Source organism: Petromyzon marinus, chromosome 21 (genome assembly GCF_048934315.1).
Source record: "Petromyzon marinus isolate PM22_M1 ecotype Great Lakes invasive population chromosome 21, UKy_Petmar_22M1.pri1.0, whole genome shotgun sequence".
Classification (NCBI taxonomy): domain Eukaryota; kingdom Metazoa; phylum Chordata; class Hyperoartia; order Petromyzontiformes; family Petromyzontidae; genus Petromyzon; species Petromyzon marinus.
Window position 1 is genome coordinate 3,675,616 of NC_133687.1, and position 144,179 is coordinate 3,819,794.

At 48.0% G+C, this 144,179-nt stretch overlaps 1 protein-coding gene and 1 long non-coding RNA gene across 2 annotated transcripts in view; both read right to left on the bottom strand.

The window, feature by feature from the left end:
* Nucleotides 1-17,688: 17,688 nt before the first annotated feature.
* LOC142925535 (annexin A4-like) lies at nucleotides 17,689-113,239 on the bottom strand. The gene is made up of 10 exons (XM_076068416.1): nucleotides 113,150-113,239; nucleotides 110,809-110,922; nucleotides 109,802-109,892; nucleotides 101,844-101,923; nucleotides 81,299-81,355; nucleotides 79,857-79,950; nucleotides 77,013-77,108; nucleotides 75,998-76,056; nucleotides 75,501-75,623; nucleotides 17,689-20,199 (listed from the first exon to the last, which is right to left on the bottom strand). Exons 1-10 carry the CDS (start codon nucleotides 113,231-113,233, stop codon nucleotides 20,104-20,106), a joined length of 894 nt encoding a protein of 297 aa, XP_075924531.1. The 5' UTR covers nucleotides 113,234-113,239; the 3' UTR covers nucleotides 17,689-20,103.
* A 24,127-nt stretch (nucleotides 113,240-137,366) lies between these two features.
* LOC142925536 (uncharacterized) overlaps nucleotides 137,367-144,179 on the bottom strand; it is an 8,760-nt gene continuing 1,947 nt past the window's right edge. The window contains exon 2 of the long non-coding RNA XR_012942489.1: nucleotides 137,367-141,663. This is a non-coding gene — a long non-coding RNA (uncharacterized LOC142925536). The remainder of the gene's footprint in view (nucleotides 141,664-144,179) is intronic.

Sequence of the window (144,179 nt, forward strand, 5' to 3'; positions counted from 1 at the left end):
TTGGGGGGGGGGGGTGGGGGGAGGGGGGGGGGGCTCGGCAAGGAGCGATTTTCAGTTCGTGGCCGCAATTGAAGCAATTGGCGGGACCCCGGGGTCCCCATCACTGCCCCGGAGTGGGGAAAGCCGCGTAGCGACACGAGTCTTGTTGCCTTACCGACAACAACAAAACTCTAGCGGTCAATCGATTGGACTCGTCGAGAGCTACTCGGGGTCACTAGGTTTCGTAAAAAGTTGAAAAATTACACAAAACACGTTGAATTCACCGCCTGGGGGGTTTGGGCGGGGGGCTCGCCTTGGCAAAGAAGCCGAGGATCGACGGCTGACCGGAGGGCGTCGTCGCCCCCCGGGGCTCGCGTTTGCCCGGTGGGGGTGGCGCCCGTCGTGTCGATCGCCGCCTGCTGCTGCTGCTGGCGCTGGCGCTTGTTGGTGCGAGTCTGGGCGGGCGGCGCGTTGCTGTCGAGATCACGTAGTGGGGGCGGACTGAACAACAACAACAAGAATAATAATTATTATTATTATTGACCTGATTTTTGCGGGACCCCGGGGTCCCGCCAAATGATTCAATTGTTCGTACGGGCGCCGCTCGATCCCGGACGTCCAACAGCGTCGCTGCGATCGCTCGATGGCCAGACTGGCGAGCAGCGATCGGCGCTGGAGCACGCCGAGTAGCGAGGGCGGAGAGTTTCGGTTCACACCGCGTACCGTGTCAACTCGTGCGGTTTACCCCGTAGTCGTGACCGGGCAAATTGAGTTTTCAGGTCCGTACGGCGTACAGCCCGTTCAATGCTGACAACAATAAATAAATTTTAAAAACATGTGGCAATTTAATAATAGGGGTTTTCCCCTTTATTTCTGGCAACAAAACTGAAACCTTTTTTTACTAGGATTCATGTCTGCATTAACCGCAATACCTGCAGTCAAAATGCAAAAAAAAAACCATACTATGATAATATATGATGCATTGTCCTTGAAACTGATTGGTCCACACCAAGGGACGGCTTTCTTTTGAGCCTCGACCCAATTGGTGCTCGACCACATGACGCCAGAAGGCGCCACACAGCTCAAAGACAACGCCACTATCAAAGTAATAACGGTGTCCGAGGCGGATGAGAGGTCTGTCGTGGCGGTACCGAAATCCAGCTTCGATGTAGCTGGTGAGGGAAAAGGCCTGCTCGCTGCAGCGTGTGGCAGATCGACAGACGGCTTGTTCGACGGGCTGCTGTGGTTAATCGGCGGGCGCCGTGCGTGTGAGCAGCGTGCACTCCATCAATGTGTATGCCGTCGATTGCGGTGCGATGGGCCTGTGACTTGAGGCATGAGCTTCTGATCTTCTGGCTTTCCATGTTGCAGGTCGTTGACTAACATTGGTTCAAGCAAAGCCTGACTCTGCTGCTGCTGCTGCTGATGAGATACTGCATGTCGAAACCGGTCCTTGCCTATAAATATCTGGGCATATTCTTGGTTCTTTCGGTAAAGTCACGTAGAAGGAAAATAATAAAATAATACAAATAAAACAATTAAATTCTCACGACGTTTCGATTGCAACACAAGCAATCATCCGGTGTGAAAACACACAACAATATATATTTTTTAAAGTGGCGTTTTTTTTATTTTTTTTTGCTTTGGTTTTCACACCTGATGATGATTGCTTGTGTTACAATCGAAACGTCGTGAGAATTGTATTGTTTTATTTGTATTATTTTATTATTTCCCTTCTAAGCGACTTTACCGAAAGAACCAAGAATATGAATCCCTGCAGTCACGAAAGCTTTAAATCGAAACATCTGGGCAGGTTCATCAGCAGTGAGTGGATCGAGTACGGTGATGGTGGTGATGGTGGTGGTGGTGATGGTGGTGGTGGTGATGGTGGTGGTGGTGATGGTGGTGGTGGTGATGATGGTGGTGGTGGTGATGGTGGTGATGGTGGTGGTGGTGATGGTGGTGGTGGTGGTGGTGATGGTGGTGATGGTGGTGGTGATGGTGGTGGTGGTGGTGATGGTGGTGGTGGTGGTGATGGTGGTGGTGATGGTGGTGGTGGTGGTGATGGTGGTGGTGGTGGTGATGGTGGTGGTGGTGGTGGTGATGATGATGGTGGTGGTGGTGGTGATGGTGATGGTGGTGATGGTGGTGGTGGTGATGATGATGGTGGTGATGGTGGTGGTGATGGTGGTGGTGGTGATGGTGGTGATGGTGGTGGTGATGGTGGTGGTGGTGGTGATGATGGTGGTGGTGGTGGTGATGATGATTACACCGAGAGACAAGAAGAGGAACAAACGGATTAGAGAACACACGCTGGGGAGAGACGTCATCACCACATTGATCTCCATCCAGCAGTGGATGGAACATGCCGGTGTCGAATACACTGAGAGAACACGTGAATCAGAGAACACACGCAGGAGAGAGACTTTATCGCCACAGTGATCTCCATCCAGCGGTGGATGTGGATCGTGCCTTCCCCAGGATCGTCAGAGGTAGCGGTGCCTTGGGGAGGGAGGGAGGTCTTCATCCAGCGGTTGATAGAGCACGTGTGTGTCTGTCCACGTCTGTGCGCATGTCTATGTAGTAGACAATTACAGCTAGCGAGTGGCACCTCTGAAGGCCGGGACGGCTCACGAGGGGGTAGGTGGCCAGCGCCACGCCCGACCGCCTTTGTCTCCCCAGTGGCAATGTTTTTACACACCGCGCCAGGTACTCATTTGAGGTCAAGTCGACCTAGGGGAGGTCAAAGACTGGTTCAGATCATCGTCACCGGTGTTGGTGTTGGCCGTGAGCGGGAATCGAACTCTAAGACGGGTTCGGAGCGCGGCGCGCTAACCGCTACACTACCGCTCCCCACACACACGTGTACACACACACACGTGTACACACACACACGTAAACACAAAATACAAAGGCCACCCGTTTATCCTTAACAGATTGTCGGGGCAAGTGCTGCTGTTAGCGAGCAGCACCTATGAAGGCCGGCACGGCACACGAGGGGGTCGGTGGCCAGCGCCACGCCCGGCCGCCTTTGTCTCCCGAGTGGCGATGTTTACACCACACACACACACGCACGTACACACACCCGCGCGCTCGCACCTGTCATCACAGGCTCCGACCTTCCCAATACTCGGGGCTCCTCGTTGGCGAGCGACGCACTTAGTGCCTTAGATCATTGCGCTGCCCTCCCACCCCGCCCCCCTGCCCTCCCCTGCCCCATCTCCTCTTATCTCCCCCCCCCATTGCCCTACCCCTCCCCCCCCACATTGCCCCCCTCCCACGCCCCCCCCCCATTCCTACCAAGAGCACGTGGCGCCCAACAACTGTCGCGTGATGAAAACGGCGAGAGAAATGAAATCTCGCACCACACAGACGCACACCACAGACAAAGCCGCCCCGTGTAGCCCACCGCCACTGTTCTGCTGGGTGGTGGTGTGTGGTGTGGGGGGTGGTAAGTAGCAGCAGCAGCAGCAGCAGCGCCTGTGAAGGTCCAGGAACTGTGAGGCGGCGGTGTGGCAGGCTAGCCACGCCCGGCCGCCTTTGTCTCCCCAGCAACGCTGTTGATGGGCTTTCAGTCTTGACAAAGTAGATTTTCTTTTATGGCTGAGCCCACCTCGGGGAGGTCCAGAATCGCACACACGTATACCGTATGTGTAAAATGTATACACGCACGTGTACCCTATGTATATACATACACGCACGTGTACTAAATCGTAGTGGGTTCACGCGAGAGACACCCTTCACTTAGGAGGCAACGCGTTTAGTCTATGACTACCACAGGGTAACTACATAACCGGGTCAGGTCAGTTAACGCACTGCCTGACCCACAATGCCGAGCGTGAAGAGCGGAGACCGAAGAGACTTAGCGCGGCGGGGTTCCGTTACAGTAGACAGCCCGGATTGGACCCCGGGACCTCCCTTTTATGCCCCTCAGCGTGGCCCGGATCCTTCTCGGCCACGCCCCCTTCTAGAACTCACCAGAAGACTCTGGGCCTTGCATCACGTGTCCCTTCTGTGCCCTTTGGCCCACATCCTTACCCTGTCCTGTCACGTGCCCTTGCCGGCCAATCGGGCTGCTACATCCTCGTACGCTCTCTCTCTCTATCTATCTGCCCGCCGCTAGAGCTATGCTCCTGAGTGACCATTAACCATGGCACAGCGCACCCTGCTGGCAGAGAGGGCTAAGTACACCCCAGTTCTCCGCTCTGAGTAACTGGCAATGTGCGCCATAGTGGCCCAAGATACGTCACAACGCGTACATAAAGATGCATATGAGACAACAGCAATAGGCCACTAAGTGGCGGTGACGTCACCACGGCGCTTGTACCAGGCTAGGTGCACGTTGAGGCCACGTGAAGTGTCGAAAGCTCGCTAACAGGAGGTCACGGGACAGGCCCAGGTGCCACGGGTCGACTGACTGAGATGACTGGCTGATGCACCGCCTGTGCCCCCTACTGTGCCAACCTGCTGTGCCTTAGCCACCCGGCGCTCCGCTCGTTGTTGTGAGCGTCGCTCCTCCGCCCTCCGTTGTTGTTGGAGGGCGACTGCCTCCAACTGCCCAGTAGCGTCCTTCACGAGCCTCCTCCACAGAGACCGATCTTGACACCGCTGGTACCAGTCATCGGCAAGTCCACTCAGCTCCACGTCCTCCTGTATCACATCACTCCATCTCTTCTCTAGCCCGTGCCCGTTTAGCCCCCTCAATCCGGCCGAACAAAAGCTGTTTCGGCATGCGGTGGCTGGGCATGCGGGCTACATGACCCAGCCATCGCAGCCTTGCCCCCCGGAGGAGCTCACCGATGGGACCTTGCCCAGATCTTTCAAGGATTTGTGAGCTCCTCACACAATCCAGCCTGGTTAAACCCAGGATGGATCGAAGGCAGGCCAGCCTAAATGTTTCTAACCAACGAAGATGTTCCATTAGGGGGGTCCACGTTTCGCAAGCGTAGAGAAGGGAGGGAATGACCGTGGCCGAGAAGACCTGAAGCTTCGTGCGGAGCGACAGACCAGGTAGCTTCCACACAGCGTTACGCAACCGATGAAAAGATATTGCCGCTCGACTGATTCGGAGTGAGACACATCCCAACACACACATCCCAACGCGCAAACACACAAAACACGCGAACACACACACATCCCACCAGACACACACGCACACACATTCTCTCACACACACACACACACGAACTCTCTCACACACACACACATAGATAGATCAAAGGCTGGGATTAGTCGGAACATTAAAGGCGGCACGCGACCGAGGGGAGGGGGATGGGGGGAGGAGGGGGAGGATGGGGCGGGCTAAGCCCAGGACAGGAATAACCGGAGTCTAACCGGGTAATTGAGGTCGCGGTCTGAGGTCTTACAGCAGCAGCAGCCATAACCCCATCAGTCAATGCCATTATCAGTCACATCGCCGGCATAATTCATAACATGAGCATGAACACCAGCGCCATCATTGCCATCACCGGCATCGTCATCAGCATTAACATTGTCATGAGTAGCATCCGCGACATCATCATCATCATCATTAACATCACCATTAACTAAATCATCAACACAACCATTGTCATCATTACATCAAGATCATCATCACCACGGGAACATCGTGATCATCGCTCAGGGGTCGGTACCATTGTGTAAGGAGTGAACTGCCACTGTTCACTGGGTGGTCTGTGCCGCGCCATAGGAACGTGGAATTACCACAACTGCCTAACCTATGTAAGAGCTTATGATAGTGAACTGATCTGTGTGATCAATAGAGCTCTATGACAGTGAATGGATCTCTGTGAGATCAATAGAACTCTATGAATGCGAATGGATCTCTGTCAGATCCATAGAGCTCAGTGAGCGTGAATGGATCTCTTTGAGATGAAGAAAGCTATATGTTAGTGAATGGATCTCTGTGAGATCAATAGAACTCTATAAATGTTAATGGTTCTCTGTGAGATCAATACATCTACATGTGAGTGAATGAATCTCTGTGAGATGAAGAGAGCTATATGTTAGTGAATGGATCTCTGTGAGATCAATAAAACTCTATAAATGTTAATGGCTCTCTGTGAGATCAATACATCTATATGTGAGTGAATGGATCTCTGTAAGATCAATGGAGTTATATGCCAGTTAATGGATATTTGCGTCATCAATAAAACTCTAGAAATGTTAATGGATCTCTGTGAGTGAATGGATATCTGTGAGATCAATAGAATTCCATGCCAGTTAATGGATATTTGCGTGATCAATAGAGCTCTATGTGAGTGAATGGATATCTGTCAGATGAATCGAGCTATGTGTGAGTGAATGGAGCTCTGTGCAATTAATAGAACTCTTGAAATGTCCGCTCGTCTGAGTCAGCACCACCGGGGTGTCTTCAGGACTGCAGATAGCGATGCTTTTCCTTTCGCAAAGCCACATGCATCCTTTGACGATGCCGTGGCGTGGCGAGCATAGGCCACCACTACAATAAGCCGACCTGCGCCCAGCCATGGGCGAACAAGTCCTCAAACGGCAGAAGAAGTTTCGATCTCAACGGCTGTGATAGGCGGACGAAGGCTACAGCAGAACGATATCTCCAATCGGTCTCCTTGCCACCGGATTCACGGCCAGGTTCTGTCAAGAGCTGTGCGGAGAAAGCCGCTGTGATGTGTAGTGCGGCAGCTTCTCCGCGTTAAAGGCAATCACGCACAGGCATCTTTCGTGGAGGGAACAACAGCGTGCAGTACGTTCCATGCAAGTCCTTTGGCGACCATCTGGTAACGTCGGGAGCAGGATCGTGAAGTCTGGAAGCTTCTAGCCACAAACTGGCAGGAAGGTCGACGGCTCCAGTGCCGAGACAACAAAAAAAGTGTGTGAACCCCTTGGGGACGTTCACACGTTTCACACATTTCAAACCGAACATTTGATTGCATCTTAATCTAAGTCTAAGTAATCGATGCAAATGACACGATCACATGAATGGCACGCAAACATGATACTCTTTCAACATTTATTCATCCTAAAATGAGTCTAAATTCAATAACCACGTGTGAAAACGTACGTGGACATTTATATGCAGTAACTGGTGAGTAGCAATGACTGCAACTAAGCGTTTCCTGTAACCGTTGGTCAGTCTCTGGCATCGGATTTGAGGATTTTTGGCCCATTCCTGCTGATAGAACTCCTTCAACTCGGTGACATTTGAGGGTTGCCGTGCATGGACAGCTCGCTTCAGGTCCTGCCACAACATTTCGATGGAGTTTAGGTCCGGACTTTGACTAGCCCATTGTAAAACGCAGAATCTATGATTGTGCAGTCATTCCTTTGTAGATCTGCTTCCATGTCCACGATCATTGTCTTGCTGCAAGACCCACCTTCGGTTCAGCCTCAGCTCACGGACGGATGGCCTGACATTCTCCTCTAGAACCTTCTAATACAATACAGAATTCATGGTTGTGTCAATGATGGCAAGCCGTCCATGGTCCTGAGGCAGTAAAGCAGCGTCAAACCATCGCATTCTCACCACCACGCTTGACGCTTGGTACGTGGTTTCTTTTGTTCGAAAGCAGCGTTTGGTTTTCGCCAAACATGACGTTTCTCATTGAGGCCAGAAAGTTCTACCTTTGAATCGTCTGTCCAGAAGTCTTGTGGATCATCTGTATGCTCTTTGGCGAAATTCAGACTGCCAGCAATGTTGTTTTTGGAGAGCAGTGGGTTTCTCCTTGCGATCTTTCCATGAACACCATTCTTACATTATGAGACCTCCTTTGCCAGTAACAAGATATAGGAATAGGTTTGTACCCTTTCATCTGGCACAAAAACTGACACCTTTATACAAGGGATCATGTTTGCAATAACCACAACACAAGCAGTCAAAATGCAAACAAAAAAGACAACTCTGATAATAATATTGGCACTGTCCTTGAATTGTATTGGTCCACACCCGAGACGGCTTTTCTTAGAGCCTAGTCTCCACTGGTGTTGGACCAGAAGACGCCAAAAGGCGTACAACTCAAAAACAGCAAACATGATCCCTTGTATAAAGGTGTCAGTTTTTGTGCCAGATAAAAGGGTAAGACAGAGGTTCTTTGTAAGCCATCTGGCTACCATGAGAGATTCGTTCATGAGGCTATCCACATACACAAGCACAGATACAAGTTCAACCGAGAAGATGGATTCTGGCTTAGCAATCATTGGAAAGATTTGATAAACCATTTCAGGTCTTAATTGATTGTTCACGCTTACAGTGGTTTTCAGACAGCATACATTCATATTTCGTCTCCCCCCTACTCTTCTCAGAACATAGATGGACTAGTCCTTCTAAATAAACTGCCAAATCGCTGTGCGTGGTGCTGACGTTTTTTTTATAAATAAATACAACGTTTAAAAATAAATAAATGAATGCAAACCGACACACCTGATGACGACCGTTTGTGTTATGGTCGAAACGTCGCTAGAATTTGTATTGTTTTATATATATTATTATTTTATTGTTTCCCTTCAACGTGACTTTACCGAAAGAGCTAAGAATATAGGGTGAAAACCTGTTACTAACACCATTCTTGTTCATTCTGTTTCTGATCGTTGAGTCATGAACACTCACATTAGCCAGGGCAAGCGTGGCCCACATCCTTGGATGTTTTATTGAGGGGTTCTTTGTGACTTCCATGATGGTTTTCTGGTTTGTTCGTGGAGGAATTGTGGTAGGGTAGAGTGACTGTGCTGTAGAACTTGCTCCATTTGTAGACTATCTGTCTGACAGTGGATTTGGTGGAGCCCCAAATCCTTATAAATGGTTTTGTAACCCTTGACGGACTGATGAGCATCAATAACCCTTTTTTCTGAGGTCCTCAGATATTTATGTTGATCATGACATGACTTGTTTCCGCACACCTGTGTGGTAAAGACCAACCTCACAAAGTTTATGATTTTATAAAAAGTGAGGCATCCCAAAATCACCCCTGAAGATCTACCTAATTATTTAAACACCTGGTTATAATTATTTCTTTAATTAAGCTAATGAAACCAGGGGTCCACTTACTTTTCCACATACCCTGAACCTTAATTACTCATTGTTTGCTTAATTAATCCATCATATTCTTTCAAAAGACATAGAATTGGTTAATATAAACCCTATTGGATATTTAAGAAAAGACGATTTTTGAGTCAAGAAGGCTTTTCATGGTAAAACTATGGAATTTCCATAATTATTCTAGATTTAAAGCTTTCGTGACTGCAAGGATCCATACTCTTTGGTTCTATTCGGTAAAGTCACGTAGGTAGAAAATAAAACAACAAAAATCACGACGTTTCGGCCACAACACAAGCGGCCTTCATCAGGTGAAGGGAGCAGACTGTTTCACTCCAGCGCTGTCCTCGAGACAGTCTGCTCCCTTCACCTGATGAAGGCCGCTTGTGTTGTGGCCGAAACGTCGTGATTTTTGTTGTTCCATAATTATCATTGGGATCCACAGACCTTTTCTCGGCAATGTACAAGAAGGTCGTCTAACACTTGCAGGAGACAGGAGTGCGTGTCGGCAGCTGCAACTGCGACTGATCAGTCCTCATCATGATCCACTCTGCTCACTCCACTTGGGGAAAGGGCTCAAAAAAGGTGCCCTGGGCATAGTCTGTCGCGTCCCTTGCCGACTGGATAACCGAGTACAGAGGCGTCGCCATTACTGCGGTGGAAACAAACGTAAAAGCCAGATAATGAAATGTGGGACGTGGAATGTCAGGACTCCTTATGGACTACCAGAAAAGTGAACGCCCAGAACGCCGCACCGCAATCATGGCCCGGGTACACAGACGACGCAACATTGATGTGGGCCGCCCTCTGTGAGACTCGGCAAGCAGTAGGGTGGCAGCTCAAGGGACAAGGAGGTGGCTATGCCCCCTCTTAGGAAGGCAGACACGAAGATCAACGGCGGCTGCACGGAGTTGGTTTTCACCATCAAGAACGAACTCACCAATCAACTTGACGAGTTACCGATCGAAATCGGCGGGCGCCCCATGAACTCTTGGTCTCAAGCTGGCGGGGAGCCAATATGGCGCTGTCATCAGCGCATGTGCCCCAACTCTTGAATCCGATTATGAAACCAATGGAGAATTTAATGCCAACCTTCACCAGGTCCTTTCTACCATTCCTGAGGGTTGATAAACTTATTCTTCTCGGTGATTTAATGTCAGAGTCAGAAGGGACTTAAGCCTCTGGAATGGAACCATTGGCAAGGAAGGAGTGGGAACAGTCACTTCCAATGGCATCCTCCTCTTGACTAAATGCAGAACATGGACTCATCATCCTGTTCTGCCAGAAAAAACAAATGCAAAACATCATGGCAAAATCCACGATCTAAGCATTGGCCCCTGATTGATTATTATATAATTAATAAAAATATAAAACCATTAAAAAAACAATATTTTATTGTTTCCCTTCTACGTGACTTTACCGAAAGAACCAAGAATATGAATCCCTGCAGTCACGAAAGCTTTAAATCAAAATTTATTATATAATTTTTCGTGCCTGGAATCGCAAAGATGTCTGCATCACCCAGGCTGCACTGGAATCTGGTGATTGCTGGACTGATCATCGACTCATCTGGTCAATCATGTCTATAAAACTGGCTCCCAGGCGATGGCTGGAGCGGAAGTGATGCCGATGGAAGATCAACGTCGAAGGACTCAAGGACTTGATCAAGCAAGACCTCTTGCGCCAATGCGTCAATGAAAAACTGTCAAACTTCCATTAACAACAGTGGGGAATATATATTCTTGGTTCTTTCGGTAAAGTCACGTAGAAGGGAAACAATAAAATAATAAAAATATAAAACAATAAGCAAAAAGAAAAACCGCCACTTTTTTCAAAATTTCTTGCCGTGGTTTTCACACCTGATGATGATTGCTTGTGTTGCAGCCCCTCCCCACCCTCCCCACCCAGCCCCTCCCCACCCTCCCCACCCAGCCCCTCCCCACCCTCCCCACCAGGCCCCGCCCTCCCCACTCAGCCTCTCCCCACCCTCCCCACCCAGCCCCTCCCCACCCTCCCCTCCCCACCCAGCCCCACGCTCCCCACCCAGCCCCTCCCTCCCCACTCAGCCTCTCCCCACCCTCCCCACCCAGCCCCTCCCCACCCTCCCCTCTCCACCCAGCCCCTCCCCACCCTCCCCACTCAGCCTCTCCCCACCCAGCCCCTCCCCACCCTCCCCTCTCCACCCAGCCCCTCCCCACCCAGCCCCTCCCCACCCTCCCCTCTCCACCCAGCCCCACCCCTCCCATTTTTGGATGCACGACGGACGGACGGACACAATAATCCCCTGTGGGCTGCTGGTGTAACCAGGAGGTTCCTACACAGTATAATCAAACTTTTCTATGGAAGACAATCATACCTCATTTCGAGGGATAGTCTATGATGGATGCCAGTAAATGGATCTCTGTGAAATCAAAAGAGCTCTATGACAGTGAATATTCCTACGTGAGATCAATTGAGCTATATGAGAATGAATGGATCTCTTGTGGGATCAATGGAGCTGTATGCCAGTGAATACATCTCTGTAGATCAACAGAGCTGTATGATAGTGAATGGATCTCTCTATGATAGTGAATAGATCTCTCTATGAGAGTGAATGTATCTCTGTAGATCAACAGAGCGGTATGATAGTGAATGGATCTCTCTATGATAGTGAATGGATCTCTCGATGAGAGTGAATGGATCTCTGTAAATCAACATAGCTCTATGAGAGTGAATGGATCTCTCTATGAGAGTGAATGGATCTCTGTAGATCAACAGAGCGGTATGATAGTGAATGGATCTCTCTATGATAGTGAATGGATCTCTCGATGAGAGTAAATGGATCTCTCTATGATAGTGAATGGATCTCTCTATGATAGTGAATGGATCTCTCTATGAGAGTGAATAGATCTCTCTATGATAGTGAATGGATCTCTGTAGATCAACAGAGCTGTATGAGAGTGAATGGATCTCTCTATGAGAGTGAATGGATCTCTGTAGATCAACAGAGCGGTATGATAGTGAATGGATCTCTCTATGATAGTGAATGGATCTCTCTATGAGAGTGAATAGATCTCTCTATGCTAGTGAATGGATCTCTGTAGATCAACAGAGCGGTATGATAGTGAATGGATCTCTCTATGATAGTGAATGGATCTCTGTAGATCAACAGAGCTGTATGAGAGTGAATGGATCTCTCTATGAGAGTGAATGGATCTCTCTATGACAGTGAATGGATCTCTCTATGAGAGTGAATGGATCTCTCTATGAGAGTGAATGGATCTCTCTATGAGAGTGAATGGATCTCGAGGCGTGCTGTGATGTGTGGGAGTGCCCTCTTGTGGTCACGTGATGCTACTACAGCTGTGCACAGCTCCCGACGTGATCATCCTCCTTGAGCCGTGGAACTCTCCACCGGCGTTGTACAGGAGCCGCTCGCTCTTGTAGAGAGAGGAGACAACTGAGAGAGGGGACGACTCAGAGAGACAGGGGACGACTCAGAGAGACAGGGGACGACTCAGAGAGAGAGGACGACTCAAGAGCGAAAGGACGACTCAGAGAGAGAGGACGACTCAGAGAGAGAGAGAGGACGACTCAGAGAGAGAGGACGACTCAGAGAGAGAGAGAGGACGACTCAGAGAGGGGACGACTCAAAAGATAGAGGACGACTCAGAGAGAGAGGACGACTCAGAGAGACAGAGGACGACTCAGAGAGAGAGGGCGACTCAGAGAGAGAGGACGACTCAGAGAGACAGGGGACGACTCAGAGAGAGAGAGAGAGGGCACGAATCAGAGAGACAGGGGACGACTCAGAGAGAGAGGACGACTCAGAGAGAGAGAGAGGACGCCTCAAAGAGAGAAAGGACGACTCAGAGAGAGAGAGGACGACTCAGAGAGAGAGGACGACTCAGAGAGAGAGAGGACGACTCAGAGAGGGGACGACTCAGAGAGAGAGGACGACTCAGAGAGAGGACGACTCAGAGAGAGAGGACGACTCAGAGAGAGAGAGGACGACTCAGAGAGGGGACGACTCAGAGAGAGGACGACTCAAGAGAGAGAGGACGACTCAGAGAGAGAGGACGACTCAGAGAGAGGGGACGACTCAGAGAGAGAGGGGGCGACTCAGAGAGAGAGGACGACTCAGAGAGAGGGGACGACTCAGAGAGAGAGGACGACTCAGAGAGAGAGGACGACTCAAGAGAGAGGACGACTCAGAGAGAGAGGACGACTCAGAGAGAGAGAGAGACAAGGACGACTCAGAGAGAGAGAGGGCACGACTCAGAGAGAGGACGGCTCAGAGAGAGAGAGGACGACTCAGAAAGAGAGGACGACTCAGAGAGAGAGGACGACTCAGAGAGAGAGGACGACTCAGAGAGAGAGAGGACGACTCAGAGAGAGAGGACTACTCAGAGAGAGGACGACTCAGAGAGAGGACGACTCAGAGAGGGGACGACTCAGAGAGAGAGAGGACGACTCAGAGAGAGAGGACGACTCAGAGAGAGAGGACGACTCAGAGAGGGGACGACTCAGAGAGATAGAGGACGACTCAGAGAGAGAGGACGACTCAGAGAGAGAGGACGACTCAGAGAGAGAGGACGACTCAGAGAGAGAGGACGACTCAGAGAGAGAGGACGACTCAGAGAGGGACGACCCAGAGAGAGGACGACTCAAGAGAGAGGACGACTCAGAGAGAGAGGACGACTCAGAGAGAGGGGACGACTCAGAGAGAGAGGGGACGACTCAGAGAGAGAGGACGACTCAGAGAGAGGGGACGACTCAGAGAGAGAGGACGACTCAGAGAGAGGGGACGACTCAGAGAGAGAGGACGACTCAGAGAGAGAGGACGACTCAAGAGAGAGGACGACTCAGAGAGAGAGGGCACGACTCAGAGAGAGGACGACTCAGAGAGAGAGAGGACGACTCAGGAAGAGAGGACGACTCAGAGAGAGAGAGGACGACTCAGAAAGAGAGAGGACGACTCAGAGAGAGAGAGGACGCCTCAAAGAGAGAGAGGACGACTCAGAGAGAGAGGACGACTCAGAGAGAGAGGACGACTCAGAGAGACAGGGGACGACTCAGAGCGAGGACGACTCAGAGAGAGGACGACTCAGAGAGACAGGGGACGACTCAGAGAGAGAGAGGACGACTCAGAGAGAGAGGACGACTCAGAGAGACAGGGGACGACAGAGAGAGAGAGGACGACTCAGAGAGAGAGGACGACTCAGAGAAAGGACGACTCAGAGAGACAGGGGACGACTCAGAGAGAGGACGACTCAGAGAGAGAAAGGACGACTTATAGAGAGAGAGGACGACTCAGAGAGAGAGAGGACGACTCAGAGAGACAGGGGATGACTCAGAGAGAGAGAGGACGACTCAGAGAGAGAAAGGATGACTTATAGAGAGAGAGGACGACTCAGAGAGAGAAAGGACGACTTATAGAGAGGACGACTCAGAGAGAGAGGACGACTCAGAGAGACAAGGGATGACTCAGAGAGAGATGACGACTCAGAGAGAGAAAGGATGACTTATAGAGAGAGAGGACGACTCAGAGAGAGGACGACTCAGAGAGAGAGGACGACTCAGAGAGACAGGGGACGATTCAGAGAGAGAGGACGACTCAGAGAGAGAGAGAGGACGCCTCAAAGAGAGAGAGGACGACTCAGAGAGAGAGGACGACTCAGAGAGACAGGGGACGATTCAGAGAGAGGGGACGACTCAAGAGAGATAGGACGACTCAAGAGAGACAGGGGACGACTCAGAGAGACAGGGGGGATGACTCAAGAGAGAGAGGACGACTCAAGAGAGAAAGGACGACTCAGAGAGACAGAGGACGACTCAGAGAGACAGGGGATGACTCAAGAGAGAGGACGACTCAGAGAGACAGAGGGGACGACTCAAAGGCGCCAGGAGGAGGAACCACAGACGAGAGGAAAGGCAGCAACAGCCACGTGGTAAGGAGGCAACGCTATCCAAACCATTTCCCGAGCTCTGCGGGCCTCTCTCTATATATATGGTGATGTGTTCAGCCAATTTCAACGTGAGTTGTTTATACGTGTGGGGTGGAAACCGGAGCACCTCGCAAAACAACGCCCTATCCCGTGGAGGAGGAACACGTGGGGTCCACATTTGCTCTGCTCTACCGCCGTCTCCTGGCAGAGGCAAGCTACCACACCTCCTCAACGCCCACCCACGGGAAGGGAGTGTCCTTGTGGCGTGGCCACCACCACCACACTGTGTTCAACCACCACCACCACCACACTGTGTTCAACCACCACCACCACCACGCTGTGTTCAACCACCACAACCACCACCACACTGTGTTCAACCACCACAACCACCACCACACTGTGTTCAACCACCACCACCACCACACTGTGTTCAACCACCACCACCACCACCACACTGTGTTCAACCACCACAACCACCACCACACTGTGTTCAACCACCACCACCACCACACTGTGTTCAACCACCACCACCACCACACTGTGTTCAACCACCACCACCACCACACTGTGTTCAACCACCACCACCACCACACTGTGTTCAACCACCACCACCACCACACTGTGTTCAACCACCACCACCACCACTGTGTTCAACAACCACCACCACCACACTGTGTTCAACCACCACCACCACCACACTGTGTTCAACAACCACAACCACCACCACACTGTGTTCAACCACCACCACCACCACCACCACCACACTGTGTTCAACCACCACCACCACCACCACCACCACACTGTGTTCAACAACCACCACCACCACACTGTGTTCAACCACCACCACCACCACACTGTGTTCAACAACCATCACCACACTGTGTTCAACCACCACAACCACCACCACACTGTGTTCAACAACCACCACCACCACCACACTGTGTTCAACAACCATCACCACACTGTGTTCAACCACCACAACCACCACCACACTGTGTTCAACAACCACCACCACACTGTGTTCAACCACCACCACCACCACACTGTGTTCAACCACCACCACCACCACCACACTGTGTTCAACAACCATCACCACACTGTGTTCAACCACCACAACCACCACCACACTGTGTTCAACAACCACCACCACACTGTGTTCAACCACCACCACCACCACACTGTGTTCAACAACCACCACCACCACCACACTGTGTTCAACCACCACCACCACACTGTGTTCAACCACCACAACCACCACCACGCTGTGTTCAACAACCACAACCATCACCACACTGTGTTCAACCACCACAACCACCACCACACTGTGTTCAACAACCACCACCACCACCACACTGTGTTCAACCACCACAACCACCACCACACTGTGTTCAACAACCACCACCACACTGTGTTCAACCACCACCACCACCACACTGTGTTCAACCACCACCACCACCACACTGTGTTCAACCACCACCACCACCACACTGTGTTCAACAACCATCACCACACTGTGTTCAACCACCACAACCACCACCACACTGTGTTCAACAACCACCACCACCACCACACTGTGTTCAACCACCACCACCACCACACTGTGTTCAACAACCACCACCACCACCACACTGTGTTCAACCACCACCACCACCACCACACTGTGTTCAACAACCATCACCACACTGTGTTCAACCACCACAACCACCACCACCACGCTGTGTTCAACAACCACCACCACACTGTGTTCAACCACCACCACCACCACACTGTGTTCAACCACCACCACCACCACCACACTGTGTTCAACCACCACCACCACACTGTGTTCAACCACCACAACCACCACCACGCTGTGTTCAACAACCACAACCATCACCACACTGTGTTCAACCACCACAACCACCACCACACTGTGTTCAACAACCACCACCACCACCACACTGTGTTCAACCACCACAACCACCACCACACTGTGTTCAACAACCACCACCACACTGTGTTCAACCACCACCACCACACTGTGTTCAACCACCACCACCACCACACTGTGTTCAACCACCACAACCACCACACTGTGTTCAACCACCACCACCACCACAGTGTTCAACCACCACCACCACACTGTGTTCAACAACCACCACCACCACCACCACGCTGTGTTCAACCACCACCACCACCACACTGTGTTCAACCACCACCACCACCACCACACTGTGTTCAACCACCACCACCACACTGTGTTCAACCACCACCACCACCACGCTGTGTTCAACCACCACCACCACCACACTGTGTTCAACCACCACCACCACCACAGTGTTCAACCACCACCACCACACTGTGTTCAACCACCACCACCACCACAGTGTTCAACCACCACCACAACCACCACACTGTGTTCAACCACCACCACCACCACGCTGTGTTCAACCACCACCACCACGCTGTGTTCAACCACCACCACCACCACCACACTGTGTTCAAGAACAACACTGTGTTCAACCACCAAATACAAAGATCCCCCGCATAGCCTTAAAAGACCGTTGGGGCAAGTGCTGTTAGCGAGCACCTAGGGGGGTGGGCAGCCAGCACCGCGTCAATTGAGGCTGGGTCGACCTAGGGGAGACCCAGGACCGGTTTGGATAATCGCTACTGGTGTTGGCCATGAGCGGTAAGCGAACTCGGATCGCCGGGTTCGTAGCGCAGCGCGCTAACTAGTGCGCCACCGCTCCGCACCCGGACACACGTAGACACACAGAGAGAAAGAGATAAGTGTCTTAACAAGCGAGGTTTATTATCATCTCATCATCAAGGCAAGCCGCGCGGTGCGTAAAGCTATGTAGTACCAGCCGCCTCCACCGGCGAGTGGGCATCCTGCAAATCAGCAGCCATCCAATTAGTCGCCATGGTTAATCGCAACATTAGCATCTCATTTTCATACCATTTGCATAGCATTTGCATAATAATGCACGTTCCAGTTAATATGTGAGTAGGGTTGAGTCTATGGGTAGAGTTAGTCTAAGGGTAGGGTTGAGTCTATGGGTAGTGTTGAGTATATGGGAAGAGTTAGTCTATGGGCAGTGTTGAGTCTATGGGTAGTGTTAGTCTAAGGGTAGTGTTGAGTCTACGGGTAGAGTTGATTCTATGGGTAGAGTTAGTCTAAGGGTAGTGTTGAGTCTATGGGTAGAGTTAGTCTAAGGGTAGTGTTGAGTCTATGGGTAGAGGTAGTTTAAGGGTAGTGTTGAGTCTATGGGTAGCGTTAGTCTAAGGGTAGTGTTGATTCTATGGGTAGAGTTAGTCTAAGGGTAGTGTTGAGTGTATGGGTAGAGTTAGTCTAAGGGTAGTGTTGAGTCTATGTGTAGAGTTGATTCTATGGGTATAATTAGTCTAAGGGTAGTGTTGAGTGTATGGGTAGAGTTAGTCTAAGGGTAGTGTTGAGTCTATGGGTAGAGTTAATTCTATGGGTATAATTCGTCTAAGGGTACTGTTGAGCCTATGGGTAGAGTTAGTCTACGGGCAGTGTTGAGTATGGGTAGAGTTAGTCTACGGGCAGTGTTGAGTCTATGGGTAGAGTTAGTCTACGGTCAGTGTTGAGTCTATGGGTAGAGTTAGTCTACGGTCAGTGTTGAGTCTATGGGCAGTGTTGAGTCCATGGGTAGAGTTAGTCCACGGGCAGTGTTGAGTCTATGGGTAGAGTTAGTCCACGGGCAGTGTTGAGTCTATGGGTAGAGTTAGTCTACGGTCAGTGTTGAGTCTATGGGTAGAGTTAATCTACAGGTAGTGAGATGACGATTCATGGGACGCGCTGATTTGCGAGTGGAGTCACAGATGAGTACCGTCCAGGCCGCAATCTATTGCTTGATACGTCACGCGCACACCACACTGCCTGGCAGACTGTCTGATAAACACGTCCGTGAAACAGGCAGGCTGCCTGTTCATCAGCTGGTCTATCAGACAGACTGGCTGCCAAACCAACGGACAGGCGGTCTGTGACACACACTGGCTGTGAGGCAGTATAACTGATCGACTGTCAGACTGACAGACGTGTTTGTGAGATAGACAAACTGCAGATACACTGAATGTGAGAGCGTGAGACAGTCTAATGAAACAAGTCGCCTGTAACACACACTGGCTGTAGGACAGGCAGTTTGACAGCAGTTCTCATCTGTCAGGCTGTCTATGAGACAAACAGGCGGTTGTGTGGGTGTGTGGCTGTGCGGGTGTGCGGTTGTCTGTTTATGCCAGTATGTGGCTCTGGGGGGTGTGCGGATGTGGCATTTGTGCGGGTGTACGGATGTGCGGTTGTCCGTTTGTGTAGATGTGCGGTTGTCTGTTTGTGGGGGTGTGCGGCTGCGGGGGGTGTGCTGCTGTGCAGCTGTGCGGTTGTGTGGATGAGCGGCTGTCCTTTTGTACGGTTGTGCAGCTGTGGAGGTTGTGCGGCTATGCGGTTGTGTGAATGTGCGGCTGGGCGGTTGTGCGGTTGTGCTGCTGTGGGGTTGTGTGGTTGTGCTGCTGTGGGGTTGTGTGGATGTGCTGCTGTGGGGTTGTGTGGATGTGCTGCAGTGCGGTTGTGCGGTTGTGCTGCTGAGGGGTTGTGTGGTTGTGCGGCTGTGGGGATGTACGGTTGTGCTGCTGAGGGGTTGTGTGGTTGTGCGGCTGTGGGGTTGTACGGTTGTGCTGCTGTGGGGTTGTGTGGTTGTGCGGCAGTGCGGTTGTGTGGTTGTGCGGCAGTGCGGTTGTGTGGATGTGCTGCTGTGCGGTTGTGTGGTTGTGCTGCTGTGGGGTCGTGCGGTTGTGCGGCAGTGCGGTTGTGTGGATGTGCGGCTGTGGGGTTGTGTGGTTGTGCTGCTGTGGGGTTGTGTGGATGTGCTGCTGTGCGGTTGTGTGGATGTGCTGCTGTGCGGTTATGTGGTTGTGCTGCTGTGGGGTTGTGTGGTTGTGCTGCTGTGGAGTTGTGCGGCAGTGCGGTTGTGTGGATGTGCTGCTTTGGGGTTGTGTGGTTGTGCTGCTGTGGGGTTGTGTGGTTGTGCGGCTGTGCGGTTGTGTGGTTGTGCTGCTTTGGGGTTGTGCGGTTGTGCAGCAGTGCGGTTGTGTGGATGTGCGGCTGTGCGGTTGTGTGGATGTGCGGCTGTACGGGCGTCCGTTCGTGCGGTTGAGCATCTCTGGGGGATGTGTGGCTGTCCCAGCCCGTCACCAGGGCAGCTGGGAGGCGAGCTGCTGGGCCCCTGCGTCGTCACCCCCGCACAGCTCCAGCAGGGCGCGCTTGTAGTCACCTGACGTGGCGTCCTGGGGGCGGGGCAGGAGGGTTAGGGGGCGGGGCAGGAGGGTTAGGGGGCGGGGCAGGAGGGTTAGGGGCGGGGCAGGAGGGTTAGGGGCGGGGCAGGAGGGTTAGGGGAGGGGCAGTGGGTGGCGAGAGGGTACGCTCCGGTCCTCGCTACAACGCGGTTCTGCCATTGTGGGGACACTTTTTCGCACAACGCGGACAGCGCGCCGTTACAATGCGGAACGTGAGACACACAGCCCAAAGTGTTGAGTCTATGGTGCAGTGTTGAGTCTATGGTGCAGTGTTGAGTCTATGGTGCAGTGTTGAGTCTATGGTGTTAGTGTTAAGTCTATGGGTGGTGTTTGAGTCTATGGTGCAGTGTTGAGTCTATGGTGTTAGTGTTGAGTCTATGGGTGGTGTTTGAGTCTATGGTGCAGTGTTGAGTCTATGGTTCAGTGTTGAGTCTATGGTGTTAGTGTTGAGTCTATGGACAGTGTTGAGTCTATGGTGCAGTGTTGAGTCTATGGTGCAGTGTTGAGTCTATGGTGCAGTGTTGAGTCTATGGTGCAGTGTTGAGTCTATGGTGCAGTGTTGAGTCTATGGTGCAGTGTTGAGTCTATGGTGCAGTGTTGAGTCTATGGTGCAGTGTTGAGTCTATGGCGTTAGTGTTGAGTCTAAGGGCAGTGTTGAGTCTATGGTGCAGTGTTGAGTCTATGGTGCAGTGTTGAGTCTATGGTGCAGTGTTGAGTCTATGGCGTTAGTGTTGAGTCTATGGTGCAGTGTTGAGTCTATGGTGCAGTGTTGAGTCTATGGTGCAGTGTTGAGTCTATGGTGCAGTGTTGAGTCTATGGCGTTAGTGTTGAGTCTATGGTGCAGTGTTAGGTCTATGGTGTTAGTGTTGAGTCTATGGGCAGTGTTGAGTCTATGGACAGTGTTGAGTCTATGGTGCAGTCTTGAGTCTATGGTGCAGTGTTGAGTCTATGGTGTTAGTGTTGAGTCTATGGACAGTGTTGAGTCTATGGTGCAGTCTTGAGTCTATGGTGCAGTGTTGAGTCTATGGTGCAGTGTTGAGTCTATGGTGCAGTGTTGAGTCTATGGTGCAGTGTTGAGTCTATGGTGCAGTGTTGAGTCTATGGCGTTAGTGTTGAGTCTAAGGGCAGTGTTGAGTCTATGGTGCAGTGTTGAGTCTATGGTGCAGTGTTGAGTCTATGGTGCAGTGTTGAGTCTATGGCGTTAGTGTTGAGTCTATGGTGCAGTGTTGAGTCTATGGTGTTAGTGTTGAGTCTATGGGCAGTGTTGAGTCTATGGACAGTGTTGAGTCTATGGTGCAGTCTTGAGTCTATGGTGCAGTGTTGAGTCTATGGTGTTAGTGTTGAGTCTACGGACAGTGTTGAGTCTATGGTGCAGTCTTGAGTCTATGGTGCAGTGTTGAGTCTATGGTGGTAGTGTTGAGTCTATGGTGCAGTGTTGAGTCTATGGTGCAGTGTTGAGTCTATGGCGTTAGTGTTGAGTCTAAGGGCAGTGTTGAGTCTATGGTGCAGTGTTGAGTCTATGGTGCAGTGTTGAGTCTATGGTGCAGTGTTGAGTCTATGGTGCAGTGTTGAGTCTATGGTGTTAGTGTTGAGTCTATGGGTGGTGTTTGAGTCTATGGTGCAGTGTTGAGTCTATGGTGTTAGTGTTGAGTCTATGGTGCAGTGTTGAGTCTATGGTGCAGTGTTGAGTCTATGGGCAGTGTTGAGTCTATGGTGCAGTGTTGAGGCTATGGTGCAGTGTTGAGTCTATGGTGCAGTGTTGAGTCTATGGTGCAGTGTTGAGTCTATGGGCAGTGTTGAGTCTATGGTGCAGTGTTGAGGCCATGGTGCAGTGTTGAGTCTATGGTGCAGTATTGAGTCTATGGTGCAGTGTTGAGTCTATGGTGCAGTGTTGAGGCTATGGTGCAGTGTTGAGTCTATGGTGCAGTGTTGAGTCTATGGTGTTAGTGTTGAGTCTATGGGTGGTGTTTGAGTCTATGGTGCAGTGTTGAGTCTATGGGCAGTGAGTATATGGGTTTTGTTGAGTCTATGGTGCAGTGTTAAATCTATGGGCAGTGTTGAGTCTATGGAGAGTGTTGAGTCTATGGTGCAGTGTTGAGTCTATGGGCAGTGTTGAGTCTATGGGCAGTGTTTAGTCTATGGTGTAGTGTTGAGTCTATGGTGCAGTGTTGAGTCTATGGTGCAGTGTTGAGTCTATGGAGCAGTGCTGAGTCTATGGTGCAGTGTTGAGTCTATGGTGCAGTGTTGAGTCTGTGGAGCAGTGCTGAGTCTATGGGCAGTGTTGAGTCTATGGTGCAGTGTTGAGTCTATGGACAGTGTTGAGTCTATGGTGGAGTGTTGAGTCTCTGGGCAGTATTGAGTCTATGGTGCAGTGTTGAGTCTATGGTGCAGTGTTGAGTCTATGGTGTTAGTGTTGAGTCTATGGGTGGTATTTGAGTCTATGGTGCAGTGTTGAGTCTATGGGCAGTGTTGAGTCTATGGTGCAGTGTTGAGTCTATGGTGCAGTGTTGAGTCTATGGCGTTAGTGTTGAGTCTAAGGGCAGTGTTGAGTCTATGGTGCAGTGTTGAGTCTATGGTGCAGTGTTGAGTCTATGGTGCAGTGTTGAGTCTATGGTGCAGTGTTGAGTCTATGGTGTTAGTGTTGAGTCTATGGGTGGTGTTTGAGTCTATGGTGCAGTGTTGAGTCTATGGGCAGTGAGTATATGGGTTTTGTTGAGTCTATGGTGCAGTGTTAAATCTATGGGCAGTGTTGAGTCTATGGAGAGTGTTGAGTCTATGGTGCAGTGTTGAGTCTATGGGCAGTGTTGAGTCTATGGGCAGTGTTTAGTCTATGGTGTAGTGTTGAGTCTATGGTGCAGTGTTGAGTCTATGGTGCAGTGTTGAGTCTATGGAGCAGTGCTGAGTCTATGGTGCAGTGTTGAGTCAATGGTGCAGTGTTGAGTCTGTGGAGCAGTGCTGAGTCTATGGGCAGTGTTGAGTCTATGGTGCAGTGTTGAGTCTATGGACAGTGTTGAGTCTATGGTGCAGTGTTGAGTCTCTGGGCAGTATTGAGTCTATGGTGCAGTGTTGAGTCTATGGTGCAGTGTTGAGTCTATGGTGTTAGTGTTGAGTCTATGGGTGGTGTTTGAGTCTATGGTGCAGTGTTGAGTCTATGGGCAGTGAGTATATGGGTTTTGTTGAGTCTATGGTGCAGTGTTAAATCTATGGGCAGTGTTGAGTCTATGGAGAGTGTTGAGTCTATGGTGCAGTGTTGAGTCTATGGGCAGTGTTGAGTCTATGGGCAGTGTTTAGTCTATGGTGTAGTGTTGAGTCTATGGTGCAGTGTTGAGTCTATGGTGCAGTGTTGAGTCTATGGAGCAGTGCTGAGTCTATGGGTCAGTATTGAGTCTATGGTGCAGTGTTGAGTCTGTGGAGCAGTGCTGAGTCTATGGGCAGTGTTGAGTCTATGGTGCAGTGTTGAGTCTATGGGCAGTGTTGAGTCTATGGTGCAGTGTTGAGTCTCTGGGCAGTATTGAGTCTATGGTACAGTGTTGAGTCTATGGTGCAGTGTTGAGTCTATGGTGCAGTGTTGAGTCTATGGTGCAGTGCTGAGTCTATGGTGCAGTGTTGAGTCTATGGTGCAGTGTTGAGTCTATGGGCAGTGTTGAGTCTATGGGTAGTGTTGAGTCTATGGTGCAGTGTTGAGTCTATGGGCAATGTTGAGTCTATGGACAGTGTTGAGTCTATAGTGCAGTGTTGAGTCTATGGTGCAGTGTTGAGTCTATGGACAGTGTTGAGTCTATGGTGCAGTGTTGAGTCTATGGGCAGTGTTGAGTCTATGGTGCAGTGTTGAGTCTATGGTGCAGTGTTGAGTCTATGGCGTTAGTGTTGAGTCTAAGGGCAGTGTTGAGTCTATGGTGCAGTGTTGAGTCTATGGTGCAGTGTTGAGTCTATGGTGCAGTGTTGAGTCTATGGTGCAGTGTTGAGTCTATGGTGTTAGTGTTGAGTATATGGGTGGTGTTTGAGTCTATGGTGCAGTGTTGAGTCTATGGGCAGTGAGTATATGGGTTTTGTTGAGTCTATGGTGCAGTGTTAAATCTATGGGCAGTGTTGAGTCTATGGAGAGTGTTGAGTCTATGGTGCAGTGTTGAGTCTATGGGCAGTGTTGAGTCTATGGGCAGTGTTTAGTCTATGGTGTAGTGTTGAGTCTATGGTGCAGTGTTGAGTCTATGGTGCAGTGTTGAGTCTATGGAGCAGTGCTGAGTCTATGGTGCAGTGTTGAGTCTATGGTGCAGTGTTGAGTCTGTGGAGCAGTGCTGAGTCTATGGGCAGTGTTGAGTCTATGGTGCAGTGTTGAGTCTATGGACAGTGTTGAGTCTATGGTGCAGTGTTGAGTCTCTGGGCAGTATTGAGTCTATGGTGCAGTGTTGAGTCTATGGTGCAGTGTTGAGTCTATGGTGTTAGTGTTGAGTCTATGGGTGGTGTTTGAGTCTATGGTGCAGTGTTGAGTCTATGGGCAGTGAGTATATGGGTTTTGTTGAGTCTATGGTGCAGTGTTAAATCTATGGGCAGTGTTGAGTCTATGGAGAGTGTTGAGTCTATGGTGCAGTGTTGAGTCTATGGGCAGTGTTGAGTCTATGGGCAGTGTTTAGTCTATGGTGTAGTGTTGAGTCTATGGTGCAGTGTTGAGTCTATGGTGCAGTGTTGAGTCTATGGAGCAGTGCTGAGTCTATGGGTCAGTATTGAGTCTATGGTGCAGTGTTGAGTCTGTGGAGCAGTGCTGAGTCTATGGGCAGTGTTGAGTCTATGGTGCAGTGTTGAGTCTATGGGCAGTGTTGAGTCTATGGTGCAGTGTTGAGTCTCTGGGCAGTATTGAGTCTATGGTACAGTGTTGAGTCTATGGTGCAGTGTTGAGTCTATGGTGCAGTGTTGAGTCTATGGTGCAGTGCTGAGTCTATGGTGCAGTGTTGAGTCTATGGTGCAGTGTTGAGTCTATGGGCAGTGTTGAGTCTATGGGTAGTGTTGAGTCTATGGTGCAGTGTTGAGTCTATGGGCAATGTTGAGTCTATGGACAGTGTTGAGTCTATAGTGCAGTGTTGAGTCTATGGTGCAGTGTTGAGTCTATGGACAGTGTTGAGTCTATGGTGCAGTGTTGAGTCTATGGGCAGTGTTGAGTCTATGGTGCAGTGTTGAGTCTATGGTGCAGTGTTGAGTCTATGGCGTTAGTGTTGAGTCTAAGGGCAGTGTTGAGTCTATGGTGCAGTGTTGAGTCTATGGTGCAGTGTTGAGTCTATGGTGCAGTGTTGAGTCTATGGTGCAGTGTTGAGTCTATGGTGTTAGTGTTGAGTATATGGGTGGTGTTTGAGTCTATGGTGCAGTGTTGAGTCTATGGGCAGTGAGTATATGGGTTTTGTTGAGTCTATGGTGCAGTGTTAAATCTATGGGCAGTGTTGAGTCTATGGAGAGTGTTGAGTCTATGGTGCAGTGTTGAGTCTATGGGCAGTGTTGAGTCTATGGGCAGTGTTTAGTCTATGGTGTAGTGTTGAGTCTATGGTGCAGTGTTGAGTCTATGGTGCAGTGTTGAGTCTATGGAGCAGTGCTGAGTCTATGGTGCAGTGTTGAGTCTATGGTGCAGTGTTGAGTCTGTGGAGCAGTGCTGAGTCTATGGGCAGTGTTGAGTCTATGGTGCAGTGTTGAGTCTATGGACAGTGTTGAGTCTATGGTGCAGTGTTGAGTCTCTGGGCAGTATTGAGTCTATGGTGCAGTGTTGAGTCTATGGTGCAGTGTTGAGTCTATGGTGTTAGTGTTGAGTCTATGGGTGGTGTTTGAGTCTATGGTGCAGTGTTGAGTCTATGGGCAGTGAGTATATGGGTTTTGTTGAGTCTATGGTGCAGTGTTAAATCTATGGGCAGTGTTGAGTCTATGGAGAGTGTTGAGTCTATGGTGCAGTGTTGAGTCTATGGGCAGTGTTGAGTCTATGGGCAGTGTTTAGTCTATGGTGTAGTGTTGAGTCTATGGTGCAGTGTTGAGTCTATGGTGCAGTGTTGAGTCTATGGAGCAGTGCTGAGTCTATGGGTCAGTATTGAGTCTATGGTGCAGTGTTGAGTCTGTGGAGCAGTGCTGAGTCTATGGGCAGTGTTGAGTCTATGGTGCAGTGTTGAGTCTATGGGCAGTGTTGAGTCTATGGTGCAGTGTTGAGTCTCTGGGCAGTATTGAGTCTATGGTACAGTGTTGAGTCTATGGTGCAGTGTTGAGTCTATGGTGCAGTGTTGAGTCTATGGTGCAGTGCTGAGTCTATGGTGCAGTGTTGAGTCTATGGTGCAGTGTTGAGTCTATGGGCAGTGTTGAGTCTATGGGTAGTGTTGAGTCTATGGTGCAGTGTTGAGTCTATGGGCAATGTTGAGTCTATGGACAGTGTTGAGTCTATAGTGCAGTGTTGAGTCTATGGTGCAGTGTTGAGTCTATGGACAGTGTTGAGTCTATGGTGCAGTGTTGAGTCTATGGGCAGTGTTGAGTCTATGGTGCAGTGTTGAGTCTATGGTGCAGTGTTGAGTCTATGGCGTTAGTGTTGAGTCTAAGGGCAGTGTTGAGTCTATGGTGCAGTGTTGAGTCTATGGTGCAGTGTTGAGTCTATGGTGCAGTGTTGAGTCTATGGTGCAGTGTTGAGTCTATGGTGTTAGTGTTGAGTATATGGGTGGTGTTTGAGTCTATGGTGCAGTGTTGAGTCTATGGGCAGTGAGTATATGGGTTTTGTTGAGTCTATGGTGCAGTGTTAAATCTATGGGCATTGTTGAGTCTATGGAGAGTGTTGAGTCTATGGTGCAGTGTTGAGTCTATGGGCAGTGTTGAGTCTATGGGCAGTGTTTAGTCTATGGTGTAGTGTTGAGTCTATGGTGCAGTGTTGAGTCTATGGTGCAGTGTTGAGTCTATGGAGCAGTGCTGAGTCTATGGTGCAGTGTTGAGTCTATGGTGCAGTGTTGAGTCTGTGGAGCAGTGCTGAGTCTATGGGCAGTGTTGAGTCTATGGTGCAGTGTTGAGTCTATGGACAGTGTTGAGTCTATGGTGCAGTGTTGAGTCTCTGGGCAGTATTGAGTCTATGGTGCAGTGTTGAGTCTATGGTGCAGTGTTGAGTCTATGGTGTTAGTGTTGAGTCTATGGGTGGTGTTTGAGTCTATGGTGCAGTGTTGAGTCTATGGGCAGTGAGTATATGGGTTTTGTTGAGTCTATGGTGCAGTGTTAAATCTATGGGCAGTGTTGAGTCTATGGAGAGTGTTGAGTCTATGGTGCAGTGTTGAGTCTATGGGCAGTGTTGAGTCTATGGGCAGTGTTTAGTCTATGGTGTAGTGTTGAGTCTATGGTGCAGTGTTGAGTCTATGGTGCAGTGTTGAGTCTATGGAGCAGTGCTGAGTCTATGGGTCAGTATTGAGTCTATGGTGCAGTGTTGAGTCTGTGGAGCAGTGCTGAGTCTATGGGCAGTGTTGAGTCTATGGTGCAGTGTTGAGTCTATGGGCAGTGTTGAGTCTATGGTGCAGTGTTGAGTCTATGGTGTTAGTGTTGAGTATATGGGTGGTGTTTGAGTCTATGGTGCAGTGTTGAGTCTATGGGCAGTGAGTATATGGGTTTTGTTGAGTCTATGGTGCAGTGTTAAATCTATGGGCAGTGTTGAGTCTATGGAGAGTGTTGAGTCTATGGTGCAGTGTTGAGTCTATGGGCAGTGTTGAGTCTATGGGCAGTGTTTAGTCTATGGTGTAGTGTTGAGTCTATGGTGCAGTGTTGAGTCTATGGTGCAGTGTTGAGTCTATGGAGCAGTGCTGAGTCTATGGTGCAGTGTTGAGTCTATGGTGCAGTGTTGAGTCTGTGGAGCAGTGCTGAGTCTATGGGCAGTGTTGAGTCTATGGTGCAGTGTTGAGTCTATGGACAGTGTTGAGTCTATGGTGCAGTGTTGAGTCTCTGGGCAGTATTGAGTCTATGGTGCAGTGTTGAGTCTATGGTGCAGTGTTGAGTCTATGGTGTTAGTGTTGAGTCTATGGGTGGTGTTTGAGTCTATGGTGCAGTGTTGAGTCTATGGGCAGTGAGTATATGGGTTTTGTTGAGTCTATGGTGCAGTGTTAAATCTATGGGCAGTGTTGAGTCTATGGAGAGTGTTGAGTCTATGGTGCAGTGTTGAGTCTATGGGCAGTGTTGAGTCTATGGGCAGTGTTTAGTCTATGGTGTAGTGTTGAGTCTATGGTGCAGTGTTGAGTCTATGGTGCAGTGTTGAGTCTATGGAGCAGTGCTGAGTCTATGGGTCAGTATTGAGTCTATGGTGCAGTGTTGAGTCTGTGGAGCAGTGCTGAGTCTATGGGCAGTGTTGAGTCTATGGTGCAGTGTTGAGTCTATGGGCAGTGTTGAGTCTATGGTGCAGTGTTGAGTCTCTGGGCAGTATTGAGTCTATGGTACAGTGTTGAGTCTATGGTGCAGTGTTGAGTCTATGGTGCAGTGTTGAGTCTATGGTGCAGTGCTGAGTCTATGGTGCAGTGTTGAGTCTATGGTGCAGTGTTGAGTCTATGGGCAGTGTTGAGTCTATGGGTAGTGTTGAGTCTATGGTGCAGTGTTGAGTCTATGGGCAATGTTGAGTCTATGGACAGTGTTGAGTCTATAGTGCAGTGTTGAGTCTATGGTGCAGTGTTGAGTCTATGGACAGTGTTGAGTCTATGGTGCAGTGTTGAGTCTATGGTGCAGTGTTGAGGCCATGGTGCAGTGTTGTGTCTATGGTGCAGTGTTGACTCTATGGTGCAGTGTTGAGTCTATCGTGCAGTGTTGAGTCTATCGTGCAGTGTTGAGTCTATGGTGCAGTGTTGAGCCTATGGTGCAGTGTTGAGTCTATGGGCAGTGTTGAGTCTATGGTGCAGTGTTGAGGCCATGGTGCAGTGTTGAGTCTCTGTGCAGTGTTGAGTCTATGGCGCAGTGTTGAGTCTATTGGCAGTGTTGAGTCTATGTGCAGTGTTTAGTCGATGGTGTAGTGTTGAGTCTATGGTGCAGTGTTGAGTCTATGGTGCAGTGTTGAGTCTATGGAGCAGTGCTGAGTCTATGGTGCAGTGTTGAGTCTATGGTGCAGTGTTGAGTCTGTGGAGCAGTGCTGAGTCTATGGGCAGTGTTGAGTCTATGGTGGAGTGTTGAGTCTATGGACAGTGTTGAGTCTCTGGGCAGTATTGAGTCTATGGTGCAGTGTTGAGTCTATGGTGCAGTGTTGAGTCTATGGTGTTAGTGTTGAGTCTATGGGTGGTGTTTGAGTCTATGGTGCAGTGTTGAGTCTATGGGCAGTGAGTATATGGGTTTTGTTGAGTCTATGGTGCAGTGTTAAATCTATGGGCAGTGTTGAGTCTATGGAGAGTGTTGAGTCTATGGTGCAGTGTTGAGTCTATGGGCAGTGTTGAGTCTATGGGCAGTGTTTAGTCTATAGTGTAGTGTTGAGTCTATGGTGCAGTGTTGAGTCTATGGTGCAGTGTTGAGTCTATGGAGCAGTGCTGAGTCTATGGGTCAGTATTGAGTCTATGGTGCAGTGTTGAGTCTGTGGAGCAGTGCTGAGTCTATGGGCAGTGTTGAGTCTATGGTGCAGTGTTGAGTCTATGGGCAGTGTTGAGTCTATGGTGCAGTGTTGAGTCTCTGGGCAGTATTGAGTCTATGGTACAGTGTTGAGTCTATGGTGCAGTGTTGAGTCTATGGTGCAGTGTTGAGTCTATGGTGCAGTGCTGAGTCTATGGTGCAGTGTTGGCTCTATGGTGCAGTGTTGAGTCTATGGGCAGTGTTGAGTCTATGGGTAGTGTTGAGTCTATGGTGCAGTGTTGAGTCTATGGGCAATGTTGAGTCTATGGACAGTGTTGAGTCTATAGTGCAGTGTTGAGTCTATGGTGCAGTGTTGAGTCTATGGACAGTGTTGAGTCTATGGTGCAGTGTTGAGTCTATGGTGCAGTGTTGAGGCCATGGTGCAGTGTTGTGTCTACGGTGCAGTGTTGACTCTATGGTGCAGTGTTGAGTCTATCGTGCAGTGTTGAGTCTATCGTGCAGTGTTGAGTCTATGGTGCAGTGTTGAGTCATTGGTGCAGTGTTGAGCCTATGGTGCAGTGTTGAGTCTATGGTGCAGTGTTGAGTCTATGGTGCATTGTTGAGTCTATGGTGCAGTGTTGAGTCTTTGGTGCAGTGTTGAGTCTATGGTGCAGTGTTGAGTCTATGGTGCAGTGTTGAGTCTATGGGCAGTGTTGAGTCTATGGTGAAGTGTTGAGTCTATGGTGCGGTGTTGAGTCTATGGTGCAGTGTTGAGTCTATGGGCAGTGTTGAGTCTATGGGCAGTGTTGAGTCTATGGGCAGTGTTGAGTCTATGGTGCAGTGTTGAGTCTATGGTGCAGTGTTGAGTCTATCGTGCAGTCTTGAGTCTATGGGCAGTGTTGAGTCTATGGTGCAGTGTTGAGTCTATGGGCAGTGAGTATATGGGTTTTGTTGAGTCTATGGGCAGTGTTGAGTCTATGGACAGTGTTGAGTCTATAGTGCAGGGTTGAGTCTATGGTGCAGTGTTGAGTCTATGGTGCAGTGTTCGAGTCTATGGTGCAGTGTTGAGTCTATGGTGCAGTGTTGAGCCTATGGTGCAGTGTTGAGTCTATGGTGCAGTGTTGAGTCTATGGTGCAGTGTTGAGTCTTTGGTGCAGTGTTGAGTCTATGGTGCAGTGTTGAGTCTATGGTGCAGTGTTGAGTCTATGGGCAGTGTTGAGTCTATGGTGCAGTGTTGAGGCCATGGTGCAGTGTTGAGTCTCGGTGCAGTGTTGAGTCTATGGTGCAGTGCTGAGTCTATGGTGCAGTGTTGAGTCTATGGTGCAGTGTTGAGTCTATGGGTAGTGTTGAGTCTACGGTGCAGTGTTGAGTCTATGGGCAGTGTTGAGTCTATGGACAGTGTTGAGTCTATGGTGCAGTGTTGAGTCTATGGTGCAGTGTTGAGTCTATGAACAGTGTTGAGTCTATGGTGCAGTGTTGAGTCTATGGTGCAGTGTTGAGGCCATGGTGCAGTGTTGTGTCTATGGTGCAGTGTTGTGTCTATGGTGCAGTGTTGACTCTATGGTGCAGTGTTGAGTCTATGGTGCAGTGTTGAGTCTATGGTGCAGTGTTCGAGTCTATGGTGCAGTGTTGAGTCTATGGGGCAGTGTTGAGTCTATGGGCAGTGTTGAGTATATAGTGCAGTGTTGAGTCTATGGTGCAGTGTTCGAGTCTATGGTGCAGTGTTGAGTCTATGGTGCAGTGTTGAGCCTATGGTGCAGTGTTGAGTCTATGGTGCAGTGTTGAGTCTATGGTGCAGTGTTGAGTCTTTGGTGCAGTGTTGAGTCTATGGTGCAGTGTTGAGTCTATGGTGCAGTGTTGAGTCTATGGGCAGTGTTGAGTCTATGGTGCAGTGTTGAGGCCATGGTGCAGTGTTGAGTCTCGGTGCAGTGTTGAGTCTATGGTGCAGTGTTGAGTCTATGGTGCAGTGTTGAGTCTCTGTGCAGTGTTGAGTCTATGGGCAGTGTTGAGTCTATGGTGCAGTGTTGAGTCTCTGTGCAGTGTTGAGTCTAAGGGCAGTGTTGAGTCTATGGTGCAGTGTTGAGTCTATGGTGCAGTGTTGAGTCTATGGTGCAGTGTTGAGTCTATGGTGCAGTGCTGAGTCTATGGTGCAGTGTTGAGTCTATGGTGCAGTGTTGAGTCTATGGGCAGTGTTGAGTCTATGGGTAGTGTTGAGTCTATGGTGCAGTGTTGAGTCTATGGGCAATGTTGAGTCTATGGACAGTGTTGAGTCTATAGTGCAGTGTTGAGTCTATGGTGCAGTGTTGAGTCTATGGACAGTGTTGAGTCTATGGTGCAGTGTTGAGTCTATGGTGCAGTGTTGAGGCCATGGTGCAGTGTTGTGTCTATGGTGCAGTGTTGACTCTATGGTGCAGTGTTGAGTCTATCGTGCAGTGTTGAGTCTATCGTGCAGTGTTGAGTCTATGGTGCAGTGTTGAGCCTATGGTGCAGTGTTGAGTCTATGGGCAGTGTTGAGTCTATGGTGCAGTGTTGAGGCCATGGTGCAGTGTTGAGTCTCTGTGCAGTGTTGAGTCTATGGCGCAGTGTTGAGTCTATTGGCAGTGTTGAGTCTATGTGCAGTGTTTAGTCGATGGTGTAGTGTTGAGTCTATGGTGCAGTGTTGAGTCTATGGTGCAGTGTTGAGTCTATGGAGCAGTGCTGAGTCTATGGTGCAGTGTTGAGTCTATGGTGCAGTGTTGAGTCTGTGGAGCAGTGCTGAGTCTATGGGCAGTGTTGAGTCTATGGTGGAGTGTTGAGTCTATGGACAGTGTTGAGTCTCTGGGCAGTATTGAGTCTATGGTGCAGTGTTGAGTCTATGGTGCAGTGTTGAGTCTATGGTGTTAGTGTTGAGTCTATGGGTGGTGTTTGAGTCTATGGTGCAGTGTTGAGTCTATGGGCAGTGAGTATATGGGTTTTGTTGAGTCTATGGTGCAGTGTTAAATCTATGGGCAGTGTTGAGTCTATGGAGAGTGTTGAGTCTATGGTGCAGTGTTGAGTCTATGGGCAGTGTTGAGTCTATGGGCAGTGTTTAGTCTATAGTGTAGTGTTGAGTCTATGGTGCAGTGTTGAGTCTATGGTGCAGTGTTGAGTCTATGGAGCAGTGCTGAGTCTATGGGTCAGTATTGAGTCTATGGTGCAGTGTTGAGTCTGTGGAGCAGTGCTGAGTCTATGGGCAGTGTTGAGTCTATGGTGCAGTGTTGAGTCTATGGGCAGTGTTGAGTCTATGGTGCAGTGTTGAGTCTCTGGGCAGTATTGAGTCTATGGTACAGTGTTGAGTCTATGGTGCAGTGTTGAGTCTATGGTGCAGTGTTGAGTCTATGGTGCAGTGCTGAGTCTATGGTGCAGTGTTGGCTCTATGGTGCAGTGTTGAGTCTATGGGCAGTGTTGAGTCTATGGGTAGTGTTGAGTCTATGGTGCAGTGTTGAGTCTATGGGCAATGTTGAGTCTATGGACAGTGTTGAGTCTATAGTGCAGTGTTGAGTCTATGGTGCAGTGTTGAGTCTATGGACAGTGTTGAGTCTATGGTGCAGTGTTGAGTCTATGGTGCAGTGTTGAGGCCATGGTGCAGTGTTGTGTCTATGGTGCAGTGTTGACTCTATGGTGCAGTGTTGAGTCTATCGTGCAGTGTTGAGTCTATCGTGCAGTGTTGAGTCTATGGTGCAGTGTTGAGTCATTGGTGCAGTGTTGAGCCTATGGTGCAGTGTTGAGTCTATGGTGCAGTGTTGAGTCTATGGTGCATTGTTGAGTCTATGGTGCAGTGTTGAGTCTTTGGTGCAGTGTTGAGTCTATGGTGCAGTGTTGAGTCTATGGTGCAGTGTTGAGTCTATGGGCAGTGTTGAGTCTATGGTGAAGTGTTGAGTCTATGGTGCGGTGTTGAGTCTATGGTGCAGTGTTGAGTCTATGGGCAGTGTTGAGTCTATGGGCAGTGTTGAGTCTATGGGCAGTGTTGAGTCTATGGTGCAGTGTTGAGTCTATGGTGCAGTGTTGAGTCTATCGTGCAGTCTTGAGTCTATGGGCAGTGTTGAGTCTATGGTGCAGTGTTGAGTCTATGGGCAGTGAGTATATGGGTTTTGTTGAGTCTATGGGCAGTGTTGAGTCTATGGACAGTGTTGAGTCTATAGTGCAGGATTGAGTCTATGGTGCAGTGTTGAGTCTATGGTGCAGTGTTCGAGTCTATGGTGCAGTGTTGAGTCTATGGTGCAGTGTTGAGCCTATGGTGCAGTGTTGAGTCTATGGTGCAGTGTTGAGTCTATGGTGCAGTGTTGAGTCTTTGGTGCAGTGTTGAGTCTATGGTGCAGTGTTGAGTCTATGGTGCAGTGTTGAGTCTATGGGCAGTGTTGAGTCTATGGTGCAGTGTTGAGGCCATGGTGCAGTGTTGAGTCTCGGTGCAGTGTTGAGTCTATGGTGCAGTGCTGAGTCTATGGTGCAGTGTTGAGTCTATGGTGCAGTGTTGAGTCTATGGGTAGTGTTGAGTCTATGGTGCAGTGTTGAGTCTATGGGCAGTGTTGAGTCTATGGACAGTGTTGAGTCTATGGTGCAGTGTTGAGTCTATGGTGCAGTGTTGAGTCTATGAACAGTGTTGAGTCTATGGTGCAGTGTTGAGTCTATGGTGCAGTGTTGAGGCCATGGTGCAGTGTTGTGTCTATGGTGCAGTGTTGTGTCTATGGTGCAGTGTTGACTCTATGGTGCAGTGTTGAGTCTATGGTGCAGTGTTGAGTCTATGGTGCAGTGTTCGAGTCTATGGTGCAGTGTTGAGTCTATGGGGCAGTGTTGAGTCTATGGGCAGTGTTGAGTATATAGTGCAGTGTTGAGTCTATGGTGCAGTGTTCGAGTCTATGGTGCAGTGTTGAGTCTATGGTGCAGTGTTGAGCCTATGGTGCAGTGTTGAGTCTATGGTGCAGTGTTGAGTCTATGGTGCAGTGTTGAGTCTTTGGTGCAGTGTTGAGTCTATGGTGCAGTGTTGAGTCTATGGTGCAGTGTTGAGTCTATGGGCAGTGTTGAGTCTATGGTGCAGTGTTGAGGCCATGGTGCAGTGTTGAGTCTCGGTGCAGTGTTGAGTCTATGGTGCAGTGTTGAGTCTATGGTGCAGTGTTGAGTCTCTGTGCAGTGTTGAGTCTATGGGCAGTGTTGAGTCTATGGTGCAGTGTTGAGTCTCTGTGCAGTGTTGAGTCTAAGGGCAGTGTTGAGTCTATGGTGCAGTGTTGAGTCTATGGTGCAGTGTTGAGTCTATGGTGCAGTGTTGAGTCTATGGCGTTAGTGTTGAGTCTATGGTGCAGTGTTGAGTCTATGGTGTTAGTGTTGAGTCTATGGGCAGTGTTGAGGCTATGGACAGTGTTGAGTCTATGGTGCAGTCTTGAGTCTATGGTGCAGTGTTGAGTCTATGGTGTTAGTGTTGAGTCTATGGACAGTGTTGAGTCTATGGTGCAGTCTTGAGTCTATGGTGCAGTGTTGAGTCTATGGTGCAGTGTTGAGTCTATGGTGCAGTGTTGAGTCTATGGTGCAGTGTTGAGTCTATGGCGTTAGTGTTGAGTCTAAGGGCAGTGTTGAGTCTATGGACAGTGTTGAGTCTATGGTGCAGTCTTGAGTCTATGGTGCAGTGTTGAGTCTATGGTGTTAGTGTTGAGTCTACAGACAGTGTTGAGTCTATGGCGCAGTCTTGAGTCTATGGTGCAGTGTTGAGTCTATGGTGTTAGTGTTGAGTCTATGGGCAGTGTTGAGTCTATGGTGCAGTGTTGAGTCTATGGTGCAGTGTTGAGTCTATGGCGTTAGTGTTGAGTCTAAGGGCAGTGTTGAGTCTATGGTGCAGTGTTGAGTCTATGGACAGTGTTGAGTCTATGGTGCAGTGTTGAGTCTATGGTGCAGTGTTGAGTCTATGGTGCAGTGTTGAGTCTATGGTGTTAGTGTTGAGTCTATGGGTGGTGTTTGACTCTATGGTGCAGTGTTGACTCTATGGTGCAGTGTTGAGTCTATGGTGCAGTGTTGAGTCTATGGTGCAGTGTTCGAGTCTATGGTGCAGTGTTGAGTCTATGGGGCAGTGTTGAGTCTATGGTGCAGTGTTGAGTCTATGGCGTTAGTGTTGAGTCTAAGGGCAGTGTTGAGTCTATGGTGCAGTGTTGAGTCTATGGTGCAGTGTTGAGTCTATGGTGCAGTGTTGAGTCTATGGTGCAGTGTTGAGTCTATGGTGTTAGTGTTGAGTCTATGGGTGGTGTTTGAGTCTATGGTGCAGTGTTGAGTCTATGGGCAGTGAGTATATGGGTTTTGTTGAGTCTATGGTGCAGTGTTAAATCTATAGGCAGTGTTGAGTCTATGGAGAGTGTTGAGTCTATGGTGCAGTGTTGAGTCTATGGGCAGTGTTGAGTCTATGGGCAGTGTTTAGTCTATGGTGTAGTGTTGAGTCTATGGGCAGTGTTGAGTCTATGGTGCAGTGTTGAGTCTATGGGCAGTGTTGAGTCTATGGTGCAGTGTTGAGTCTCTGGGCAGTATTGAGTCTATGGTACAGTGTTGAGTCTATGGTGCAGTGTTGAGTCTATGGTGTAGTGTTGAGTCTATGGTGCAGTGCTGAGTCTATGGTGCAGTGTTGAGTCTATGGTGCAGTGTTGAGTCTATGGGCAGTGTTGAGTCTATGGGTAGTGTTGAGTCTATGGTGCAGTGTTGAGTCTATGGGCAATGTTGAGTCTATGGACAGTGTTGAGTCTATAGTGCAGTGTTGAGTCTATGGTGCAGTGTTGAGTCTATGGACAGTGTTGAGTCTATGGTGCAGTGTTGAGTCTATGGTGCAGTGTTGAGGCCATGGTGCAGTGCTGTGTCTATGGTGCAGTGTTGACTCTATGGTGCAGTGTTGAGTCTATCGTGCAGTGTTGAGTCTATGGTGCAGTGTTGAGTCTATGGTGCAGTGTTGAGCCTATGGTGCAGTGTTGAGTCTATGGTGCAGTGTTGAGTCTATGGTGCATTGTTGAGTCTATCGTGCAGTCTTGAGTCTTTGGTGCAGTGTTGAGTCTATGGTGCAGTGTTGAGTATATGGGCAGTGAGTATATGGGTTTTGTTGAGTCTATGGGCAGTGTTGAGTCTATGGACAGTGTTGAGTCTATAGTGCAGGGTTGAGTCTATGGTGCAGTGTTGAGTCTATGGTGCAGTGTTCGAGTCTATCGTGCAGTGTTGAGTCTATGGTGCAGTGTTGAGCCTATGGTGCAGTGTTGAGTCTATGGTGCAGTGTTGAGTCTATGGTGCAGTGTTGAGTCTTTGGTGCAGTGTTGAGTCTATGGTGCAGTGTTGAGTCTATGGTGCAGTGTTGAGTCTATGGGCAGTGTTGAGTCTATGGTGCAGTGTTGAGGCCATGGTGCAGTGTTGAGTCTCGGTGCAGTGTTGAGTCTATGGTGCAGTGCTGAGTCTATGGTGCAGTGTTGAGTCTATGGTGCAGTGTTGAGTCTATGGGTAGTGTTGAGTCTATGGTGCAGTGTTGAGTCTATGGGCAGTGTTGAGTCTATGGACAGTGTTGAGTCTATGGTGCAGTGTTGAGTCTATGGTGCAGTGTTGAGTCTATGGACAGTGTTGAGTCTATGGTGCAGTGTTGAGTCTATGGTGCAGTGTTGAGGCCATGGTGCAGTGTTGTGTCTATGGTGCAGTGTTGTGTCTATTGTGCAGTGTTGACTCTATGGTGCAGTGTTGAGTCTATGGTGCAGTGTTGAGTCTATGGTGCAGTGTTCGAGTCTATGGTGCAGTGTTGAGTCTATGGGGCAATGTTGAGTCTATGGTGCAGTGTTGAGTCTATCGCGTTAGTGTTGAGTCTAAGGGCAGTGTTGAGTCTATGGTGCAGTGTTGAGTCTATGGTGCAGTGTTGAGTCTATGGTGCAGTGTTGAGTCTATGGTGCAGTGTTGAGTCTATGGTGCAGTGTTGAGTCTATGGTGTTAGTGTTGAGTCTATGGGTGGTGTTTGAGTCTATGGTGCAGTGTTGAGTCTATGGGCAGTGAGTATATGGGTTTTGTTGAGTCTATGGTGCAGTGTTAAATCTATGGGCAGTGTTGAGTCTATGGAGAGTGTTGAGTCTATGGTGCAGTGTTGAGTCTATGGGCAGTGTTGAGTCTATGGGCAGTGTTTAGTCTATGGTGTAGTGTTGAGTCTATGGTGCAGTGTTGAGTCTATGGTGCAGTGTTGAGTCTATGGAGCAGTGCTGAGTCTATGGTGCAGTGTTGAGTCTATGGTGCAGTGTTGAGTCTGTGGAGCAGTGCTGAGTCTATGGGCAGTGTTGAGTCTATGGTGCAGTGTTGAGTCTATGGTGCAGTGTTGAGTCTATGGTGCAGTGTTGAGTCTATGGTGTTAGTGTTGAGTCTATGGGTGGTGTTTGAGTCTATGGTGCAGTGTTGAGTCTATGGGCAGTGAGTATATGGGTTTTGTTGAGTCTATGGTGCAGTGTTAAATCTATGGGCAGTGTTGAGTCTATGGAGAGTGTTGAGTCTATGGTGCAGTGTTGAGTCTATGGGCAGTGTTGAGTCTATGGGCAGTGTTTAGTCTATGGTGTAGTGTTGAGTCTATGGTGCAGTGTTGAGTCTATGGAGCAGTGCTGAGTCTATGGTGCAGTGTTGAGTCTATGGTGCAGTGTTGAGTCTGTGGAGCAGTGCTGAGTCTATGGGCAGTGTTGAGTCTATGGTGCAGTGTTGAGTCTATGGACAGTGTTGAGTCTATGGACAGTGTTGAGTCTATGGTGCAGTGTTGAGTCTCTGGGCAGTATTGAGTCTATGGTGCAGTGTTGAGTCTATGGTGCAGTATTGAGTCTATGGTGTTAGTGTTGAGTCTATGGGTGGTGTTTGAGTCTATGGTGCAGTGTTGAGTCTATGGGCAGTGAGTATATGGGTTTTGTTGAGTCTATGGTGCAGTGTTAAATCTATGGGCAGTGTTGAGTCTATGGAGAGTGTTGAGTCTATGGTGCAGTGTTGAGTCTATGGGCAGTGTTGAGTCTATGGGCAGTGTTTAGTCTATGGTGTAGTGTTGAGTCTATGGTGCAGTGTTGAGTCTATGGTGCAGTGTTGAGTCTATGGAGCAGTGCTGAGTCTATGGTGCAGTGTTGAGTCTATGGTGCAGTGTTGAGTCTGTGGAGCAGTGCTGAGTCTATGGGCAGTGTTGAGTCTATGGTGCAGTGTTGAGTCTATGGACAGTGTTGAGTCTATGGTGCAGTGTTGAGTCTCTGGGCAGTATTGAGTCTATGGTGCAGTGTTGAGTCTATGGTGCAGTGTTGAGTCTATGGTGTTAGTGTTGAGTCTATGGGTGGTGTTTGAGTCTATGGTGCAGTGTTGAGTCTATGGGCAGTGAGTATATGGGTTTTGTTGAGTCTATGGTGCAGTGTTAAATCTATGGGCAGTGTTGAGTCTATGGAGAGTGTTGAGTCTATGGTGCAGTGTTGAGTCTATGGGCAGTGTTGAGTCTATGGGCAGTGTTTAGTCTATGGTGTAGTGTTGAGTCTATGGTGCAGTGTTGAGTCTATGGTGCAGTGTTGAGTCTATGGAGCAGTGCTGAGTCTATGGGTCAGTATTGAGTCTATGGTGCAGTGTTGAGTCTGTGGAGCAGTGCTGAGTCTATGGGCAGTGTTGAGTCTATGGTGCAGTGTTGAGTCTATGGGCAGTGTTGAGTCTATGGTGCAGTGTTGAGTCTCTGGGCAGTATTGAGTCTATGGTACAGTGTTGAGTCTATGGTGCAGTGTTGAGTCTATGGTGCAGTGTTGAGTCTATGGTGCAGTGCTGAGTCTATGGTGCAGTGTTGAGTCTATGGTGCAGTGTTGAGTCTATGGGCAGTGTTGAGTCTATGGGTAGTGTTGAGTCTATGGTGCAGTGTTGAGTCTATGGGCAATGTTGAGTCTATGGACAGTGTTGAGTCTATAGTGCAGTGTTGAGTCTATGGTGCAGTGTTGAGTCTATGGACAGTGTTGAGTCTATGGTGCAGTGTTGAGTCTATGGGCAGTGTTGAGTCTATGGTGCAGTGTTGAGTCTATGGTGCAGTGTTGAGTCTATGGCATTAGTGTTGAGTCTAAGGGCAGTGTTGAGTCTATGGTGCAGTGTTGAGTCTATGGTGCAGTGTTGAGTCTATGGTGCAGTGTTGAGTCTATGGTGTTAGTGTTGAGTCTATGGGTGGTGTTTGAGTCTATGGTGCAGTGTTGAGTCTATGGGCAGTGAGTATATGGGTTTTGTTGAGTCTATGGTGCAGTGTTAAATCTATGGGCAGTGTTGAGTCTATGGAGAGTGTTGAGTCTATGGTGCAGTGTTGAGTCTATGGGCAGTGTTGAGTCTATGGGCAGTGTTTAGTCTATGGTGTAGTGTTGAGTCTATGGTGCAGTGTTGAGTCTATGGAGCAGTGCTGAGTCTATGGTGCAGTGTTGAGTCTATGGTGCAGTGTTGAGTCTGTGGAGCAGTGCTGAGTCTATGGGCAGTGTTGAGTCTATGGTGCAGTGTTGAGTCTATGGACAGTGTTGAGTCTATGGACAGTGTTGAGTCTATGGTGCAGTGTTGAGTCTCTGGGCAGTATTGAGTCTATGGTGCAGTGTTGAGTCTATGGTGCAGTATTGAGTCTATGGTGTTAGTGTTGAGTCTATGGGTGGTGTTTGAGTCTATGGTGCAGTGTTGAGTCTATGGGCAGTGAGTATATGGGTTTTGTTGAGTCTATGGTGCAGTGTTAAATCTATGGGCAGTGTTGAGTCTATGGAGAGTGTTGAGTCTATGGTGCAGTGTTGAGTCTATGGGCAGTGTTGAGTCTATGGGCAGTGTTTAGTCTATGGTGTAGTGTTGAGTCTATGGTGCAGTGTTGAGTCTATGGTGCAGTGTTGAGTCTATGGAGCAGTGCTGAGTCTATGGTGCAGTGTTGAGTCTATGGTGCAGTGTTGAGTCTGTGGAGCAGTGCTGAGTCTATGGGCAGTGTTGAGTCTATGGTGCAGTGTTGAGTCTATGGACAGTGTTGAGTCTATGGTGCAGTGTTGAGTCTCTGGGCAGTATTGAGTCTATGGTGCAGTGTTGAGTCTATGGTGCAGTGTTGAGTCTATGGTGTTAGTGTTGAGTCTAAGGGTGGTGTTTGAGTCTATGGTGCAGTGTTGAGTCTATGGGCAGTGAGTATATGGGTTTTGTTGAGTCTATGGTGCAGTGTTAAATCTATGGGCAGTGTTGAGTCTATGGAGAGTGTTGAGTCTATGGTGCAGTGTTGAGTCTATGGGCAGTGTTGAGTCTATGGGCAGTGTTTAGTCTATGGTGTAGTGTTGAGTCTATGGTGCAGTGTTGAGTCTATGGTGCAGTGTTGAGTCTATGGAGCAGTGCTGAGTCTATGGGTCAGTATTGAGTCTATGGTGCAGTGTTGAGTCTGTGGAGCAGTGCTGAGTCTATGGGCAGTGTTGAGTCTATGGTGCAGTGTTGAGTCTATGGGCAGTGTTGAGTCTATGGTGCAGTGTTGAGTCTCTGGGCAGTATTGAGTCTATGGTACAGTGTTGAGTCTATGGTGCAGTGTTGAGTCTATGGTGCAGTGTTGAGTCTATGGTGCAGTGCTGAGTCTATGGTGCAGTGTTGAGTCTATGGTGCAGTGTTGAGTCTATGGGCAGTGTTGAGTCTATGGGTAGTGTTGAGTCTATGGTGCAGTGTTGAGTCTATGGGCAATGTTGAGTCTATGGACAGTGTTGAGTCTATAGTGCAGTGTTGAGTCTATGGTGCAGTGTTGAGTCTATGGACAGTGTTGAGTCTATGGTGCAGTGTTGAGTCTATGGGCAGTGTTGAGTCTATGGTGCAGTGTTGAGTCTATGGTGCAGTGTTGAGTCTATGGCGTTAGTGTTGAGTCTAAGGGCAGTGTTGAGTCTATGGTGCAGTGTTGAGTCTATGGTGCAGTGTTGAGTCTATGGTGCAGTGTTGAGTCTATGGTGTTAGTGTTGAGTCTATGGGTGGTGTTTGAGTCTATGGTGCAGTGTTGAGTCTATGGGCAGTGAGTATATGGGTTTTGTTGAGTCTATGGTGCAGTGTTAAATCTATGGGCAGTGTTGAGTCTATGGAGAGTGTTGAGTCTATGGTGCAGTGTTGAGTCTATGGGCAGTGTTGAGTCTATGGGCAGTGTTTAGTCTATGGTGTAGTGTTGAGTCTATGGTGCAGTGTTGAGTCTATGGAGCAGTGCTGAGTCTATGGTGCAGTGTTGAGTCTATGGTGCAGTGTTGAGTCTGTGGAGCAGTGCTGAGTCTATGGGCAGTGTTGAGTCTATGGTGCAGTGTTGAGTCTATGGACAGTGTTGAGTCTATGGACAGTGTTGAGTCTATGGTGCAGTGTTGAGTCTCTGGGCAGTATTGAGTCTATGGTGCAGTGTTGAGTCTATGGTGCAGTATTGAGTCTATGGTGTTAGTGTTGAGTCTATGGGTGGTGTTTGAGTCTATGGTGCAGTGTTGAGTCTATGGGCAGTGAGTATATGGGTTTTGTTGAGTCTATGGTGCAGTGTTAAATCTATGGGCAGTGTTGAGTCTATGGAGAGTGTTGAGTCTATGGTGCAGTGTTGAGTCTATGGGCAGTGTTGAGTCTATGGGCAGTGTTTAGTCTATGGTGTAGTGTTGAGTCTATGGTGCAGTGTTGAGTCTATGGTGCAGTGTTGAGTCTATGGAGCAGTGCTGAGTCTATGGTGCAGTGTTGAGTCTATGGTGCAGTGTTGAGTCTGTGGAGCAGTGCTGAGTCTATGGGCAGTGTTGAGTCTATGGTGCAGTGTTGAGTCTATGGACAGTGTTGAGTCTATGGTGCAGTGTTGAGTCTCTGGGCAGTATTGAGTCTATGGTGCAGTGTTGAGTCTATGGTGCAGTGTTGAGTCTATGGTGTTAGTGTTGAGTCTATGGGTGGTGTTTGAGTCTATGGTGCAGTGTTGAGTCTATGGGCAGTGAGTATATGGGTTTTGTTGAGTCTATGGTGCAGTGTTAAATCTATGGGCAGTGTTGAGTCTATGGAGAGTGTTGAGTCTATGGTGCAGTGTTGAGTCTATGGGCAGTGTTGAGTCTATGGGCAGTGTTTAGTCTATGGTGTAGTGTTGAGTCTATGGTGCAGTGTTGAGTCTATGGTGCAGTGTTGAGTCTATGGAGCAGTGCTGAGTCTATGGGTCAGTATTGAGTCTATGGTGCAGTGTTGAGTCTGTGGAGCAGTGCTGAGTCTATGGGCAGTGTTGAGTCTATGGTGCAGTGTTGAGTCTATGGGCAGTGTTGAGTCTATGGTGCAGTGTTGAGTCTCTGGGCAGTATTGAGTCTATGGTACAGTGTTGAGTCTATGGTGCAGTGTTGAGTCTATGGTGCAGTGTTGAGTCTATGGTGCAGTGCTGAGTCTATGGTGCAGTGTTGAGTCTATGGTGCAGTGTTGAGTCTATGGGCAGTGTTGAGTCTATGGGTAGTGTTGAGTCTATGGTGCAGTGTTGAGTCTATGGGCAATGTTGAGTCTATGGACAGTGTTGAGTCTATAGTGCAGTGTTGAGTCTATGGTGCAGTGTTGAGTCTATGGACAGTGTTGAGTCTATGGTGCAGTGTTGAGTCTATGGGCAGTGTTGAGTCTATGGTGCAGTGTTGAGTCTATGGTGCAGTGTTGAGTCTATGGCGTTAGTGTTGAGTCTAAGGGCAGTGTTGAGTCTATGGTGCAGTGTTGAGTCTATGGTGCAGTGTTGAGTCTATGGTGCAGTGTTGAGTCTATGGTGCAGTGTTGAGTCTATGGTGTTAGTGTTGAGTCTATGGGTGGTGTTTGAGTCTATGGTGCAGTGTTGAGTCTATGGGCAGTGAGTATATGGGTTTTGTTGAGTCTATGGTGCAGTGTTAAATCTATGGGCAGTGTTGAGTCTATGGAGAGTGTTGAGTCTATGGTGCAGTGTTGAGTCTATGGGCAGTGTTGAGTCTATGGGCAGTGTTTAGTCTATGGTGTAGTGTTGAGTCTATGGTGCAGTGTTGAGTCTATGGTGCAGTGTTGAGTCTATGGAGCAGTGCTGAGTCTATGGTGCAGTGTTGAGTCTATGGTGCAGTGTTGAGTCTGTGGAGCAGTGCTGAGTCTATGGGCAGTGTTGAGTCTATGGTGCAGTGTTGAGTCTATGGACAGTGTTGAGTCTATGGTGCAGTGTTGAGTCTCTGGGCAGTATTGAGTCTATGGTGCAGTGTTGAGTCTATGGTGCAGTGTTGAGTCTATGGTGTTAGTGTTGAGTCTATGGGTGGTGTTTGAGTCTATGGTGCAGTGTTGAGTCTATGGGCAGTGAGTATATGGGTTTTGTTGAGTCTATGGTGCAGTGTTAAATCTATGGGCAGTGTTGAGTCTATGGAGAGTGTTGAGTCTATGGTGCAGTGTTGAGTCTATGGGCAGTGTTGAGTCTATGGGCAGTGTTTAGTCTATGGTGTAGTGTTGAATCTATGGTGCAGTGTTGAGTCTATGGTGCAGTGTTGAGTCTATGGAGCAGTGCTGAGTCTATGGGTCAGTATTGAGTCTATGGTGCAGTGTTGAGTCTGTGGAGCAGTGCTGAGTCTATGGGCAGTGTTGAGTCTATGGTGCAGTGTTGAGTCTATGGGCAGTGTTGAGTCTATGGTGCAGTGTTGAGTCTCTGGGCAGTATTGAGTCTATGGTACAGTGTTGAGTCTATGGTGCAGTGTTGAGTCTATGGTGCAGTGTTGAGTCTATGGTGCAGTGCTGAGTCTATGGTGCAGTGTTGAGTCTATGGTGCAGTGTTGAGTCTATGGGCAGTGTTGAGTCTATGGGTAGTGTTGAGTCTATGGTGCAGTGTTGAGTCTATGGGCAATGTTGAGTCTATGGACAGTGTTGAGTCTATAGTGCAGTGTTGAGTCTATGGTGCAGTGTTGAGTCTATGGACAGTGTTGAGTCTATGGTGCAGTGTTGAGTCTATGGTGCAGTGTTGAGGCCATGGTGCAGTGTTGTGTCTATGGTGCAGTGTTGACTCTATGGTGCAGTGTTGAGTCTATCGTGCAGTGTTGAGTCTATCGTGCAGTGTTGAGTCTATGGTGCAGTGTTGAGCCTATGGTGCAGTGTTGAGTCTATGGGCAGTGTTGAGTCTATGGTGCAGTGTTGAGGCCATGGTGCAGTGTTGAGTCTCTGTGCAGTGTTGAGTCTATGGCGCAGTGTTGAGTCTATTGGCAGTGTTGAGTCTATGTGCAGTGTTTAGTCGATGGTGTCGTGTTGAGTCTATGGTGCAGTGTTGAGTCTATGGTGCAGTGTTGAGTCTATGGAGCAGTGCTGAGTCTATGGTGCAGTGTTGAGTCTATGGTGCAGTGTTGAGTCTGTGGAGCAGTGCTGAGTCTATGGGCAGTGTTGAGTCTATGGTGGAGTGTTGAGTCTATGGACAGTGTTGAGTCTCTGGGCAGTATTGAGTCTATGGTGCAGTGTTGAGTCTATGGTGCAGTGTTGAGTCTATGGTGTTAGTGTTGAGTCTATGGGTGGTGTTTGAGTCTATGGTGCAGTGTTGAGTCTATGGGCAGTGAGTATATGGGTTTTGTTGAGTCTATGGTGCAGTGTTAAATCTATGGGCAGTGTTGAGTCTATGGAGAGTGTTGAGTCTATGGTGCAGTGTTGAGTCTATGGGCAGTGTTGAGTCTATGGGCAGTGTTTAGTCTATAGTGTAGTGTTGAGTCTATGGTGCAGTGTTGAGTCTATGGTGCAGTGTTGAGTCTATGGAGCAGTGCTGAGTCTATGGGTCAGTATTGAGTCTATGGTGCAGTGTTGAGTCTGTGGAGCAGTGCTGAGTCTATGGGCAGTGTTGAGTCTATGGTGCAGTGTTGAGTCTATGGGCAGTGTTGAGTCTATGGTGCAGTGTTGAGTCTCTGGGCAGTATTGAGTCTATGGTACAGTGTTGAGTCTATGGTGCAGTGTTGAGTCTATGGTGCAGTGTTGAGTCTATGGTGCAGTGCTGAGTCTATGGTGCAGTGTTGGCTCTATGGTGCAGTGTTGAGTCTATGGGCAGTGTTGAGTCTATGGGTAGTGTTGAGTCTATGGTGCAGTGTTGAGTCTATGGGCAATGTTGAGTCTATGGACAGTGTTGAGTCTATAGTGCAGTGTTGAGTCTATGGTGCAGTGTTGAGTCTATGGACAGTGTTGAGTCTATGGTGCAGTGTTGAGTCTATGGTGCAGTGTTGAGGCCATGGTGCAGTGTTGTGTCTATGGTGCAGTGTTGACTCTATGGTGCAGTGTTGAGTCTATCGTGCAGTGTTGAGTCTATCGTGCAGTGTTGAGTCTATGGTGCAGTGTTGAGTCATTGGTGCAGTGTTGAGCCTATGGTGCAGTGTTGAGTCTATGGTGCAGTGTTGAGTCTATGGTGCATTGTTGAGTCTATGGTGCAGTGTTGAGTCTTTGGTGCAGTGTTGAGTCTATGGTGCAGTGTTGAGTCTATGGTGCAGTGTTGAGTCTATGGGCAGTGTTGAGTCTATGGTGAAGTGTTGAGTCTATGGTGCGGTGTTGAGTCTATGGTGCAGTGTTGAGTCTATGGGCAGTGTTGAGTCTATGGGCAGTGTTGAGTCTATGGGCAGTGTTGAGTCTATGGTGCAGTGTTGAGTCTATGGTGCAGTGTTGAGTCTATCGTGCAGTCTTGAGTCTATGGGCAGTGTTGAGTCTATGGTGCAGTGTTGAGTCTATGGGCAGTGAGTATATGGGTTTTGTTGAGTCTATGGGCAGTGTTGAGTCTATGGACAGTGTTGAGTCTATAGTGCAGGGTTGAGTCTATGGTGCAGTGTTGAGTCTATGGTGCAGTGTTCGAGTCTATGGTGCAGTGTTGAGTCTATGGTGCAGTGTTGAGCCTATGGTGCAGTGTTGAGTCTATGGTGCAGTGTTGAGTCTATGGGCAGTGTTGAGTCTATGGTGCAGTGTTGAGGCCATGGTGCAGTGTTGAGTCTCGGTGCAGTGTTGAGTCTATGGTGCAGTGCTGAGTCTATGGTGCAGTGTTGAGTCTATGGTGCAATGTTGAGTCTATGGGTAGTGTTGAGTCTATGGTGCAGTGTTGAGTCTATGGGCAGTGTTGAGTCTATGGACAGTGTTGAGTCTATGGTGCAGTGTTGAGTCTATGGTGCATTGTTGAGTCTATGAACAGTGTTGAGTCTATGGTGCAGTGTTGAGTCTATGGTGCAGTGTTGAGGCCATGGTGCAGTGTTGTGTCTATGGTGCAGTGTTGTGTCTATGGTGCAGTGTTGACTCTATGGTGCAGTGTTGAGTCTATGGTGCAGTGTTGAGTCTATGGTGCAGTGTTCGAGTCTATGGTGCAGTGTTGAGTCTATGGGGCAGTGTTGAGTCTATGGGCAGTGTTGAGTATATAGTGCAGTGTTGAGTCTATGGTGCAGTGTTCGAGTCTATGGTGCAGTGTTGAGTCTATGGTGCAGTGTTGAGCCTATGGTGCAGTGTTGAGTCTATGGTGCAGTGTTGAGTCTATGGTGCAGTGTTGAGTCTTTGGTGCAGTGTTGAGTCTATGGTGCAGTGTTGAGTCTATGGTGCAGTGTTGAGTCTATGGGCAGTGTTGAGTCTATGGTGCAGTGTTGAGGCCATGGTGCAGTGTTGAGTCTCGGTGCAGTGTTGAGTCTATGGTGCAGTGTTGAGTCTATGGTGCAGTGTTGAGTCTCTGTGCAGTGTTGAGTCTATGGGCAGTGTTGAGTCTATGGTGCAGTGTTGAGTCTATGGTGCAGTGTTGAGGCCATGGTGCAGTGCTGTGTCTATGGTGCAGTGTTGACTCTATGGTGCAGTGTTGAGTCTATCGTGCAGTGTTGAGTCTATGGTGCAGTGTTGAGTCTATGGTGCAGTGTTGAGCCTATGGTGCAGTGTTGAGTCTATGGTGCAGTGTTGAGTCTATGGTGCATTGTTGAGTCTATCGTGCAGTCTTGAGTCTTTGGTGCAGTGTTGAGTCTATGGTGCAGTGTTGAGTATATGGGCAGTGAGTATATGGGTTTTGTTGAGTCTATGGGCAGTGTTGAGTCTATGGACAGTGTTGAGTCTATAGTGCAGGGTTGAGTCTATGGTGCAGTGTTGAGTCTATGGTGCAGTGTTCGAGTCTATCGTGCAGTGTTGATTCTATGGTGCAGTGTTGAGCCTATGGTGCAGTGTTGAGTCTATGGTGCAGTGTTGAGTCTATGGTGCAGTGTTGAGTCTTTGGTGCAGTGTTGAGTCTATGGTGCAGTGTTGAGTCTATGGTGCAGTGTTGAGTCTATGGGCAGTGTTGAGTCTATGGTGCAGTGTTGAGGCCATGGTGCAGTGTTGAGTCTCGGTGCAGTGTTGAGTCTATGGTGCAGTGCTGAGTCTATGGTGCAGTGTTGAGTCTATGGTGCAGTGTTGAGTCTATGGGTAGTGTTGAGTCTATGGTGCAGTGTTGAGTCTATGGGCAGTGTTGAGTCTATGGACAGTGTTGAGTCTATGGTGCAGTGTTGAGTCTATGGTGCAGTGTTGAGTCTATGGACAGTGTTGAGTCTATGGTGCAGTGTTGAGTCTATGGTGCAGTGTTGAGGCCATGGTGCAGTGTTGTGTCTATGGTGCAGTGTTGTGTCTATTGTGCAGTGTTGACTCTATGGTGCAGTGTTGAGTCTATGGTGCAGTGTTGAGTCTATGGTGCAGTGTTCGAGTCTATGGTGCAGTGTTGAGTCTATGGGGCAATGTTGAGTCTATGGTGCAGTGTTGAGTCTATCGCGTTAGTGTTGAGTCTAAGGGCAGTGTTGAGTCTATGGTGCAGTGTTGAGTCTATGGTGCAGTGTTGAGTCTATGGTGCAGTGTTGAGTCTATGGTGCAGTGTTGAGTCTATGGTGCAGTGTTGAGTCTATGGTGTTAGTGTTGAGTCTATGGGTGGTGTTTGAGTCTATGGTGCAGTGTTGAGTCTATGGGCAGTGAGTATATGGGTTTTGTTGAGTCTATGGTGCAGTGTTAAATCTATGGGCAGTGTTGAGTCTATGGAGAGTGTTGAGTCTATGGTGCAGTGTTGAGTCAATGGGCAGTGTTGAGTCTATGGGCAGTGTTTAGTCTATGGTGTAGTGTTGAGTCTATGGTGCAGTGTTGAGTCTATGGTGCAGTGTTGAGTCTATGGAGCAGTGCTGAGTCTATGGTGCAGTGTTGAGTCTATGGTGCAGTGTTGAGTCTGTGGAGCAGTGCTGAGTCTATGGGCAGTGTTGAGTCTATGGTGCAGTGTTGAGTCTATGGTGCAGTGTTGAGTCTATGGTGCAGTGTTGAGTCTATGGTGTTAGTGTTGAGTCTATGGGTGGTGTTTGAGTCTATGGTGCAGTGTTGAGTCTATGGGCAGTGAGTATATGGGTTTTGTTGAGTCTATGGTGCAGTGTTAAATCTATGGGCAGTGTTGAGTCTATGGAGAGTGTTGAGTCTATGGTGCATTGTTGAGTCTATGGGCAGTGTTGAGTCTATGGGCAGTGTTTAGTCTATGGTGTAGTGTTGAGTCTATGGTGCAGTGTTGAGTCTATGGAGCAGTGCTGAGTCTATGGTGCAGTGTTGAGTCTATGGTGCAGTGTTGAGTCTGTGGAGCAGTGCTGAGTCTATGGGCAGTGTTGAGTCTATGGTGCAGTGTTGAGTCTATGGACAGTGTTGAGTCTAAGGACAGTGTTGAGTCTATGGTGCAGTGTTGAGTCTCTGGGCAGTATTGAGTCTATGGTGCAGTGTTGAGTCTATGGTGCAGTATTGAGTCTATGGTGTTAGTGTTGAGTCTATGGGTGGTGTTTGAGTCTATGGTGCAGTGTTGAGTCTATGGGCAGTGAGTATATGGGTTTTGTTGAGTCTATGGTGCAGTGTTAAATCTATGGGCAGTGTTGAGTCTATGGAGAGTGTTGAGTCTATGGTGCAGTGTTGAGTCTATGGGCAGTGTTGAGTCTATGGGCAGTGTTTAGTCTATGGTGTAGTGTTGAGTCTATGGTGCAGTGTTGAGTCTATGGTGCAGTGTTGAGTCTATGGAGCAGTGCTGAGTCTATGGGTCAGTATTGAGTCTATGGTGCAGTGTTGAGTCTGTGGAGCAGTGCTGAGTCTATGGGCAGTGTTGAGTCTATGGTGCAGTGTTGAGTCTATGGGCAGTGTTGAGTCTATGGTGCAGTGTTGAGTCTCTGGGCAGTATTGAGTCTATGGTACAGTGTTGAGTCTATGGTGCAGTGTTGAGTCTATGGTGCAGTGTTGAGTCTATGGTGCAGTGCTGAGTCTATGGTGCAGTGTTGAGTCTATGGTGCAGTGTTGAGTCTATGGGCAGTGTTGAGTCTATGGGTAGTGTTGAGTCTATGGTGCAGTGTTGAGTCTATGGGCAATGTTGAGTCTATGGACAGTGTTGAGTCTATAGTGCAGTGTTGAGTCTATGGTGCAGTGTTGAGTCTATGGACAGTGTTGAGTCTATGGTGCAGTGTTGAGTCTATGGGCAGTGTTGAGTCTATGGTGCAGTGTTGAGTCTATGGTGCAGTGTTGAGTCTATGGCATTAGTGTTGAGTCTAAGGGCAGTGTTGAGTCTATGGTGCAGTGTTGAGTCTATGGTGCAGTGTTGAGTCTATGGTGCAGTGTTGAGTCTATGGTGTTAGTGTTGAGTCTATGGGTGGTGTTTGAGTCTATGGTGCAGTGTTGAGTCTATGGGCAGTGAGTATATGGGTTTTGTTGAGTCTATGGTGCAGTGTTAAATCTATGGGCAGTGTTGAGTCTATGGAGAGTGTTGAGTCTATGGTGCAGTGTTGAGTCTATGGGCAGTGTTGAGTCTATGGGCAGTGTTTAGTCTATGGTGTAGTGTTGAGTCTATGGTGCAGTGTTGAGTCTATGGAGCAGTGCTGAGTCTATGGTGCAGTGTTGAGTCTATGGTGCAGTGTTGAGTCTGTGGAGCAGTGCTGAGTCTATGGGCAGTGTTGAGTCTATGGTGCAGTGTTGAGTCTATGGACAGTGTTGAGTCTATGGACAGTGTTGAGTCTATGGTGCAGTGTTGAGTCTCTGGGCAGTATTGAGTCTATGGTGCAGTGTTGAGTCTATGGTGCAGTATTGAGTCTATGGTGTTAGTGTTGAGTCTATGGGTGGTGTTTGAGTCTATGGTGCAGTGTTGAGTCTATGGGCAGTGAGTATATGGGTTTTGTTGAGTCTATGGTGCAGTGTTAAATCTATGGGCAGTGTTGAGTCTATGGAGAGTGTTGAGTCTATGGTGCAGTGTTGAGTCTATGGGCAGTGTTGAGTCTATGGGCAGTGTTTAGTCTATGGTGTAGTGTTGAGTCTATGGTGCAGTGTTGAGTCTATGGTGCAGTGTTGAGTCTATGGAGCAGTGCTGAGTCTATGGTGCAGTGTTGAGTCTATGGTGCAGTGTTGAGTCTGTGGAGCAGTGCTGAGTCTATGGGCAGTGTTGAGTCTATGGTGCAGTGTTGAGTCTATGGACAGTGTTGAGTCTATGGTGCAGTGTTGAGTCTCTGGGCAGTATTGAGTCTATGGTGCAGTGTTGAGTCTATGGTGCAGTGTTGAGTCTATGGTGTTAGTGTTGAGTCTATGGGTGGTGTTTGAGTCTATGGTGCAGTGTTGAGTCTATGGGCAGTGAGTATATGGGTTTTGTTGAGTCTATGGTGCAGTGTTAAATCTATGGGCAGTGTTGAGTCTATGGAGAGTGTTGAGTCTATGGTGCAGTGTTGAGTCTATGGGCAGTGTTGAGTCTATGGGCAGTGTTTAGTCTATGGTGTAGTGTTGAGTCTATGGTGCAGTGTTGAGTCTATGGTGCAGTGTTGAGTCTATGGAGCAGTGCTGAGTCTATGGGTCAGTATTGAGTCTATGGTGCAGTGTTGAGTCTGTGGAGCAGTGCTGAGTCTATGGGCAGTGTTGAGTCTATGGTGCAGTGTTGAGTCTATGGGCAGTGTTGAGTCTATGGTGCAGTGTTGAGTCTCTGGGCAGTATTGAGTCTATGGTACAGTGTTGAGTCTATGGTGCAGTGTTGAGTCTATGGTGCAGTGTTGAGTCTATGGTGCAGTGCTGAGTCTATGGTGCAGTGTTGAGTCTATGGTGCAGTGTTGAGTCTATGGGCAGTGTTGAGTCTATGGGTAGTGTTGAGTCTATGGTGCAGTGTTGAGTCTATGGGCAATGTTGAGTCTATGGACAGTGTTGAGTCTATAGTGCAGTGTTGAGTCTATGGTGCAGTGTTGAGTCTATGGACAGTGTTGAGTCTATGGTGCAGTGTTGAGTCTATGGGCAGTGTTGAGTCTATGGTGCAGTGTTGAGTCTATGGTGCAGTGTTGAGTCTATGGCGTTAGTGTTGAGTCTAAGGGCAGTGTTGAGTCTATGGTGCAGTGTTGAGTCTATGGTGCAGTGTTGAGTCTATGGTGCAGTGTTGAGTCTATGGTGCAGTGTTGAGTCTATGGTGTTAGTGTTGAGTCTATGGGTGGTGTTTGAGTCTATGGTGCAGTGTTGAGTCTATGGGCAGTGAGTATATGGGTTTTGTTGAGTCTATGGTGCAGTGTTAAATCTATGGGCAGTGTTGAGTCTATGGAGAGTGTTGAGTCTATGGTGCAGTGTTGAGTCTATGGGCAGTGTTGAGTCTATGGGCAGTGTTTAGTCTATGGTGTAGTGTTGAGTCTATGGTGCAGTGTTGAGTCTATGGTGCAGTGTTGAGTCTATGGAGCAGTGCTGAGTCTATGGTGCAGTGTTGAGTCTATGGTGCAGTGTTGAGTCTGTGGAGCAGTGCTGAGTCTATGGGCAGTGTTGAGTCTATGGTGCAGTGTTGAGTCTATGGACAGTGTTGAGTCTATGGTGCAGTGTTCAGTCTCTGGGCAGTATTGAGTCTATGGTGCAGTGTTGAGTCTATGGTGCAGTGTTGAGTCTATGGTGTTAGTGTTGAGTCTATGGGTGGTGTTTGAGTCTATGGTGCAGTGTTGAGTCTATGGGCAGTGAGTATATGGGTTTTGTTGAGTCTATGGTGCAGTGTTAAATCTATGGGCAGTGTTGAGTCTATGGAGAGTGTTGAGTCTATGGTGCAGTGTTGAGTCTATGGGCAGTGTTGAGTCTATGGGCAGTGTTTAGTCTATGGTGTAGTGTTGAATCTATGGTGCAGTGTTGAGTCTATGGTGCAGTGTTGAGTCTATGGAGCAGTGCTGAGTCTATGGGTCAGTATTGAGTCTATGGTGCAGTGTTGAGTCTGTGGAGCAGTGCTGAGTCTATGGGCAGTGTTGAGTCTATGGTGCAGTGTTGAGTCTATGGGCAGTGTTGAGTCTATGGTGCAGTGTTGAGTCTCTGGGCAGTATTGAGTCTATGGTACAGTGTTGAGTCTATGGACAGTGTTGAGTCTATGGTGCAGTGTTGAGTCTATGGTGCAGTGCTGAGTCTATGGTGCAGTGTTGAGTCTATGGTGCAGTGTTGAGTCTATGGGCAGTGTTGAGTCTATGGGTAGTGTTGAGTCTATGGTGCAGTGTTGAGTCTATGGGCAATGTTGAGTCTATGGACAGTGTTGAGTCTATAGTGCAGTGTTGAGTCTATGGTGCAGTGTTGAGTCTATGGACAGTGTTGAGTCTATGGTGCAGTGTTGAGTCTATGGGCAGTGTTGAGTCTATGGTGCAGTGTTGAGTCTATGGTGCAGTGTTGAGTCTATGGCATTAGTGTTGAGTCTAAGGGCAGTGTTGAGTCTATGGTGCAGTGTTGAGTCTATGGTGCAGTGTTGAGTCTATGGTGCAGTGTTGAGTCTATGGTGTTAGTGTTGAGTCTATGGGTGGTGTTTGAGTCTATGGTGCAGTGTTGAGTCTATGGGCAGTGAGTATATGGGTTTTGTTGAGTCTATGGTGCAGTGTTAAATCTATGGGCAGTGTTGAGTCTATGGAGAGTGTTGAGTCTATGGTGCAGTGTTGAGTCTATGGGCAGTGTTGAGTCTATGGGCAGTGTTTAGTCTATGGTGTAGTGTTGAGTCTATGGTGCAGTGTTGAGTCTATGGAGCAGTGCTGAGTCTATGGTGCAGTGTTGAGTCTATGGTGCAGTGTTGAGTCTGTGGAGCAGTGCTGAGTCTATGGGCAGTGTTGAGTCTATGGTGCAGTGTTGAGTCTATGGACAGTGTTGAGTCTATGGACAGTGTTGAGTCTATGGTGCAGTGTTGAGTCTCTGGGCAGTATTGAGTCTATGGTGCAGTGTTGAGTCTATGGTGCAGTATTGAGTCTATGGTGTTAGTGTTGAGTCTATGGGTGGTGTTTGAGTCTATGGTGCAGTGTTGAGTCTATGGGCAGTGAGTATATGGGTTTTGTTGAGTCTATGGTGCAGTGTTAAATCTATGGGCAGTGTTGAGTCTATGGAGAGTGTTGAGTCTATGGTGCAGTGTTGAGTCTATGGGCAGTGTTGAGTCTATGGGCAGTGTTTAGTCTATGGTGTAGTGTTGAGTCTATGGTGCAGTGTTGAGTCTATGGTGCAGTGTTGAGTCTATGGAGCAGTGCTGAGTCTATGGTGCAGTGTTGAGTCTATGGTGCAGTGTTGAGTCTGTGGAGCAGTGCTGAGTCTATGGGCAGTGTTGAGTCTATGGTGCAGTGTTGAGTCTATGGACAGTGTTGAGTCTATGGTGCAGTGTTGAGTCTCTGGGCAGTATTGAGTCTATGGTGCAGTGTTGAGTCTATGGTGCAGTGTTGAGTCTATGGTGTTAGTGTTGAGTCTATGGGTGGTGTTTGAGTCTATGGTGCAGTGTTGAGTCTATGGGCAGTGAGTATATGGGTTTTGTTGAGTCTATGGTGCAGTGTTAAATCTATGGGCAGTGTTGAGTCTATGGAGAGTGTTGAGTCTATGGTGCAGTGTTGAGTCTATGGGCAGTGTTGAGTCTATGGGCAGTGTTTAGTCTATGGTGTAGTGTTGAGTCTATGGTGCAGTGTTGAGTCTATGGTGCAGTGTTGAGTCTATGGAGCAGTGCTGAGTCTATGGGTCAGTATTGAGTCTATGGTGCAGTGTTGAGTCTGTGGAGCAGTGCTGAGTCTATGGGCAGTGTTGAGTCTATGGTGCAGTGTTGAGTCTATGGGCAGTGTTGAGTCTATGGTGCAGTGTTGAGTCTCTGGGCAGTATTGAGTCTATGGTACAGTGTTGAGTCTATGGTGCAGTGTTGAGTCTATGGTGCAGTGTTGAGTCTATGGTGCAGTGCTGAGTCTATGGTGCAGTGTTGAGTCTATGGTGCAGTGTTGAGTCTATGGGCAGTGTTGAGTCTATGGGTAGTGTTGAGTCTATGGTGCAGTGTTGAGTCTATGGGCAATGTTGAGTCTATGGACAGTGTTGAGTCTATAGTGCAGTGTTGAGTCTATGGTGCAGTGTTGAGTCTATGGACAGTGTTGAGTCTATGGTGCAGTGTTGAGTCTATGGGCAGTGTTGAGTCTATGGTGCAGTGTTGAGTCTATGGTGCAGTGTTGAGTCTATGGCGTTAGTGTTGAGTCTAAGGGCAGTGTTGAGTCTATGGTGCAGTGTTGAGTCTATGGTGCAGTGTTGAGTCTATGGTGCAGTGTTGAGTCTATGGTGCAGTGTTGAGTCTATGGTGTTAGTGTTGAGTCTATGGGTGGTGTTTGAGTCTATGGTGCAGTGTTGAGTCTATGGGCAGTGAGTATATGGGTTTTGTTGAGTCTATGGTGCAGTGTTAAATCTATGGGCAGTGTTGAGTCTATGGAGAGTGTTGAGTCTATGGTGCAGTGTTGAGTCTATGGGCAGTGTTGAGTCTATGGGCAGTGTTTAGTCTATGGTGTAGTGTTGAGTCTATGGTGCAGTGTTGAGTCTATGGTGCAGTGTTGAGTCTATGGAGCAGTGCTGAGTCTATGGTGCAGTGTTGAGTCTATGGTGCAGTGTTGAGTCTGTGGAGCAGTGCTGAGTCTATGGGCAGTGTTGAGTCTATGGTGCAGTGTTGAGTCTATGGACAGTGTTGAGTCTATGGTGCAGTGTTCAGTCTCTGGGCAGTATTGAGTCTATGGTGCAGTGTTGAGTCTATGGTGCAGTGTTGAGTCTATGGTGTTAGTGTTGAGTCTATGGGTGGTGTTTGAGTCTATGGTGCAGTGTTGAGTCTATGGGCAGTGAGTATATGGGTTTTGTTGAGTCTATGGTGCAGTGTTAAATCTATGGGCAGTGTTGAGTCTATGGAGAGTGTTGAGTCTATGGTGCAGTGTTGAGTCTATGGGCAGTGTTGAGTCTATGGGCAGTGTTTAGTCTATGGTGTAGTGTTGAATCTATGGTGCAGTGTTGAGTCTATGGTGCAGTGTTGAGTCTATGGAGCAGTGCTGAGTCTATGGGTCAGTATTGAGTCTATGGTGCAGTGTTGAGTCTGTGGAGCAGTGCTGAGTCTATGGGCAGTGTTGAGTCTATGGTGCAGTGTTGAGTCTATGGGCAGTGTTGAGTCTATGGTGCAGTGTTGAGTCTCTGGGCAGTATTGAGTCTATGGTACAGTGTTGAGTCTATGGTGCAGTGTTGAGTCTATGGTGCAGTGTTGAGTCTATGGTGCAGTGCTGAGTCTATGGTGCAGTGTTGAGTCTATGGTGCAGTGTTGAGTCTATGGGCAGTGTTGAGTCTATGGGTAGTGTTGAGTCTATGGTGCAGTGTTGAGTCTATGGGCAATGTTGAGTCTATGGACAGTGTTGAGTCTATAGTGCAGTGTTGAGTCTATGGTGCAGTGTTGAGTCTATGGACAGTGTTGAGTCTATGGTGCAGTGTTGAGTCTATGGTGCAGTGTTGAGGCCATGGTGCAGTGTTGTGTCTATGGTGCAGTGTTGACTCTATGGTGCAGTGTTGAGTCTATCGTGCAGTGTTGAGTCTATCGTGCAGTGTTGAGTCTATGGTGCAGTGTTGAGCCTATGGTGCAGTGTTGAGTCTATGGGCAGTGTTGAGTCTATGGTGCAGTGTTGAGGCCATGGTGCAGTGTTGAGTCTCTGTGCAGTGTTGAGTCTATGGCGCAGTGTTGAGTCTATTGGCAGTGTTGAGTCTATGTGCAGTGTTTAGTCGATGGTGTAGTGTTGAGTCTATGGTGCAGTGTTGAGTCTATGGTGCAGTGTTGAGTCTATGGAGCAGTGCTGAGTCTATGGTGCAGTGTTGAGTCTATGGTGCAGTGTTGAGTCTGTGGAGCAGTGCTGAGTCTATGGGCAGTGTTGAGTCTATGGTGGAGTGTTGAGTCTATGGACAGTGTTGAGTCTCTGGGCAGTATTGAGTCTATGGTGCAGTGTTGAGTCTATGGTGCAGTGTTGAGTCTATGGTGTTAGTGTTGAGTCTATGGGTGGTGTTTGAGTCTATGGTGCAGTGTTGAGTCTATGGGCAGTGAGTATATGGGTTTTGTTGAGTCTATGGTGCAGTGTTAAATCTATGGGCAGTGTTGAGTCTATGGAGAGTGTTGAGTCTATGGTGCAGTGTTGAGTCTATGGGCAGTGTTGAGTCTATGGGCAGTGTTTAGTCTATGGTGTAGTGTTGAGTCTATGGTGCAGTGTTGAGTCTATGGTGCAGTGTTGAGTCTATGGAGCAGTGCTGAGTCTATGGTGCAGTGTTGAGTCTATGGTGCAGTGTTGAGTCTGTGGAGCAGTGCTGAGTCTATGGGCAGTGTTGAGTCTATGGTGCAGTGTTGAGTCTATGGTGCAGTGTTGAGTCTATGGTGCAGTGTTGAGTCTATGGTGTTAGTGTTGAGTCTATGGGTGGTGTTTGAGTCTATGGTGCAGTGTTGAGTCTATGGGCAGTGAGTATATGGGTTTTGTTGAGTCTATGGTGCAGTGTTAAATCTATGGGCAGTGTTGAGTCTATGGAGAGTGTTGAGTCTATGGTGCATTGTTGAGTCTATGGGCAGTGTTGAGTCTATGGGCAGTGTTTAGTCTATGGTGTAGTGTTGAGTCTATGGTGCAGTGTTGAGTCTATGGAGCAGTGCTGAGTCTATGGTGCAGTGTTGAGTCTATGGTGCAGTGTTGAGTCTGTGGAGCAGTGCTGAGTCTATGGGCAGTGTTGAGTCTATGGTGCAGTGTTGAGTCTATGGACAGTGTTGAGTCTATGGACAGTGTTGAGTCTATGGTGCAGTGTTGAGTCTCTGGGCAGTATTGAGTCTATGGTGCAGTGTTGAGTCTATGGTGCAGTATTGAGTCTATGGTGTTAGTGTTGAGTCTATGGGTGGTGTTTGAGTCTATGGTGCAGTGTTGAGTCTATGGGCAGTGAGTATATGGGTTTTGTTGAGTCTATGGTGCAGTGTTAAATCTATGGGCAGTGTTGAGTCTATGGAGAGTGTTGAGTCTATGGTGCAGTGTTGAGTCTATGGGCAGTGTTGAGTCTATGGGCAGTGTTTAGTCTATGGTGTAGTGTTGAGTCTATGGTGCAGTGTTGAGTCTATGGTGCAGTGTTGAGTCTATGGAGCAGTGCTGAGTCTATGGGTCAGTATTGAGTCTATGGTGCAGTGTTGAGTCTGTGGAGCAGTGCTGAGTCTATGGGCAGTGTTGAGTCTATGGTGCAGTGTTGAGTCTATGGGCAGTGTTGAGTCTATGGTGCAGTGTTGAGTCTCTGGGCAGTATTGAGTCTATGGTACAGTGTTGAGTCTATGGTGCAGTGTTGAGTCTATGGTGCAGTGTTGAGTCTATGGTGCAGTGCTGAGTCTATGGTGCAGTGTTGAGTCTATGGTGCAGTGTTGAGTCTATGGGCAGTGTTGAGTCTATGGGTAGTGTTGAGTCTATGGTGCAGTGTTGAGTCTATGGGCAATGTTGAGTCTATGGACAGTGTTGAGTCTATAGTGCAGTGTTGAGTCTATGGTGCAGTGTTGAGTCTATGGACAGTGTTGAGTCTATGGTGCAGTGTTGAGTCTATGGGCAGTGTTGAGTCTATGGTGCAGTGTTGAGTCTATGGTGCAGTGTTGAGTCTATGGCATTAGTGTTAAGTCTAAGGGCAGTGTTGAGTCTATGGTGCAGTGTTGAGTCTATGGTGCAGTGTTGAGTCTATGGTGCAGTGTTGAGTCTATGGTGTTAGTGTTGAGTCTATGGGTGGTGTTTGAGTCTATGGTGCAGTGTTGAGTCTATGGGCAGTGAGTATATGGGTTTTGTTGAGTCTATGGTGCAGTGTTAAATCTATGGGCAGTGTTGAGTCTATGGAGAGTGTTGAGTCTATGGTGCAGTGTTGAGTCTATGGGCAGTGTTGAGTCTATGGGCAGTGTTTAGTCTATGGTGTAGTGTTGAGTCTATGGTGCAGTGTTGAGTCTATGGAGCAGTGCTGAGTCTATGGTGCAGTGTTGAGTCTATGGTGCAGTGTTGAGTCTGTGGAGCAGTGCTGAGTCTATGGGCAGTGTTGAGTCTATGGTGCAGTGTTGAGTCTATGGACAGTGTTGAGTCTATGGACAGTGTTGAGTCTATGGTGCAGTGTTGAGTCTCTGGGCAGTATTGAGTCTATGGTGCAGTGTTGAGTCTATGGTGCAGTATTGAGTCTATGGTGTTAGTGTTGAGTCTATGGGTGGTGTTTGAGTCTATGGTGCAGTGTTGAGTCTATGGGCAGTGAGTATATGGGTTTTGTTGAGTCTATGGTGCAGTGTTAAATCTATGGGCAGTGTTGAGTCTATGGAGAGTGTTGAGTCTATGGTGCAGTGTTGAGTCTATGGGCAGTGTTGAGTCTATGGGCAGTGTTTAGTCTATGGTGTAGTGTTGAGTCTATGGTGCAGTGTTGAGTCTATGGTGCAGTGTTGAGTCTATGGAGCAGTGCTGAGTCTATGGTGCAGTGTTGAGTCTATGGTGCAGTGTTGAGTCTGTGGAGCAGTGCTGAGTCTATGGGCAGTGTTGAGTCTATGGTGCAGTGTTGAGTCTATGGACAGTGTTGAGTCTATGGTGCAGTGTTGAGTCTCTGGGCAGTATTGAGTCTATGGTGCAGTGTTGAGTCTATGGTGCAGTGTTGAGTCTATGGTGTTAGTGTTGAGTCTATGGGTGGTGTTTGAGTCTATGGTGCAGTGTTGAGTCTATGGGCAGTGAGTATATGGGTTTTGTTGAGTCTATGGTGCAGTGTTAAATCTATGGGCAGTGTTGAGTCTATGGAGAGTGTTGAGTCTATGGTGCAGTGTTGAGTCTATGGGCAGTGTTGAGTCTATGGGCAGTGTTGAGTCTATGGGCAGTGTTTAGTCTATGGTGTAGTGTTGAGTCTATGGTGCAGTGTTGAGTCTATGGTGCAGTGTTGAGTCTATGGAGCAGTGCTGAGTCTATGGGTCAGTATTGAGTCTATGGTGCAGTGTTGAGTCTGTGGAGCAGTGCTGAGTCTATGGGCAGTGTTGAGTCTATGGTGCAGTGTTGAGTCTATGGGCAGTGTTGAGTCTATGGTGCAGTGTTGAGTCTCTGGGCAGTATTGAGTCTATGGTACAGTGTTGAGTCTATGGTGCAGTGTTGAGTCTATGGTGCAGTGTTGAGTCTATGGTGCAGTGCTGAGTCTATGGTGCAGTGTTGAGTCTATGGTGCAGTGTTGAGTCTATGGGCAGTGTTGAGTCTATGGGTAGTGTTGAGTCTATGGTGCAGTGTTGAGTCTATGGGCAATGTTGAGTCTATGGACAGTGTTGAGTCTATAGTGCAGTGTTGAGTCTATGGTGCAGTGTTGAGTCTATGGACAGTGTTGAGTCTATGGTGCAGTGTTGAGTCTATGGGCAGTGTTGAGTCTATGGTGCAGTGTTGAGTCTATGGTGCAGTGTTGAGTCTATGGCGTTAGTGTTGAGTCTAAGGGCAGTGTTGAGTCTATGGTGCAGTGTTGAGTCTATGGTGCAGTGTTGAGTCTATGGTGCAGTGTTGAGTCTATGGTGCAGTGTTGAGTCTATGGTGTTAGTGTTGAGTCTATGGGTGGTGTTTGAGTCTATGGTGCAGTGTTGAGTCTATGGGCAGTGAGTATATGGGTTTTGTTGAGTCTATGGTGCAGTGTTAAATCTATGGGCAGTGTTGAGTCTATGGAGAGTGTTGAGTCTATGGTGCAGTGTTGAGTCTATGGGCAGTGTTGAGTCTATGGGCAGTGTTTAGTCTATGGTGTAGTGTTGAGTCTATGGTGCAGTGTTGAGTCTATGGTGCAGTGTTGAGTCTATGGAGCAGTGCTGAGTCTATGGTGCAGTGTTGAGTCTATGGTGCAGTGTTGAGTCTGTGGAGCAGTGCTGAGTCTATGGGCAGTGTTGAGTCTATGGTGCAGTGTTGAGTCTATGGACAGTGTTGAGTCTATGGTGCAGTGTTCAGTCTCTGGGCAGTATTGAGTCTATGGTGCAGTGTTGAGTCTATGGTGCAGTGTTGAGTCTATGGTGTTAGTGTTGAGTCTATGGGTGGTGTTTGAGTCTATGGTGCAGTGTTGAGTCTATGGGCAGTGAGTATATGGGTTTTGTTGAGTCTATGGTGCAGTGTTAAATCTATGGGCAGTGTTGAGTCTATGGAGAGTGTTGAGTCTATGGTGCAGTGTTGAGTCTATGGGCAGTGTTGAGTCTATGGGCAGTGTTTAGTCTATGGTGTAGTGTTGAATCTATGGTGCAGTGTTGAGTCTATGGTGCAGTGTTGAGTCTATGGAGCAGTGCTGAGTCTATGGGTCAGTATTGAGTCTATGGTGCAGTGTTGAGTCTGTGGAGCAGTGCTGAGTCTATGGGCAGTGTTGAGTCTATGGTGCAGTGTTGAGTCTATGGGCAGTGTTGAGTCTATGGTGCAGTGTTGAGTCTCTGGGCAGTATTGAGTCTATGGTACAGTGTTGAGTCTATGGTGCAGTGTTGAGTCTATGGTGCAGTGTTGAGTCTATGGTGCAGTGCTGAGTCTATGGTGCAGTGTTGAGTCTATGGTGCAGTGTTGAGTCTATGGGCAGTGTTGAGTCTATGGGTAGTGTTGAGTCTATGGTGCAGTGTTGAGTCTATGGGCAATGTTGAGTCTATGGACAGTGTTGAGTCTATAGTGCAGTGTTGAGTCTATGGTGCAGTGTTGAGTCTATGGACAGTGTTGAGTCTATGGTGCAGTGTTGAGTCTATGGTGCAGTGTTGAGGCCATGGTGCAGTGTTGTGTCTATGGTGCAGTGTTGACTCTATGGTGCAGTGTTGAGTCTATCGTGCAGTGTTGAGTCTATCGTGCAGTGTTGAGTCTATGGTGCAGTGTTGAGCCTATGGTGCAGTGTTGAGTCTATGGGCAGTGTTGAGTCTATGGTGCAGTGTTGAGGCCATGGTGCAGTGTTGAGTCTCTGTGCAGTGTTGAGTCTATGGCGCAGTGTTGAGTCTATTGGCAGTGTTGAGTCTATGTGCAGTGTTTAGTCGATGGTGTAGTGTTGAGTCTATGGTGCAGTGTTGAGTCTATGGTGCAGTGTTGAGTCTATGGAGCAGTGCTGAGTCTATGGTGCAGTGTTGAGTCTATGGTGCAGTGTTGAGTCTGTGGAGCAGTGCTGAGTCTATGGGCAGTGTTGAGTCTATGGTGGAGTGTTGAGTCTATGGACAGTGTTGAGTCTCTGGGCCGTTATTGAGTCTATGGTGCAGTGTTGAGTCTATGGTGCAGTGTTGAGTCTATGGTGTTAGTGTTGAGTCTATGGGTGGTGTTTGAGTCTATGGTGCAGTGTTGAGTCTATGGGCAGTGAGTATATGGGTTTTGTTGAGTCTATGGTGCAGTGTTAAATCTATGGGCAGTGTTGAGTCTATGGAGAGTGTTGAGTCTATGGTGCAGTGTTGAGTCTATGGGCAGTGTTGAGTCTATGGGCAGTGTTTAGTCTATAGTGTAGTGTTGAGTCTATGGTGCAGTGTTGAGTCTATGGTGCAGTGTTGAGTCTATGGAGCAGTGCTGAGTCTATGGGTCAGTATTGAGTCTATGGTGCAGTGTTGAGTCTGTGGAGCAGTGCTGAGTCTATGGGCAGTGTTGAGTCTATGGTGCAGTGTTGAGTCTATGGGCAGTGTTGAGTCTATGGTGCAGTGTTGAGTCTCTGGGCAGTATTGAGTCTATGGTACAGTGTTGAGTCTATGGTGCAGTGTTGAGTCTATGGTGCAGTGTTGAGTCTATGGTGCAGTGCTGAGTCTATGGTGCAGTGTTGGCTCTATGGTGCAGTGTTGAGTCTATGGGCAGTGTTGAGTCTATGGGTAGTGTTGAGTCTATGGTGCAGTGTTGAGTCTATGGGCAATGTTGAGTCTATGGACAGTGTTGAGTCTATAGTGCAGTGTTGAGTCTATGGTGCAGTGTTGAGTCTATGGACAGTGTTGAGTCTATGGTGCAGTGTTGAGTCTATGGTGCAGTGTTGAGGCCATGGTGCAGTGTTGTGTCTATGGTGCAGTGTTGACTCTATGGTGCAGTGTTGAGTCTATCGTGCAGTGTTGAGTCTATCGTGCAGTGTTGGGTCTATGGTGCAGTGCTGAGTCATTGGTGCAGTGTTGAGCCTATGGTGCAGTGTTGAGTCTATGGTGCAGTGTTGAGTCTATGGTGCATTGTTGAGTCTATGGTGCAGTGTTGAGTCTTTGGTGCAGTGTTGAGTCTATGGTGCAGTGTTGAGTCTATGGTGCAGTGTTGAGTCTATGGGCAGTGTTGAGTCTATGGTGAAGTGTTGAGTCTATGGTGCGGTGTTGAGTCTATGGTGCAGTGTTGAGTCTATGGGCAGTGTTGAGTCTATGGGCAGTGTTGAGTCTATGGGCAGTGTTGAGTCTATGGTGCAGTGTTGAGTCTATGGTGCAGTGTTGAGTCTATCGTGCAGTCTTGAGTCTATGGGCAGTGTTGAGTCTATGGTGCAGTGTTGAGTCTATGGGCAGTGAGTATATGGGTTTTGTTGAGTCTATGGGCAGTGTTGAGTCTATGGACAGTGTTGAGTCTATAGTGCAGGGTTGAGTCTATGGTGCAGTGTTGAGTCTATGGTGCAGTGTTCGAGTCTATGGTGCAGTGTTGAGTCTATGGTGCAGTGTTGAGCCTATGGTGCAGTGTTGAGTCTATGGTGCAGTGTTGAGTCTATGGGCAGTGTTGAGTCTATGGTGCAGTGTTGAGGCCATGGTGCAGTGTTGAGTCTCGGTGCAGTGTTGAGTCTATGGTGCAGTGCTGAGTCTATGGTGCAGTGTTGAGTCTATGGTGCAATGTTGAGTCTATGGGTAGTGTTGAGTCTATGGTGCAGTGTTGAGTCTATGGGCAGTGTTGAGTCTATGGACAGTGTTGAGTCTATGGTGCAGTGTTGAGTCTATGGTGCAGTGTTGAGTCTATGAACAGTGTTGAGTCTATGGTGCAGTGTTGAGTCTATGGTGCAGTGTTGAGGCCATGGTGCAGTGTTGTGTCTATGGTGCAGTGTTGTGTCTATGGTGCAGTGTTGACTCTATGGTGCAGTGTTGAGTCTATGGTGCAGTGTTGAGTCTATGGTGCAGTGTTCGAGTCTATGGTGCAGTGTTGAGTCTATGGGGCAGTGTTGAGTCTATGGGCAGTGTTGAGTATATAGTGCAGTGTTGAGTCTATGGTGCAGTGTTCGAGTCTATGGTGCAGTGTTGAGTCTATGGTGCAGTGTTGAGCCTATGGTGCAGTGTTGAGTCTATGGTGCAGTGTTGAGTCTATGGTGCAGTGTTGAGTCTTTGTTGCAGTGTTGAGTCTATGGTGCAGTGTTGAGTCTATGGTGCAGTGTTGAGTCTATGGGCAGTGTTGAGTCTATGGTGCAGTGTTGAGGCCATGGTGCAGTGTTGAGTCTCGGTGCAGTGTTGAGTCTATGGTGCAGTGTTGAGTCTATGGTGCAGTGTTGAGTCTCTGTGCAGTGTTGAGTCTATGGGCAGTGTTGAGTCTATGGTGCAGTGTTGAGTCTCTGTGCAGTGTTGAGTCTAAGGGCAGTGTTGAGTCTATGGTGCAGTGTTGAGTCTATGGTGCAGTGTTGAGTCTATGGTGCAGTGTTGAGTCTATGGCGTTAGTGTTGAGTCTATGGTGCAGTGTTGAGTCTATGGTGTTAGTGTTGAGTCTATGGGCAGTGTTGAGTCTATGGACAGTGTTGAGTCTATGGTGCAGTCTTGAGTCTATGGTGCAGTGTTGAGTCTATGGTGTTAGTGTTGAGTCTATGGACAGTGTTGAGTCTATGGTGCAGTCTTGAGTCTATGGTGCAGTGTTGAGTCTATGGTGCAGTGTTGAGTCTATGGTGCAGTGTTGAGTCTATGGTGCAGTGTTGAGTCTATGGCGTTAGTGTTGAGTCTAAGGGCAGTGTTGAGTCTATGGTGCAGTGTTGAGTCTATGGTGCAGTGTTGAGTCTATGGTGCAGTGTTGAGTCTATGGCGTTAGTGTTGAGTCTATGGTGCAGTGTTGAGTCTATGGTGTTAGTGTTGAGTCTATGGGCAGTGTTTAGTCTATGGACAGTGTTGAGTCTATGGTGCAGTCTTGAGTCTATGGTGCAGTGTTGAGTCTATGGTGTTAGTGTTGAGTCTATGGGCAGTGTTGAGTCTATGGTGCAGTGTTGAGTCTATGGTGCAGTGTTGAGTCTATGGCGTTAGTGTTGAGTCTAAGGGCAGTGTTGAGTCTATGGTGCAGTGTTGAGTCTATGGACAGTGTTGAGTCTATGGTGCAGTGTTGAGTCTATGGTGCAGTGTTGAGTCTATGGTGCAGTGTTGAGTCTATGGTGTTAGTGTTGAGTTTATGGGTGGTGTTTGAGTCTATGGTGCAGTGTTGACTCTATGGTGCAGTGTTGAGTCTATGGTGCAGTGTTGAGTCTATGGTGCAGTGTTCGAGTCTATGGTGCAGTGTTGAGTCTATGGGGCAGTGTTGAGTCTATGGTGCAGTGTTGAGTCTATGGCGTTAGTGTTGAGTCTAAGGGCAGTGTTGAGTCTATGGTGCAGTGTTGAGTCTATGGTGCAGTGTTGAGTCTATGGTGCAGTGTTGAGTCTATGGTGCAGTGTTGAGTCTATGGTGTTAGTGTTGAGTCTATGGGTGGTGTTAGTGTTGAGTCTATGGGTGGTGTTTGAGTCTATGGTGCAGTGTTGAGTCTATGGGCAGTGAGTATATGGGTTTTGTTGAGTCTATGGTGCAGTGTTAAATCTATAGGCAGTGTTGAGTCTATGGAGAGTGTTGAGTCTATGGTGCAGTGTTGAGTCTATGGGCAGTGTTGAGTCTATGGGCAGTGTTTAGTCTATGGTGTAGTGTTGAGTCTATGGGCAGTGTTGAGTCTATGGTGCAGTGTTGAGTCTATGGGCAGTGTTGAGTCTATGGTGCAGTGTTGAGTCTCTGGGCAGTATTGAGTCTATGGTACAGTGTTGAGTCTATGGTGCAGTGTTGAGTCTATGGTGCAGTGTTGAGTCTATGGTGCAGTGCTGAGTCTATGGTGCAGTGTTGAGTCTATGGTGCAGTGTTGAGTCTATGGGCAGTGTTGAGTCTATGGGTAGTGTTGAGTCTATGGTGCAGTGTTGAGTCTATGGGCAATGTTGAGTCTATGGACAGTGTTGAGTCTATAGTGCAGTGTTGAGTCTATGGTGCAGTGTTGAGTCTATGGACAGTGTTGAGTCTATGGTGCAGTGTTGAGTCTATGGTGCAGTGTTGAGGCCATGGTGCAGTGCTGTGTCTATGGTGCAGTGTTGACTCTATGGTGCAGTGTTGAGTCTATCGTGCAGTGTTGAGTCTATGGTGCAGTGTTGAGTCTATGGTGCAGTGTTGAGCCTATGGTGCAGTGTTGAGTCTATGGTGCAGTGTTGAGTCTATGGTGCATTGTTGAGTCTATCGTGCAGTCTTGAGTCTTTGGTGCAGTGTTGAGTCTATGGTGCAGTGTTGAGTATATGGGCAGTGAGTATATGGGTTTTGTTGAGTCTATGGGCAGTGTTGAGTCTATGGACAGTGTTGAGTCTATAGTGCAGGGTTGAGTCTATGGTGCAGTGTTGAGTCTATGGTGCAGTGTTCGAGTCTATCGTGCAGTGTTGAGTCTATGGTGCAGTGTTGAGCCTATGGTGCAGTGTTGAGTCTATGGTGCAGTGTTGAGTCTATGGTGCAGTGTTGAGTCTTTGGTGCAGTGTTGAGTCTATGGTGCAGTGTTGAGTCTATGGTGCAGTGTTGAGTCTATGGGCAGTGTTGAGTCTATGGTGCAGTGTTGAGGCCATGGTGCAGTGTTGAGTCTCGGTGCAGTGTTGAGTCTATGGTGCAGTGCTGAGTCTATGGTGCAGTGTTGAGTCTATGGTGCAGTGTTGAGTCTATGGGTAGTGTTGAGTCTATGGTGCAGTGTTGAGTCTATGGGCAGTGTTGAGTCTATGGACAGTGTTGAGTCTATGGTGCAGTGTTGAGTCTATGGTGCAGTGTTGAGTCTATGGACAGTGTTGAGTCTATGGTGCAGTGTTGAGTCTATGGTGCAGTGTTGAGGCCATGGTGCAGTGTTGTGTCTATGGTGCAGTGTTGTGTCTATGGTGCAGTGTTGACTCTATGGTGCAGTGTTGAGTCTATGGTGCAGTGTTGAGTCTATGGTGCAGTGTTCGAGTCTATGGTGCAGTGTTGAGTCTATGGGGCAGTGTTGAGTCTATGGTGCAGTGTTGAGTCTATCGCGTTAATGTTGAGTCTAAGGGCAGTGTTGAGTCTATGGTGCAGTGTTGAGTCTATGGTGCAGTGTTGAGTCTATGGTGTAGTGTTGAGTCTATGGTGCAGTGTTGAGTCTATGGTGTTAGTGTTGAGTCTATGGGTGGTGTTTGAGTCTATGGTGCAGTGTTGAGTCTATGGGCAGTGAGTATATGGGTTTTGTTGAGTCTATGGTGCAGTGTTAAATCTATGGGCAGTGTTGAGTCTATGGAGAGTGTTGAGTCTATGGTGCAGTGTTGAGTCTATGGGCAGTGTTGAGTCTATGGGCAGTGTTTAGTCTATGGTGTAGTGTTGAGTCTATGGTGCAGTGTTGAGTCTATGGTGCAGTGTTGAGTCTATGGAGCAGTGCTGAGTCTATGGTGCAGTGTTGAGTCTATGGTGCAGTGTTGAGTCTGTGGAGCAGTGCTGAGTCTATGGGCAGTGTTGAGTCTATGGTGCAGTGTTGAGTCTATGGTGCAGTGTTGAGTCTATGGTGTTAGTGTTGAGTCTATGGGTGGTGTTTGAGTCTATGGTGCAGTGTTGAGTCTATGGGCAGTGAGTATATGGGTTTTGTTGAGTCTATGGTGCAGTGTTAAATCTATGGGCAGTGTTGAGTCTATGGAGAGTGTTGAGTCTATGGTGCAGTGTTGAGTCTATGGGCAGTGTTGAGTCTATGGGCAGTGTTTAGTCTATGGTGTAGTGTTGAGTCTATGGTGCAGTGTTGAGTCTATGGTGCAGTGTTGAGTCTATGGAGCAGTGCTGAGTCTATGGTGCAGTGTTGAGTCTATGGTGCAGTGTTGAGTCTGTGGAGCAGTGCTGAGTCTATGGGCAGTGTTGAGTCTATGGTGCAGTGTTGAGTCTATGGACAGTGTTGAGTCTATGGACAGTGTTGAGTCTATGGTGCAGTGTTGAGTCTCTGGGCAGTATTGAGTCTATGGTGCAGTGTTGAGTCTATGGTGCAGTATTGAGTCTATGGTGTTAGTGTTGAGTCTATGGGTGGTGTTTGAGTCTATGGTGCAGTGTTGAGTCTATGGGCAGTGAGTATATGGGTTTTGTTGAGTCTATGGTGCAGTGTTAAATCTATGGGCAGTGTTGAGTCTATGGAGAGTGTTGAGTCTATGGTGCAGTGTTGAGTCTATGGGCAGTGTTGAGTCTATGGGCAGTGTTTAGTCTACGGTGTAGTGTTGAGTCTATGGTGCAGTGTTGAGTCTATGGTGCAGTGTTGAGTCTATGGAGCAGTGCTGAGTCTATGGGTCAGTATTGAGTCTATGGTGCAGTGTTGAGTCTGTGGAGCAGTGCTGAGTCTATGGGCAGTGTTGAGTCTATGGTGCAGTGTTGAGTCTATGGGCAGTGTTGAGTCTATGGTGCAGTGTTGAGTCTCTGGGCAGTATTGAGTCTATGGTACAGTGTTGAGTCTATGGTGCAGTGTTGAGTCTATGGTGCAGTGTTGAGTCTATGGTGCAGTGCTGAGTCTATGGTGCAGTGTTGAGTCTATGGTGCAGTGTTGAGTCTATGGGCAGTGTTGAGTCTATGGGTAGTGTTGAGTCTATGGTGCAGTGTTGAGTCTATGGGCAATGTTGAGTCTATGGACAGTGTTGAGTCTATAGTGCAGTGTTGAATCTATGGTGCAGTGTTGAGTCTATGGACAGTGTTGAGTCTATGGTGCAGTGTTGAGTCTATGGTGCAGTGTTGAGGCCATGGTGCAGTGTTGTGTCTATGGTGCAGTGTTGACTCTATGGTGCAGTGTTGAGTCTATCATGCAATGTTGAGTCTATCGTGCAGTGTTGAGTCTATGGTGCAGTGTTGAGTCTATGGTGCAGTGTTGAGCCTATGGTGCAGTGTTGAGTCTATGGTGCAGTGTTGAGTCTATGGTGCATTGTTGAGTCTATGGTGCAGTGTTGAGTCTTTGGTGCAGTGTTGAGTCTATGGTGCAGTGTTGAGTCTATGGTGCAGTGTTGAGTCTATGGGCAGTGTTGAGTCTATGGTGCAGTGTTGAGGCCATGGTGCAGTGTTGAGTCTCTGTGCAGTGTTGAGTCTATGGCGCAGTGTTGAGTCTATGGGCAGTGTTGAGTCTATGGTGAAGTGTTGAGTCTATGGTGCGGTGTTGAGTCTATGGTGCAGTGTTGAGTCTATGGGCAGTGTTGAGTCTATGGGCAGTGTTGAGTCTATGGGCAGTGTTGAGTCTATGGTGCAGTGTTGAGTCTATGGTGCAGTGTTGAGCCTATCGTGCAGTCTTGAGTCTATGGTGCAGTGTTGAGTCTATGGTGCAGTGTTGAGTCTATGGCGTTAGTGTTGAGTCTAAGGGCAGTGTTGAGTCTATGGTGCAGTGTTGAGTCTATGGTGCAGTGTTGAGTCTATGGTGCAGTGTTGAGTCTATGGCGTTAGTGTTGAGTCTATGGTGCAGTGTTGAGTCTATGGGCAGTGAGTATATGGGTTTTGTTGAGTCTATGGGCAGTGTTGAATCTATGGACAGTGTTGAGTCTATAGTGCAGGGTTGAGTCTATGGTGCAGTGTTGAGTCTATGGTGCAGTGTTCGAGTCTATGGTGCAGTGTTGAGTCTATGGTGCAGTGTTGAGCCTATGGTGCAGTGTTGAGTCTATGGTGCAGTGTTGAGTCTATGGTGCAGTGTTGAGCCTATCGTGCAGTCTTGAGTCTATGGTGCAGTGTTGAGTCTATGGTGCAGTGTTGAGTCTATGGCGTTAGTGTTGAGTCTAAGGGCAGTGTTGAGTCTATGGTGCAGTGTTGAGTCTATGGTGCAGTGTTGAGTCTATGGTGCAGTGTTGAGTCTATGGCGTTAGTGTTGAGTCTATGCTGCAGTGTTGAGTCTATGGGCAGTGAGTATATGGGTTTTGTTGAGTCTATGGGCAGTGTTGAATCTATGGACAGTGTTGAGTCTATAGTGCAGGGTTGAGTCTATGGTGCAGTGTTGAGTCTATGGTGCAGTGTTCGAGTCTATGGTGCAGTGTTGAGTCTATGGTGCAGTGTTGAGCCTATGGTGCAGTGTTGAGTCTATGGTGCAGTGTTGAGTCTATGGTGCAGTGTTGAGTCTTTGGTGCAGTGTTGAGTCTATTGTGCAGTGTTGAGTCTATGGTGCAGTGTTGAGTCTATGGGCAGTGTTGAGTCTATGGTGCAGTGTTGAGGCCATGGTGCAGTGTTGAGTCTCGGTGCAGTGTTGAGTCTATGGTGCAGTGCTGAGTCTATGGTGCAGTGTTGAGTCTATGGTGCAGTGTTGAGTCTATGGGTAGTGTTGAGTCTATGGTGCAGTGTTGAGTCTATGGGCAGTGTTGAGTCTATGGACAGTGTTGAGTCTATGGTGCAGTGTTGAGTCTATGGTGCAGTGTTGAGTCTATGGACAGTGTTGAGTCTATGGTGCAGTGTTGAGTCTATGGTGCAGTGTTGAGGCCATGGTGCAGTGTTGTGTCTATGGTGCAGTGTTGTGTCTATGGTGCAGTGTTGACTCTATGGTGCAGTGTTGAGTCTATGGTGCAGTGTTGAGTCTATGGTGCAGTGTTCGAGTCTATGGTGCAGTGTTGAGTCTATGGTGCAGTGTTGAGCCTATGGTGCAGTGTTGAGTCTATGGTGCAGTGTTGAGTCTATGGTGCAGTGTTGAGTCTTTGGTGCAGTGTTGAGTCTATGGTGCAGTGTTGAGTCTATGGTGCAGTGTTGAGTCTATGGGCAGTGTTGAGTCTATGGTGCAGTGTTGAGGCCATGGTGCAGTGTTGAGTCTCGGTGCAGTGTTGAGTCTATGGTGCAGTGTTGAGTCTATGGTGCAGTGTTGAGTCTATGGTGCAGTGTTGAGTCTCTGTGCAGTGTTGAGTCTATGGGCAGTGTTGAGTCTATGGTGCAGTGTTGAGTCTCTGTGCAGTGTTGAGTCTATGGGCAGTGTTGAGTCTATGGTGCAGTGTTGAGTCTATGGTGCAGTGTTGAGTCTATGGTGCAGTGTTGAGTCTATCGTGCAGTCTTGAGTCTATGGGCAGTGTTGAGTCTATGGTGCAGTGTTGAGTCTCTGTGCAGTGTTGAGTCTATGGCACAGTGTTGAGTCTATGGGCAGTGTTGAGTCTATGGTGAAGTGTTGAGTCTATGGTGCGGTGTTGAGTCTATGGTGCAGTGTTGAGTCTATGGGCAGTGTTGAGACTATGCGCAGTGTTGAGTCTATGGGCAGTGTTGAGTCTATGGTGCAGTGTTGAGTCTATGGTGCAGTGTTGAGTCTATCGTGCAGTCTTGAGTCTATGGGCAGTGTTGAGTCTATGGTGCAGTGTTGAGTCTATGGGCAGTGAGTATATGGGTTTTGTTGAGTCTATGGGCAGTGTTGAGTCTATGGACAGTGTTGAGTCTATAGTGCAGTGTTGAGTCTATGGTGCAGTGTTGAGTCTATGGTGCAGTGTTCGAGTCTATGGTGCAGTGTTGAGTCTATGGTGCAGTGTTGAGCCTATGGTGCAGTGTTGAGTCTATGGTGCAGTGTTGAGTTTATGGTGCATTGTTGAGTCTATGGTGCAGTGTTGAGTCTTTGGTGCAGTGTTGAGTCTATGGTGCAGTGTTGAGTCTATGGGCAGTGTTGAGTCTATGGTGCAGTGTTGAGGCCATGGTGCAGTGTTGAGTCTCTGTGCAGTGTTGAGTCTATGGCGCAGTGTTGAGTCTATGGGCAGTGTTGAGTCTATGGTGAAGTGTTGAGTCTATGGTGCGGTGTTGAGTCTATGGTGCAGTGTTGAGTCTATGGGCAGTGTTGAGTCTATGGGCAGTGTTGAGTCTATGGGCAGTGTTGAGTCTATGGTGCAGTGTTCAGTCTATGGTGCAGTGTTGAGTCTATCATGCAGTCTTGAGTCTATGGGCAGTGTTGAGTCTATGGTGCAGTGCTGAGTCTATGGGCAGTGAGTATATGGGTTTTGTTGAGTCTATGGGCAGTGTTGAGTCTATGGACAGTGTTGAGTCTATAGTGCAGGGTTGAGTCTATAGTGCAGTGTTGAGTCTATGGTGCAGTGTTCGAGTCTATGGTGCAGTGTTGAGTCTATGGTGCAGTGTTGAGCCTATGGTGCAGTGTTGAGTCTATGGTGCAGTGTTGAGTCTATGGTGCAGTGTTGAGTCTTTGGTGCAGTGTTGAGTCTATGGTGCAGTGTTGAGTCTATGGTGCAGTGTTGAGTCTATGGGCAGTGTTGAGTCTATGGTGCAGTGTTGAGGCCATGGTGCAGTGTTGAGTCTCGGTGCAGTGTTGAGTCTATGGTGCAGTGTTGAGTCTATGGTGCAGTGTTGAGTCTCTGTGCAGTGTTGAGTCTATGGGCAGTGTTGAGTCTATGGTGCAGTGTTGAGTCTCTGTGCAGTGTTGAGTCTATGGGCAGTGTTGAGTCTATGGTGCAGTGTTGAGTCTATGGTGCAGTGTTGAGTCTATGGTGCAGTGTTGAGTCTATGGTGCAGTGTTGAGTCTATGGTGCAGTGCTGAGTCTATGGTGCAGTGTAGAGTCTATGGTTCAGTGTTGAGGCCATGGTGCAGTGTTGAGTCTATGGTGCAGTGTTGAGTCTATGGTGCAGTTTTGAGGCCATGGTGCAGTGTTGAGTCTATGGGGTAGTGTTAAGTCTATTGTGCAGTGTTGAGTCTATGGTGCAGTGTTGAGTCTATGGGCAGTGTTGAGTCTATGGTGCAGTGTTGAGGCCATTGTGCAGTGCTGAGTCTATGGCGTTAGTGTTGAGTCTATGGTGCAGTGTTGAGTCTATGGTGCAGTGTTGAGGCCATGGTGCAGTGTTGAGTCTCGGTGCAGTGTTGAGTCTATGGTGCAGTGTTGAGTCTATGGTGCAGTGCTGAGTCTATGGTGCAGTGTAGAGTCTATGGTTCAGTGTTGAGGCCATGGTGCAGTGTTGAGTCTATGGTGCAGTGTTGAGTCTATGGTGCAGTTTTGAGGCCATGGTGCAGTGTTGAGTCTATGGGGTAGTGTTAAGTCTATTGTGCAGTGTTGAGTCTATGGTGCAGTGTTGAGTCTATGGGCAGTGTTGAGTCTATGGTGCAGTGTTGAGGCCATTGTGCAGTGCTGAGTCTATGGCGTTAGTGTTGAGTCTATGGTGCAGTGTTGAGTCTATGGTGCAGTGTTGAGGCCATGGTGCAGTGTTGAGTCTATGGGTAGTGTTGAGTCTATGGTGCAGTGTTGAGTCTATGGGCAATGTTGAGTCTATGGACAGTGTTGAGTCTCTGTGCAGTGTTGAGTCTATGGGCAGTGTTGAGTCTATGGTGCAGTGTTGAGTCTATGGTGCAGTGTTGAGTCTATGGTGCAGTGTTGAGTCTATCGTGCAGTCTTGAGTCTATGGGCAGTGTTGAGTCTATGGTGCAGTGTTGAGTCTCTGTGCAGTGTTGAGTCTATGGCACAGTGTTGAGTCTATGGGCAGTGTTGAGTCTATGGTGAAGTGTTGAGTCTATGGTGCGGTGTTGAGTCTATGGTGCAGTGTTGAGTCTATGGGCAGTGTTGAGACTATGCGCAGTGTTGAGTCTATGGGCAGTGTTGAGTCTATGGTGCAGTGTTGAGTCTATGGTGCAGTGTTGAGTCTATCGTGCAGTCTTGAGTCTATGGGCAGTGTTGAGTCTATGGTGCAGTGTTGAGTCTATGGGCAGTGAGTATATGGGTTTTGTTGAGTCTATGGGCAGTGTTGAGTCTATGGACAGTGTTGAGTCTATAGTGCAGTGTTGAGTCTATGGTGCAGTGTTGAGTCTATGGTGCAGTGTTCGAGTCTATGGTGCAGTGTTGAGTCTATGGTGCAGTGTTGAGCCTATGGTGCAGTGTTGAGTCTATGGTGCAGTGTTGAGTTTATGGTGCATTGTTGAGTCTATGGTGCAGTGTTGAGTCTTTGGTGCAGTGTTGAGTCTATGGTGCAGTGTTGAGTCTATGGGCAGTGTTGAGTCTATGGTGCAGTGTTGAGGCCATGGTGCAGTGTTGAGTCTCTGTGCAGTGTTGAGTCTATGGCGCAGTGTTGAGTCTATGGGCAGTGTTGAGTCTATGGTGAAGTGTTGAGTCTATGGTGCGGTGTTGAGTCTATGGTGCAGTGTTGAGTCTATGGGCAGTGTTGAGTCTATGGGCAGTGTTGAGTCTATGGGCAGTGTTGAGTCTATGGTGCAGTGTTCAGTCTATGGTGCAGTGTTGAGTCTATCATGCAGTCTTGAGTCTATGGGCAGTGTTGAGTCTATGGTGCAGTGCTGAGTCTATGGGCAGTGAGTATATGGGTTTTGTTGAGTCTATGGGCAGTGTTGAGTCTATGGACAGTGTTGAGTCTATAGTGCAGGGTTGAGTCTATAGTGCAGTGTTGAGTCTATGGTGCAGTGTTCGAGTCTATGGTGCAGTGTTGAGTCTATGGTGCAGTGTTGAGCCTATGGTGCAGTGTTGAGTCTATGGTGCAGTGTTGAGTCTATGGTGCAGTGTTGAGTCTTTGGTGCAGTGTTGAGTCTATGGTGCAGTGTTGAGTCTATGGTGCAGTGTTGAGTCTATGGGCAGTGTTGAGTCTATGGTGCAGTGTTGAGGCCATGGTGCAGTGTTGAGTCTCGGTGCAGTGTTGAGTCTATGGTGCAGTGTTGAGTCTATGGTGCAGTGTTGAGTCTCTGTGCAGTGTTGAGTCTATGGGCAGTGTTGAGTCTATGGTGCAGTGTTGAGTCTCTGTGCAGTGTTGAGTCTATGGGCAGTGTTGAGTCTATGGTGCAGTGTTGAGTCTATGGTGCAGTGTTGAGTCTATGGTGCAGTGTTGAGTCTATGGTGCAGTGTTGAGTCTATGGTGCAGTGCTGAGTCTATGGTGCAGTGTAGAGTCTATGGTTCAGTGTTGAGGCCATGGTGCAGTGTTGAGTCTATGGTGCAGTGTTGAGTCTATGGTGCAGTTTTGAGGCCATGGTGCAGTGTTGAGTCTATGGGGTAGTGTTAAGTCTATTGTGCAGTGTTGAGTCTATGGTGCAGTGTTGAGTCTATGGGCAGTGTTGAGTCTATGGTGCAGTGTTGAGGCCATTGTGCAGTGCTGAGTCTATGGCGTTAGTGTTGAGTCTATGGTGCAGTGTTGAGTCTATGGTGCAGTGTTGAGGCCATGGTGCAGTGTTGAGTCTCGGTGCAGTGTTGAGTCTATGGTGCAGTGTTGAGTCTATGGTGCAGTGCTGAGTCTATGGTGCAGTGTAGAGTCTATGGTTCAGTGTTGAGGCCATGGTGCAGTGTTGAGTCTATGGTGCAGTGTTGAGTCTATGGTGCAGTTTTGAGGCCATGGTGCAGTGTTGAGTCTATGGGGTAGTGTTAAGTCTATTGTGCAGTGTTGAGTCTATGGTGCAGTGTTGAGTCTATGGGCAGTGTTGAGTCTATGGTGCAGTGTTGAGGCCATTGTGCAGTGCTGAGTCTATGGCGTTAGTGTTGAGTCTATGGTGCAGTGTTGAGTCTATGGTGCAGTGTTGAGGCCATGGTGCAGTGTTGAGGCCATGGTGCAGTGTGACGTTGGGGGATGGCGCTGACCGTGATGGCGGAGTGCAGGGAGACTCCGGTCTGGTGGAGGAACTCCGAGCGGATGTCCAGGAGGTCGAGCTCGCAGCGCGATACCACGATGCGCGTCAGCGTCACGTCGTCCAGAGTCAACGCCTGGGGTGAGGACAATGAGGGGTGGCGGTGGGGCAGCGGTCAGCGCATCGCCGCCGCGCTACGAACCTGGCGACCCGGAGTTCGACCCCCCCGCTCACGGCCGCCACCACGAACACCGGTGATGAGGATCTCAATCGGTCCTGGGGCCTCCACCAGGCCCACTCGACCTCAAAACTATCACCACCATCATCGTCGTCACCGCAATCGACATCACCATCATCACCGACATCACCATGATCACCAACATCACCGACATCACCATCATCACCAACATCACCGACATCACCATCATCACCAACATCACTACTGTCACCGACTGGTATTGGCCACTCAACCCCGAGCTACCAGGGGAGCTTTGTCTGTGTGTGCCTCACCGTGAGGGCCTTGTTCAGGCGCTTGGCAAAATACCCGGGCTTGTTGCGAATGCACCTCACTGCGAACACAACATCACCACCATCGCCACCATCAACATCACCACCATCATCATTACCATCACCACCATCATCAACATTATGAATATCATCATCAGCGTCAACATCACCATCGTCATAATTAATATCATCATAATCAACATCACTATCAACATCACCACCATAACATCAACGCCATCATCACCATCACCAGTAGACTTGCCCAAGCGGTGTCAAGATCGGCCTCTGTGGAGGAGGCTCGTGAAGGACGCTGCTACTAGCCAGTTGGAGGCAGTAGCCCTCCAGCAACAACGGAGGGCAGAGGAGCGACGCTCACAACAACGAGCGGAGCGCCGGGCGGCTAAAACGAAGCCAGTTGGCACAGTAGGGGGACACAGGTGGTGTGCATCTGCCAATCATCCCAGTCAGTCAACCCATGGCACTCTGCGTGAGAGTGAGTGTGCGAGTGTGTGCTAAAGTGAGTGTCAGTGGGTGAGCGTGAGTGAATGTTTGCGAGTTTCAGTGAATGTGTGCGAGTTTCAGTGAGTGTGCGAGTGTGTGCTAAAGTGAGTGTCAGTGGGTGAGTGGGTGTGTGTAAGAGTGACTGAATGTGTGCGAGTTTGAGTGAGTGTGTGAGTGTTAGGGAGTGTGAGTGCAGTAGTGTAGCGGTTAGCGCTACGCTGCGCTATGAACCCGGCGACCAGAGTTCGATTCCCGCTCACGGCCAACACCAGTGACGATTATCTGAACCGGTCCCGGGCCTCCCCTAGGTCGACTCAGCCTCAAATGAGTACCTGGTGCAGTGTGTGTAAACATCGCCACTAGGGAGACAAAGGCGGCCGGGTGTGGTGCTGGCCACCCACCCCCCTCGTGTGCCGTGCCGACCTTCGCAGGCGCTGCTGCTCGCTACTGACAGCTCTTGCCCCAACAGTCTGCCCAGGCTGCACGGTGGGGCGGCAGCTTTGTCTTTGTAACTCACCGATGGCGAGGAGGGCGTCCTCGAAGCTGCCCGACGTCTCCCCCTTGATGCTCTCCTCGATGTCTTTCCCCGCGAGCTCCGTGTACGTCTCAAACACTGCGCACCCGCGCACACACAAAGACAAAGCTCCCCTGTGTAGCCCCACTCAGGCTCGCCAGGGCAAGTGCCATCGGCGAGCGGCGCGGACCCCGACCCCCGTGCCGACGCATTTAAGGCTGAGTCGACCTAGAGGAGTTTCAGGACCGGTTCAGATATGGTGGTGGCCACTGACACCAACAAAAAATCCCCCTTAGGTACAGGTACACACATTCACGAACATTCACGAACACACGCGTACAAAGACAAAGATCCCCCGTATAGCATTAACAGACTGTCTGGGCAAGTGCCGTTAGCGAGCACCTATGAAGGCCGACACGGCACACGAGGGGGTGGGGGGCCAGCACCACGCCCGGCCGCCTTTGTCTCCCCAGTGGCAATGTTTACACACCGCACCAGGTACTCATTTGAGACTGAGTCGACCTAGGGGACGCCCACGACCGGTTCAGATAATCGTCACCGGTGTTGGCCGTGAGCAGGAATCGAACCCGGGTCGCCAGGTTCATAGCGCTAGCCGCTAACCGCTACACTACCGCTCCCCACAACACACACACACACGTACACACACACACGCGTACACACACACGCGTACACACACACGCGTACACACACACACGCATGCGTACACACACACGTACACACACACGTACACACACACGCGTACACACATACACACGTACACACACACACACGCGTACACACACACACGTACACACACACACGTACACACACACACGTACACACCCACACGCGTACACCCACACGCGTACACACACACGCGTACACACACACACGCGTACACACACACACACGTACACACACACACGTACACACACACACACGTACACACACACACGTACACACACACACACGTACACACACACACGTACACACACACACGTACACACACACGTACACACACACACACGTACACACACACACACGTACACACACACACACGTACACGCACACACACACGTGTACACACACACACGTACACACACACACACGTACACACGTACACACACACGCACACACACACGTGTACACACACACACGTACACACACACACACGTACACACACGTACACACACACGCACACACACACACGTGTACACACACACACGCGTGCGTACACGGCAGTGCCATTGTGGAGGCTCGCGGGTTGACTCTGGCGCCACCCTGCTTAATGCTGTGCGTGTGCGCGTGTGTGTGTGCGTGTGTGTGTGCGTGTGTGTGTGCGTGTGTGCGTGTGCGCGTGTGTGTGTGTGTGTGCGTACGTGTGCGCGTGTGTGTGTACGTGTGTGCGCGTGTGTGCGTGTGCGCGTGTGTACTTTATCGGACCGTGACGAAGGACAGTTGCCTGCCATTACGGTCTGAATTTGGGCAAATTCGACAAATCACTCAGTCGAGCTAAACCAGGAGACAACGACGTCATCCCCCCCCCCTCCTACTGACGGGCGCCACGGTGGCTATGAGATGTTAACTGCCTCGCCTGGTACGCAGGAGGTCTTGGGTTCGATCACGACCCCGATGCCTCCTGCTGTATTTTTGGAGTCTGCGTCTCTCTCTCATCATCATCATCACGGTGGCTGAGATGTTAACTACCTCGCCTGGTATGCAGGAGGTCGTGGGTTCGATCCCGACCCCGATGCCTCCTGCTGCTGCTGCTGTATATTTCGGTGTTTTCTCTCCTCGTGTGGCGGCGTGGATTCTTCTCCGGGTCCTCCGGTTTTTAGAATCAACGTCAACACGTTCAGAATAATTCGATGATTTGGCTGCTGCTGTGCATTGCCACGTGATGATGACGATGATGATGATAAGCCCACTGCGTTGGGCTATCATTTGTGGCCTGGTCGCTTCTGAAAAAGAATCGACCATAGGTCAGTGGGCCTTGCCTGGTGAAATAAAAATGTTTTTATATTCTTGGTTCTTTCGGTAAAGTCACTACGTAGAAGGGAAACAATCAGCAAAAAAAAGTGTCACGTTGACAAAAGACAATTAATTCGCTACTTTAGCCCACCGGTGTGTTGAGTGAATCCACAACATTTACAGTTTAAGTACGACGTTCCGCTGGTAATTACATCCAGCATCATCGGGCAATTCGCCAGAATGGTGAAGCCCTCTCTTGCTCTCGGTCTTAAATAGAGCAGCAGGGTGACGTCATCATTTAACTCATTTCAGGTGCAGTGACTTGAGGCGGAGGGGGGAGTATTGCAGTAAACTACAAGGCAGCTAAAGGTATAGGAATAGGTTTTACCCTTTTAACTGGCACAAAAACTTACACCTTTATTCAAGGCATCATGTTTGTAATAACCACAACACAAGCAGTCAAAATGCAAACAAAAAGACAACTCTGATAATAATATTGGCACTGTCCTTGAATTTGATTCGTCCACGCCCGAGACGGCTTTCTTTAGAGCCTAGTCTCCATTGGTGTTGGACCAGAAGACGCCAAAAGGCGTGCCAGTTAAAAGGGTAAAACCTATTCCTATATCTTGTTACTGGCAAAGGAGGTCTCATAATGTAAAAGGCAGCTAAAGTTTAACTTGGAAGGATAGCAACTGGAGTTCACAACCAGATGAGCTTTATAGCTCATCGGATTTCTCCAGCATGAGTAACTATTGCGATTCTGATAAGTGAACTTCTGAGGGAGGTGTGGTGCAGGCTGCTTTGCCTGACGCCTTCACAGCTGATTGGAACTCTGCTATCTCCCCTCCCCCCTCTCTCCCCGCACTCTCCTCTCACCTCTGCGGAGGTGAGAGTAGCTGCGGGAACACAGCACGGAGAGAAACGTGGACTCATCGGTACCCAGGGACTCCTCGCCAGCCTCGAACAGAGCCTGCGTCAACATCACCACCACCACCACCGTCAACATCACCACCATCATCACCGTCAACATCACCACCATCATCACCGTCAACATCACCACCACCACCACCGTCAACATCACCACCATCACCACCGTCAACATCACCACCACCACCGTCAACATCACCACCACCACCGTCAACATCACCACCACCACCACCGTCAACATCACCACCACCACCACCACCGCCAACATCACCACCATCACCACCGCCAACATCACCACCATCACCACCGTCAACATCACCACCACCACCGTCAACATCAACACCACCACCAACATCATCACATCCACCGTCATCATCACCACCACCAACGTCACCATCACCACCACCAACGTCACCATCACCACAATCACCACCACCGTCAACATCATCACCACCACCACCATGAGCATTACCACCACCACCGTCAACATCATCACCACCACCACCACCGTCACCACCACCACCACCGTGAGCATCACCACCACCACCGTCAACATCATCACCACCACCGTCATCATCACTACCACCACCACCAACATCATCACATCCACCGTCATCATCACCACCACCAACGTCACCACCACCACCGTCAACATCACCACCACCACCACCGTCATCATCACCACCACCACCGTCAACATCACCACCACCACCACCACCGTCAACATCACCACCACTGTCAACATCACCACCACCACCGTCAACATCATCATCACCACCACCACCGTCAGCATCACCACCACCACCGTCAACATCATCACCACCACCGTCATCATCACTACCACCACCATCAACATCATCACATCCACCGTCATCATCACCACCACCAACGTCACCATCACCACCATCATCACCACCACCACCGTCATCATCACCACCACCACCACCACCGTCAACATCACCACCACTGTCAACATCACCACCACCAACATCAACACAACCACCACCAACATCAACATCACCACCACCGTCAACATCAACATCACCACTACCACCACCGTCAACATCACCACCACCACCATCAACATCACCACCACCGCCACCATCAACATCACCACTACCACCACCGTCAACATCACCACCACTGTCAACATCACCACCACCAACATCAACATCACCACCACCGTCAACATCACCACCACCGCCACCATCAACATCACCACTACCACCACCGTCAACATCACCACCACTACCGTCAACATCATCACCACCACTGTCAACATCATCACCACCATCAACATCATCGTCATCATCATCGTCACCATCACCATTGTCAAACATCATCACTACCACCACCACCATCGTCAACATCGCCACCACCATCGCCACCACCTGTGCGTCCTCCATCACCACTTGTTCATCCACGTAGGGGCTCTCATCCCGGTTTCCCTACACAGGCACACACGCACACAAAGACAAAGGTCACCCGTGTAGCCCACACATGGTGTCGGGGCAAGTGCTGCTAGCGAGTAGCAGCTACTCACGCCGGCAGGGCGCGCCTACAAAAGTGCGTGGCGTGACCAGCACCACGCCCGGCCGCCTTTGTCTCCCCAGTGCAGAAAATCGTCGCTGGTGTTGGTGGCGGTGAGCGGGAATCGAAGTCGGGTCGCCGGGTTCGTAGCGCAGCGCTGACCGCTGCACCACGACTCCCCACGCAGTGACACGTGCATACATGCACTATACATACACTATACATACACTATACACACACTATACATACACTATACATACACTATACACACACTATACATACACTATACACACACTATACATACACTATACACACACTACACATACACTATACATACACTATACACACACTATACACACACTATACATACACTATACACTATACATACACTATACATACACTACACATACACTATACATACACTATACATACACTATACATGCACTATACATACACTATACATACACTATACATGCACTACACATACACTATACATACACTACACATACACTATACATACACTATACACACACTATACATACACTATACATACACTATACACTATACACTACACATACACTATACATACACTACACATGCACTATACACTATACACACACTATACATACACTATACACTACACATACACTATACATGCACCACACATACACTATACATACACTATACATACACTATACACTATACACTACACATACACTATACATGCACTACACATACACTATACATACACTACACATACACTATACATACACTATACATACACTACACATACACTATACATACACTATACACTACACATACACTACACATACACTATACATACACTATACATGCACTATACACTATACATACACTATACATGCACTACACATACACTATACATACACTACACATACACTATACATACACTACACATACACTATACATACACTATACACACACTACACATACACTATACATACACTATACATACACTATACATACACTATACATGCACTACACATACACTATACATACACTACACATACACTATACATACACTATACATGCACTATACACACACTACACATAGACTATACACATACACTATACATACACTATACACACACTACACATACACTATACATGCACTATACACTATACATACACTATACATGCACTACACATACACTATACATACACTACACATACACTATACATACACTATACATGCACTACACATACACTATACATACACTACACATACACTATACATACACTATACATGCACTATACACACACTACACATAGACTATACACATACACTATACATACACTACACATACACTATACACATACACTACACATGCACTATACATACACTATACATGCACTATACAAACACTATACATACACTATACATGCACTATACACTATACATACACTATACATACACTACACATACACTATACACACACTACACATACACTACACATACACTATACATACACTACACATACACTATACATACACTACACATACACTATACATACACTACACATACACTATACATACACTATATATAAACTATACATACACTATACATGCACTATACAAACACTATACATACACTATACATGCACTATACACTATACATACACTATACATACACTACACATACACTATACACACACTACACATACACTATACATACACTATACATGCACTACACATACACTATACATACACTACACATACACTATACATGCACTATACACTATACATGCACTATACATACACTATACATACACTACACATACACTATACATACACTATACATGCACTATACATACCCTATACATGCACTACACATACACTATACATGCACTATACATACACTATACATACACTACATATACACTATACATACACTATACATACACTACACATACACTATACATACACTATACATGCACTATACATACACTATACATGCACTATACATGCACTATACATACACTATACACACACTACACATACACTATACATGCACTATACACACACTATACATGCACTATACATACACTATACATACACTATACATACACTACACACACACTACACATACACTATACATGCACTATACATACACTATACATACACTATACATACACTATACACTATACATACACTATACATACACTATACACACACTATACATACACTATACACTATACACACACTATACATACACTATACATACACTATACATACACTATACATAAACTACACATACACTACACATACACTATACATACACTACACATACACTATACATGCACTACACATACACTATACATACACTATACACACACTACACATACACTATACATACACTACACATACACTATACATACACTATACATACACTATACATACACTACACATACACTATACATACACTACACATACACTATACATACACTATACACATACACTAACACATACACTATACACTATACATACACTATACATACACTATACACACACTATACACATACACTATACATGCACTACACATACACTATACATACACTACACATACACTATACATACACTATACACACACTAAACACATACACTATACATGCACCACACGTACACTATACATGCACCACACATACACTATACACACACTATACATACACTATACATACACTACACATACACTATACACACACTACACATACACTATACACATACACTATACATACACTACACATACACTATACACATACACTAAACATACACTATACACATACACTACACATACACTACACATGCACTATACACACACTATACACACACTATACATACACTATACACTATACATACACTATACATACACTATACATACACTACACATACACTATACATACACTATACACATACTATACATACACTATACACTATACATACACTATACACTATACATACACTATACATACACTACACATACACTATACATACACTATACATGCACTATACATACACTATACATACACTACACATACACTACACATGCACTATACATACACTATACATACACTATACATACACTACACATACACTATACATGCACTATACATGCACTATACATACACTATACATACACTATACATACACTATACATGCATTATACATGCACTATACATACACTATACACACACTATACACACACTATACACACACTATACATACACTATACATACACTATACATACACTATACATGCACTATACATACACTACACATACACTACACATGCACTATACATACACTATACATACACTATATATACACTACACATACACTATACATGCACTATACATGCACTATACATACACTATACATACACTATACATACACTATACATGCATTATACATGCACTATACATACACTATACACACACTATACACACACTATACACACACTACACATACACTATACATACACTATACATACACTACACATACACTATACATGCACTATACACACTATACATACACTATACATACACTGTACATACACTATACATACACTACACATACACTATACATGCACTATACACACACTATACATACACTATACATGCACTATACATACACTATACATGCACTATACATACACTACAAATACACTATACATGCACTATACATGCATTATACACACACTATACACACACTACACATACACTATACACACACTATACACACACTATACATACACTGTACATACACTATACACACACTATACACACACTGTACACACACTATACACACACTATACACACACTATACACACACTATACACACACTATACACTATACACACACTATACATACACTATACATACACTACACATACACTACACATACACTGTACATACACTATACATGCACTATACATACAGTATACATACACTACACATGCACTATACATACACTACACATGCACTATACATGCACTATACATACACTATACATACACTGTACATACAATATACATACACTGTACATACACTATACATACACTATACATGCACTACACATACACTATACATGCACTACACATACACTATACATACACTATACATACACTGTACATACACTATACATACACTATACACACACTATACATACACTATACACACACTATACATACACTATACACACACTATACATACACTATACACACACTATACACACACTATACACACACTATTCATACACTATGTATGCACTATACATGCACTACACATACACTACACATACACTATACACACACTATACATACACTATACACACACTATACATACACTATACATACACTATACACACACTATACACACACTATACACGCACTATACATGCACTATACATGCACTATACATACACTATAGATACACTGTACATGCACTATACATGCACTATACATGCACTATACATACACTACACATGCACTATACATGCACTATACATACACTATACATACACTGTACATACAATATACATACACTGTACATACACTATACATACACTATACATGCACTACACATACACTATACATACACTATACATACACTGTACATACACTATACATACACTATACACACACTATACATACACTATACACACACTATACATACACTATACACACACTATACATACACTATACACACACTATACACACACTATACACACACTATACACACACTATTCATACACTATACATGCACTACACATACACTACACATACACTATACACACACTATACATACACTATACACACACTATACATACACTATACATACACTATACACACACTATACACACACTATACACGCACTATACATGCACTATACATGCACTATACATACACTATAGATACACTGTACATGCACTATACATGCACTATACATGCACTATACATACACTATACATGCACTATACATACACTACACATACACTATACATACACTATACACACACTACACATACACTGTACATGCACTGTAATGCACTATACATGCACTGTACATGCACTGTACATGCACTATACATACACTATACATGCACTATACATACACTATACACACCACTATACACACACTATACACACACTATACATACACTATACATACACTATACATGCACTATACACACTATACATACACTATACACACACTATACATACACTATACACACACTATACATACACTATACATGCACTACACATACACTATACATACACTATACATGCACTATACACACACTATACATACACTATACATGCACTATACACACACTATACATACACTATACACACACTATACATACACTATACACACACTATACATGCACTATACACACACTATACATACACTATACATACACTATACACGCACTATACACACACTATACACACACTATACATACACTATACATGCACTATACATGCACTACACATACAGTACACATGCACTATACATGCACTACACATACACTACACATGCACTATACATGCACTATACATGCACTACACATACACTATACACTACACATGCACTATACACACACTGTACATACACTATACATACACTATACATGCACTATACACGCACTATACATACACTATACATACACTATACATGCATTATACACATACTATACATACACTATACATACACTATACACACACACTATACATACACTATACATGCACTACACATACACTATACATGCACTATACACACACTATACATACACTATACATGCACTATACATACACTATAAATACACTATACACACTATACACACACTATACACACACTACACATACACTATACATACACTATGTATGTACTATACATACACTATACATGCACTATACATACACTATACTTGCACTATACATACACTATACATACACTATACATACACTACACATACACTATACATACACTATACATACACTATACATACACTACACATACACTACACATACACTATACATGCACTATACATGCACTATACATACACTATACATACACTACACATACACTATACATACACTATACATACACTATACATACACTATACACACTATACATACACTATACATACACTATACAAACACTATATATACACTATACATACACTATACATACACTATACATGCACTACACATGCACTATGTATGCACTACACATACACTATACACACACTATAAATACACTATACATGCACTAAACATACACTATACACACACTATACACGCACTATACACGCACTATACATGCACTATACATACACTATACATACACTACACATACACTATACATACACTATACATACACTACACATACACTATACATACACTATACATGCACCACACATACACTACACATACACTATACATGCATTATACACATACTATACATACACTATACATACACTATACACACACTATACATACACTATACATGCACTACACATACACTATACATGCACTATACACACACTATACATACACTATACATACACTATACATGCACTATACATACACTATAAATACACTATACACACACTATACACACACTATACACACACTACACATACACTATACATACACTATGTATGTACTATACATACTCTATACATGCACTATACATACACTATACATGCACTATACATGCACTATACATACACTATACATACACTATACATACACTATACATACACTACACATACACTACACATACACCATACATACACTATACATACACTATACAAACACTATACATACACTATACATACACTACACATACACTACACATACACTATACATACACTATACATGCACTATACATACACTATACATACACTATACATACACTATACATACACTACACATACACTATACATACACTATACATACACTATACACACACTATACACACACTATACATACACTATACAAACACTATACATACACTATACATACACTATACATACACTATACATGCACTACACATGCACTATACATACACTATACATACACTATACATGCACTATACATACACTATACATACACTATAAATATACTATACATGCACTATACATACACTATACACACACTATACACGCACTATACATGCACTATACATACACTATACATACACTACACATACACTATACATACACTATACATGCATCACACATACACTACACATACACTATACATACACTATACATACACTATACATACACTGCACAGACACTACACATACACTATACATACACTACACATACACTATACATACACTACACATACACTATACATACACTATACACACACTACACATACACTATACATACACTATACATACACTATACATGCACTACACATACACTATACATACACTACACATACACTATACATACACTATACATGCACTATACACACACTACACATAGACTATACACATACACTATACATACACTATACACACACTACACATACACTATACATGCACTATACACTATACATACACTATACATGCACTACACATACACTATACATACACTACACATACACTATACATACACTATACATGCACTACACATACACTATACATACACTACACATACACTATACATACACTATACATGCACTATACACACACTACACATAGACTATACACATACACTATACATACACTACACATACACTATACACATACACTACACATGCACTATACATACACTATACATGCACTATACAAACACTATACATACACTATACATGCACTATACACTATACATACACTATACATACACTACACATACACTATACACACACTACACATACACTACACATACACTATACATACACTACACATACACTATACATACACTACACATACACTATACATACACTACACATACACTATACATACACTATATATAAACTATACATACACTATACATGCACTATACAAACACTATACATACACTATACATGCACTATACACTATACATACACTATACATACACTACACATACACTATACACACACTACACATACACTATACATACACTATACATGCACTACACATACACTATACATACACTACACATACACTATACATGCACTATACACCATACATGCACTATACATACACTATACATACACTACACATACACTATACATACACTATACATGCACTATACATACCCTATACATGCACTACACATACACTATACATGCACTATACATACACTATACATACACTACACATACACTATACATACACTATACATACACTACACATACACTATACATACACTATACATGCACTATACATACACTATACATGCACTATACATGCACTATACATACACTATACACACACTACACATACACTATACATGCACTATACACACACTATACATGCACTATACATACACTATACATACACTATACATACACTACACACACACTACACACACACTACACATACACTATACATGCACTATACATACACTATACATACACTATACATACACTATACACTATACATACACTATACATACACTATACATACACTATACACACACTATACATACACTATACACTATACACACACTATACATACACTATACACTATACATACACTATACATACACTATACATACACTATACATAAACTACACATACACTACACATACACTATACATACACTACACATACACTATACATGCACTACACATACACTATACATACACTATACACACACTACACATACACTATACATCCACTACACATACACTATACATACACTATACACTATACATACACTATACATACACTACACATACACTATACATACACTACACATACACTATACATACACTATACACATACACTAACACATACACTATACATACACTATACATACACTATACATACACTATACATACACTATACACACACTATACACATACACTATACATGCACTACACATACACTATACATACACTACACATACACTACACATACACTATACATACACTATACACACACTAAACACATACACTATACATGCACCACACATACACTATACATGCACCACACATACACTATACACACACTATACATACACTATACATACACTACACATACACTATACACACACTACACATACACTATACACATACACTATACATACACTACACATACACTAAACATACACTATACACATACACTACACATACACTACACATGCACTATACACACACTATACACACACTATACATACACTATACACTATACATACACTATACATACACTATACATACACTACACATACACTATACATACACTATACACACACTATACATACACTATACACTATACATACACTATACACTATACATACACTATACATACACTACACATACACTATACATACACTATACATGCACTATACATACACTATACATACACTACACATACACTACACATGCACTATACATACACTATACATACACTATACATACACTACACATACACTATACATGCACTATACATGCACTATACATACACTATACATACACTATACATACACTATACATGCATTATACATGCACTATACATACACTATACACACACTATACACACACTATACATACACTATACATACACTATACATACACTATACATACACTATACATGCACTATACATACACTACACATACACTACACATGCACTATACATACACTATACATACACTATACATACACTACACATACACTATACATGCACTATACATGCACTATACATACACTATACATACACTATACATACACTATACATGCATTATACATGCACTATACATACACTATACACACACTATACACACACTATACACACACTACACATACACTATACATACACTACACATACACTATACATGCACTATACACACTATACATACACTATACATACACTGTACATACACTATACATACACTACACATACACTATACATGCACTATACACACACTATACATACACTATACATGCACTATACATACACTATACATGCACTATACATACACTACAAATACACTATACATGCACTATACATGCATTATACACACACTATACACACACTACACATACACTATACACACACTATACATACACTATACATACACTGTACATACACTATACATACACTATACACACACTGTACACACACTATACATACACTATACACACACTATACACACACTATACACACACTATACACTATACACACACTATACATACACTATACATACACTACACATACACTACACATACACTGTACATACACTATACATGCACTATACATACAGTATACATACACTACACATGCACTATACATACACTACACATGCACTATACATGCACTATACATACACTATACATACACTGTACATACAATATACATACACTGTACATACACTATACATACACTATACATGCACTACACATACACTATACATACACTATACATACACTGTACATACACTATACATACACTATACACACACTATACATACACTATACATACACTATACACACACTATACATACACTATACACACACTATACATACACTATACACACACTATACACACACTATACACACACTATACACACACTATTCATACACTATGTATGCACTATACATGCACTACACATACACTACACATACACTATACACACACTATACATACACTATACACACACTATACATACACTATACATACACTATACACACACTATACACACACTATACACGCACTATACATGCACTATACATGCACTATACATACACTATAGATACACTGTACATGCACTATACATGCACTATACATGCACTATACATGCACTATACATACACTACACATACACTATACATACACTATACACACACTACACATACACTGTACATGCACTGTAATGCACTATACATGCACTGTACATGCACTGTACATGCACTATACATACACTATACATGCACTATACATACACTATACACACCACTATACACACACTATACACACACTACACATACACTACACATACACTACACATACACACACTATACATACACTATACATACACTATACATGCACTATACACACTATACATACACTATACACACACTATACATACACTATACACACACTATACATACACTATACATGCACTACACATACACTATACATACACTATACATGCACTATACACACACTATACATACACTATACATGCACTATACACACACTATACATACACTATACACACACTATACATACACTATACACACTATACATGCACTATACACACACTATACATACACTATACATACACTATACACGCACTATACACACACTATACACACACTATACATACACTATACATGCACTATACATGCACTACACATACAGTACACATGCACTATACATGCACTACACATACACTACACATGCACTATACATGCACTATACATGCACTACACATACACTATACACTACACATGCACTATACACACACTGTACATACACTATACATACACTATACATGCACTATACACGCACTATACATACACTATACATACACTATACATGCATTATACACATACTATACATACACTATACATACACTATACACACACTATACATACACTATACATGCACTACACATACACTATACATGCACTATACACACACTATACATACACTATACATGCACTATACATACACTATAAATACACTATACACACTATACACACACTATACACACACTACACATACACTATACATACACTATGTATGTACTATACATACACTATACATGCACTATACATACACTATACTTGCACTATACATACACTATACATACACTATACATACACTACACATACACCATACGTACACTATACATACACTATACATACACTATACATACACTACACATACACTACACATACACTATACATACACTATACATGCACTATACATACACTATACATACACTATACATACACTACACATACACTATACATACACTATACATACACTATACATACACTATACACACTATACATACACTATACATACACTATACAAACACTATATATACACTATACATACACTATACATACACTATACATGCACTACACATGCACTATGTATGCACTACACATACACTATACACACACTATAAATACACTATACATGCACTATACATACACTATACACACACTATACACGCACTATACACGCACTATACATGCACTATACATACACTATACATACACTACACATACACTATACATACACTATACATACACTACACATACACTATACATACACTATACATGCACCACACATACACTATACATACACTATACATACACTATACATGCATTATACACATACTATACATACACTATACATACACTATACACACACTATACATACACTATACATGCACTACACATACACTATACATGCACTATACACACACTATACATACACTATACATACACTATACATGCACTATACATACACTATAAATACACTATACACACACTATACACACACTATACACACACTACACATACACTATACATACACTATGTATGTACTATACATACTCTATACATGCACTATACATACACTATACATGCACTATACATGCACTATACATACACTATACATACACTATACATACACTACACATACACTACACATACACCATACATACACTATACAAACACTATACATACACTATACATACACTACACATACACTACACATACACTATACATACACTATACATGCACTATACATACACTATACATACACTATACATACACTACACATACACTATACATACACTATACATACACTATACACACACTATACACACACTATACATACACTATACAAACACTATACATACACTATACATACACTATACATACACTATACATGCACTACACATGCACTATACATACACTATACATACACTATACATGCACTATACATACACTATACATACACTATAAATATACTATACATGCACTATACATACACTATACACACACTATACACGCACTATACATGCACTATACATACACTATACATACACTACACATACACTATACATACACTATACATGCATCACACATACACTACACATACACTATACATACACTATACATACACTATACATACACTGCACAGACACTACACATACAATATACATGCACTACACATACACTATACACACACTATACATACACTATACATACACTACACATACACTGTACATACACTATACATACACTATACACACACTATACACACACTATACACACACTATACATACACTACACATACACTATACACACACTATACATACACTATACATGCACTATACATACACTATACATACACTATACATACACTACACATGCACTACACACACACTACACATACACTATACATGCACTATACATACACTATACACACACTATACATACACTATACATACACTATACATACACTATACATACACTATACACTATACATACACTATACATACACTATACACTATACACACACTATACATACACTATACACTATACATACACTATACATACACTATACATACACTACACATACACTACACATACACTATACATACACTACACATACACTATACATGCACTACACATACACTATACATACACTATACACACACTATACACATACACTATACATGCACCACACATACACTATACACATACACTATACATACACTACACATACACTACACATACACTATACACATACACTACACATGCACTATACACACACTATACACACACTATACATACACTATACACTATACATACACTATACACTATACATACACTACACATACACTATACATACACTATACACACACTATACATACACTATACACTATACATACACTATACACTATACATACACTACACATACACTATACATACACTATACATGCACTATACATACACTATACATACACTACACATGCACTACACATACACTATACATACACTATACATACACTACACATGCACTATACATGCACTATACATGCACTATACATACACTATACATACACTATACATGCATTATACATACACTATACACACACTATACACACACTATACACACACTACACATACACTATACATACACTACACATACACTATACATGCACTATACACACTATACATACACTACACATACACTACACATACACTGTACATACACTATACATGCACTATACATACAGTATACATACACTACACATGCACTATACATACACTACACATGCACTATACATGCACTATACATACACTATACATACACTATACATACACTGTACATACAATATACATACACTGTACATACACTATACATACACTGTACATGCACTACACATACACTATACATACACTATACATACACTGTACATACACTATACATACACTATACACACACTATACATACACTATACATACACTACACATACACTATACACACACTATACATACACTGTAGATACACTATACATACACTATACATACACTATACACACACTATACATACACTATACACACACTATACATACACTATACACACACTATACACACACTATACACACACTATACACACACTATTCATACACTATGTATGCACTATACATGCACTACACATACACTACACATACACTATACACACACTATACATACACTATACACACACTATACATACACTATACACACACTACACACACACTATACACGCACTATACATGCACTATACATACACTATAGATACACTGTACATGCACTATACATGCACTATACATGCACTATACATACACTATACATGCACTATACATACACTACACATACACTATACATACACTATACACACACTATACACACACTACACATACACTGTACATGCACTGTAATGCACTATACATGCACTGTACATGCACTGTACATGCACTATACATACACTATACATGCACTATACATACACTATACACACCACTATACACACACTACACATACACTACACATACACTACACATACACACACTACACATACACTATACATACACTATACACACACTATACATACACTATACATGCACTATACACACACTATACATACACTATACACACACTATACATACACTATACACACACTATACATACACTATACATGCACTATACACACACTATACATACACTATACATACACTATACACGCACTATACACACACTATACACACACTATACATACACTATACATGCACTATACATGCACTACACATACAGTACACGTGCACTATACATGCACTACACATACACTACACATGCACTATACATGCACTATACATGCACTACACATACACTATACACTACACATGCACTATACACACACTGTACATACACTATACATACACTATACATGCACTATACACGCACTATACATACACTATACATGCATTATACACATACTATACATACACTATACACACATTATACACACACTATACATACACTATACATTCACTACACATACACTATACATGCACTATACACACACTATACATACACTATACATACACTATACATGCACTATACATACACTATAAATACACTATACACACACTATACACACACTATACACACACTACACATACACTATACATACACTATGTATGTACTATACATACACTATACATACACTATACATGCACTATACATACACTATACATACACTATACATACACTATACATACACCATACATACACTATACATACACTATACATACACTATGCATACACTATACATACACTACACATACACTACACATACACTACACATACACTATACATGCACTATACATACACTATACATACACTATACATACACTACACATACACTATACATACACTATACATACACTATACACACACTATACATACACTATACATACACTATACAAACACTATACATACACTATACATACACTATACATGCACTACACATGCACTATGTATGCACTACACATACACTATACACACACTATAAATACACTATACATGCACTATACATACACTATACACACACTATACACGCACTATACACGCACTATACATGCACTATACATACACTATACATACACTACACATACACTATACATACACTATACATACACTATACATACACTACACATACACTATACATACACTATACATGCACCACACATACACTACACATACACTATACAAACACTATACATGCATTATACACATACTATACATACACTATACATACACTATACACACACTATACGTACATTATACATGCACTACACATACACTATACATGCACTATACACACACTATACATACACTATACATGCACTATACATACACTATAAATACACTATACACACACTATACACACACTATACACACACTACACATACACTATACATACACTATGTATGTACTATACATACACTATACATGCACTATACATACACTATACATGCACTATACATGCACTATACATACACTATACATACACTATACATACACTATACATACACTACACATACACTACACATACACCATACATACACTATACATACACTATACAAACACTATACATACACTATACATACACTACACATACACTACACATACACTATACATACACTATACATACACTATACATACACTATACATACACTACACATACACTATACATACACTATACATACACTATACACACACTATACACACACTATACATACACTATACATACACTATACATACACTATACATGCACTACACATGCACTATACATACACTATACATACACTATACATGCACTATACATACACTATACATACACTATAAATATACTATACATGCACTATACATACACTATACATACACTACACACACACTACACATACACTATACATACACTATACATACACTACACATACACTACACATACACTATACATACACTATACATACACTATACACACACTGTACATACACTATACATACACTATACAAACACTATACATACACTATACATGCACTACACATGCACTATACATACACTATACATACACTATACATGCACTATACATACACTATACACACACTATACATGCACTATACATACACTATACACACACTATACACGCACTATACATGCACTATACATACACTATACATACACTACACATACACTATACATACACTATACATGCACCACACATACACTACACATACACTATACATACACTATACATACACTATACATACACTACACATACACTACACATACAATATACATGCACTACACATACACTATACACACACTATACATACACTATACATACACTATACATACACTATACACACACTATACATACACTATACACACTATACATACACTATACATACACTATACACACACTATACATACACTATACACACACTATACATACACTATACATACACTATACACACACTATACACACACTATACATACACTATGTATGTACTATACATACACTACACATACACTACACATACACTATACATACACTATACATACACTACACATACACTATACACGCACTATACATACACTACACATACACTATACATGCACTATACATACACTATACATACACTACACATACACTATACATACACTACACATACACTATACATGCACTATACATACACTACACATACACTATACATACACTACACATACACTATACATGCACTATACACACAATACACATACAATATACACACACTATACATACACTACACATACACTATACACACACTATACACACAATATACACACACTATACATACACTACACATACACTATACACACACTATATACACACTATACACACACTATACATACACTACACATACACTATACATACACTACACATACACTATACATACACTATGTATGCACTATACATACACTACACATACACTACACATACACTATAATACACTATACATACACTACACATACACTATACACACACTATACATACACTACACATACACTATACATACACTATACACACACTACACATACACTACACATACACTATGTATGTACTATACACACACTACACATACACTATACATACACTATGTATGCACTATACATACACTACACATACACTACACATACACTATACATACACTATACATACACTACACATACACTATACATACACTACACATACACTACACATACACTATACATACACTATACACACACTACACATACACTACACATACACTATACATATACTACACATACACTACACATACACTATACATACACTACACATACACTATACATACACTACACATACACTACACATACACTATACACACACTACACATACACTATACATACACTACACATACACTACACATACACTATGTATGTACTATACACACACTACACATACACTACACATACAATATGTATGCACTACACATACACTACACACACTATACATACACTACACATACACTATACATACACTATACACACACTACACATACACTACACATACACTATGTATGTACTATACACACACTACACATACACTATACATACACTATGTATGCACTATACATACACTACACATACACTACACATACACTATACATACACTATACATACACTACACATACACTATACATACACTACACATACACTACACATACACTATACATACACTATACACACACTACACATACACTACACATACACTATACATATACTACACATACACTACACATACACTATACATACACTACACATACACTATACATACACTACACATACACTACACATACACTATACACACACTACACATACACTATACATACACTACACATACACTATACATACACTATGTATGTACTATACATACACTATACATACACTACACATACACTACACATACACTATGTATGTACTATACACACACTACACATACACTACACATACAATATGTATGCACGTGTAGCGGGCGCAAAACGTGCGGAGACTTCTCTCTCCTGGAGGCGGCACACGTTCACCACAACGCAGCAATAACACGAAGGGCTTACGGGCCCCGTCCACCCGATACTCCGGCTCGCCCGCCTTACACTGCCTCGGCTCCAGCCTCTTCACTGGTCAAGCTTTTGGCCCGACCCTGGCCAGGGGTTCGGCTTCGGCCCTTTTGGGGGGGGGGGGGGGGGCTCTTCGCTTCGAGCCTTCAAGGTGTCAGCTCCACCGTGGCTCTTGGCTCGTCAGGCGAGCGACGGCCGCCGGACACGCTCTCTCATACCGGCACCCGGTCGCTCCTCCCTTCTGCAGCCGTCTGGAACGTGCCTGGGGGGGTTTGTGACTGTGGCCCCGAGCTGCCTTTGCGGGTTACCTCGGCCCCAGCTGTCTGACTCGCCGCCCTGGGACTCCCTTCTGCAAGTCGTGGCAGTCGCGCACAGCGCTCAACCATGCCGCTACGTACGCATGTACGTGTACAGGTGTGTGTGTGTGCGCGTGTGTACACGTGTTTGTGTATACGTGTTTGTGTATATGTCCACGTGTGTGCATACATGCATGTTTGTGTACAGGTGTGTGTACACGTGCATCTGTACACGTGCGTGTGTGCACACGTGCATGTGTACGCGCGCGCATGTGTGTGTATGTGTATGTGTACATCCGCGTGTGTGTGCGAACGTGTGTGTGTGTACATGCTTGTGTGTGTACATGTGTGTGTGTACATGCGCGTGTGTGTGTACATGCGCGTGTGTGTACATGCTTGTGTGTGTACATGCGCGTGTGTGTGTACATGCGCGTGTGTGTGTACATGCGCGTGTGTGTGTACACGTGCGTGTGTGTGTGTACACGTGCGTGTGTGTGTGTACACGTGCGTGTGTGTGTGTACACGTGCGTGTGTGTGTGTGTGTGTACACGTGTGTGTGTGTGTGTACACGTGCGTGTGTGTGTGTGTACACGTGCGTGTGTGTGTACACGTGTGTGTGTGTGTACACGTGTGTGTGTGTGTACACGTGTGTGTGTGTACATGCGTGTGTGTGTACATGCGTACGTGTGTGTGTATGTACACGTGCGCGTGTACCGTAAGCAGGGACACGAGCACTCTCTTGAAGTATCCGGCCGTCTCCGCAACGATGTCATCTTCCAGAGACCGCCCCACTACTGAGTACACACAGAGCACCACATTGTCCACAGGTGAGTAGGCAGGCAGGTGAGTAGGTGAGTTGGAAGGTAGGTGAGTAGGTGAGTCAGTGAGTAGGTGAGTCAGTGAGTAGGTGAGTCAGTGAGTAGGTGAGTAGGTGAGTCAGTGAGTAGGTAAGTTAGAAGGTAGGTGAGTAGGTGAGTCAGTGAGTAGGTGAGTCAGTGAGTAGGTGAGTCAGTGAGTAGGTAAGTTGGAAGGTAGGTGAGTAGGGAGGCAAGTGAGTAGGTAAGTTAGAAGGTAGGTGAGTAAGTGAGTCAGTGAGTAGGTAAGTTAGAAGGTAGGTGAGTAGGTGAGTCAGTGAGTAGGTGAGTCAGTGAGTAGGTGAGTCAGTGAGTAGGTGAGTCAGTGAGTAGGTGAGTTAGAAGGTAGGTGAGTAGGTGAGTCAGTGAGTCGGTAAGTTAGAAGGTAGGTGAGTAAGTGAGTCAGTGAGTAGGTAAGTTAGAAGGTAGGTGAGTAGGTGAGTCAGTGAGTAGGTAAGTTGGAAGGTAGGTGAGTCTGCAGGCAGGTGAGTAGGTGAGTAGGTGAGTAGGCAGGCAGGTGAGTAGGTGAGTCAGTGAGTAGGTAAGTTGGAAGGTAGGTGAGTAGGTGAGTCAGTGAGTAGGTAAGTTAGAAGGTAGGTGAGTAGGGATGGCAGGTGAGTAGGTGAGTAGGCAGGCAGGTGAGTAGGTGAGTTGGAAGGTAGGTGAGTAGGTGAGTCAGTGAGTAGGTGAGTCAGTGAGTAGGTGAGTCAGTGAGTAGGTGAGTTAGAAGGTAGGTGAGTAGGTGAGTCAGTGAGTCGGTAAGTTAGAAGGTAGGTGAGTAAGTGAGTCAGTGAGTAGGTAAGTTAGAAGGTAGGTGAGTAGGTGAGTCAGTGAGTAGGTAAGTTGGAAGGTAGGTGAGTCTGCAGGCAGGTGAGTAGGTGAGTAGGTGAGTAGGCAGGCAGGTGAGTAGGTGAGTCAGTGAGTAGGTAAGTTGGAAGGTAGGTGAGTAGGTGAGTCAGTGAGTAGGTAAGTTAGAAGGTAGGTGAGTAGGGATGGCAGGTGAGTAGGTGAGTAGGCAGACAGGTGAGTAGGTGAGTTGGAAGGTAGGTGAGTAGGTGAGTCAGTGAGTAGGTGAGTCAGTGAGTAGGTGAGTTAGAAGGTAGGTGAGTAGGTGAGTCAGTGAGTCGGTAAGTTAGAAGGTAGGTGAGTAAGTGAGTCAGTGAGTAGGTAAGTTAGAAGGTAGGTGAGTAGGTGAGTCAGTGAGTAGGTAAGTTGGAAGGTAGGTGAGTCTGCAGGCAGGTGAGTAGGTGAGTAGGTGAGTAGGCAGGCAGGTGAGTAGGTGAGTCAGTGAGTAGGTAAGTTGGAAGGTAGGTGAGTAGGTGAGTCAGTGAGTAGGTAAGTTAGAAGGTAGGTGAGTAGGGATGGCAGGTGAGTAGGTGAGTAGGCAGGCAGGTGAGTAGGTGAGTTGGAAGGTAGGTGAGTAGGTGAGTCAGTGAGTAGGTGAGTCAGTGAGTAGGTGAGTTAGAAGGTAGGTGAGTAGGTGAGTCAGTGAGTAGGTAAGTTGGAAGGTAGGTGAGTCTGCAGGCAGGTGAGTAGGTGAGTAGGCAGGCAGGTGAGTAGGTGAGTCAGTGAGTAGGTAAGTTGGAAGGTAGGTGAGTAGGTGAGTCAGTGAGTAGGTAAGTTAGAAGGTAGGTGAGTAGGTGAGTCAGTGAGTAGGTAAGTTAGAAGGTAGGTGAGTAGGTGAGTCAGTGAGTAGGTAAGTTGGAAGGCGGGTGAGTCTGCAGGCAGGTGAGTAGGTGAGTAGGCAGGCAGGTGAGTAGGTGAGTCAGTGAGTAGGTAAGTTGGAAGGTAGGTGAGTAGGTGAGTCAGTGAGTAGGTAAGTTAGAAGGTAGGTGAGTAGGTGAGTCAGTGAGTAGGTAAGTTAGAAGGTAGGTGAGTAGGTGAGTCAGTGAGTAGGTAAGTTAGAAGGTAGGTGAGTAGGTGAGTCAGTGAGTAGGTGAGTCAGTGAGTAGGTGAGTCAGTGAGTAGGTGAGTCAGTGAGTAGGTGAGTTAGAAGGTAGGTGAGTAGGTGAGTCAGTGAGTCGGTAAGTTAGAAGGTAGGTGAGTAAGTGAGTCAGTGAGTAGGTAAGTTAGAAGGTAGGTGAGTAGGTGAGTCAGTGAGTAGGTAAGTTGGAAGGTAGGTGAGTCTGCAGGCAGGTGAGTAGGTGAGTAGGTGAGTAGGCAGGCAGGTGAGTAGGTGAGTCAGTGAGTAGGTAAGTTGGAAGGTAGGTGAGTAGGTGAGTCAGTGAGTAGGTAAGTTAGAAGGTAGGTGAGTAGGGATGGCAGGTGAGTAGGTAAGTTGGAAGGTAGGTGAGTCTGCAGGCAGGTGAGTAGGTGAGTAGGTGAGTAGGCAGGCAGGTGAGTAGGTGAGTCAGTGAGTAGGTAAGTTGGAAGGTAGGTGAGTAGGTGAGTCAGTGAGTAGGTAAGTTAGAAGGTAGGTGAGTAGGGATGGCAGGTGAGTAGGTGAGTAGGCAGGCAGGTGAGTAGGTGAGTTGGAAGGTAGGTGAGTAGGTGAGTCAGTGAGTAGGTGAGTCAGTGAGTAGGTGAGTCAGTGAGTAGGTGAGTTAGAAGGTAGGTGAGTAGGTGAGTCAGTGAGTCGGTAAGTTAGAAGGTAGGTGAGTAAGTGAGTCAGTGAGTAGGTAAGTTAGAAGGTAGGTGAGTAGGTGAGTCAGTGAGTAGGTAAGTTGGAAGGTAGGTGAGTCTGCAGGCAGGTGAGTAGGTGAGTAGGTGAGTAGGCAGGCAGGTGAGTAGGTGAGTCAGTGAGTAGGTAAGTTGGAAGGTAGGTGAGTAGGTGAGTCAGTGAGTAGGTAAGTTAGAAGGTAGGTGAGTAGGGATGGCAGGTGAGTAGGTGAGTAGGCAGACAGGTGAGTAGGTGAGTTGGAAGGTAGGTGAGTAGGTGAGTCAGTGAGTAGGTGAGTCAGTGAGTAGGTGAGTTAGAAGGTAGGTGAGTAGGTGAGTCAGTGAGTCGGTAAGTTAGAAGGTAGGTGAGTAAGTGAGTCAGTGAGTAGGTAAGTTAGAAGGTAGGTGAGTAGGTGAGTCAGTGAGTAGGTAAGTTGGAAGGTAGGTGAGTCTGCAGGCAGGTGAGTAGGTGAGTAGGTGAGTAGGCAGGCAGGTGAGTAGGTGAGTCAGTGAGTAGGTAAGTTGGAAGGTAGGTGAGTAGGTGAGTCAGTGAGTAGGTAAGTTAGAAGGTAGGTGAGTAGGGATGGCAGGTGAGTAGGTGAGTAGGCAGGCAGGTGAGTAGGTGAGTTGGAAGGTAGGTGAGTAGGTGAGTCAGTGAGTAGGTGAGTCAGTGAGTAGGTGAGTTAGAAGGTAGGTGAGTAGGTGAGTCAGTGAGTAGGTAAGTTGGAAGGTAGGTGAGTCTGCAGGCAGGTGAGTAGGTGAGTAGGCAGGCAGGTGAGTAGGTGAGTCAGTGAGTAGGTAAGTTGGAAGGTAGGTGAGTAGGTGAGTCAGTGAGTAGGTAAGTTAGAAGGTAGGTGAGTAGGTGAGTCAGTGAGTAGGTAAGTTAGAAGGTAGGTGAGTAGGTGAGTCAGTGAGTAGGTAAGTTGGAAGGCGGGTGAGTCTGCAGGCAGGTGAGTAGGTGAGTAGGCAGGCAGGTGAGTAGGTGAGTCAGTGAGTAGGTAAGTTGGAAGGTAGGTGAGTAGGTGAGTCAGTGAGTAGGTAAGTTAGAAGGTAGGTGAGTAGGTGAGTCAGTGAGTAGGTAAGTTAGAAGGTAGGTGAGTAGGTGAGTCAGTGAGTAGGTAAGTTAGAAGGTAGGTGAGTAGGGAGGTAGGTGAGTAGGTGAGTAGGCAGGCAGGTGAGTAGGTGAGTCAGTGAGTCGGTAAGTTGGAAGGTAGGTGAGTAGGTGAGTCAGTGAGTAGGTAATTTAGAAGGTAGGTGAGTAGGTGAGTCAGAGAGTAGGTAAGTTGGAAGGTAGGTGAGTAGGGAAGCAGGTGAGTAGGTGAGTAGGCAGGCAGGTGAGTAGGTGAGTCAGAGAGTAGGTAAGTTGTAAGGTAGGTGAGTAGGTGAGTCAGTGAGAGGTAAGTTGGAAGGCGGGTGAGTAGGGAGGCAGGTGAGTAGGTGAGTTAGAAGGTAGGTGAGTAGGTGAGTCAGTGAGTAGGTGAGTTAGAAGGTAGGTGACTAGGTGAGTCAGTGAGTAGGTAAGTTGGAAGGTAGGTAAGTTAGAAGGTAGGTGAGTAGGTGAGTCAGTGAGTAGGTGAGTTGGAAGGTAGGTGAGTAGGTGAGTCAGTGAGTAGGTAAGTTAGAAGGTAGGTGAGTAGGTGAGTCAGTTGAGCAGGTGAGTAGGCAGGCAGGTGAGTAGGTGAGTCAGTGAGTAGGTAAGTTAGAAGGTAGGTGAGTACGTGAGTCAGTGAGTAGGTAAGTTGGAAGGCGGGTGAGTAGGGAAGCAGTTGAGTAGGTAAGTTAGAAGGTAGGTGAGTAAGTGAGTCAGTGAGTAGGTAAGTTGGAAGGTAGGTGAGTAGGTGAGTCAGTGAGTAGGTAAGTTGGAAGGTAGGTGAGTAGGGAGGCAGTTGAGTAGGTGAGTAGGCAGGCAGGTGAGTAAGTGAGTCAGTGAGTAGGTGAGTTGGAAGGTAGGTGAGTAGGTGAGTCAGTGAGTAGGTAAGTTGGAAGGTAGGTGAGTAGGTGAGTCAGTGAGTCAGTGAGTAGGTAAGTTGGAAGGCGGGTGAGTAGGGAGGCAGTTGAGTAGGTGAGTAGGCAGGCAGGTGAGTAGGTGAGTCAGTGAGTAGGTAAGTTGGAAGGTAGGTGAGTAGGTGAGTCAGTGAGTCGGTAAGTTGGAAGGTAGGTGAATCGGCAGGCAGGTGAGTACGTGAATAGGCAGGCAGGTGAGTAGGTGAGTCAGAGAGTAGGTAAGTTAGAAGGTAGGTGAGTAGGTGAGTCAGTGAGTAGGTAAGTTGGAAGGTAGGTGAGTCGGCAGGCAGGTGAGTAGGTGAGTAGGCAGGCAGGTGAGTAGGTGAGTCAGAGAGTAGGTAAGTTAGAAGGTAGGTGAGTAGGTGAGTCAGTGAGTAGGTAAGTTGGAAGGTAGGTGAGTAGGGAGGCAGGCGAATACTGATAGTCTCTGAGTTACGATGGTCCGACTGACGATATGAGGACATTACGATAGCGATATGATGCAGATAGGAAGATTGTTTCCTGAAAAAAAACGTTCTATTATATTGCAGTTCATATAGGTAGGCTAAGAATTTACCTTGTTTGTTTACTTTACATTTTACTGTGCAATACAGTATTGTAATTAATAAATACATTATATAGTTTATACAGTACGGTACTGTTAATTGCTAAATTATCACCATTCTTTAAGACTCCTGGGCAGGCTAAGGCCATCTTCGACTTAAGATATTTTTCACTTACGATGGGGTCGTGGTCACCCATCTCCATCGGAAGTAGAGGACTACCTGTATACGGGTAGGAAGGCAGGTGAGTAGTGCCTGAGTAGCAGGTGAGTAGGGAGCAAGAGGAGTAGTAAGTGAGTAGCAGGTGAGTAGTCAGTGAGTAGGAGGTGAGTAGGTGGTGAGTAGGTGGTGAGTAGGTGGTGAGTATCAGGTGAGTAGGAGGTGAGTAGGAGGTGAGTAGGTGGTGAGTAGGAGGTGAGTTGTCGGTGAGTATCAGGTGAGTAGGAGGTGAGTAGGAGGTGAGTAGGTGGTGAGTTGTCGGTGAGTATCAGGTGAGTAGGAGGTGAGTAGGTGGTGAGTAGGAGGTGAGTTGTCGGTGAGTAGGAGGTGAGTAGGAGGTGAGTAGGAGGTGAGTTGTCGGTGAGTATCAGGTGAGTATCAGGTGAGTAGGAGGTGAGTAGGTGGTGAGTAGGAGGTGAGTTGTCGGTGAGTAGGAGGTGAGTAGGAGGTGAGTAGGAGGTGAGTTGTCGGTGAGTATCAGGTGAGTAGGTGGTGAGTAGGAGGTGAGTAGGTGGTGAGTAGGTGGTGAGTAGGTGGTGAGTAGGAGGTGAGTAGGTGGTGAGTAGGAGGTGAGTAGGAGGTGAGTAGGTGGTGAGTAGGAGGTGAGTAGGTGGTGAGTAGGTGGTGAGTAGGAGGTGAGTAGGTGGTGAGTAGGTGGTGAGTAGGAGGTGAGTAGGAGGTGAGTAGGTGGTGAGTAGGTGGTGAGTAGGAGGTGAGTAGGAGGTGAGTAGGTGGTGAGTAGGTGGTGAGTAGGAGGTGAGTAGAAGGTGAGTAGGAGGTGAGTAGGTGGTGAGTAGGAGGTGAGTAGGTGGTGAGTAGGTGGTGAGTAGGTGGTGAGTTGTCGGTGAGTATCAGGTGAGTAGGAGGTGAGTAGGTGGTGAGTAGGAGGTGAGTTGTCGGTGAGTAGGAGGTGAGTAGGAGGTGAGTAGGAGGTGAGTTGTCGGTGAGTATCAGGTGAGTAGGTGGTGAGTAGGAGGTGAGTAGGTGGTGAGTAGGTGGTGAGTAGGTGGTGAGTAGGTGGTGAGTAGGAGGTGAGTAGGTGGTGAGTAGGAGGTGAGTAGGAGGTGAGTAGGTGGTGAGTAGGAGGTGAGTAGGTGGTGAGTAGGAGGTGAGTAGGTGGTGAGTAGGAGGTGAGTAGGAGGTGAGTAGGTGGTGAGTAGGTGGTGAGTAGGAGGTGAGTAGGAGGTGAGTAGGAGGTGAGTAGGTGGTGAGTAGGAGGTGAGTAGGTGGTGAGTAGGAGGTGAGTAGGTGGTGAGTAGGTGGTGAGTAGGTGGCGAGTAGGAGGTGAGTAGGAGGTGAGAAGGTGGTGAGTAGGAGGTGAGTAGGAGGTGAGTAGGTGGTGAGTAGGAGGTGAGTAGGTGGTGAGTAGGAGGTGAGTAGGTGGTGAGTAGGAGGTGAGTAGGAGGTGAGTAGGAGGTGAGTAGGTGGTGAGTAGGAGGTGAGTAGGTGGTGAGTAGGTGGTGAGTAGGTGGTGAGTAGGAGGTGAGTTGTCGGTGAGTATCAGGTGAGTAGGTGGTGAGTAGGAGGTGAGTAGGAGGTGAGTTGTCGGTGAGTAGGTGGTGAGTAGGTGGTGAGTAGGTGGTGAGTAGGAGGTGAGTAGGAGGTGAGTAGGTGGTGAGTAGGAGGTGACTAGGTGGTGAGTAGGTGGTGAGTAGGAGGTGAGTAGGTGGTGAGTAGGAGGTGAGTAGGTGGTGAGTAGGTGGTGAGTAGGTGGTGAGTAGGAGGTGAGTAGGAGGTGAGTGTCAGGTGAGTAGGAGGTGAGTAGGAGGTGAGTAGGTGGTGAGTAGGTGGTGAGGAGGTGAGTAGGTGGTGAGTAGGTGGTGAGTAGGAGGTGAGTAGGAGGTGAGTAGGAGGTGAGTAGGTGGTGAGTAGGTGGTGAGTAGGAGGTGAGTAGAAGGTGAGTAGGAGGTGAGTAGGTGGTGAGTAGGAGGTGAGTAGGTGGTGAGTAGGTGGTGAGTAGGTGGTGAGTAGGAGGTGTGTATCAGGTGAGTAGGAGGTGAGTAGGAGGTGAGTAGGTGGTGAGTAGGAGGTGAGTATCAGGTGAGTAGGTGGTGAGTAGGAGGTGAGTAGGTGGTGAGTAGGAGGTGAGTAGGTGGTGAGTAGGTGGTGAGTAGGAGGTGAGTTGTCGGTGAGTATCAGGTGAGTAGGTGGTGAGTAGGTGGTGAGTAGGTGGTGAGTAGGTGGTGAGTAGGAGGTGAGTAGGTGGTGAGTATCAGGTGAGTAGGTGGTGAGTAGGTGGTGAGTAGGAGGTGAGTAGGTGGTGAGTAGGTGGTGAGTAGGAGGTGAGTAGGTGGTGAGTAGGAGGTGAGTAGGTGGTGAGTAGGTGGTGAGTAGGAGGTGAGTAGGTGGTGAGTAGGAGGTGAGTAGGTGGTGAGTAGGTGGTGAGTAGGAGGTGAGTAGGTGGTGAGTATCAGGTGAGTAGGTGGTGAGTAGGTGGTGAGTAGGAGGTGAGTACCCTCCTCGTAGGCATGACACAGCTGCTGGATCTCCTCATTGCTTCTGGTGGCCAGGGTCTCGATCAGACACTTCTCATCCGTGCCCAAGCCCTACAGCACACGTACAAAGGTCCCCCGCGTAGCCTCCACGAGTCTGTAGGGGCAAGTGCTGTTCGCGAGCAGCACCTATCAAGGCCGGCACGGCGCACGAGGGGGGTGGGTGGCCAGCACCACGCCCGGCCGCCTTTGTCTCCCCAGTGCTGATGTTTACACGCCGCACCGGGCACTCGTTTGAGGCCGAGTCGACCTTGGGGAGGCCCAGGACCGGTTCAGATAAATCGTCGCTGGTGTTGGTGGCCGTGAGCGGGAAATCGAACTCGGCTCGCCCGAGTTTCGCAGCGCGGCGCAGCGCTAGCCGCTGCACTACCGCTCCCCACCACGTTCACACACGCAGACAAAGATAAAGATCCCCCGTGTAGCCTTAACAGACTGTAGGGGCAAGTGCTGTTCGCGAGCACCTATGAAGGCCGGAACGGTACACGAGGGGGTGGGTGGCCAGCACCACGCACGACCGCCTTTGTCTCCCCCAGTGGCGATGTTTACACACCGCACCGGGTACTCATTTGAGGCTGAGTCGACCTAGCGGAGGCCCGGGACCGGTTCAGATAAATCGTCACTGGTGTTGGCCGTGAGCGGGAATCGAACCCGGGTCGCCAGGTTCATAGCGCAGCGTAGCGCTAACCGCTACACTACCGCTCCCCATCACACACACAGAGACACAGACACACAGACACACACACACCAGCAACACGTGGGTAAACCAGCATACAAACACACAGACTGGCACAGATGTAAATAGGCCAGGTTAACAATCAAAGGCTTGGACAGACATCCTGGTGGACAAGGTGGACTGATGGACAGTCGGTCAGGTGGACAGGCAGGCGGGGAGATGGAAGGGCAGACTCAAAAACGGACAGACGGTCACACACTGACGTGATTCGGGAGGCGCGTGCACCTAGACTGGCACCTTCATGGCCTTCTTGAGCTGCTTGACGAGGAAGACGGGCGGAGGGAGGAAGAGAGCAACGATGAGGCGCTCCAGACTGCCGGTCAGCTCCGACTTGAGATCCTTCAGCAGCTCCTACTCGCACACAGAGACAAAGGTCCCCCGTGTAGCCTCTACTCCACCGCTGCGGCAAGTGCTGAAAACGGGGTGGCATCATGGCGGCGAGATGTTAACTACCTCGCCCGGTACACGGGAGGTCGTGGGTTCGATCCCCACCCTGACGCCTGCTGCTGCTGCTGCTGTATATTTGAAGTTTGCTGTGTCTCTCTCATCATCATCATCATCACGGTGGCTATGAGATGTTAACTACCTCGCCTGGTACGCGGGAGGTCGTGGGTTCGATCCCCACCCTGACGCCTGCTGCTGCTGCTGTATATTTGAAGTTTGCTGTGTCTCTCTCATCATCATCATCATCACGGTGGCTATGAGATGTTAACTACCTCGCCTGGTACACGGGAGGTCGTGGGTTCGATCCCGACCCTGCTGCCTGCTGCTGTACATTTGAAGTTTGCTGCGTCTCTCTTTCTCCCCGTGGCCGTGTGGATTTTTTTCTCCTCCGGGCCCTCCGGTTTTTCCCCTCGACATTTTAGAATCAACGTCACGCGTGTGGGGTGTTTCGCTGCTATAAGTGCCCACGTGATAAGCCACGTCGTTGAACCCACCGTTTGTGGCCAGGTCTCTTCCGAAACACAACTACATGTCGCTTCAGCGAAGCCTGAACCTGGTGCGTGGGTCATAGTAGCACCTCTGAAGGCCGAGACGACACGCACGCGTCGCCACCACCACGCCCGGCCGCCTTTGTCTCCCCAACGCTGATGTTTTTTTTTTGTTTTTTTCTTAAAAACCACCGGCAAGTGCTCATCTAAGGCTGAGTAGATCTAGTCGAGGGGCCCTGTGCCGGTTCAGATAACCTTCAGCGCGTTATTGATCTCGGGTCTCTGGGCTTCAAGCGCAGCGAACTAGCCACAGCACCACTGCCCGACACAAAGACAAAGATCCCCCGTGTAGCCTTTAAAGACTGTTGGGGCAAGTGCTGCTCGCTCGCAGCACCTGCGAAGGTCGGCAAGGCACACGAGGGGGTGGCTGGCCACCACCGCGCCCACCCGCCTTTGTCTCCCCAGTGCGGATACACCGCACCAGGTACTCGTTTTTCAGGCCGAGTCGACCCGGTGGAGGCCCGTGACCGGCTCGGACAACCAGCACTGGTATTGGACGTTAGCGGGAATGGAACTCGGGTACACCAGGTTCGCGGTGCAGTGCGCTTACTGCTACACTACCGCTCCCCCCACACACACACACACACACCCAGCTCCATCTCTAGTCCAGCACGTGCAGCGTCCATTCAGCCCCCTCAATCCGGCCAAACAGAAGCTGTTTGGGAACGCGGTGTCTGGGCACGTGGGCTACGTGACACAGCCAAAGCAAACCTTGCCTGCTTTAGAGGAGCTCACCGATAGGACCGTGTCCAGATATTGAAATGATCCGTGAGCTCCTCACGCTGTCACCCGGCCTGGTCAATCACGAAGTTGGTGGTTTGTGTCGATGTAAAACTTTCGCGGCTGCAGGGATTCATCTTCTGGGTTCCTTCGGCGAAGTCACCACGTAGAATGGGGATAAAATAATGCGAATAAAAATAATAATAATGGAATAAAATTCTCACACGACGTTTCGGCCACAACGCAAGCAGCCTTCCTGAGGAAAGTAGCCTTCCTGAGGAAGCCTACTTGTGTTGTGGCCGAAACGTCGTGAGAATTTTATTCTGTTATTATTATTTTTATTATTTTATCTCCATTCTACGTGGTGACTTTACCGAAGGAACCCAGAAGGTTGGTTTGTGTCTCAGTGGTGCGTAACCAACCAGGGCACAGTTAACACGTTCCAAACCTCCTTAAGATTCCCTGTATCCTGGATCGAGTCACTGTCCATCTTTCTGTCGCTGTTAAAGCGCGTTTCAAAATCCGCGTCGGTGCCCTATACATATATTTATTTAAAAACAAAACATTGAGCGAATTGCATGGGAGAGAAAGTGGATGCTAACTCCCCTCTCTCTCTCTCTCTCTTCCTCTCTCTCCCATATGCATGAAAACAAAAATGAGCAGCCCTCACACAACCCAGGATGGATCGCAGGCGGGCCAGGCCTGAAATGTTTTCCAACCGGCGCGGATGTTCTCCATTCGAGGACTCCACGATTCGAAATCGTTCGCGGCTTTGTGCGGTGTCGTCCGCACACGGGACACTTTTGCACGTGGGTATCGTGAAGCGGCGTCGCCACGGCGCTCGTGCCAGGCTAGGTGCACATCACCTTGCCGTACATGGCCTTGAACTGGGTGGCGATCTCCTGCCGCTGGACGTTGCTCCGGTGGGTGGCCACTTCCACGATGGCCATCTCGTCCGTGCCTGCACCGCAGACCCGGGGGGCGATGGAGAGCGCGGTGAGTGTACTGTGTGGTGAGTGTGGTGAGTGTGGTGAGTGTACTGTGTGGTGAGTGTGGTGAGTGTGGTGAGTGTGGTGAGTGTGGTGAGTTTACTGTGTGATGAGTGTAGTGAGTGTGGTGAGTGTGGTGAGTTTACTGTGTGGTGAGTGTGGTGAGTGTGGTGAGTGTGGTGAGTGTACTGTGTGGTGAGTGTGGTGAGTGTGGTGAGTGTACTGTGTGGTGAGTGTGGTGAGTGTGGTGAGTGTGGTGAGTTTACTGTGTGGTGAGTGTGGTGAGTGTGGTGAGTTTACTGTGTGGTGAGTGTGGTGAGTGTGGTGAGTGTGGTGAGTTTACTGTGTGGTGAGTGTGGTGAGTGTGGTGAGTTTACTGTGTGGTGAGTGTGGTGAGTGTGGTGAGTGTGGTGAGTTTACTGTGTGGTGAGTGTGGTGAGTGTGGTGAGTTTACTGTGTGGTGAGTGTGGTGAGTGTGGTGAGTGTACTGTGTGGTGAGTGTGGTGAGTGTGGTGAGTGTACTGTGTAGTGAGTGTGGTGAGTGTGGTGAGTGTACTGTGTGGTGAGTGTGGTGAGTGTGGTGAGTGTGGTGAGTTTACTGTGTGGTGAGTGTGGTGAGTGTGATGAGTTTACTGTGTGGTGAGTGTGGTGAGTTTACTGTGTGGTGAGTGTGGTGAGTGTGGTGAGTGGTGAGTGTACTGTGTGGTGAGTTTACTGTGTGGTGAGTGTGGTGAGTGTACTGTGTGGTGAGTGTGGTGAGTGTGGTGAGTTTACTGTGTGGTGAGTGTGGTGAGTGTGGTGAGTTTACTGTGTGGTGAGTGTGGTGAGTGTGGTGAGTTTACTGTGTGGTGAGTGTGGTGAGTGGTGAGTGTACTGTGTGGTGAGTTTACTGTGTGGTGAGTGTGGTGAGTTTACTGTGTGGTGAGTGTGGTGAGTTTACTGTGTGGTGAGTGTGGTGAGTTTACTGTGTGGTGAGTGTGGTGAGTTTACTATGTGGTGAGTGTGGTGGGTGTGGTGAGTTTACTGTGTGGTGAGTGTGGTGAGTTTACTGTGTGGTGAGTGTGGTGAGTGTGGTGAGTTTACTGTGTGGTGAGTGTGGTGAGTGTGGTGAGTTTACTGTGTGGTGAGTGTGGTGGGTGTGGTGAGTTTACTGTGTGGTGAGTGTGGTGAGTGTACTGTGTGGTGAGTGTGGTGAGTTTACTGTGTGGTGAGTGTGGTGAGTTTACTGTGTGGTGAGTGTGGTGAGTTTACTGTGTGGTGAGTGTGGTGAGTTTACTGTGTGGTGAGTGTGGTGAGTGTGGTGAGTTTACTGTGTGGTGAGTGTGGTGAGTTTACTGTGTGGTGAGTGTGGTGAGTGTGGTGAGTTTACTGTGTGGTGAGTGTGGTGAGTTTACTGTGTGGTGAGTGTGGTGAGTGTGGTGAGTGTGGTGAGTTTACTGTGTGGTGAGTGTGGTGGGTGTGGTGAGTTTACTGTGTGGTGAGTGTGGTGAGTGTGGTGAGTTTACTGTGTGGTGAGTGTGGTGGGTGTGGTGAGTTTACTGTGTGGTGAGTGTGGTGAGTTTACTGTGTGGTGAGTGTGGTGAGTTTACTGTGTGGTGAGTGTGGTGAGTGTGGTGAGTTTACTGTGTGGTGAGTGTGGTGGGTGTGGTGAGTTTACTGTGTGGTGAGTGTGGTGAGTTTACTGTGTGGTGAGTGTGGTGAGTTTACTGTGTGGTGAGTGTGGTGAGTTTACTGTGTGGTGAGTGTGGTGAGTTTACTGTGTGGTGAGTGTGGTGAGTGTGGTGAGTTACTGTGTGGTGAGTGTGGTGAGTGGTGAGTGTACTGTGTGGTGAATTTACTGTCTGGTGAGTGTGGTGAGTTTACTGTGTGGTGAGTGTGGTGAGTGTGGTGAGTTTACTGTGTGGTGAGTGTGGTGAGTGTGGTGAGTGTGGTGAGTGTGGTGAGTTTACTGTGTGGTGAGTGTGGTGAGTGTGGTGAGTTTACTGTGTGGTGAGTGTGGTGAGTGTGGTGAGTGTACTGTGTGGTGAGTGTGGTGAGTGTGGTGAGTGTACTTGTAGTGAGTGTGGTGAGTGAGGTGAGTGTACTGTGTGGTGAGTGTGGTGAGTGTGGTGAGTGTGGTGAGTTTACTGTGTGGTGAGTGTGGTGAGTGTGATGAGTTTACTGTGTGGTGAGTGTGGTGAGTTTACTGTGTGGTGAGTGTGGTGAGTGTGGTGAGTGGTGAGTGTACTGTGTGGTGAGTTTACTGTGTGGTGAGTGTGGTGAGTGTACTGTGTGGTGAGTGTGGTGAGTGTGGTGAGTTTACTGTGTGGTGAGTGTGGTGAGTGTGGTGAGTTTACTGTGTGGTGAGTGTGGTGAGTGTGGTGAGTTTACTGTGTGGTGAGTGTGGTGAGTGGTGAGATGTACTGTGTGGTGAGTTTACTGTGTGGTGAGTGTGGTGAGTTTACTGTGTGGTGAGTGTGGTGAGTTTACTGTGTGGTGAGTGTGGTGAGTTTACTGTGTGGTGAGTGTGGTGAGTGTGGTGAGTTTACTATGTGGTGAGTGTGGTGGGTGTGGTGAGTTTACTGTGTGGTGAGTGTGGTGAGTTTACTGTGTGGTGAGTGTGGTGAGTGTGGTGAGTTTACTGTGTGGTGAGTGTGGTGAGTGTGGTGAGTTTACTGTGTGGTGAGTGTGGTGGGTGTGGTGAGTTTACTGTGTGGTGAGTGTGGTGAGTGTACTGTGTGGTGAGTGTGGTGAGTTTACTGTGTGGTGAGTGTAGTGAGTTTACTGTGTGGTGAGTGTGGTGAGTTTACTGTGTGGTGAGTGTGGTGAGTTTACTGTGTGGTGAGTGTGGTGAGTGTGGTGAGTTTACTATGTGGTGAGTGTGGTGAGTTTACTGTGTGGTGAGTGTGGTGAGTGTGGTGAGTTTACTGTGTGGTGAGTGTGGTGAGTTTACTGTGTGGTGAGTGTGGTGAGTGTGGTGAGTGTGGTGAGTTTACTGTGTGGTGAGTGTGGTGGGTGTGGTGAGTTTACTGTGTGGTGAGTGTGGTGAGTGTGGTGAGTTTACTGTGTGGTGAGTGTGGTGGGTGTGGTGAGTTTACTGTGTGGTGAGTGTGGTGAGTTTACTGTGTGGTGAGTGTGGTGAGTTTACTGTGTGGTGAGTGTGGTGAGTGTGGTGAGTTTACTGTGTGGTGAGTGTGGTGGGTGTGGTGAGTTTACTGTGTGGTGAGTGTGGTGAGTTACTGTGTGGTGAGTGTGGTGAGTTTACTGTGTGGTGAGTGTGGTGAGTTTACTGTGTGGTGAGTGTGGTGAGGTTTACTGTGTGGTGAGTGTGGTGAGTGTGGTGAGTTTTACTGTGTGGTGAGTGTGGTGAGTGGTGAGTGTACTGTGTGGTGAATTTACTGTCTGGTGAGTGTGGTGAGTTTACTGTGTGGTGAGTGTGGTGAGTGTGGTGAGTTTACTGTGTGGTAAGTGTGGTGAGTGTGGTGAGTGTGGTGAGTGTGGTGAGTTTACTGTGTGGTGAGTGTGGTGAGTGTGGTGAGTTTACTGTGTGGTGAGTGTGGTGAGTGTGGTGAGTGTGGTGAGTGTGGTGAGTTTACTGTGTGGTGAGTGTGGTGAGTGTGGTGAGTTTACTGTGTGGTGAGTGTGGTGAGTGTGGTGAGTGTACTGTGTGGTGAGTGTGGTGAGTGTGGTGAGTGTACTGTGTAGTGAGTGTGGTGAGTGTGGTGAGTGTACTGTGTGGTGAGTGTGGTGAGTGTGGTGAGTGTGGTGAGTTTACTGTGTGGTGAGTGTGGTGAGTGTGATGAGTTTACTGTGTGGTGAGTGTGGTGAGTTTACTGTGTGGTGAGTGTGGTGAGTGTGGTGAGTGGTGAGTGTACTGTGTGGTGAGAATTTTACTGTGTGGTGAGTGTGGTGAGTGTACTGTGTGGTGAGTGTGGTGAGTGTGGTGAGTTTACTGTGTGGTGAGTGTGGTGAGTGTGGTGAGTTTACTGTGTGGTGAGTGTGGTGAGTGTGGTGAGTTTACTGTGTGGTGAGTGTGGTGAGTGGTGAGTGTACTGTGTGGTGAGTTTACTGTGTGGTGAGTGTGGTGAGTTTACTGTGTGGTGAGTGTGGTGAGTTTACTGTGTGGTGAGTGTGGTGAGTTTACTGTGTGGTGAGTGTGTGGTGAGTGTGGTGAGTTTACTATGTGGTGAGTGTGGTGGGTGTGGTGAGTTTACTGTGTGGTGAGTGTGGTGAGTTTACTGTGTGGTGGGCGAGTAGTTATAGTGGTGAGTGTGGTGAGTTTACTGTGTGGTGAGTGTGGTGAGTGTGGTGAGTTTACTGTGTGGTGAGTGTGGTGGGTGTGGTGAGTTTACTGTGTGGTGAGTGTGGTGAGTGTACTGTGTGGTGAGTGTGGTGAGTTTACTGTGTGGTGAGTGTGGTGAGTTTACTGTGTGGTGAGTGTGGTGAGTTTACTGTGTGGTGAGTGTGGTGAGTTTACTGTGTGGTGAGTGTGGTGAGTGTGGTGAGTTTACTGTGTGGTGAGTGTGGTGAGTTTACTGTGTGGTGAGTGTGGTGAGTGTGGTGAGTTTACTGTGTGGTGAGTGTGGTGAGTTTACTGTGTGGTGAGTGTGGTGAGTGTGGTGAGTGTGGTGAGTTTACTGTGTGGTGAGTGTGGTGGGTGTGGTGAGTTTACTGTGTGGTGAGTGTGGTGAGTGTGGTGAGTTTACTGTGTGGTGAGTGTTGTGGTGTGGTGAGTTTACTGTGTGGTGAGTGTGGTGAGTTTACTGTGTGGTGAGTGTGGTGAGTTTACTGTGTGGGTGAGTGTGGTGAGTGTGGTGAGTTTACTGTGTGGTGAGTGTGGTGGGTGTGGTGAGTTTTACTGTGTGGTGAGTGTGGTGAGTTTACTGTGTGGTGAGTGTGGTGAGTTTACTGTGTGGTGAGTGTGGTGAGTTTACTGTGTGGTGAGTGTGGTGAGTTTACTGTGTGGTGAGTGTGGTGAGTGTGGTGAGTTTACTGTGTGGTGAGTGTGGTGAGTGTGGTGAGTTTACTGTGTGGTAAGTGTGGTGAGTGTGGTGAGTGTGGTGAGTGGGGTGAGTGTGGTGAGTGTACTGTGTGGTGAGTGTGGTGAGTGTGGTGAGTGGTGAGTGTACCTGTGTGGTGAGTTTACTGTGTGGTGAGTGTGGTGAGTGTACTGTGTGGTGAGTGTGGTGAGTGTGGTGAGTTTACTGTGTGGTGAGTGTGGTGAGTGTGGTGATGAGTGTGTGAGTTTACTGTGTGGTGAGTGTGGTGAGTGTGGTGAGTTTACTGTGTGGTGAGTGTGGTGAGTGGTGAGTGTACTGTGTGGTGAGTTTACTGTGTGGTGAGTGTGGTGAGTTTACTGTGTGGTGAGTGTGGTGAGTTTACTGTGTGGTGAGTGTGGTGAGTTTACTGTGTGGTGAGTGTGGTGAGTGTGGTGAGTTTACTATGTGGTGAGTGTGGTGGGTGTGGTGAGTTTACTGTGTGGTGAGTGTGGTGAGTTTACTGTGTGGTGAGTGTGGTGAGTGTGTGAGTTTACTGTGTGGTGAGTGTGGTGAGTGTGGTGAGTTTACTGTGGTGAGTGTGGTGGGTGTGGTGAGTTTACTGTGTGGTGAGTGTGGGTGAGTGTACTGTGTGGTGAGTGTGGTGAGTTTACTGTGTGGTGAGTGTGGTGATTTACTGTGTGGTGAGTGTGGTGAGTTTACTGTGTGGTGAGTGTGGTGAGTTTACTGTGTGGTGAGTGTGGTGAGTGTGGTGAGTTTACTGTGTGGTGAGTGTGGTGAGTTTACTGTGTGGTGAGTGTGGTGAGTGTGGTGAGTTTACTGTGTGGTGAGTGTGGTGAGTTTACTGTGTGGTGAGTGTGGTGAGTGTGGTGAGTGTGGTGAGTTTACTGTGTGGTGAGTGTGGTGGGTGTGGTGAGTTTACTGTGTGGTGAGTGTGGTGAGTGTGGTGAGTTTACTGTGTGGTGAGTGTGGTGGGTGTGTGAGTTTACTGTGTTGGTGAGTGTGGTGAGTTTACTGTGTGGTGAGTGTGGTGAGTTTACTGTGTGGTGAGTGTGGTGAGTGTGGTGAGTTTACTGTGTGGTGAGTGTGGTGAGTTACTGTGTGGTGAGTGTGGTGAGTGTGGTGAGTTTACTGTGTGGTGAGTGTGGTGAGTGTGGTGAGTTTACTGTGTGTGGTGAGTGTGGTGAGTGTGGTGAGTTTACTGTGTGGTGAGTGTGGTGGGGTGTGGTGAGTTACTGTGTGGTGAGTGTGGTAGTTTACTGTGTGGTGAGTGTGGTGAGTTTACTGTGTGGTGAGTGCTGTGGTGAGTGTGTGAGTGTACTGTGTAGTGAGTGTGGTGAGTGTGGTGAGTGTACTGTGTGGTGAGTGTGGTGAGTGTGGTGAGTGTGGTGAGTTTACTGTGTGGTGAGTGTGGTGAGTGTGATGAGTTTACTGTGTGGTGAGTGTGGTGAGTGTACTGTGTGGTGAGTGTGGTGAGTGGGTGAGTGGTGAGTGTACTGTGTGGTGAGTTTACTGTGTGGTGAGTGTGTGAGTGTACTGTGTGGTGAGTGTGGTGAGTGTGGTGAGTTTACTGTGTGGTGAGTGTGGTGAGTGTGGTGAGTTTACTGTGTGGTGAGTGTGGTGAGTGTGGTGAGTTTACTGTGTGGTGAGTGTGGTGAGTGTGAGTGTTACTGTGTGGTGAGTTTACTGTGTGGTGAGTGTGGTGAGTTTACTGTGTGGTGAGTGTGGTGAGTTTACTGTGTGGTGAGTGTGGTGAGTTTACTGTGTGGTGAGTGTGGTGAGTGTGGTGAGTTTACTATGTGGTGAGTGTGGTGGGTGTGGTGAGGTTTACTGTGTGGTGAGTGTGGTGAGTTTACTGTGTGGTGAGTGTGGTGAGTGTGGTGATTTACTGTGTGGTGAGTGTGGTGGAGTGTGGTGAGTTTACTGTGTGGTGGGTGTGGTGGGTGTGGTGAGTTTACTGTGTGGTGAGTGTGTGTGAGTGTTACTGTGTGGTGAGTGTGGTGAGTTTACTGTGTGGTGAGTGTGGTGAGTTTACTGTGTGGTGAGTGTGGTGAGTTTACTGTGTGGTGAGTGTGGTGAGTTTACTGTGTGGTGAGTGTGGTGAGTGTGGTGAGTTTACTGTGTGGGTGAGTGTGGTGAGTTTACTGTGTGGTGAGTGTGGTGAGTGTGGTGAGTTTACTGTGTGGTGAGTGTGGTGAGTGTGGTGAGTTTACTGTGTGGTGAGTGTGGTGGAGTGGTGAGTTTACTGTGTGGTGAGTGTGGTGGGGTGTGGTGAGTTTACTGTGTGGTGAGTGTGGTGAGTGTACAGTGTGGTGAGTTTACTGTGTGGTGTGTGTGGTGAGTTTACTGTGTGGTGAGTGTGGTGAGTTTACTGTGTGGTGAGTGTGGTGAGTTTACTGTGTGGTGAGTGTGGTGAGTTTACTGTGTGGTGAGTGTGGTGAGTGTGGTGAGTTTACTGTGTGGTGAGTGTGGGTGAGTGTGGTGAGTTTACTGTGTGGTGAGTGTGGTGAGTGGTGAGTGTACAGTGTGGTGATTTACTGTCTGGTGAGTGTGGTGAGTTTACTGTGTGGTGAGTGTGGTGAGTGTGGGTGAGTTACTGTGTGGTAAGTGTGGTGAGTGTGGTGAGTGGGGTGAGTGTGGTGAGTGTACTGTGTGGTGAGTGTGGTGTATGGTGAGTGTGGTGTATGATGAGTTTACTGTGTGGTGAGTGTACGTGTGGTGATGTTAACTGTGTGGTGAGTGTGGTGAGTATGGTGAGTGTACTGTGTGGTAAGTGTGGTGAGTGTACTATGTGGTGAGTATGGTGAGTGTGCTATGTGGTGAGTGTGTGGTGAGTGTACAGTTTGGTGAGTATGTGGTGAGTGTGTGGTATGTGGTGAGTGTGTAGTGAGTGTGTGGTGAGCCTGTGGTGAGTGTGTGATGAGTGTGTGGTGAGCGTGTCGTGGTGTGTGTGGTGAGTGTGGGTGAGTGTGGTGAGTGTGTGGTGAGTGAGTGGTGAGTGTAGTGGTGAGTGTGGGAAGTGTGGTGGTGAGTGTGGTGAGTGTGTGGTGAGTGTGTGGGAGTGAGTGGTGAGTGTGTGGTGAGTGAGTGGTGAGTGTGTGGTGAGTGAGTGAGTGAGTGGTGAGTGAGTGTTGAGTAAGTGGTTGAGTGAGTGGTGAGTGTGTGGTAAGTGAGTGGTGAGTGAGTGGTGAGTGAGTGGTGAGTGTTTGGTGAGTGTGTGGTGAGTGAGTGGTGAGTGATTGGTGAGTGAGTGTTGAGTGAGTGGTGAGTGGTGAATGAGTGGTGAGTGAGTGGTGAGTGAGTGTGTGGTGAGTGTGTGGTGAGTGTGTAGTGAGTGAGTGGTGAGTGTGTAGTGAGTGAGTGGTGAGTGAGTGGTGAGTGAGTGTGGCGAGTGTGTGGTGAGTGTGAAGTGAGTGAGTGGTGAGTGAGTGTGTGGTGAGTGGGTAGTGAGTGAGTGGTGAGTGTGTGGTGAGTATGTGGTGAGTGAGTGAGTGTTGAGAGTGAGTGGTGAGTGAGTGTTGAGTGTGTGGTGAGTGAGTGTGTGGTGAGTGTGTAGATGAGTGGAGTGGTGAGTGAGTGGTGAGTGAGTGGTGAGTGTGTGGTGAGTGGTGAGTGAGTGAGTGGTGAGTGTGTGGTGAGTGTGTGTGAGTGAGTGGTGAGTGAGTGTGTGGTGAGTGTGTAGTGAGTGAGTGGTGAGAGTGTGGTGAGTGTGTGGTGAGCGTGTGGTGAGTGAGTGGTGAGTGGTGAGTGAGTGAGTGGTGAGTGAGTGGTGAGTGTGTGGTGAGTGTGTGGTGAGTGAGTGGTGAGTGTGTGGTTAGTGTGTGGTGAGTTGAGTGGTGAGTGAGTGGTGAGTGTGTGGTGAGTGAGTGGTGAGTGAGTGGTGAGTGAGTGGTGAGTGTTGAGTGAGTGTTGAGTGGTGAGTAAGTGGTGAGTGAGTGGTGAGTGTGTAGTGAGTGAGTGGTGAGTGAGTGGTGAGTGTGTGGTGAATGTAGTGGTGAGTGTGTGGTGAGTGTGTGGTGAGTGAGTGGTGAGTGAGTGTGTGGTGAGTGAGTGGTGAGTGAGTGGTGAGTGATTGAGTGAGTGTTGAGTGGTGAGTGAGTAAGTGGTGAGTGAGTGGTGAGGAGTGTGAGTGAGTGTGTGGTGAGTGAGTGGTGAGTGAGTGGTGAGTGAGTGTGTGGTGAGTGAGGGTGAGTGAGTGGTGAGTGTGTAGTGAGTGAGTGGTGAGTGAGTGTGAGTGGTGAGTGAGTGGTGAGTGAGTGGTGAGTGTGTGGTGAGTGTGTGGTGAGTGAGTGTGTGGTGAGTGAGTGGTGAGTGATGGTGAGTGGAGGGGTGAGTGTGTGGTGAGTGAGTGGTGAGTGTGTAGTGAGTGAGTGGTGAGTGTGTGGTGAGTGTGTGGTGAGTGAGTGGTGAGTGAGTGGTGAGTGAGTGAGTGAGTGGTGAGTGAGTGGTGAGTGAGTGGGTGAGTGTGTGTGGAGTGTGTGGTGAGTGTGTGGTGAGTGTGTGGTGAGTGTGTGGTGAGTGAGTGGTGAGTGAGTGGTGAGTGAGTGGTGAGTGAGTGGTGAGTGGTGTGAGTGAGTGAGTGAGTGAGTGAGTGAGTGAGTGGTGAGTGTTGAGTGAGTGTGTGGTGAGTGTGTGTGAGTGAGTGGTGAGTGTTGGTGTAGTGACGATGCTAGTGTGTGGTGAGGATGTGGATGAGTGCTGTGTGGTGAGTGAGTGGTGAGTGAGTGGAGAGTGTGGTGTGTGTGTGGTGAGTGTGTGGTGAGTGTGTAGTGAGTGAGTGGTGAGTGTGTGGTGAGTGAGTGGTGAGTGAGTGGTGAGTGTGTGGTGAGTGTGTGGTGAGTGTGTAGTGAGTGAGTGGTGAGTGTGTGTGAGTGTGTGGTGAGTGGGTGGTGAGTATGTGGTGAGTGAGTGGTGAGTGAGTGTGTGGTGAGTGTGTGGTGAGTGTGTGGTAAGTTGAGTGGTGAGTGTGTGGTGAGTGAGTGGTGAGTAGTGGTGAGGGTGTGGTGATTGTGTGGTGAGTGTGTGGTGAGTGTGTGTGAGTGTGTGGTGAGTGTGTGGTGAGTGAGTGGTGAGTGTGTGGTGAGTGAGTGGTGAGTGAGTGAGTGAGTGGTGAGTGAGTGAGTGAGTGTGAGTGAGTGGGAGTGTGTAGTGAGTGTGTGGTGAGTGTGTAGTGAGTGAGTGGTGGATGTGTGGTGAGTGAGTGGTGAGTGTGTGGTGAGTGTGTGGTGAGTGAGTGTGTGGTGAGTGAGTGGTGAGTGATGGTGAGTGAGTGTGTGAGTGTGTGGTGAGTGTGTGGTGAGTGTGTAGTGAGTGAGTGGTGAGTGTGTGTGAGTGAGTGGTGATGAGTGGTGAGTGAGTGGTGAGTGTGTGGTGAGTGATGTGGTAGTGAGTGGTGAGTGTGTAGTGAGTGTGTGGTGAGTGAGTGTGAGGTGAGTGGTGTGTATGTGGGTGAGTGAGTGGTGAGTGAGTGTGTGGTGAGTGTGTGGTGAGTGTGTGGTAAGGAGTGGTGAGTGTGTGAGTGAGTGAGTGAGTGGTGAGTGAGTGAGTGAGTGGTGAGTGAGGAGTGGTGAGTGTGTGGTGAGGAGTGGTGAGTATGTGGTGAGTGAGTGGTGAGTGTAGTCTCCCCAAACCCCTTTCATTGCACGGGTAGCTTCTCAGCATCAGCCGCGGGGTCAAACTCTGCACATATCCGAGAGACTGCGACAGACAGACAGAGAGAGTGGAGCAGACCAAGTGTTAGTCCTGTGTAGGAACCCTCCTGGTTATTACACCACCACCAGCAGCACACAGGGGAATATTTTATTATTGTTGTGTCCGTCCGTCCGTAGTGCATCCAAACATGGGAGGGTGGGGCTGGGTGGGGGGGTGGGGGGGTGGGGCTGGGTGGGGGGTGGGAGGGGTGGGGCTGGGTGGGGGGTGGGAGGGGTGGGGCAAGGTGGGGAGGGGCTGGGTGGGGAGGGGTTGAGTGGGGAGGGGCTGGGTGGGGAGGGGCTGGGTGGGGAGGGGAGGGTGGGGAGGGGCTGGGTGGGGAGGGGCTGGGTGGGGAGGGGCTGGGGTGGGGAGGGGCTGGGTGGGGAGGGGCTGGGTGGGGAGGGTGGGGCTGGGTGGGGGGTGGGAGGGGTGGCGCTGGGTGGGGGGTGGGAGGGGTGGGGCTGGGTGGGGGGTGGGAGGGGTGGGGCTAAGTGGGGAGGGGCTGGGTGGGGAGGGGTTGAGTGGGGAGGGGCTGGGTGGGGAGGGGCTGGGTGGGAGGGTGGGGCTGGGTGGGGGGTGGGAGGGGTGGCGCTGGGTGGGGAGGGGCTGGTCACCCCGTGGTGCCCCCCTTATAAAACTCAACGTTTCACCAACTCACGCCGGCTTGTGCCCGCCCTCACAGTCGGGCACATTGTTGCTGAACACACCACGAGGTGGTGGTGCCGTTGACCCTGGCCACTGACCGAGCAAACCCAACGTTCCCACCAGCTCCTCCCTCCGCAGGAATGTGTCTTGACACGTACAGCAGTCGGCTTTCGCGACACATGTTGTTCATAGTAAAGGTCTTTGGGTGAGAGGTACAAATGTGCCGTCGTAACCCTCCACCACCCGACACGGCCGGCAAGGTTTTGCCACGTGAACGACGCCCCACGTGGCTGACGGCTTCAGCCCACCGGTGTGTTGCAGAGTGACAAGACCTTGACCTTACCGCCTGTGTCGGGTGGTGGAGGGGTTACGACACATTTGTACTAACCCAAAAAACATTTATTGTGGGACCAAGGAGTTGTAGGAGAGAGAGAGAGAGGGAGGGGGGTGGGTGGGTGGAGGGGAGAGAGATTAGCGAGGGAGTGGATTTGAGTAACTTTAGATTTGAAGTTTTTGCGTGACTGCAGGGATCCATGATCTTTATTTAGAAGATAAATTAAATTAAATCACGTGACGTTTCGGGCGCAACACAAGCGTCCGTCATCAGGTGCGACGACAGAGACAAGGAGACGACAGAGAGACAGAGACAGAGACAAGGAGACAGAGACAAGGAGACGACAGAGAGACAGAGACAGAGACAAGGAGACGACAGAGACAGAGACAAGGAGACCACCAAGATGACAGAGAGACAGAGATACAAGGAGACGACAGAGAGACAGAGACAGAGACAAGGAGACGACAGAGACAGAGACAGAGACAAGGAGACCACCAAGACGACAGAGACAAGGAGACGACAGAGAGACAGAGACAAGGAGACAGAGACAAGGAGACGACAGAGACAGAGACAAGGAGACCACCAAGACAACAGAGACAGAGACAAGGAGACGACCAAGACGACAGAGAGACAGAGACAAGGAGACGACAGAGACAGAGACAGAGACAAGGAGACGACAGAGACAGAGACAAGGAGACGACCAAGACGTCAGAGAGACAGAGACAAGGAGACGACAGAGAGACAGAGACAAGGAGACGACAGAGACAGAGACAAGGAGACGACCAAGACGACAGAGAGACAGAGACAAGGAGACGACAGAGACAGAGACAAGGAGACAGAGACAAGGAGACCACCAAGATGACAGAGAGACAGAGATACAAGGAGACGACAGAGAGACAGAGACAAGGAGACGACAGAGACAGAGACAGAGACAAGGAGACCACCAAGACGACAGAGACAAGGAGACGACAGAGAGACAGAGACAAGGAGACAGAGACAAGGAGACGACAGAGACAGAGACAAGGAGACCACCAAGACAACAGAGACAGAGACAAGGAGACGACCAAGACGTCAGAGAGACAGAGACAAGGAGACGACAGAGAGACAGAGACAAGGAGACGACAGAGACAGAGACAAGGAGACGACCAAGACGACAGAGAGACAGAGACAAGGAGACGACAGAGACAGAGACAAGGAGACAGAGACAGAGACAAGGAGACGACCAAGACGACAGAGAGACAGAGACAAGGAGACGACAGAGAGACAGAGACAAGGAGACGACAGAGACAGAGAGACAGAGACGACAGAGACAGAGACAAGGAGACGACAGAGAGACAGAGACAAGGAGACAGAGACAAGGAGACGACAGAGAGACAGAGACAAGGAGACAGAGACAAGGAGACGACAGAGAGACAGAGACAAGGAGACGACCAAGACGACAGAGACAGAGACAAGGAGACGACAGAGAGATAGAGACAAGGAGACAGAGACAAGGAGACGACAGAGACAAAGACAGAGAGACAGAGACAGAGACAAGGAGACGACAGAGACAGAGACAAGGAGACGACAGAGACAGAGACAAGGAAACGACAGAGACAGAGACAAGGAGACGACAGAGACAGAGACAAGGAGACCACCAAGACGACAGAGACAGAGACGACAGAGACAAGGAGACGACAGAGAGACAGAGACAAGGAGACAGAGACAAGGAGACGACAGAGACAGAGACAGAGACAAGGAGACCACCAAGACGACAGAGAGACAGAGAGACAGAGACGAGGAGACGACAGAGACAGGGACAAGGAGACGACCAAGACGACAGAGACAGAGACGACAGAGACAAGGAGACGACAGAGACAGAGACAGAGACAAGGAGACCACCAAGACAACAGAGACAGAGACAGAGAGACAGAGACGACAGAGACAGAGACAAGGAGACGACAGAGAGACAGAGACAAGGAGACGACAGAGACAGAGACAGAGACAAGGAGACGACAGAGACAGAGAGACAGAGACAGAGAGACAGAGACGACAGAGACAGAGACAAGGAGACGACAGAGACGACAGAGTGACAGAAAAGGAGACGACAGAGACAGAGACAAGGAGACAACAGAGACAGAGAGACAGAGAGACAGAGGCAAGGAGACGACAGAGACAGAGAGACAGAGACAAGGAGACGACAGAGACAGAGACAGAGACAAGGAGACGACCAAGACGACAGAGACAAGGAGACGACAGAGACAGAGACAAGGAGACGACAGAGACAGAGACAAGGAGACGACAGAGAGACAGACAAGGAGACGACAGAGACAGAGACAGAGACAAGGAGACGACAGAGACAGAGACAAGAAGACGACAGAGACAGAGACAAGGAGACGACAGAGACAGAGACAAGGAGACGACAGAGACAAGGAGACGACCAAGACGACAGAGAGACAGACAAGGAGACGACAGAGACAGAGAGACAGAGACAGAGAGGCAGAGACGACCAAGACGACAGAGACAGAGACGTCAGAGACAGTGACAAGGAGACGACCAAGACGACATCGCGGGGTCCTTGATGGAAACGAATTTCGCGCGAAGCGGCAAAACCCCGGCACAGGCTGTTTGGAGCAAGAGGCCGGCGGAATAGCGACGTGGTGGTGGTGGGACGTGGTGGTGGTACGTAGTGGTGGTGGTGGCACATGGTGGTGGTGGCACGTTGTGGTGGTGGTGGTGGTACGTGGTGGTGGTGGTGGCACGTGGTGGTGGTGGCACGTGGTGGTGGGGGCAACGTGGTGGTGGCACGTGGTGGTGGTGGTGACACGTGGTGGTGGGAGTAGCAGGGCAGTGAGGGCTGAACGATTAATCGATTTCAAATCGATTTCAAATCGATTAATCGCAATTTGAAACAATGCGATGAGCAAATCGCAAAGGCTGCGATTTTTTGGCGATTTGAAAAAGTCCCGTGACTTTCTTATTGGGATTGTTTCATTTTGTATTGTTATTATGACTTTACGTCTTTCACTTAACAATTGTTCTATGTTTGAGTGTTCTATTTCAATTCAAACATTTTAATAAATACACGTTGGAAGCAACTGATATCTTTCAAGTCATCATCCTTGCCTTAGAATATATAGAGCAGTTCATACTTTGATGGTATCACGTGGTAAAGCTCCATCACGTGTTTCAAATCTATTACACGGTGAAAATTGAACTGCAGCTTGACTTTAAAAAATGTAATCGCAAATCAAATCAAATCGCAATATCTGTCGGCAAAAATCGCAATGAGATGTTTTCGCGACCGATGTCACTTGTTCTGTGTTGGGTCAGATCGCGTAAATACAAACGCCGTGTCGTTCAGCCCGCCACCACCCGACACAGACATTAAGCAAAGGAATTTGACGCGTCAGCAAAACGTGGCAATTAGTGAGCAGCTTCAGCATCGACCATCTGTGTGTTGCGGGGCAAACCCGGGGCAAACCCAGGACAACGTTGACAATGCGGGGACCGTGACGCTTCGCCGGTGATCACGACAACAACAACAACAAACTTTCGATTTAAAGCTTTCGTGACTGCAAGGATTCATCTTCTTTGGTTCTGTCGGTAAAGTCACCACCACGTAGAATGAGAATAAATAAAATAATAAATTGATTAAAATAACACAACAAACGCCGTGAGAATGTTATTGTTGTTATTTTATTATTTTATTCTCATTCTACGTGACTTTACCGACAGAACCAAAGAAGAGAAATAACAACAACAACAAGAATCGTCACCGGCAAGTTGAGAGGGTCTGGAGAAAGACTTGGCATACTCACCGCCATCACGTGACGAGGCGTGACGATGAGCCACGAGGTTTCCGCTGCCGTCTGAGCGTCCTGAGAAAAACGAAGAAACACCCAGAGAGGGAGACAAAGGCGGTCGGGCGTGGCCGTGGTGCTGCGACTCGCTAGCGGCACTTGCCCCTAGAGCCCGCGTGGGCTGCCCGGGGGAGCTTTGACTCTTGCGTGAATGTTGGAGGGTCGCCGCGAGCCGCATTCATCACCTGTGGTGGGGTAACCTGTGGTGGTGTGTGACCTGTGGTGGTGTGTGACCTGTGGTGGTGTGTGACCTGTGGTGGTGTGTGACCTGTGGTGGTGTGTGACCTGTGGTGTGTGACCTGTGGTGGTGTGTGACCTGTGGTGGTGTGTGACCTGTGGTGGTGTGTGACCTGTGGTGGTGTGTGACCTGTGGTGGTGTGTGACCTGTGGTGGTGTGTGACCTGTGGTGGTGTGTGACCTGTGGTGGTGTGTGACCTGTGATGGTGGGTAACTTGTGGTGTGTGACCTGTGGTGGTGTGTGACCTGTGGTGGTGTGTGACCTGTGGTGGTGTGTGACCTGTGATGGTGTGTGACCTGTGGTGTGTGACCTGTGGTGGTGTGTGACCTGTGGTGGTGTGTGACCTGTGGTGGTGTGTGACCTGTGGTGGTGTGTGACCTGTGGTGGTGTGTGACCTGTGGTGGTGTGTGACCTGTGGTGGTGTGTGACCTGTGGTGGTGTGTGACCTGTGATGGTGGGTAACTTGTGGTGTGTGACCTGTGGTGGTGTGTGACCTGTGGTGGTGTGTGACCTGTGGTGGTGTGTGACCTGTGATGGTGTGTGACCTGTGGTGTGTGACCTGTGGTGGTGTGTGACCTGTGGTGGTGTGTGACCTGTGGTGGTGTGTTACCTGTGGTGTGTGACCTGTGGTGGTGTGTGACCTGTGGTGGTGTGTGACCTGTGGTGGGTGACCTGTGGTGGTGTGTGACCTGTGGTGTGTGACCTGTGGTGGTGTGTGACCTGTGGTGGTGTGTGACCTGTGGTGTGTGACCTGTGGTGGTGTGTTACCTGTGGTGGTGTGTGACCTGTGGTGGTGTGTGACCTGTGGTGGGTGACCTGTGGTGGTGTGTTACCTGTGGTGGTGTGTGACCTGTGGTGGTGTGTTACCTGTGGTGGTGTGTGACCTGTGGTGGTGTGTGACCTGTGGTGGTGTGTGACCTGTGGTGGGTGACCTGTGGTGGTGTGTGACCTGTGGTGGTGTGTGACCTGTGGTGGTGGGTGACCTGTGGTGGTGTGTGACCTGTGGTGGTGTGTGACCTGTGGTGGTGTGTGACCTGTGGTGGTGTGTGACCTGTGGTGGTGTGTGACCTGTGGTGGTGTGTGACCTGTGGTGTGTGACCTGTAGTGTGTGACCTGTGATGGTGTGTGACCTGTGGTGGTGTGTGACCTGTGGTGGTGGGTGACCTGTGGTGGGTGACCTGTGGTGGGTGACCTGTGGTGGGTGACCTGTAGTGGGTGACCTGTGATGGGTGACCTGTAGTGGGTGACCTGTGGTGTGTGACCTGTGGTGGTGTGTGACCTGTGGTGTGTGACCTGTGGTGGTGTGTGACCTGTGGTGGTGTGTGACCTGTGGTGTGTAACCTGTGGTGTGTGACCTGTGGTGGTGTGTGACCTGTGGGTACACTGGCCTCTTTATACTGAAAATCCACAGGAAACGATCAAAGGTTCCATTCCTCTGGAAGAGGTTGTTGATTCTCAAAATGGTTCGCGGTCTCAGCTTACAACCCGCGTCTCTGCCCCCCCTCCACCCCCCCTCCACCCCCCTCCACCCCCCCCTCCAGCCCACCCCCTCCAGCCTCCCCCCCTCCAGCCCCCCACCCCTCCAGCCCCCCCCCCTCTCCAGCCCCCCCCTCCCCTCGATCCCTCCCCCACCCCTCGATCCCTCCCCCTCCCCTCCCCCCCATCCGCCCACCCCTCCCCCTCCCCCCTCACCCCTCCCCCATCCCCCCACCCCTCCAGCCCCCCCATCCCCCCACCCCATCCCCCCCATCCCCCCTCCCCCCCATCCCCCCACCCCTCCAGCCCCCCTCCCCCCTCCCCCCCCCGCTGCAGCAGCTGCGCCGTCATCGCCGCCGGCCACGGTCACCGTGAAACCCCCGGCACCGCGTGCCGGCGAGCTCCCCGTGCCGGGGCGGGCTTCTTGTTTCACGCTCCGTTACATCTCCCGGCGCGGCAGTTGAGACAATGGTGGGGGTCACGCAGGGTCAGCGTGACGAGCACTCGGCCCTACGCCCTCTGTAGCAGCAGCAGCGGCGGCGGCGGCGGCCTCTAGCCAGGGCACTTGCAGGGCCGCGCCTTTAGCGCCACGTCGGAGGGCTGCTGCCTCGCACGACGGCCGTATTCCCCGTCCGTCTTTGTATCCCCATGTGTCGTCTCCACCCGAACCCATAGCGGCAGCAGTGGTCTATCCACTGCTGGACGAATGCCTACGTGAGCTGCCGCACATCCCCTCACGAGCCTCTAAACCACAGCAGTGGAAATTCCACATTATCATGACGAGGCGGTGACAGTGCCGCCTCACTGCTCACTTTCCACGAAATCGTCCCTCTTTTGTCGATGCCCGTGCAATGGTGGTGACGATGATTCCCGTAACGGGACTCTCACCTCGGCACGCCGATCCTCCCAGAGATGCTTCTGACCCGACTGGGGAAGTATGGCTCCTCCCTGCTCCACCCCCCCTGGCTCCTCCCTCCTCCCCTTGGCTCCTCCCCCTGGCACCTCCCTTCTCCCGCGGCTCCTCCCTCTGGCCACTCCCTCTCGTTCCTCCTCACTCTCCCTGGCTCCGCCTTCCTCCTCTTGACCCCACCCTTTTATATATGGCTCCTCCCATTAGCTCTTTCCTCTATCTGGCTCCTCCCCGTGGTTCCTCCCTCCTCTCCATGGCTTCCCTCCCATCGTCTGCTGGCTCCTCCCTCCACTCCCTGACCCCTCCCCATCTTCATCTGGTCCCTCCCTCTGGCTCTTCCCTCCCTCATTGTGGCTCCTCCCTCCTCTCGTGGCTCCTCCCTCCGACTCCTCCCCCCCAACTCGCTGGTTCCTCCCACCCCCTCACTTTGGCTCCTCCTCCTCATGACTAATCCTGTCACGCGATTGGCTGCAGGGACGAGTCGCGGCGATGATCATAGCGGGAACTCTCCGCCAATGGGCGGGCGAGCTCGCGCCGCGGACAGCCAATCAGGGCGCGCGCTTATTTATAGTCGCTTCGGCGAGTGCCACGAATAGTTTCGGGATTCATCCTACGGCAGAAATCTGCGCAGCCTGTAAGATAGAAATCCGCGCAGCTCCCCGGCAGAATCAAGGGTGTGTCTGTGTGTGTGTATCTGTGTGTGTGTCTCTGTGTGTGTTTGTGTGTCTGTGTGTGTGTCTCTGTGTGTGCCTATGTGTGTGTCTCTGTGTGCGTCTGTGTGTCTGCCAAAAACAACCCCCTACCTCCTCGTGGTGCCAGACGCCAACGCTGTGGTGGGCAGTGCCGTGGGATGGGAGCCAGATGAAATTGGCTTTTCCCTTCATGGCGTCTGTAACCACCACAGCGGCCAAATGGGGGCTCTGGATGGGGACGAGGTGCTGGTAACTCCTCCACCTTCAATTAATTACCACTAAACCACGATGCAAAAAACTTATTAAGCTTGTGCCGGAGGCCCCAGGGGGACAGGCGTCTATGACGTCTCCTGGCCAAACCCCATTTGGCGGTGCCAGGAGACTGAATCCTTACCTTCGGATGGCAACGTGGAATGTTCGAATGCTCACTGTGGATGAGAGCCTGCCACTCCTCTGTCGGGAGCTGGACCGGTACCGCCTGGATCTCTGTGGTTTTCAGGAGGTCCGGTGGACCGGCTCCGGCTCCTGCCACCATTAGGGGTGGACAGTCCTCTACTCGGGGCAGCAGACTGCCAAACAACAGGGTGTGGCTCTTCTTTTGAACAAAATAATGAAGGGGACGTGCGTGGGAGCGTGGTGCTGAGGTGTGGGAAGCTGTAAGCCCCAGGCTACTTTGGGCTCGCCTTCCCATCAACCAGAGGCGAGGAGTGGTGGTCGTGGTTACGTATGCCCCCCCCCGAAGATGAACATCCGTGGAGGGATGCAGGCAAGGCCGATGAGTCAGATGCCTTCTATGACCTCCTGTCACAGGTGCTAGCTAAAGTGGCCCCTCGGAATAGAATAATCTTGTTGGGTGACTTTAATGCCGGAGTTGGTCATGATGCTAGCACCTGGTCTGGAGTGATTAGAATACATGAGCCAGATCAGCTCAATAACAACGTTAGGAGGCTGCTAGGTTTTTGTGCAGCCCATGGGCTTATAATTACCAACACGCTGTTCCGGCATTGGCACATCCACACATCATGGATGCATGCCGGGTCCAAGCAAGAAAATCTGCTGGACTACATAGTGATGGAACAGCGGATGTGGGCCCATGTCCTTGGCACCAGGACCTACCGTGGAGCTGATCTGCCCACTGACCATCGACTTGTCATCTGTAAGATGCGCCTGCTATTCTTCCACTCCGGTGGTGGGTGTACACCCAGGACCTCATTCAAACCCATCGTGGCCTGGTCTCAGTTATCTGATGAAAGTTGCAAGCGAGAACTTCATCATCGCTTGTGGCTGTGTTTGGCATCGTCCCTCACTCCTCCTGATGTCGAGGGGAAATGGGCGAGGTTTAGGACTGTGGCTCATGCAGCTGCAATTGCTGCTTTGGGTACACGGTCCAGACCTCCTCAGAGACCCAGGCTGACAGAGGAGGTGTTCAGGCTGACTGAGAAAAAGCGACAGGCCCACTCTCATCGTCTACAGCATCTCACGTCAGAGAAGGAGGAGGCTTACCGCAGCCTTCGCTCGGAGGTTCGGAGAGCCGTGAGGCGCTGCAAGGATGGTTGGTGGTCGTGGGTCGCTGAGGAGATGGAGTCTGCCTCAATGGCCCGCGATCACAAATCGCTCTTTAATTCCATCAAAAACGTAACCTGCAGCGCCACACCTATTGCCATCATTAGGGGAACGAACGGTGATCCAATCTCCGACCCCCAGGAACAGGTTTGCAGATTTGCTGAGCATTTCGGTGGGGTCCTGGGGGTGGGGAAATCCCTCAGCCTAGTAAACATCGTGGGACAAAGTGGGGATGACCCTGCCGAGGCTGTGGTGCCTCAAATATTGGAAGAGGAAGTCACTCCCTGTGAGTGGCTGGCTGAGGTGCCATCTGTTGAGGAAGTACTAAAGGCGATCCAGAGCCTGAGACCAGGAAAGGCACGGGGCAGAGATGAGCTCCCAAGCGAAATGCTGAGGGAGGGTGGCATTTGTGCACAGACTGCCCTACATGATATCATAACAACAGTCTGGACCACTGGAAGGGTTCTGCAGGATTGGAAGTATGCCCTGGTGGTTCCCCTCTTTAAGAAGGGGGACCACACAGACTGTAACAACTACAGGGGCATCTCACTCCTCAGTGTGACGGGAAAGGTTCTGGCAATAATTATTCAACATCGCCTTGCCAGGCACGCTGAGGAGAGGCTTGCGGAGCCCCAATGCGGTTTCAGGAAAGGGCGGTCCTGCAGAGATGCCATATTGTCTGTCCGTCTGCTACATCAGAGGTGTAGGGAATTCCAACAAGACCTAAATCTCTGCTTGATTGACCTGGTCAAGGCCTATGATACCATTAGTAGGCCTGGGCGCTGGGTTGTTCTTCGTGCTTTCAGAGTCCCTGTCCCGCTGCTCACGATCATTAAGGACCTTCATGATGGTGAGCAGGCCCGGGTAAAACTACGTGGCCGGGAGTCGGAGCCATTCCCTGTTCACTATGGGGTGCGACAGGGAGTCCGATGATCTGGTAATTGCTGCTCACTCAGAGGAGGAGTCAGAGGCACTGCTGCAGAAGCTGGAGCTTTCCACTAAGAGGTGGGGCCTTACCATCAGCCCCACCAAAACTAAGCACTTGCCGGGTATGTTGAACCATCGGACACTCCACCCCCACAACTCCCAATTGTTGATAGGGCAGTTGTGGAGAGAGTGGAGAGTTTCCCATACCTGGGCAGTGTGCTCATTACCGGCTCTGGTTTGACAGCAGAGGTCTCACTCCGTATCAGTCGAGCGGCAATATCTTTTCATCGGTTGCGTAACGCTTTGTGGAAGCTACCTGGTCTGTCGCTCCGCATTAAGCTATAGGTCTTCTCGGCCACGGTCATTCCCTCCCTTCTGTACGCTTGCGAAACGTGGACCCCTCTAATGGAACATCTTCGCCGATTATAAACATTTAGGCTGGCCTGCCTACGATTCATCCTGGGTCTAACCAGATTGGATTGTGTGAGGAGCTCACAAATCCTTGAAAGATCTGGACAAAGTCCCATCGGTGAGCTCCTCCGGCAGGCAAGGCTGCGTTGGCTGGGTCATGTAGCCCGCATGCCCAGTCACCGCATGCCGAAACAGCTTTTGTTCAAGATCGGCCTCTGTGGAGGAGGCTCGTGAAGGACGCTACTGGGCAGTTGAAGGCAGTCGCCCTCCAACAACAACGGAGGGCGGAGGAGCGACGCTCACAACAACGAGCGGAGCACCGGGTGGCTAAAGCACAGCGACTTGGCACAGTAGGGGGCACAGGTGGTGCATCAACCAGTCATCTCATTCAGTCGACCCGTGGCACCTGCTGGGTCTGCCCCGTGACCCCCTGCCAGCGGGCGTTAGACACTGCACCTGGCCTCAACGTGCACATAGCCTGGCACAAGCGTCGTGGTGATGTCACCGCTACTTAGCGTCGAATGGCGGTTGTTGTTGTGCGTGTCCGTCTCTCTGTGTGTGTTTGTGTCTGTGTGTGTTCTGTATCAGCATGCATAGGGGTTGTGGGGAACGATGACGCAGCGGTGAGCGCTGCGCCGCGTTCCAGTAGTGTAGTGGTTAGCGCTACGCTGCGCTACGAACCTGGCGACCCGGGTTCGATTCCCGCTCACGGCCAACACCAGTGACGATTATCTGAACCGATCCTGGGCCTCCCCTAGGTCGACTCGGCCTCAAACGAGCACCCGGTGCGATGTGTAAACCACGTCATCGCTGGGAAGACAAAGGCGGCCGGCCATGGTTCTGACCCCCCCCCCCGCTCCTCGCTCGTGTGCCGTGCCCGCCCGTGAGTGGTGCTCAGACTCGCCAGCAGCACTTGCCCCCAACAGGCCGTGTGGGCTACACGGGGGAGCTTTGCCTTTCGTGCGCGCGTTGTGGAGGCTGTTGATGTCGTCCTTGCGTCACCGGGAGCCGCATGAAACCCCACGGTTCGTACCGGCTTTTGTATGCCACTGAACATCGGCTGGTCGCGTGTGGCGGGGTAAAGTGTGGGTAAACCCCCGCCTCGTCATCCTGACAACCCACTGGGAACGATCGACGTTCTGATGATACACGTCGGGGGGCCGGGGGGGGGGGGGGGTCCCTGTGTGCTGTGTGTTGTGCTCTCTGCTAAAACAATTGCTCTGCAATCGTCATCGCAGTAATATTCCGCCGCGGGCCGAAACAAACACAAAAGAGTTCAACCCGGCGGTGAGCCACCCGGGGGTCCCGATGGGATTCCTCTGCGCGAATTCTTGCGAGCGGAGTGGGTCGGTGAACCCCGCGTGGCAACCCGGGGTCAGTCCCGTGACCTCCTCCTGCCTGCCTGGCAGCAGCAGCGAGTAGCAGCAGCAGCGAGTAGCGAGTAGCGAGCCTTCCACCACAGACGCAACGAACTCAGTGGACCTTTGTCTGTGTGTCTGTGTGTGTGTGGGGAGCGGTGTGTGTGGGAAGCGGTGTGTGTGGGGAGCGGTGTGTGTGGGGGGCGGTGTGTGTGGGGAGTGGTGTGTGTGTGTCTGTGTGTGTGTGTGGGTGGCGGTGTGTGTGTGTCTGTGTGTGTCTGTGTGTGTGGGGGGAGCGGTGTGTGTGTGTCTGTGTGTGGGAAGCGGTGTGTGAGGAGCGGTGTGTGTGGGTGGCGGTGTGTGTGGGTGGCGGTGTGTGTGGGGAGCGGTGTGCGTGGGGGGCGGTGTGTGGGTGGCGGTGTGTGTGGGGGGCGGTGTGTGGGGGGAGCGGTGTGTGTGGGGAGCGGTGTGTGTGGGGGGCGGTGTGTGGGGGGAGTGGTGTGTGTGGGGAGCGGTGTGTGTCGGGAGCGGTGTGTGGGGGGCAGTGTGTGTGGGGGGCGGTGTGCGTGGGGGGCGGTGTGCGTGGGGGGCGGTGTGTGTGGGGGGCGGTGTGTGTGGGGGGCGGTGTGCGTGGGGGGCGGTGTGTGGGTGTAGCGTGCTAGCGCTACGCTGCGCTACGAACCTGGCGACCCGGGTTCGATTCCCGCTCACGGCCAACACCGGTGACGATTGATCTGAACCGGTCCGGGGCCTCCCCCCTAGGTCGACTCGGCCTCAAATGAGTACCTGGTGCGGTGTGTAGTAAACAACGCCACTGTGGAGACAAAGGCGGCCGGGCGTGGTGCTAGCCACCCACCCCCTCGTGTGCCGTTACCGGCCTTCATTGGTACTGCTCGCTAACAGCACTTGCCCCTACGGTCTGTTAAGGCTACACGGGGGGTCTTTGTCTTTGTATCTGTTGTGTGTGTGTGCGCTAGTCTAAGCTGGCTGAACGAGATCCTCGGTGGGAGTGCTGCAGGGAGCGTGGGCGATTTGACGATTAAGCTGCGTTTAATTGGGTCACACGTTCCAGATGTCACAGTCAGTCAGGCATGCGTTGCAGGCAACGATACACCGCCTCACTTGCCGACGGGGCTTCATTGCACACGGAGCTGTCCGGCGCTGAGCTCTGGAATATACCCCACCCCCACCCCCCACACACTTATAGGGTAGTGGCGGGGGGTGATTGGGGGAGATCCAGACAATATTCCGTGAGAAATTCAAAGTCCTCATCATCATCAATCATCATCTTCATCATCATCGTGATTATCGTCATTAACACTGCTATTGTTTATACTTTGTGAGTATCATTATTACAAACTATAAAGAGCTAGTGAGGTCGTCGGTGGTGATGGTGTTTAAAGTGATGGTGTTAGTGATGGTGGATTTTTAGTACTGTGGTGGTGGTGTTGATGGTGTTAGTCGCAGTGGCGGTGATGGGAAGTGATGGTCATAGTGATGCTGTTGATGCGTGATGGTTGTGTGATGTGAGAGTTATCTTGATGGTTGTGATGGTTGTGATGGTTGTGTGATTGTTGTGTGGTTTGAGAGTAATCTTGATGGTTGTGTGATGTGATAGTAATGTTGATGGTTGTGTGATGGTTGTGTGATGGTTGTGTGATGGTTGTGTGATTGTTGTTTGGTGTGAGAGTAATCTTGATGGTTGTGATGGTTGTGTGATGTGAGAGTAATGTTGATGGTTGTGATGGTTGTGTGATGGTTGTGATGGTTGTATGATGTGATAGTAATGTTGATGGTTGTGATGGTTGTGTGATGGTTGCATGATGGTTGTATGATGGTTGTGTGATGGTTGTGTGATGTGATAGTAATCTTGATGGTTGTGATGGTTGTGTGATGGTTGTGTGATGGTTGTATGTGAGAGTAATCTTGATGGTTGTGATGGTTGTGTGATGTGATAGTAATGTTGATGGTTGTGTGATGGTTGTGTGATGGTTGTATGATGTGAGAGTAATCTTGATGGTTGTGATGGTTGTATGATGGTTGTGTGATGTGATAGTAATGTTGATGGTTGTGCTGGTTGTGATTGTTGTGTGATGGTTGTGTGATGTGATAGTAATGTTAATGGTTGTGTGATTGTTGTGTGGTGTGAGAGTAATGTTGATGGTTGTGATGGTTGTGTGATGGTTGTATGATGGTTGTGTGATGTGATAGTAATCTTGATGGTTGTGCTGGTTGTGTGATGGTTGTGTGATGTTATAGTAATCTTGATGGTTGTGTGATGGTTGTGTGATGTGATAGTAATGTTGATGGTTGTGTGATGGTTGTATGATGTGATAGTAATCTTGATGGTTGTGTGATGTAATCTCCAATCTCACCCGGGAAATGTTTGAAGTTCCTGTACTTGCACAACAAAAGAGAGACAAAGACGGCTGCATTTTCCCAGCTTGTGGCATCGAAAATTAGAAATCTGCAGAAGCTCCACCACCCTCACCCTCAAATCCGCGCTACCTTTCAGTACCGTTCCACTGCTAGATTAGGGCCCTCCCCACACCGTGCAGGTCGTTGTGGGGAAAGAGGGGGGGGGGGGTTATTTGACCATACTTCACCACGCTGGTCAGTGCTGGTGGGTGATGATTGCTTCGGAGTATGGCAGCTGAATGTGGGCTGGTTCTATAAATCACCCCGCACCCTCCCCAGCGCCTTGGTCCAACATCGGCGGCAGTGGCGTGAGCCAGCAATTGCAGGGCTGCGCCTTTACCCCTTTCCGACCAGCACGACGAGGCCGTGGGCTGCCAATGGAACGCGATGTCGGGAACTTCCACGGATCACGGATGACCCAGGACGCGCGTACTGAGGATAGCCCAAGACTTCACCGCTGAGCAATGTTGGAAATCTGCGGCAGCAACAGATACCCCCCGCAGACGGACTCGCGTTTCCCCACGTGACGTACAGAAGACACTCGAATGATAAAAATGAACACGAGGACTTGCAGCATCCAGAGGTCGGAGACGCCGAGATTCAGCCGGGATCTTGTCGACTCGTAGAGACCCATCGACTCGCACAGAGGCCCATCGACTCGCACAGAGACCCATAGTCTCACGTAGAGATCTACAGACTCGCACAGAGACCCATATACTCACGTAGAGACCCACAGACTCACACAAAGACCCACAGACTCACAAAGACTCATAGACTCACAGAGGGATCCACAGACTCACACAGAGACCCATAGACTCACGTAGAGACCCATAGACTCACACAGAGACCCATAGACTCACACAGAGACCCATAGGCTCACATAGAGACCCAAAGACTCACAAAGACTCAGACTCACAGAGAGACCCACAGACTCACGGAGAACCCCACAGACTCACAGAGAAACCCACCGACTCACGTAGAGACCCACAGACTCACACAGAGACCCATAGACTCACACAGAGACCCATAGGCTCACATAGAGACCCAAAGACTCACACAGAGACCCATAGACTCTCATAGAGACCCATAGACTCACGGAGAACCCCACAGACACACACAGAGACCTATAGACTCACGTAGAGACCCATAAACTGTGCGAGTTTATGGGTCTGCGTGGTGAATCTATCTGACTCCATGTGATGAGTCTCTGGGTCTCTGTGCGGTGAGTCTATGGGTCTCTGTGTGGTGAGACTATGGATCTCTGTGTGGTGAGTATGTGGGTCTCTGTGGCTGGGTCTAAGTATGGTGACTCTCTGGTGAGCCTGAGAGTCTCCGTGTGAGTCTATGGGTATCTGGGCGAGTCTGTAGCTCTCTGTGCGAGTCTATGGGTCTCTGTGTGAGTCTATGAGTCCCTGTGTGAGTCGATGGGTCTCTGTGTGAGTCTATGGGTATCTGTGTGAGTCTATAGGTCTCTGTGTGAGTCTATGGATCTCTGTGTGAGTCTATGGGTCTCTGTGTGAGTCTATGGGTCTCTGTGTGAGTCTATGGGTCTCTGTGTGAGTCTATGGGTCTCTGTGTGAGTCTATGGGTATCTATGTGAGTCTATGGGTCTCTGTGTGAGTCTATGGGTCTCTGTGTGAGTTTATGGGTCTCTGTGCGAGTCTATGGGTCTCTGTGCGAGTCTATGGGCCTCTGTGTGAGTCTATGGGTCTCTGTGTGAGTCTATGGGTCTCTGTGTGAGTCTATGGGTCTCTGTGTGAGTCTATGGGACTCTGTGTGAGTCTATGGGTCTCTGTGCGAGTCTATAGGTCTCTGTGCGAGTCTATAGGTCTCTGTGCGAGTCTATGGGTCTCTGTGCGAGTCTATGGATCTCTGTGCGAGTCTATGGGTCTCTGTGCGAGTCTATAGGTCTCTGTGCGAGTCTATAGGTCTCTGTGCGAGTCTATGGGTCTCTGTGCGAGTCTATAGGTCTCTGTGCGAGTCTATAGGTCTCTGTGCGAGTCAATGGTTCTCTAGCACAGCGAGTGGATGGTCTCAGCCAGGTCACTAATGACTGCACAAGGAAACCCTGAGCACATCCAAATTGGTTCTGCGCTGCGTTTGGCAAACTCAAGAGAATTAAAACAGCGGGTTGTCCGTCACATGACGCGCACGACTCTCGTACGGCGGGGCGCATGGGAGAGAGAGACCCCCAAGCGGTGATGAAGTTTTTTTGTTTTAAAAGCCAATTTAAGTACAGTGAAGTAAATTTTGATTTAAAGCATTCGTGACTGCAGTAATCCATATTCTTAGCTCTTTCGGTAAAGTCACGTTGAAGGGAAACAATAAAATAATAAAATATATATAAAACAATAAAAATTCTCACGACGTTTCGACCATAACACAAACGGTCATCATCAGGTGACCGTTTGCGTCACGGTCGAAACGTCGTGAGAATTTTTTTATTGTGTTTTATATATATTTTATTATTTTATTGTTTCCCTTCAACGTGACTTTAGCGAAAGAGCTAAGAACATACAGTGAAGCACTAACAACAATTGCGGTAGGCAGAGGGGCTTCCGCGGATTTTTAACTTTTATGTTTGCAGCATCGGCCTCTCGTAGAAATCCGCGGCAGTCCGCACCCGCACGGGGTGGGTGCGGACGAACTCCCACGGATTTCTCCCTTCGCCGCGGCTGCTCCTGCATTCCCTCGTAGAAATCCGCGGCCGGACTACGAAGCTCGTCAGATTCCTCCAGTCTATATAAAGATTCTGATTCTGAGGTGGTTGGGGGGGGTGGTTGGGGGGGGGGTTGGGGGGAGGTGACTTCCACGGATTTCTTCCAGCGCTGTCCCCACCTCCCCGATCGCTTAGTCATCACCTCCGCACAGCTGGATGAGCGCCCGCTTGTAGTCACCCGACGTGTCACCCTGTGAAGACAGGCGGACGCGGCATGCCTGTCGCTTGCTGCCTGTGCTGTGCACGTGCCTGGTGGACTTGGTTTGCACCGTACGTGGCCAACCGTGATAATCGGAGGTAAGGGAGTCTGTGGGTCTCTGTGGGAGTCTGTGGGTCTCTATGGGAGTCTGTGGGTCTCTGTGGGAGTCTGTGGGTCTCTATGGGAGTCTATGGGTCTCTATGGGAGTCTGTGGGTCTCTGTGGGAGTCTGTGGGTCTCTATGGGAGTCTGTGGGTCTCTGTGGGAGTCTGTGGGTCTCTGTGGGAGTCTGTGGATCTCTATGGGAGTCTGTGGGTCTATGTGGGAGTCTGTGGGTCTCTGTGGGAGTCTGTGGATCTCTATGGGAGTCTGTGGGTCTCTGTGGGAGTCTGTGGATCTCTATGGGAGTCTGTGGGTCTCTGTGGGAGTCTGTGGGTCTCTGTGGGAGTCTGTGGATCTCTATAGGAGTCTGTGGGTCTCTGTGGGAGTCTGTGGGTCTCTATGGGAGTCTGTGGGTCTCTATGGGAGTCGGTGGGTCTCTGTGGGAGTCTGTGGGTCTCTATGGGAGTCTGTGGGTCTCTATAGGAGTCTGTGGGTCTCTATAGGAGTCTATGGGTCTCTATGGGAGTCTGTGGGTCTCTATAGGAGTCTGTGGGTCTCTATGGGAGTCTGTGGGTCTCTGTGGGAGTCTGTGGGTCTCTATAGGAGTCTGTGGGTCTCTATGGGAGTCTGTGGGTCTCTATGTGAGTCTGTGGGTCTCTATGGGAGTCTGTAGGTCTCTATGGGAGTCTGTGGGTCTCTATGCTAGTCACTGTCTCTATGGGAATCTATGGGTCTCTATGGGAGTCTGTGGGTCTCTATGGGAGTCTGTGGGTCTCTATGTGAGTCTGTGGGTCTCTATGGGAGTCTGTAGGTCTCTATGGGAGTCTGTGGGTCTCTATGCTAGTCACTGTCTCTATGGGAATCTATGGGTCTCTATGGGAGTCTGTGGGTCTCTATGGGCGTCTATGGGTCTCTATGGGAGTCTGTGGGTCTGTCTCTATAGGAGTCTATGGGTCTCTATGGGAGTCTGTGGGTCTCTATGGGCGTCTATGGGTCTCTATGGGAGTCTGTGGGTCTGTCTCTATAGGAGTCTGTGGGTCTCTATGGGAGTCTGTGGGTCTCTATAGGAGTCTGTGGGACTCTATGGGAGTCTGTGGATCTCTATAGGAGTCTGTGGATCTCTATAGGAGTCTGTGGGTTTCTATGGGAGTCTGTGGGTCTCTATGGGAGTCTATGGGTCTCTATAGGAGTATATGGGTCTCTATGGGAGTCTGTGGGTCTCTATGGGAGTCTATGGGTCTCTTTGGGAGTCTATGGGTCTCTATGGGAGTCTGTGCGTCTCTATGGGAGTCTATGGGTCTCTATAGGGTCTATGGGTCTCTATGGGAGTCTATGGGTCTCTATAGGGTCTATGGGTCTCTATGGGAGTCTGTGGGTCTCTATGGGAGTCTATAGGAGTCTGTGGGTCTGTCTCTATGGGAGTCTGTGGGTCTCTATGGGAGTCTATGGGTCTCTATGGGAGTCTGTGGGCTTCTATGGGAGTCTGTGGATCTCTATAGGAGTCTGTGGGTCTCTATGGGAGTCTGTGTGTCTCTATGGGAGTCTGTGGGTCTCTATGGGAGTCTGTGGATCTCTATAGGAGTCTGTGGGTCTCTATGGGAGTCTGTGGGTCTCTATGGGAGTCTATGGGTCTCTATGGGAGTCTGTGGGTCTCTATGGGAGTCTGTGGGCCTCTATGGGAGTCTGTGGGTCTCTATGGGAGTCTGTGTGTCTCTATGGGAGTCTATGGGTCTCTATAGGAGTCTATGGGTCTCTATGGGAGTCTGTGGGTCTGTCTCTATAGGAGTCAGTGGGTCTCTATGGGAGTCTGTGGGTCTCTATAGGAGTCTGTGGGTCTCTATGGGAGTCTGTGGGTCTCTATGGGAGTCTGTGGATCTCTATAGGAGTCTGTGGGTTTCTATGGGAGTCTGTGGGTCTCTATGGGAGTCTATGGGTCTCTATAGGAGTCTATGGGTCTCTATGGGAGTCTGTGGGTCTCTATGGGAGTCTGTGGGTCTCTATAGGAGTCTGTGGGTCTCTATAGGAGTATGTGGGTCTCTATAGGAGTCTATGGGTCTCTATGGGAGTCTATGGGTCTCTATGGGAGTCTGTGGGTCTCTATGGGAGTCGGTGGGTCTCTATGGGACTCTATGGGTCTCTATGGGAGTCTGTGGGTCTTTATGGGACTCTATGGGTCTCTATGGGAGTCTGTGGGTCTCTATGGGAGTCTATGGGTCTGTCTCTATGGGAGTCTGTGGGTCTCTATGGGAGTCTATGGGTCTCTATGGGAGTCTGTGGGTCTATAAGGGAGTCTATGGGTCTCTATAGGGTCTATGGGTCTCTATGGGAGTCTGTGGGTCTCTATGGGAGTCTATAGGAGTCTGTGGGTCTGTCTCTATGGGAGTCTGTGGGTCTGTCTCTATGGGAG

Bases quoted from the DNA above. Each gene is read 5' to 3' on its own strand.
- LOC142925535 (XM_076068416.1), bottom strand. From the start codon at position 113,233: ATGGCCATCGTGGAAGTGGCCACCCACCGGAGCAACGTCCAGCGGCAG. The intron at 77,109-79,856 runs GTGAGAGGAGAG...GCGGGTGCGCAG, and splicing joins CTACTCTCACCTCCGCAGAG to TGTTTGAGACGTACACGGAG. The intron at 76,057-77,012 runs GTGAGTTACAAA...TTGTGTTCGCAG, and splicing joins GGACGCCCTCCTCGCCATCG to TGAGGTGCATTCGCAACAAG.